Below are 128,928 nucleotides of genomic sequence, written 5' to 3'. Positions count from 1 at the left end.
TCTCTTCCCCCTCCCTTGTTCCTTTCTCCTCCTCTTCCTCTCTCTCTGTTTCTTGACATCCCTGTGAATGCTGATCAAGTGCTATACCCTTGGCCTCTTAATATTCTTTTTATTATACTATTTCAATAAATAACATGAGATTTGGGGCTGCGGATGGCTCCATGGTTAGGAACACTTGTTCTTGCAGAGGACCCAGGTTTGGCTCCCAGCACCCACATGGTGGCTCACAACTGTCTGTAACCTCAGTTCCAGGGGAGGCAACATCCTCTTCTGGCCTCTGAAGGCACCAGATAAACACCCTCACACATAAAAATAAAAAAGAGATTCAATTTTTTTTCTATCCAAGCTCTTCAATCCTCTCATTTAGCCAAACCTGAAAAATGAGAACCTTCAAACTTCTTCCTTTCCTGTTAACCTGTTCACAACACAAAATATAAAGAGGTATGTTTTTAGAAGTAATTATCTCAGTGATTGCTACATGCTTTTGCAAATATTCACCGGATACACATTGATGATGCAGGATTTGAAGGACCTTCTTTCACGCACAGTATAGTGGACACTGAGTCCCTGCCTGTACCCCTTTAGAACGGTGGCTGGCCTTGCTGCAGATATCGAGGTCTCATTTCCTGCCTTCTTATGAAAGTAGCTCACTCTAAGAAAGCTACTTTGCTCAGGTCCCCCTCCCTGGGCAAACTTCATCTAACAATGAGGTGATGTGGGAGTAAAGTGTGTGCCCCCTTGCCTTAGCTCAGGACATCTCCGAGGTGGTTGTGGCAGCCTCATAACTCTCCATGGCACTGGCCAAGGGCTTTGCTGGGGTGTTATCTGAACCCTGATTTTTTCCCTCTTCTTTTTATTTTATATATTGTATTAAATTTTCTATTTCTTTTACATACCAATCACAGATTCCCCTCTCCTCCCTCCTCCCACCCCCCAGCCTTCCCTCCCAATTCACCTCCCATTCCCACCTCCTCCAAGGCAAGGTCTCCCATGGGGAGTCAGCAGAGCCTGGGACATTCAGTTGAGGCAGGTCCAAGCCCCTCCTCCCTGCACCAAGGCTGCACAAAGTGTCCCACCATAGGCACTGGGCTCCAAAAAGCTAGCTCATGCACCAGATTTTCCCTCTTCTTGAAGCTTACTTTCTTCCTTTTTAACTCAAGTGTGGATCTCAAAACCACTTTCTCATAGACTTATGCTCACTTTATCTTGCTTCAGAATCTATTTCCTGGGGAACTCAATCTGTGCCAGACACCTAATTGGTTGCTGGTTTTCAAAAGTCTGTAGTCGGTTAGACCAAGGCTCTCTCTATGTCATTTAGCGAGCATGAGTCATGCCTTTATGTTTCCTGTAGGGTTGGAATGCTCACAAGTGTAGATGTTGAATTAGCATAGAAGGGGTTCACACGGATGCTTGCCTAATACAGAAATGCAACCTACTAAAAATGGCAATAATGGCTGCGACAGTTGAGTTTTCATTTAGAACAAACAGGATTTTATGCACAATAACTTTTCTATAAATTAATTAAGGGTTGCTGGGCAATGGTGGCACACGCCTTTAATCCCTGTACTCAGGAAGCAGAGGCAGGCGGTTTTCTGTGAGTTGGAGGCCAGCCTGGTCTACAGAGTGAGTTCCAGAATGGCCAGGGATACACAGAGAAACCTTATCTCAAAAAAACAAAACAAAAAAATTTTAAAATTAGGATGAATTGATATATGAGACGGTTCAGAAGTGGGCTACATTTAGCTCCATGAATCTATCAGCAAAGTTGGTACTTTTATAAAAACAGAGGACAGCTACATTTCTGATAAAGAGATCTTTATGGTGTTTTATATGTTTTGTTGTAAATATTTTTTGTGTGTATTTAAATTGATTTACAGGCATAACAAAAGTTCAATTCCAGGGTTTTTGTTGTACTGGCTTAGTAATGAGTCTAAATTTATCTGGAATAATAAACAGACAAGAATAGCTAAAAAAAAAAATGCCATAGTTGACATTAAAACACATCCCAAAGGCATAATAAATAAACTAGTGTAGATAATCAAAGGTTAGATAGCAGTGGGTAGAGGAGTCGGATGAGGAGTAGAACTCTTCTAGAAGGAATCACGTGCTAGAGAAGGAGCCACCACTGAGGGAAAAGGGAGTTTCCACAATTGGTCCTTAAAGAATGGTTTGGAAGAAATTCATGTAGAGTCTTAACTCTTGTTGGATCCATTCAAGAATTAAATAAAGGAAGACAACCATGGTGGTCCACTTCTAGAACCTCAGTACCCAGGAAGCTGACTACAGCAGTTACTTTTCTCTGGCTGTGGTAAAACACCATTATCAAAAGGAAGCAAGAGTTTATTTGGCTTACATGAGGTATGAGCCCATCATGGCAGGTAGTGGTGGGCGTGGCGGGCAGTGGTGGGCATGGCGGGCAGTGGTGGGTGTGGCGGTCGGGATGTACAGCTGTAATGACACAGAGACTTCTTACTAATTATGAAAGGTCGGCCTTAGCTTAGGCTTGCTTTTAAGCTGGCTCTTACAACTTAAATCAACCCATTTCTATTCATCTATGCGCTGCCATGTGGCTTGTGGCTTTTACCTCTCCTCCTGCATGTCCTGCTTCCTAGGCATCCAGCTGGTGACTCCGCCTTTCTCCTCCCGAGACCTCTGTCCTCAGAAGCCCTGCCTAACCTCTTCCTGCCTAGCTTGACTACTCAGCTCTTTATTAAACCAATCACAGTGACACATCTTCACACAGCGTAAAGGAGTGTTCCGCAGCATACGGCAGCTAGTGCAGGAGGCGGAGGGACCACATCTTTCACAGCACACAGGTAGCAAAGAGAGCAAACTGGGGTTAGGGTAAGGCTGTAAACTCTCCAAGTCTACCTCCAGTGACATGCTTCCTCCAGCAATGCCGAATAGACACCCCTCTAAACAGCACCACCAACTTAGAACCACATGTTCAAACACCTGAGCCTGTGGGGACACCCTCATTCAAACCACCTGACTGAGGAGTGACTGAGGTGTCTTAAAAGAAAAATAACCAAATAAAATTAAAAACGTTTAAAAAACCACAAACACTGAAGTCCTAAGAGCTAAAGCCAGGGCCTGGAGAGATGAGATGGCTCAGCAGCTGAGAACCCTGGCCGCTTTTCCAGAGGACTCACGTTCATTCCCAGCACCCATATGGCGACTCCCAACTGTCTGTAATTCTAGTTCCAGAGAATCTCTGACACCCTCTTCTGGCCTTCAGGGCCACCAGGTATGTACGTGTGCACAGGTATAGATGCAGGCAAACCACTCATACACAAAATAAAAATTAAGGAAGAAAACTAAAACCAACTTTCAATGAATATTATGCGGGTATACGTCCAGGGGAAAAGTCAAGAGTTCATTGACATAAAACATATAAACCTTATTTTTAAGGGATAAAAGGTGTATTTTGGTTCACAGTTGCAGACAGAGACAATTCCAGTAGGAGAGACATGGCGGCAGGCAGGGAAGGTGTGGCGGCGGGGAACAGAAGGCTGGTGGCCATATTGCATCTGTACGAAGAAAACAGTGGACAGGAAGTGGCCTCCAGGCCTGACCCCAATCATTCCCTGCCCCCAGCTGGGTTCTCCCTCCTAAAGGTCCCACAACCTTGCCAAACAGAGACACCAGCTGTGGGCCGAGGGTTCAAACATGTGAGCCAATACAGGACACTTCACATTCAAACCACACCACACCATACCTTTAAACTTTGGATTTCCACATGCAGAAGGCTGAGGTGGGAGGAAGGTGAGAGTTCAAAGCCAGCCTGGGCGATGCAGCAAGACCTTCTCTCAAAACTCACCATAGAAGACAAACAAACAAACAAAAGCAAAAGCAAAACAAAACCCCCTTCATCCACCTTGTAAAAATGTGAACATAAAAAGGAAAATAAAACATCAATGTAGTTACATATACCATTTATACATAAATATACATAAATGGACCTTACAGCAGGGAAAATGAGCAAAACCCTTAAAGATATATTAATATAACACCTAAAAGGTCAAATTTTTAAAGTTCGAGAACGCCAACAACAAAACAAATGAAAATTAAATGTCAAAACTCTTTCAAGTACTAAGTTATGAAAAGGAGCAAATTTAGAATACTCACAATGCACCTTCACCCCACCTTCCTGTATTACTAGTGAGGATTTTAGTACGATTCTTCCCGGGAAAATGTACCAAACATTTAAAAATGATTCTATATTTTAACTCTGAATTTCTACTTTTGGAGATTAGGACCAAGAGTCGTACACATACACAGAAGAGTGGAAGTCCAATGTGAGTGTGGATTATTATAAAACAATGTGAGTAGCTATCAACATTTATATTTGAGTTTTTAGTTGGAGTCTGATTACATAGCCCAAGATGGCCTCAAATTCATGTTGTCCCTGCCTCTACCTCACAAGTACTGGGAAAGGAATTTTCAATTATGTAGGGAAATGATCATAATTTAATATTACATTCTAATACAAAACCGGATGCTATTTTCAGTGTCAAAAAATAAGCACCCAAACAAAATGAAAAATATCAACAGTAGTTATGTGTGGACTGTTGTTTTTGCTCTTTACCTCTTTGGGGGGCCCAACACCCAGCTCCTAAATAAATCACACACGGAGGCTTATTCTTAATTATGAATGCCCGGCCTTAGCTTGGCTTGTTTCTTGCCAGCTTTTCTTAACTTAAAATTATCCCACCTGTCTTTTCCCGTTCTCTTACTTCTGCAAAGTTCTTACTCCGTGGCTTGCTCTGTAGCGGGGTGGCTGGTTCCCGGGTCCTCCTCCTTCTCTGGCTCCTTTTTTTTCATCCCAAATTTCTCCTTCTATATATTCTCTCAGCCTGCCAGCCCCGCCTGTTTCTCTCTCCTGCCTCACTATTGGCCCTTCGGCCCTTTATTAGACCATCAGGTGTTTTAGACAGGCACAGTAACACAGCTTCACAGAGTTAAACAAATACAACACAAACAAAGGAACACACCTTAAAATAATATTCTCCAACAGTGGACTATGAATTTTGAATAGTTTGGTTTTCTTCTCTACATTTTAATGCATTTCCACATGTTCTACAGTGAGCAAGTTTTGTGAGTGTATGCATATTTAAATCGTGGACTGGGAGGTAAAGAATTAGAAGCAGGCACCACCAGCTATTCTGTGAGACTTGGTTCTTCAGCAGAAGAAGGGAGAGCTGGAGGGAAGTGCAAAAATCAAGGCAACTCCCCCTTCCTCCTCTGCCTTTTCTCCCTCCTTCCTTCCTCTCTTTGATGATGAAATAAATGATTTGACTACTTCACCCCCAGCAGAGAAGAGGAGGCAGATATAGAAGGGAAAGAAAACAAAACTGCAGGAGCTGGAGAGATGGCTCAGTAGTGAGAGTGTGATTGCTCTTCCTGCAGAGGGGCTGAGTTTGATCCTCAGCACTCACACTCAGCAGCTCACGACCACATGTAAACTCCAGCGCCAGGGATCTGATGCCCTCTTCTGGCCTTGTCTGGCATGTACACTTATGGCGGGCACACACACACACACACACACACACACACACACACACACACACACACAATAAATGCAAAGGGAAATGTCCTGGGGAGATAAAGGTCAAATGAAGAATACCACAAAAAAAAAAAAGGACATTGGAAATTCATGAAAGAAGGAAATGAGTGTGGAGTGATCAGACGACAGGTCTCTGACATCCTGTCCCTTTTTAACACAGAGGAAGGAAGACCAATCCATTCCTCTGTTTGCTAAAATAAGAACACTGGATACAGGAACAAGTTGTTGAGCTCATTATTAAATTGATATCGCTAAGTGGTTTGTACCTGAACCCCAGGATTTTGCCTAAACGCTAAGCACTTGTAATGGCAAGCAGAAACAGCAGAGCATTAGCATGCAGCTCTTCTTCTAAGGCACAACATTTAATTAGAGTTCATTTACAAATGTTCATTTCATACTGAGAATGTGACTTGGAGAATCCTGGCATCAATCCAGACGATTCTGGAAGCAAAACAGCCACATTTTCCATTAGAAGAAACCGTTAGGTGGTGAAGTCCTGAATTTACAGGAAAATTCTATATACTGAAAAACTGGTAAACTACATACACTGCTTTTAAAACACAGGCTGAGGTTTCTTATTTAAAACAATCTAACATGCAACAGGTACTTTTGATTTTTAAAGGCTATAATTTAGTCACATAAGATTCCAAAAAAAAATTATAGCTCCCTGTTGTGGAATGTTAGTTTACATTCTTTAATGCTGTGGAATATTTGTTTAATGATGCAAAGATGTGTTGCATTTATTTAACTCTGTGAAGCTGTGTTACTTTGCCTGCCTAAAACACCTGATTGGTCTAATAAAGAGCTGAATGGCCAATAGCTATGTAGGAGAGGGATAGGTGGGGCTGCCAGGCAGAGAGAACAAACAGAAGGAGAAAGCGAGGAGAGGAGGCGCGAGAAGAGGAAAAGAAGAGGGTGATACCAGGGGCCAGCCCCCCAGGCCCCCAGCCAGACACGGAGTAAGAAGGAAAGAAAGGTATATAGAATAGAGAAAGGTAAAACCCGAGGCAAACAGTAGATGGGATAATTTAAGAAAAGCTGGCTAGAAATAAGCCAAGCTAAGGCCAGGCATTCATAAGCCATAAGTAAGACTAAGTCTCTGTGTATTTATTTGGAAGCTGGGTGGTGGGCCCCCCAAAAGCAAAGAGTTAAAAAAAAACCAAAAACAACAGTTCGCAAAATAGCTATTTGACTTGCTAAGTTTGTTAAGTATAAGTTACTAAACTTTGATAATGCAGATAAATGTATATTTGATAGTTGGTGTGTTTTTATACATTCTTTGTCTTTTAAAAGACCCGAAAGATTAATAAATACAAAAAGAATTAGAGCTATATATCTGTAAAGGTATTTGATACTCATCCATCCAACTACCATTTACCAAGCCTCTCCCAAAGTACACAACCTAGTTGAGGCTTACCAATCTCTAAGCTGCTGTGGAGGTCAAAAGTCAGTAGACAGAGTCCAGTTCAAAGGCCTCCATGGAATACTAAGGAAGAGCCAAAAGGTGTACTACAAGGAAAATATACCAGGACCCCACATTACTAGCTTGATGGCCCATGCTTCAGATGGTTCTTATCACACTCAAGGTCTCTTGAGAAAGGAGCAAGGTTTATTCCTGTTCGCTATGCTTAGATTGCTTCAGTGTCTTTGTACGTAGGTGACTGATTTTATACATTAGATTATCTGATTTGCACAGTTTTGCCTCCTCCCGCAGTGGACAACCAGATTTTTAATGTTGCTCTGAGTAAATCTCACTTTGAAAGATGACATGCATGATCTTAAGGGAACAAAGAACAGTAGAGTCAGCTTGCACTCCCTCCAGGAGCTCTTAGGTGGCGGCACAGTGTGGGGCATGTGAGACAAGACAATGTCCATTCACTCACATGGGGCAAGAAATCTTGTTAGAATAAATTCAGAATTAGGAAGCAAGATTCCCCTTAAACTTCCTCTCATCTGAGTGTATGTTTGTAGATTTACAATAAAGCATATCTTCATAAGCTGGTAGATGACAGTATAGAGAAATGGACTCTCCATTTGGGATCTCAAAGCTTGAACCCCACAGGGCATGGTCTCTCTTGGGTCTCACTGTCTCTCTGGGAGATCTCTTTTTAGCTATGGCAGCCATTAAGCCTCGGAATCTAAACAAGCAAAAATCTAGAACTAGAGTTGTTCTATGGCACTACTAAATGAAGTATGTTGAGTCAAATTTCTCCCACTGAAATGTTAAACTCTGAAAGACAATTAGAAATGTATTATAGTGTTAGAGTAAAATATTAACAAATAAATCTAAAGCGTAACACCACAGTATTTGAATTTTTAGCTTTTACACATGTTGAATGTACATGATAACTAGAAAAATAAAGTGCATTATTGTTGATATACATGCATGTACACATCAGGATGAATAGATGTAATCAAGATGCTTTCAGTGATGAAGTGTGCTAGGTGGACTATTTGGAGGGAATTTGCCCGAGACTGAGTTGACAGAGATGCGCGCTAACAATTGTCAAGAGGATGTCAAGATGTCACTGAGGGCTGCCATGGAGGAATACAAATCAAAATATCCTGGAGGTGGAATGACAGCTTTGGCAGCATCCCTTCAAAAATGCACACTCGATCGTGTCTGGCACCTGGTCCTCAGCACAGGGAAGAGCGGAGTCAAAACAAGGGTCATGTCCCTAGGAGAGCCTTCTCTGGCCCCTGGGTCAGGGCTTGTCTCTCTGTTCCACGGAGTTTTTTTTACCTCTGCCATTTGTGCATTCATGGGTGGGATCTTCTGAGTAATGTCAGTCTCTGTGCATAACGCCAAGCTCCATGAGAAAGTCGCGGAATACCTGGCATTTGGTAAATGTTAGTTAAAAGAGTGAATTCGATGTGAAGAGTGAGGTGATGAGCCAAGACCCCTCTGCTGGGGACCACACGGTGTCATTTCCCAAGATGAGGTTTATTGGAGAAGAGAGTTTACATGGAGGGAAAGAACAATGAATTCAATTTTAACGTGTTATATTTGAATGAAAACTTGGAACGCTTTATTTTAGAAGTGTGTGTGTATAACTGCCAGTATAGAAGCCTGGAAGACCGTCAATTTTAAATCCTTCTCGTTAAAATTACCTCCTTTGTGGTTCTGAAATAGCCTTTTATGCCTCAAATATAAAAATCAAGCACACTGAAAATTACTTTGTTTCTTATTTTAGGAACAATCATTTAGCATGGAAGCTCGTTTTTTTCATACAGTTTACTCTATACAAGTTATAAATAGAGCCTACCCCTTAAATACAGCCAGCAGCAGAAAGACAGCAGGAAAGACAGACAAAAGCAGCCATTCCCAAAGCTGCCCTTCCAACAGAACATTCAAAACCTTATTTCTTCCCAGGCAGACCTTAGCCTCACATTAAGTGTGCATGGCAGCCTACCCACATCGTTCTGAGATGCCCAGAGCACCCTGCCCTGAAAACCTGGGCTGTGCATTTGTGACTGGTTCCAGATACTCCTGGCTGTTCATCTTGTTTGATTTCAAGATTTCTTAACTGCATCATGACTTTTCTGGATGTCTTTCATGGCTTCCCGGTGATCACTTTTACTTCTCTGGTCTTAGATGAAAATCCTTGCTCTGTACCATGTTACCTTTGGCATCTCAATCTGGTAAACAGGAGTGCCCATATGGGGTTAGAACAGAGAACACTCAGGCCATCATCCTGTCTCTCAAGGCATGTCTAAGTGCTTCCAGAAGGTGTGGAGCTCCCCCAAGGCCAGCTACCTGAGTATTTCATTTGAATGTCATTTATAATTTCCTTATTCTGGCATTGGAAGGATATTATTCAAGCATGCATCTTCTTTTAATCTGGTTTATTCTGAAACCTGTTGTCTTCCTAACTGACATATTTCTATACACCATTCCCAGGATCCAGAAACATAGACGAGGCATACACAACACCTGGGGTTCTCCTACTTTTGGTCAAATTGTTTTTACAACAAGAATTATCATTTATTAAGTACTTAACATGCGCTGTGAGCTACTGAGACACACATATGCATGGTACCACATGTTTCTATGACTAAAACCTCTGAAAGAATGATCCGAAGTGAATCTTTCTGCCTTTAGATTATTTTTTATCAGATTTTCTCTCACAGCAACAAAAGCTGGCTAACAGAGGAACTAATATCATTTCCTTTTTAAATAAGAGAAAACCAAGACGCAGAGAAATCAAGTAACTTTCTGAAGCTCACAGGGATTGTATGCTGTGGGGCCAAGATAACAACTTGGGGGCCAGGCAGTGGTGGCACATGCCTTTAATCCCAGCACTGCCGAGGTAGAGGCAGGCGAATTCCTGAGTTAGAGGCCAGCCTGGTCTACAAAGCAAGTTCCAGAACAGCCAAGGCTACACAGAGAAACCCTGTCTCAAAAAAACGAAAACAAAAAACCAACCAACAAACAAAAAAACCCAACTCTTGGGGAAATAGGGGCCCACAAAAAAGTTGTATCAATTTATAACAGCAGCATTCATAAAGGCAGTTGGCTGCTTTCTCACCTTAAAGGTAAGCTTTTATGTTGAAGGGGAGGCCTAGATAGTCTTTAATACCAACTCTCTCATTGTCACTGTGGAAGGAATTTGAACTGAAATGAGAATTCAGCAGCCGTTTCAGTATAGGGCGAACACAATAGAATGCTTGGCGCTTACAAGTTTGGGTGTTGAAAATTCATTGCTGCTTGTTTTTGCAAAGTGTACAAAATAATGGCAAATGCCATCCATCGAGCACTTATTACACCAAGCAGTATACTTAAGTACTTTGTAGACAGAGTCGTGCGATCGCCGGATGGGTCCCTGTCCTAGGGTTTCTATTGCTGTGACAAACACCATAGCCAAAAACAACCAAAAAAAAACAGGTTAGAGAGGAAAGGGTTTATTCAGCTTACACTTCCACAGCTCTGTTCATCAGTGAAGGAAGTCAGGACAGGAACTCAAACATGGCAGGGTCCTGGAAGCAGGAGCTGATGCAGAGGCCATGGAGGGTGCTGCTTACTGGCTTGCTTCCCCTGGCTTGCTCAGTCTTGCTTTCTTATAGAACCCAGGACCACCAGCTCAGAGATGGCACCACCCAACATGGGCTGGGCCCTCCCCCATCGATCACTAATTGAGAAAATACCTTACTACAGCTGGAGCTCTAGTCAGTAGGGGCGAAGGCTCTAGTTAGGCATCTGCTTGACTTCTCCATGTTCAATGAGTTGTGTAAGTGTTGACTTTAGCAATAGGGGCTTACCATCAGTTTGTGGAGAGCAAATAATAGCCCTGGAAATAGCCTAGGATGTTTGGGGATTTCCATGGCCCCTTTGGCCAACAGTTCAACTTGATGTAGCCCATTTTTGGTACTGGAAGTTTCACTTCGTATTGAAAGATGGCTAGTTAGGGTACTGTGTCCCCTGCTGTTTGGTGACTCCATTTAGATTTCTTTCACTTATATGTATTAGTCAGAGTTCTCTAGAGTAAAAAACTTATAGACTCTCTCTCTCTCTTTATATATATATATATATATATATATATATATATATATATATATATATATATATATATATATATATGATTTATTAGAATGACTTATAGGCTGTGGTCCAGCTAATCCAACAATGGCTGCCTATGAGCAGAAAGTCCAAGAATCCAGTAGTTGTTCAGTCTATGAGGTTGGATCTCTCAGCTGGTCTTCAGTATACACTGGAATCCTGAAGAAGTAGGCTCTAATGCAATGGGAGGAATGGACTTGCTATCGAGAGTAAGAGCAAGCAGGCAGAGTGAAGTTCCCTTCTTCCATGTCCTTTATATAGGCTTCCTGTGGTGATATTGTGTTCCCCAAAATATCGTGCACCCTAATAAACTTATCTGGGGTCAGAGAACAGAACAGCCATAATATTAAACATAGAGGATAGGCAGTGGTAGCACAAGCCTTTAATCCTAGCATTCCAGAGGCAGAGATCGTCTGGATCTCTGTGAGTTCAAAGCCACACTGGAAACAGCCAGGCATGGTGACACATGCCTTTAATCCCAGGAAATGATGTCAGAAAGGTATTTAAGGCATGAGGACCAGGAACTAGAGCTGGTTAAGCTTTCAGGCTTTTGAGCAACGAACAGTTCAGCTGAGATTCATTCTGGATGAGGACTCAGAGGCTTCCAGTCTGAGGAAACAGGATCAGCTGAGGAATTGGCAAGGTGAGGTGGCTGTGGCTTGTTCTGCTTCTCTGATCTTCCAGCGTTCACCCCAATACCTGGTTCCAGGTTTGTTTTTATTAATAAGACCTTTTAAGATTTGCGCTACAGCTTCCAGCAGAGGGTGTGGCCCTGATTAGAGGTGTGTCTTCCCATCTCAAAAGATCTGGATTAAAGATGTGTCTTCCTATCTCAAAGATCTGGATCAAAAGTGGATCTTCCTACTTCAAATGATTTAATTAAGCAAAAACCCCTGACAGGTATGCCCTGTCATTTTGGGGTTTTAGTTAATTCCAGACGTAGTCAAGGGGACAGTCAAAATCCATACATGTATATTTTAAGATGCTTCTAGTAGGTTCCCATATGACCCCTCAAATGGCCCTTAGTGTTAGTGTCCCTCCCTTTCCCCCTTCCTCTCTCCCTCCACATTTAATCCTCTGTTCCATTCTCTCCATAACTATACATTCTATTTCCCCTTCCTTGGGAGATGCTTCCCTTTCTCCTAGTCCTTTGCTTAATACTTGACCTCTGTGGATATACAGATGGTAGTGTGCATATGAAAGACTTAAAAGCTAACACACACATATAAGAGAATACATCCAATATTTGTCTTTCTGGGTCTGGGTTATCTCACTTAGCATGATTTTCTTTCTCTAGCTCCATCCATTCACCTAAGAATTCATGACTTTTGAAAAAAGTTTTCATTGTGTAAATGTAGCAGTTTCATTATTCATTCATCTGCTGACGGACATCTAGGCTATTATGAATAGAGCAAGGAATGCACATGGTTGAGCAAGTGTCTCTATATTAGAAGGTTGAGTCCTTTGGGAATATGCCCAAGAGTGATATAGATGGATCTTGAGGTAGATCTATTCTCAGCTTCCTGAGGAACCCCCACACTGATCTCCATAGTGACTGTACAAGTTTGCACCTCACCAGCAATGCATAAGTGGTCCCCTTTCTCCACATCCTCACCAGCATGAGCTGTCATTTGTTATGTTGGCCTTGGCCATTCTGACTGGTGTAGTGAAACCTCAAAGTAGTTTTCATTTGCATTTCCTGATGGCTAAGGATGTTGAACATTTCCACAAGCATTTCTCAGCCGTCTGTGTTTCATCTTTTGAGAACTCTCTGTTTAGCTTTGTACTCCATTTTCCACTGAGTTATTTGTCTTCTTGATGCCCGGTTTTTGCTTTTATATATGTTAGATATTAACTCTCTCTTGAATGTGTCATTGATAAAGATCTTTGCCTGTTCTGTAGGCTGCCTCTTTGTCCCAGTGATGGTGTCCTTTGCCTTAGAGAGCTTTTCAGTTTCCTGAGGTCCCATGTACTATTAGCTGTTCTTAGTGCCTGTGCTACCGTTGTTCTGCTCACAAAGTCTTTTCCTGGGCCAGTGAGTTCAAGACTGTTCCCCACCTTCTCTGCTATCAGATTCAGTATCTCTGGCCTCCGAGTAAGGTCCTTGATCTATTTGGTGTTGGGTTTTGCACAAGACGATCAGTATGGATTTATTTGCACTCTTCTGTATACATTCAGTTTGACCATTTGTTGTTGATGCTGTCTTTTCCTCCAGTGTGTATTTTTGGCTTCTGTGCCAAAACTCAGGTGTCCATAGGTGTGTGAAGTCACGTTCGGGTCTTCAATGGGTCTGTTTTTATGCCAATACCCTGTTTTTATTACTATAGCTCCACTTAAAGTCAGGGGTGGTGACACCTCCAGCAGTTCTTTTATTGTTCAGGATGGTTTTAGTTATCCTGTCTGTTGCTGTTGTCTCCATATGAAGCTGAAATTAGTCTTGTCAAAGAAATTCTATTTTCTGTTCCTTAGGACAGCTTGGTAAAATCTGCCGACGAGTCCTAGCCCCTTTAGAACCATTGTGGATAGTACGCTCAACTGAGAAAGGTAGGCAGATAAATTACATCCTAACAGCAATGCCCGTAGTGCTCATAAATCTAACACAGGGCAAATTGACCCCCTCAGGCCTAGAAAAACTGGAAACAGAGGCTCCTATCTGAAGTGCGGTGGCCTGGACCCTTCTCACCTCCTCATTCTGTAAACAAGGCTGTCCCAGAATCCAGGAACCTCTTAGAGCCAGACATAGATAACTGTATCTGGAATTAAGATTTAGATGTGCCGATTACAGCTGTGTGGTCTTGGGCTAAATTCTTTAACTCTTCAATCAGGGATTAGGATAGCATGTCCTATTCTGGGGATTAAACGAGAAACCATGTGTAAAATGCTTCACCTGCTGCAGGTTTCTTAGCAAGCAGACAGTTAGTCGGGAGTCATCACGGCGTCATTCAAAGGCCATACGTCTAAGGACTGCTAATGGATTTTGAATCAGACCTGAGTAGAAATCCCTTCCGCATCTCTACTTTCTGACTTTGGTCAATATGGTCAGTTTTACCTCTTTGAATCTGCTTTCTTGTTTATAGAGAGGATAATTAATACCCAGTTGAAGCGTATAAAGGATTAAATGTGAATATTCAATTAAGTATGAAGTGCTAAGCACAGAAGCTGGTGAATGGAAGGAGCAAGGTTCCTAACTATTGAATTCAATTCAGATAGTGGTGGGTAACCAGTCTGTCTGTGCACAGGAGCTGACAAGCTAAAAATCTCAGGATCAGATTCTCTGAAACACGAATGAGTGTACATCTTCCTTTAACAATGCACCCCTTTCAGCAGGCTTATTGAACTGTCCCTCAGTTGACCGACTCAGTCTAATTTACTCAAAGTTAGTTCCAGGAAAGGCGCAAAGCTACACAGAGAAACCCTGTCTCGAAAAACCAAAAAAAAAAAAAAAAAAAACCCCAAAAAAACAATTGTAACTTAAAACCATCAATTTCAACCTTCCTTTAGAAAGAATGGTAAAAAAGAAGGGACTTTTTGTGTGTGTGTAAATCTAAAGATTATTGTGATGCGTAAATTTTGCATATGAAGAAGCAGTAACAGGACAAAAATGGCCTAGGTTAAAGACGCTGTGTCTGAGGAAGAAACTGCCCTGTACTGGGCTCAGCTGCCCTTCCTTTTTGCAACGACCTTTCGGTTTTCAGGCATATTAAAGAACACGCCTCCCACTTGGTTCTCTGGAAGCCAGTGTTTAACTACCAGGACCATTTACTGCCATTAAAAGGTTGCAAGAATTTTAGTCACTAAGGAGCTTAAATCTTGGTTGTCCTCTCATTTTTCCAGTGGAAACTGAAAATCTGTAACCACTGCAAAACAGCATTACTCATCCGCTTGAAAGGATCCAGGTAGACTCATTTTTAAATTATGACTCAACCGCCGTTTTTCTTGTTTTGATGGAACAGAAAGACGGAGCTGTAATGGCTAACGTTATGTTGATGGCTAACTTCATGTTTAAAAGTTTAAAATCTCTGTGCTTAAGCGAAGTGTAAAACAGAATCAGACCTCCAAATGTTAAGGGTTGCTAAGGGTTAATTTTTTTTTTTTTTTTTTTTTTTTTTTAACTGCTGGCTCTCCTGTAAATAAGCTTGCAGAACAAATTGTAACTTTGCATTCTTTGCCTTTATAAACCCCTGGCTGAGGTGGCTGGGTGCCGCACTCGGGAATCCCAACCCCGCGCCAGTATCTGAAGAAAAGCCTCTTCTTTGTTAAAATTTATTAATGGTCAGACTGGGGAATCTCTCACCAGACCCGTAACAGGATCCATTCTTGTGAGGGATCCTTCCTGCCGATTCCTGGTGGTGGTGGTCTCATTGGCTGGCTCGCAGGTGGGATTTCCTGTCGCCATTTTAAGAAGAAGCGACTGTGCCAGCCAGTGCCTAGTCAGTTAAGGGGCTGCACCTCAGACAAAGAGTGGGACAGGAAGAGGAACCCGAGACTGATGCGGCTTGCACCCTGTTCCCCTTCCCTGGCCCACCAAGGGTAGAGAGTCACGAGGCTGGGGCATCAGGGCCACTGGCGCAGACCCCTTGGGCCATTGTCACACCCAGCGCCCCAAGGGGTCCCCAGCGCTGCTCTGGGGGGTGGGGGGGTGGGAGCGCTGCAGGTGTCGCAGTGGGAGAGGGGAGGTGCCTTAGCCCGCTGGCTCGGGACACCAGGTTTCCAAAGGTGTCCCTGCGTCCCATAGCCCGCCAACGCCTCGGGGTCGCGGGGCTACCCTCACGCTGCGCCCTTCCCACAATGCAACTCCGCTCGCTGCGGCCCTGGCGTACCCCAAGAGACAGCCCCCTGCCATTGCCTGGGCGAGTGATCTGCTCCACCTCCAACCCCGAGGGTACGGGTGCCGCAGCTGTGGCCCCAGCTGAGCCCCCGGGAGGGCGCGGGCAGGTGCTGGGCGGCGGCGGCGGTGCAGCCTCGGCTTGCTGGGGCAGCATCTGCGCGCTGCTCGCGCATCCGCTCGCACGGCACTTCCTGGATGCTCGGTCTCCGCCGGCTAGGGTCGCCGCGCTGTCCTCCAGCCTGGGAGAGAGGCACGAAGGTGCGGCGACCAGCGGCATGTGACCTGTGCACAGCTCCCCACCGCACGCAGCTCAGCTCGGAGGGCGCACGGGCAGGGAGGGATGATGGTCTGAAAAGGCCGCGCTCCCGTCCCCAAACTGCAGAAGCAAAAGGGCGCCGCGCCCCGCGGTAGCCAATGAGTCAGGCTGGAGCCCCTCCGCGCCGGGCGTGTGGATGTAAGTGTGAGGCTGGCGGGCAGAGTGTGGGTGGGGGGGAACTCTGATGCAATCAGCCCCGGGAGGAGGAGAGCCAGGGAGAGCCGCGCAGCCACGCCACTCTGCCTGAAGGTCGCCCGCCACCCGGCCCTTCACCTTCCCCCGAAACCTCCTCCCCGCCCAGCCTTGCTGACGAGGGGCCACCTTTCCCTAGCCAGACCTTGACACAAAGGACATCTAACTGCGGGGGACAGCCTGGAAGGGCGGACACTTTGGCGGCGGCGCCTTTCCCTTTATTTCTCGAGGTAAGGTGCGTTCGGAGGGCAGTGGGAGCGGCGGCGTGGAGGGCAGGAGAGGCGGTAATGCGGACAGCCTCCATGTCTCGTGGACCTGGGCAAGAGCGCGGCGGTGCCTTCCTTTCTAGAAGGCAGAGTCCAGTGCCCTTCCCGGAACGTGGGGACCCCAGATGCTACCGTTGCGTGCCGTGGCTTACTTTTTGGACTTGTTTTCATGGTGGTGGAGTGTGGCACCAGATCTGGTTCCTTTTTCGAGGTTTAGGGACCAAGCATGCGATGCGAGGGACAGAAGGTACACCGAGGAGTGAGTGAGTCCAGTCTACATGTCGGGCCTGGCAGGGCAACCGAGTCTCGGAGCCCGGCTGCCCAGCGCGCGGTAAACAGGTGCACGTTGGATGCACCTTCACGGGCTCAGCCCCTGGCTCCGCTCGGATTAGTGGGAGGATGCTGGCAGTGACTCACTTTCCTCTCCCGCCCTGGAGGTTCTTTCCAGAATGAAGAGCCGGTGATAGGCTACTTCCTTTGCTAGAGCCGGGTCCACTGGGGCGGGAGAACAAAAGGCCACTGCTTGCGCAGGACCCGGAGCCTGGTGCCCTGGTCTCCCCTCCCCCGCACCTGGCCCCAAACGTTGCGGCAAAAGGCTTTAATCTGGCCGGCTCCACGCGGGGAGGAAAACGCTCCCAAGATCTCGTGCTGCTCGCCCTCACCCTCCAGACAGCCCGGTTCTGGGCGCGGGGTTCCTCCGCACCCCTTGTGAACAGCACGCGGTTCCGGGCGCATCGCCGGCCCCTGGGTTTGGGTTTTCTTGGCCCATCTGTGCTCGCACTAGATACGAGTGCATATGGCGGCAAAAGGAATTTCGCGGTAAGCGCGTCACGCCGTGGACTGCCTTTCACAAGCTGCCTCCGGCCGAGGAAGGTGGTGCTTACTCCAGCCCTTTGTGTCTCGCTCTGCGGCGTGGACCCGGGCTTTCGCCAGCCGGTCCCATCGGTGGAAAACACTCTGGCTTTGGGGGATCGCGTGCTATTCTCAGCCGGATAGACGGTGTTGTACGTGGAAGAGAGGAAACGACCCACTGCTTAGGAAACGGTATGCATTTCCAAGATCTGACACCGCTGCGTGTTTCTTTCTTTCTTTTTTTTTTTTAAACTTAAAAAGAATAGAGTAGGGGGAAATAAATGTATGGTTTGCAGAACGCAGGGCCAGCAAGGCTGTAATTTGTCACCTTGATAAAAGAAACTGCAACTCGTGCTTTCTCTGACGTCAGAAGGACAACGGAAATAAAACCTGAGCTGGCTGGCCTCATTGTTAAATAACTCACCCTATAGGAAACTGGCAAGTCCCGCCGCCGATCTGGTATGGCCTCGCAACCTCTGCCTTCAAATGACTCCAATGACTTTGTTGTTCAGTTACTTAATTTCTCAAGTGTGTGGCTGAAAGCCACGGAGAAGCGGCCTAGTTTGATGGAGGTATTAATCTTAACAGGGCTTTTTTTTTTTTTTTTTAAAACCAGGTGCTGAATTTAGTGCATGCTGTGTAGCAGGCAGCAACTAATCAGATCAAGTTCCGGCTCCCTTGCCATGTCCATTCTCAACAGGAAACAGGCTATGGGTGAACGCATACAGAAATGCCAGGTGTTCAGGCCGTGAAGAAATGAGAGGGGATCGTGAGACCTGAGGATGCTTGAGATAGGGCGATCCTTTAGGAGGGGTTGTGTGAGGGGTGACACGTGTCTTCCTCTCTTAATGAGGAGCATGGACCCGCTATGGGAATAATTAGGGGAAGACTTTCAGAAGAAAGAGTGCTTACCATATCCGGGGTTGACTATAATTCAGCAAGATAGACAAGTAGATGGAAAGATACTTTTGAGTCTTTGAACTTTGGTTGTTTATGGATAGTTTGACCGTGCTTGGTGAACTGAGACTATGGTGAGAGGAGCCGTGGCATCTGCTTCCAAGCTCACTCACCCTTTCCTCCTCCAGTACCAGGGATAGAGGGATTGCTTCATCAATTCTTGCTGGATTACGACCTTGGCCGGGCAGCTCATCCAGCCCTTTACGATACCGTAGGTCATCTCTCCTTTTCAGTATCCTGTAACCCGTTCCTCTTCCTTGAAACATTGCAGTCTTCCTGCTCTGCTCTTCTTTTTACCACAGCCCCCCACTTTTGAGCAGTAGCAGGGCCATTGAAACAGCCCCCCCACTTGTCATTGTCTGCAAATGTGCAAGCCCACCGAGTAGATTCTTGGGGTGTAGGACTTGTGCGATGGGAGGCACCTGGAAGTGAAGACACAAGCATGCTTAGGAGTGAGGGAGTCGGCCCAGGCAATGGAACAGCTGCCCAGTTGTTCCTGTCCCTGCTAAATGCTGCTGCCCCAGCTCAGTCTGGGCACTTTCACGAATCTTACGTTTTCTTCTGTTTTTAAAATTGTTCGCGTTTTGTAAGGCCTTCGCTCTCCAGTGAGTTCCCACTTGCCTACAGATAAAATCTGAATTCCTTTGCCAGGTGCCCAGAACCGGACCCATCACCTCTTTGCATCTCTGCCAAATGACATTCTCTTTCTCCCCCCCCCCGGGCATGATGCAAATCCACCCTGCCCCCAGGTACTTTTCTGCCTCGATGATGATGTAGCTTCCAGATGAGAATGCCTACTGAAATCCTGTGTATTTGTGACAGCCTAGCCCGGGTGCTATTTTTCTGCCCTTTACAAGTGCTTAGTGACCACCTTCAGTGACATTTTCATAAGATCAAGGTGTCACTCTCATTACATGGTAAGGCTTAGTAGCCTCGGGAACTTGGGGCAAATTGTTGAGTTTCTCTGCACTTCAGGATTTCCACCCTCATTTATTAAATGAGGATGATGCCTGTGGTAGTTAGTGAGTTATCCGAGAGGTTTAATCAAGATGGTCGAGATGAGGTTACTCACACATTCTTATTTGTATGATTTGGTGGCTTGGTTATTGGTTTTCCGGTGATGATGGATTTCAAGCCAGTCATTAAAGGCAGAGGAATTCAGTTACCGAGAAGCCAGTGTGACATGGGGGTGGGGTCGGGTGGTAGGTAGCGCAGTGAGAGACTCACTTCCCGAGAGGTTGAAGTAACCTGTCAACTCAGGGCAACTCAGTCAACAGGTTGAGGGTTCACAGTCCCCATCCAGAGTTAGGGAAGATACAGTGAGAACCAGCCGGGAGACTCTGTGGACGAGTCAGGACTGTGGGGTCTAAGTTCACTGCCAATGGAAGGCATGGAGACGGTGTTAGTGCTCCTTAGCCCAGCTCCACAGTTGACTCAGCCTGAGTCTTTGAAACTCTACCAGTGCGTGCATGGACTCCATCTCCAAAGACAGATCAGCCAGGAGAATGAAAAGTAAACAAAACCCCGAGGGGAGGGGCGAGTCTGTCGTGGTTTAGATTGAAAGCAGAACACACAAACCAAGCATCCGAGAGTACACAAGAGCAGCCGCGTGTTGCCCAGTGAAATCTTAGCAATGTGAAGCCACGCGAGCTCGCCTGGCTTTTCCCTTTGATTTTTACTAAACCATCCAGTTGCTGACATCACGGGGCCTCGGCCTCAGGTTACAACGTGTGGCCTGTATTATTCCCAGGCCTGGAGGCCCTTCCAGAGAGACTGCCAGGATCACGTGAAGGTGTAATGTGAGGATCTCGGTTTCCATCCCTTGCAGTGACGGAGGAGGCTGGAAAAGGAAAGGAAAGGGACAGGTGGCCTGAGGTGTGGAAGGAAGAGGGGCTGATGGGAGAGGTCAGAACTGAGAAGAGTAGGCTTTAACTTGTCCTTGTTTTTGTTGTGGTTGTAAACTGGTGAGTGCTGGTGGGCATAGTTTGTGAGGTGCACTTCAGAGATCCTTTGGAGTTAATTGCTGGGTAAAAATTAGGATGTCGCTTCACACATGGATTTCTAGCATTCCTTTTAAAAAATGTCAGTGGGTCTGGTGGCGCATGCCTCTAGTTCCAGAACTCTAGAGGCAGAAGTAGGTGGATCTCTGTGAGTTTGAGGCCAGCCTGGCCTACATAGTGAGTTCTAGGCCAGCCAAGGCTATGCGATAAGACCCTATCTCAAACTAAACAAAACCCTAAAGATCGGGTTTATTCCTGCTGCAGGTTGGAGGGACCTGAGTAAGACTAGTGTTTTCCAGTTCTGTGAGCATACGCTGTACTGCTCATCTCCCTTGCCTGCCTGGACACAATAGCTGTATTTGATCTTAGTCTTTAATCTCAATCTGTGGATCTGAAGGCTGGCTTCCTGTTAGATCCCCCCCGCCCCCGAGAGCTCTTGAAATACGCATGGTGTATTAGACCCATGGCGTTACAGACCCATGGTGTGTGAGCTCACTCTTTATCTCTGATTTTCTTTTTTTAAGGTTCCCTCGTCCAGCTAGAATGACAGCTACTAGTCTTGAGTCGGCAGTTGAGAAGCTGTGTCCATAGGTTCATCTGCTTAGTTAAAGTTGACCTGAAAACAGCCAGATCAATCAGAAGGTTTGAGAACCGGAGAAATCTTGAAAGAACATCAGTTCCTTCAACCTCTAGTGACCCATATAGAAAAAAGGAATTGTTCACTTTCTGTACCATTGCGTGATTTTTTTTTTTAATTTAGCTTATTTAATTTTTTTACTTAAGAAATTTTTTTTATTCACTTTACATACCAACCACAGATTCCCCCTCTCATTCCTCTTCCTGCTCCCCTTCCAGCCTCCCACCCCACCCCACTCCCCATCCCCTCCTCCGAAAGGGTAGGGCTTTTTGAATGGCCAAGTGTCTTGGGGACTTTTTCCTCTTATCAAATTGAGGTACATATTTAAAGATATCTTTGTCGAAATGATCCACTTTTCACATGCTTCCTTGTGGTGCTTTCAATCCTCTACGTTTGTGTTTTTCCTGGGGTATTTCGTTAGGACTTGGCGTCGGAGCTCAGCTAGGGGCTAAATACAGTACAATTACTGCCCAGTGCTTCTAGTACAAGATTGGTCTGTGATCAGAAACGTCAACCCACCAAAACACACGTATCCGAGAGAAACGCTTTTCTTTAGTGTTCTAAGTTGTTTCTGACTCCATACCTTTTGTAGTAATTCTAGAAATCCATGTAATTTTCACTTAATGGGAGTTTCAGTTGTATTACTGTTCACACCGGTGTACTCACTGTTCTCATGAAGCTAAACTTCAAATGTTGATTTATTATATCGTTATTATTATTTTACAGTAGTATAGAATCTGTTTTCCCACATCCAACGTTATATGTTGGCCTTACGACCTGAGTTTGTATCTCAAGGAAATCGGTGCCATTTTGAAACATGCAAATATGGATATTAATTCACAGATAACATAGCTTGGGCATATTGAAAGCAGGAACTTGGGTGATACTGTGGGGACCTGAACAGTCATAGAATGGAGCAGTAGGAACAGGAACTGGGACACCATGGACAGGATAGAGTGCAGTGGGCAGTTATCACTATGTCCCCAGTGGCTGGCGGGGCTCGTCCTGGGTGAGCCTTCTGTAACACTGAGTTGGTCCTTCATCAGTATGCTGCCATTTTTAGCCAGATCCCATCCCCCTTTGCTGTGGCGGTTTAGAGCCATTTCCAGCCTGGTCTACTGGAAGCCTGCAATGACCCCTCATATGTGATAACTAGAAACATCTCCAGACTTTGCTAAGTATCTCCTGATGGGCCAAGTTTCTCCTGCCTGAGACAGACAGCTTTGATACACTTTTTTTGGACTTTTTGAAACAACATAGACTATCTTAAAACATTCCAGCACAGTGGCCGGATATGATCAAAACACCTTCGATTATGTTGCGCTCGATGGTTTTAAATGTATTTTCATACCTGTCTCATCCAGATTCAACATGAAGGAACAAGTTCATGAAGGTCAAGCAGGGCTGTCTGTGCCTCTTCACACTCTTGTTTTTATTTCTCTTTTCTGGAGAAATTGTGCTTGTTAGGATCACTGTGTGTCCGCAGATTTAACTTAAAAAAAAAACTTCTGTCGTTTTGAGTGTTAACAAATGTCTACTATGCTATGTACCTATGATGTCTGTGTTACCTTAGTACCTCTCCCCATCAAACTGAAATTGAAAAACAAAACAAAAAAAATTATTAAAATATGAATCCTGATCTAAGCCGGTGAGTAATCAGCATAACAGATATGTGTGAATTCATCACAAATAAATAACCACAGGTTGGTCACTAGAGAAGCTTTTACAGAAGAGGTTGGCTTGACGTTCTTAGAAAAAGCAAACAACACAGCCTTGGAAGACAAGGTCCCGTTTGCACATGCCTGATGGAAAGTGGGGAGAGTGTGGACAGGGCCCAGTGGGAACTGCCTGGGAGCAGCCCCACTGCAGGAATGCAGAGGCCCAGCACAGTGCAAGGGGAAGTAAACAGAGGGCCAGGAGCAATGGGGCTTCCAATGCCAGGCTCCAGAAATCACGTCTGTACACATCTGGAACTGTCACGGTCCGCGGTGGGGGAAGAGAAAGATGCAAGGCAGATGTTTTCCAGAAGAATCCTTTTCTACAGCTAGGCGAGCAGAAGGGCCCCAGAGGTGGCGTGGAGGGAAGGTGGGAGAGGTAGCATTGTGCAACTGTAAGAAACGGAGGGAAGGGATGGGGCATTTTGAAGGAAAACTGGCCGGACTTGGTGACTGATTCACTAGGGGGTCTTAAAGTGACACACACAGTTGTCGAAAGTGAGAAGGTTGGAAGTTTGACTGAGGACAGGCGATGTGCTCTGCGTCCATTCTGCGGTGGCTGTGTGGACAGCAAACATCTGTGTGCACATGTCCAGCAGGCAGCCGGAGACTTAAAGAATTTATGGAAATTTCTGAGCAGGAAGGAACTGACAGAGCTGCTCTCCTCCCCCAACCCACCCCTCTCTTTTTACAGATTAAAAAACAAACCATGTTTTGTGTGGAGGGTCATGGTCATCATCCAGCAGAGTTTAGAAGGGAAATCCCATGTTACAGTACAGCAAAGGAATTCTAGTCTACAGTGAGAAACTGGGAAAGGAGACCTGAAAGATGCTTGTGGGATGAACCCTCACACTCGATGGGAGTTTGGAATGTGCAGAGAGCTGGAGGAGCAGGGTCAGAGAATGGCCCCTGCCCTTAGGGCAGGCGGAGGAAGGCAGCTGGGAAGCAACAAAAAAACAGGCAAGAGGTCAGGAGTCAAAGAGAAAGAAGGCTGAGGAAAGCCATTTGCCTTGATGAGGAAAGTCATTTTAGCTTGCCAGAGCCAGGCAGGCACTGCTAGTAACTACGATGCAAGGCTAAACCATGGCATTTATGACTGTGCCCACCAGCGTATGTCAGCTTGCCCAGCTGGGGTCATTTGGGAAGAGGAATCTTAATCGGGAAAAGGCCCACAGAAGTTTGGCCTACAGGCAAGTCTTTTGAGAATTTTCTTGATTAATGATTGATGTGGAAGGACTCAGCCATCTTGGACAGGTAGTCCTGGGTTATATAAGAAAGCAGGCTGAGGAAGCCGTGGAGAGCAAGCCAGTAAATTCCTCCGTGGCTTCTGCTCGGTGCCTGCCTCCAGGTTCCTGTCTTGACTTTCTTTCATGATGCACTGTGGTCAGGATATGCATGCTGAAATAAACCCTTTCCTCCCCAAGTTGCTTTAGGTCATGGTGTTTTATCACAGCAACAGAAACCCTAACTAAGACAATAACTACATTATATCATATGAGCAGGGTAATAGTGTATCTTCATTTCCTAGATGTTCGGGAAGCTGAGGCAAGAGAACTTAACCTGGCGTCACATAGCTCCTGTATGGTGGAGCAAGAATTTGCTGGTCAAACATGGCAGCATTAGCGGATTAGGGAAGACGAGGGCAAGTATGTCAGAGGTAGTTGGAAGGAAAGAGCATCTCTGGACAGGTTACTGTGTTACTGAGAGTGCGGGGCAGAAGCCAGGAGGCCAGAGAGGATGAACGTTACGTGGCCCTATGAAGCACCAACGATTGCATTGGCCTGGTCTGGGACTTTAGACAAGAGGAAACAGCCTGTTTCTGAGATGTGCTAGCTCTCACTCTTGGTCTCAAAGACCATTTTTATTGTTGCCCGTCTCCCAAGGATCCCAAGTTTTAAAGATTTCGATGGTCAACATTAAACTCTCAATTGAAGTGTCACATGCACCCCCCCTGCTTAGATAGTTGTTTTGTTTACATTTAGAGTGTGCACGTGTGTGCACACACAGGGCCAGCTGTGGTGCCGTGGCATGCACTGGAGAGTCGGAGGACAGCTTTGAGAGGAAGTTTTCTCCTTCCACCAGGCAGCTCCTGGGATCAGACTCAGGTCATTGGGCTTGGCAGCCAATCAATCTGCCTAGCCATCTTGCCTGCCCTAGATCTTTAAGTATTTTTTAAAGATTGCTTTTATTGTTTAATTATGTGTATTGTGTGTTTGTGTGTGGGTAAGTGCATGTGTGAGTGCAGTGTCCTGGGAATCCAGAAGAGGGTGTGGCATCCCTTGGAGCTGTGTCCCCATATAGGCCTTTGGATCTGAACTCAGAGCCTCTGCTAGAGTGGAAAATGCTCTTAACTGCTGGGTCATCCCTTCAGCCCCACATCTTTGGTTTTGTTTGCTTGTTTGTCTGTTGTTGTTTTGTTTGAGGTAGGGTCTCACTGTGTAGCACCGGCTGGGCTCACTCACTGTGTAGACAAGCCGACTTGCAGCAGTCCTCTGCCTCGGCCTCCCTGTGCTGAGATTACAAAGTGTGCCCCTATTCTAGGTTCATAATGGTCAGATTCTGTGTGTAATAGTTACTGAGGTTGGCTATCTACTGTGGTTTTTTTTTTTTTCTTGTTTTATTTACCCAGTGATATGTGACATTATTAGCTACAACCTTGGCTTATTACATTTAGATAGATAACCCAACTAAAAGATGGGATATACAATATATATATATATATAATATATATTATATATGTTATAATGTTCTATAAGATGACATTATAGTTAACTTGTTTAGCCTATCTGAGGCCTTTTGAAATAGACCCATGTTAGCATTTGGATACTTATCACTACAGTGTTAGTGCAGAGATCTGGGACTAGTGGTGAGAAGAGACAGCCAGGAAGAATAAGACCATTTTCTGACTATCTGTCTGTCTGTGCTTGTCTGTCTGTCTGTCTCTCAGTGCATGTACGTGTGTGTGTGTGTGTGTCTCAGTGTTCTGTGTGTGTGTATGGGTGTGTGTGTGTGCACACGCGCATGCACAGGTGTTACTGTTTCCGAGTCCATCCATCAGTGTACACATCCTAGTTTGGGTGTCTTGCCTATTAGAATAATGCTGCAATGAACATGTGAGTGCAGATATCCTCAAGAAGTGGTGATTTCATTTCCTCTGGGTGTGTGCCCAGAAGCGGGATTGCTGGGTCATATGGTGGTTCTATTTTTAATTTCTTTAGAAATTGCAATGTAAGTTTCCACCTACAATGTACAAGGCCTCTCCCTCTCCACACCCTCCCTGACACTTGTTATCTCTTGAGTTTTTGCTGAGCACCATCCTAATGGGTGTGAGGTTGTAGTTCTTCTGTGGTTTTGATTTGCATCCCCAGTTACTAGTGGTGCTGAGGACTTTCCATGTATCTGGTAGCTATTGGCATGTCCTCTTTGGTGACACTCCCTTAAACTGCTGACTTAGTTAGCTGTTATAGTTGATTCCAGCTGTTGTTGATCTAGGATACCTACCAGCTGTTGATCTAGGATACCTACCAGCTGTTGAGCTAGGATACCTACCAGGTGCTGAGCTAGGATACCTATCAGCTGTTGAGTTAGGCTATCTAGTAGGATATCTAGGATACCTATGATCACATTAGCTCTTCATAATAAAAACAACCAACAGGAGCTGGAGAGCTAGCTCAGCAGTTAAGAGCACTGGGTGCTCTTCCAGAGGACCCAGGTTCCATTATCAGCACCCACAAGGCAGCCCACAACCACCCGTGATACAGAGCTAGCCAGGCATCGCATCTTAGCACTAAGCATATTAGTACTGTTCCCAGGGGGAAGTAGTGCCTCACCATCCTCCTCCAGTCTAAGAAACACAATTCAAGTCCGGATCTCTTCAGGGTCTATTTATCTCTCCTCCTTTTTCTTGTCTTTCCCTCATTCCTTCCTCATGCATGCAATACATGCACATGCATATTTCAGAAATCTTCCTGGATTTTGTCTCTGTTCTCTTAGTTTGATCTCTGTCACGCAAAATGTTTTATGGTGTACCAACATCTTATGTGGGATGGCCTTGCGTGCTTAAACAGGTTCCGGGTGACTTAAAGCCAGATGAGTTTATTTGTGTGTTCCCTCCTCTGATACATAACACAGTACAGTCTTTGTACTTTACTTTAGTGCTATGCTAAAATGTACCCGGATAATCCTTGCCTTGAGAACAAAGATTCTTGTGGTAAAGATCAAAAGTACTCTACAGCGAGTGAGCTGTGACTTGTAACTATTTTAAATGTTGAGGTGTAGTTAGGTTAACATTAAGATCTTCATATGATTTTTTTTTATTTAATTGTATAGTCTGTGGCGTGTGCGTGTGCGTGTGCGTGTGTGTGTGTGTGTGTGTGTGTGTGTGTGTGTGTGTGTACGTGTGCACATGCCACAGCAAGCATGTGGATGTCAGAGACAACTTGTGGGAGTTGACTGTCTCCTCTCACCATGTGGGTCCCAGACATTGAACTCAGGTCATCAGCCTTTGGTGGCGAGTGCCTTTCCCCACCAGCTTGACCCACTTTATCTTTTTGGGCCATCGTCTTATATTTTGAGACAGGGTCTCTCACTGAACCTAGAATTTATTATTTCCACTAGACTGACTGGCCAGTGAGCCCTACGGATACATTCATTTCCTCCCTCTCTCTCAATGCTGGGGTCACAGGCAAGCTGCCAGGATTTCACCTGGGCAAAGGGGACCTGAACTTGGGTCCTCATGTTCATTCGGCAAGTTCTTTATTGACTGAGCCGTCTCCCCAGACCCTGATGTTTTGTTTTGTTTTGTTTCTCCCATTTCTTTGGAATCAAAGGCTCTCTCTAGTAGCCCAGACTGGCCTCAAATTCACTGTCCTTCTGTCTTAGTTCCCCAAGTTCCAGATTATATGAGTGTGCTACTACCTTAATTGTGATAGTTTTTTTTTTAAAGATTTATTTATTTATTATATATACAGCATGTATGACTGCAGGCCAGAAGAGGGCACCAGATCTCATTACAGATGGTTGTGAGCCACCATGTGGTTGCTGGGAATTGAACTCAGGACCTCTGGAAGAGCAGCCAGTGCTCTTAACCTCTGAGCCATCTTTCCAGCCCCTGGTGATAGTTCTTATCTTTCAGGGAAACTAATTTTTTTTTGTTTCTTAAATCCAACCTTTACTTCCTACCTCCATTGACTCTACTTCTACTGAGAAGTCTCAGCTCAGGCCCCATCTCTACCTGTCAGTCTGTCCATCAAACATCTGGGCATCAGCTGTAACAGATTGGGTTACCATTGGGCACCCTTGTGTACCATTGGGCACCATTGGGCATCAAGCTATTAATCAGGCATTAGCAGTGATCATGAAGACTTGTGTTTGTTGACAGAATTCAGGGTAGAGAATTATATCTTAAATGAAAATGAATATATTAAAAAAACTCAAAGCCTAGCATGGTGACGCCCAAGTGTAATGTCTGCACTTGGAAGGTAGAGGTAGACGGATTTTGAAATTCAAGGCCATCCTCAGACAGCCTAGACTTTGTGAGACTGAGTCTCAAAGGAAAACAAAAACAAACACCTAAAAACACACACGAAGAAGATCTCTCAGTGGGCTGTCGGAGTCTCATTTTCTTGAATGTATACATTTTCCTTTGTAGCCGTCCTTTATTTGACAGGCTTACTGAGGGTGTTCTTGTGAGAGGTGGCGTCTCCACAGAAGACTGGACAACCTACGGTGACTCACTGGTAGCAACGTCACTGCTTGCTGAGACGACAGATACCCTTAGACATGTTTTCCTCTTTGTAGAGCTGTGCTTCTCCCAAAACCTGTATTATTTGTTAGCGAGGAACTGACTTTTGGTCTTGCCTATGCATGTAAGCATACTGTCTATGTGTATGTGTATACATGTTCATGTGTGTGTACCGGTGTGGACCCACGTATGCTCATGCTCACTTGCATGCATGTGGAGGTCAAAGGTCAGCCTTAGGTGCCTTCCTTAGTCTCTTTTCCACTTCATTTTTTTTTTTTTGAGGCAGATTCTCTCACTGAGCCTGGAGCTCATCAGTTCGAGTTCCAGGGATCCACCGGTCCCTACCCCACCCCAACTCTGGGAGGACAGACACACACAATGTGCACAACTTTTCCATGGGCGGCTTTTCCACGAGGACTCGGGGGTGGGGGGGTGGGGGGGTTGAATTCGGATTCTCGTGATTTACTCCTAAGCCATGTCCCCGGAACTAACAGCTTCGAAAAGCACTTCTGTCCTTCAGAACCCTTACAGTGAGAAAAGTAGGTTAAAAACAATCTGAAGTCTTCAGTGTTAAAGGGGAAGTTGCGGGGGTAGATATGGAAAAAGAGACAAGAAAGCAAAAGGAATGAGATAGGAGGAGGAGGAGGAGGAAATGAGTGTGTCTCGGTGGCCTATTTTTAGGTGGTGGAATTTCTCTTATGTTTGTTCTAGAGACTCTCCATCAAGTGTGTATTACTCTCGGGGACAAAAAGAAAAGTCACGGTCCAGTCCAAATAACTTTTCTATAACACTGTCTCAGGTCCCGTTTAAACTTCCTCATTACTGAGTTCTCAAATAAGGATAATTTGAGCATCAAGTATTTCCCAATCAATCAATCAGTCAATCAATCTCAGGTGGGATGAGAGGCATGACGGACTTTGTGGTTTCTGTTTCTTCTCCAGTTTTTTTTGGTTTTTCGAGACAGGGTTTCTCTGTGTAGCTTTGGAGCCTGTCCTGGATCTTGCTCTGTAGCCCAGGCTGGCCTCGAACTCACAGAGATCCGCTTGGCTCTGCCTCCTGAGAGCTGGGATTAAAGGTGTGCGCCACCGCCACCCAGCTCTTTTACAGTTTTTATCTTCAAGAACACGTTAGGCTTCGAGGAGACTTACTTCATACCCTCGACAACTTCCTGTGTGATGAACTTGTACTGACTTGTGTTTGCATAGGTGTAGTGGGCGGGGTTTGGGTAACCATTGTCATGTTCATTTCCCTACATGACAAGTTAATGATATTTGTATACTACACACACACACACACACACACACACACACACACACACACACACACACACACAAACACAGAGATATGAACAGTTAACTTTAAACATTAAACTCCAAATCTTGTACTAAATATATTCTGCTCTTAGAAAACCCCTGCCTGGTACCCCACTGCCTTCTAGTTTGGAGGGAGAAACAGTTGACGCAGATTAGAAATTCCATCCCCTTCTCTCAGGCCTGTGGCCTCACTTCAGCAGCCTCTCAGATAGTTTTAGAAGCAAGAGTGAACGTCACGAGTTTAGAAATTACCCAGCCTGCTTTGTGGGCCAGTTTCCCTTAAAGGAGGCCCAGAGGTGAGGATGGGGTTTAGCTGCTTGAATGAAATGCACTCAGTTTTGTCCAGAGAAGATGGGCAGCCATTGCCTCTATTTGAAGACCCCCAAAGCAGTCAAAGCTGGACTCAGCTGTCCCTGCCCGCCCCCAACACACACACCCCGCCGCCGCCCCCAGGCTTCCTGAATTCCCAGAGGTGCCCGGTGCAGCAGGTCGGAGAGACTCCTGGAACCTGAGATATTAGAATGTGCTTACGCTGTAGAAGTTTAAACACCCGCCACCAGAGAAATTTCTTTCTAGATGGGAGAACCTGGAAGGGAAAGGATTACTGTGTGGTTTCCATGAGCCAAGAGATTATACCTCAGATTGTGTCATTCCGGGTACTTCTGTGGGTTCATTAGTGATCAGTGAGTAAAATGCTTCTGGGTGTGTGCCAGCCAGGATGCCTGCACAGGCATGTCGGGTCTCCCTTAACTAGGTCACAGTCATCTTGCTGTTCAGGATCAGACAGTACATCAGATGTTCTCAAGGAGGTACTCCTTCGAAAATGTGTTTACTTGTATTAACTTCTTGAAACTCCAGTTTTATTTTTTTACATCTATCTCATTTTTTGAGGGTTTCATACATGAGTAATTGTTATTTACATAATCTCTATCCCCCCCAACTCCTTCCATGTCCCTTACTCCTCAAATTTATGACCTCTTTAATTATTACTGTTATGCACATATATGCCAACATAAGTACAGTCAGTCTGTTGTGTCCTTTAGTGTTGCTCCTGTGTATGTGCTCTTGGCTGACCACTGGGACTGGATAATGTTTTGGGAGGGGGACATTGGTCCCTGGAGGAGACTGATTCTTCCCTCACTCAGCAGCCATTAACTGCCTGTAGCTTTTCTTTTCTTTTCTTTTCTTTTTTTTTTTTTGATTTTTCGAGACAGGGTTTCTCTGTGTAGCTTTGCGCCTTTCCTGGGACTCACTTTGTAGCCCAGGCTGGCCTCGAACTCACAGAGATCCGCCTGGCTCTGCCTCCCGAGTGCTGGGATTAAAGGTGTGCGCCACCACCGCCCGGCTGCCTGTAGCTTTTCATCTAAGTCAGTGGTTCTCGACTTGTTGGAGGGGGGTGTCAAACCATCCTTTCACAGGGGCCACATATCAGACATCCTGCATATCAGACATTTACATTACAGTTCACAACAGTAGCAAAATTACAGTTGTGGAGTAGCAACAAAATAATTTTATGGTTGGAGGCCACCACAGCATGAGGAACTGTATGAAGGGGTGGTAGCGTTAGGAAAGTTGAGAACCACTGATCTAGCCCTAGATTCTCAGGGTATGTCTTTTTGTTGTTGTTGTTGTTTGTTTTTCGAGACAGGGTTTCTCTGTGTGGGCTTTGGTGCCTGTCCTGGAACTCGCTCTGTAGACCAGGCTGGCCTTGACTTATCTGTCTCTGTCTTCCCAGTGTTAGGATTAAAGGCACGCGCCGCCACCGCCCGTCTTCTAAGGGTGTGTCTTTTTGTCATTCTATGCCATTCAAAGATGCCCTTGAAGTGACACCTGAGAATAGCCTAGTGGGGCAGCCATGCTTACAGGAGCTCTCCCTCCCCTCCCCTCCCCCTCTCCAGTTTGAAGCAGAGTCTTGCTATAGAAGCACAGACTGTCAGTCCAGCCCCTCCTGCCTACAAGCCTGTACTACACCGATAGTTTGGCCTTGCATTGGAAGTTTCCTTTGCCTTTGTGGCCATCCTTTTGGATTTTGGTGCTCTGGACCCCACACCTTCACCCGTTCGTTCATTCTGTGGTGCCTCAGGAATTGGTGCCACAGCCATCCGCGTGAGGGAAGCAAGACCTCTGATCGTCTTTCATGTCTGATGAGAAAATAGAGTAGCAGGTGGGTTCACCCAAATCCCCTGCCTATGAGTTTTTAATTCCCTAATTCCCTGACATGGAGTGATTTCATTGAGGAGATTGATTTAATCTCTTGCAGTTGATGTATAAACTATTTGCTAAATTCCAAAATAAAATTCGTTCAGGTTGTAGGTCGATCCCACCCCCACCCCCCAATGTCTTTATTGAGGATTTACCTTCTCATTCAACGGGGATTGCTTCCTGGGACGAAGGCGCTTGTGCCCTGTGAGCAAGCGCGTGAAAAATCACTGAACTCTCTCATTCAATTACTCATTTATTAAATTTTAAGTCATGTGTTTATTTATGGTTGAGGGACGTGTATGCCACAGCACACATTCGGAATTCGGTTGCAGGGGTTGACTCCTTCATGTCACCTTGTGGGTCATGGGACTCGAACCCAGATACTTGGGTTGGGTAGCAAGGGCCTCAACTTGCTCACCCACCTTGCTGGCCTTTCACTTTCATTTTTAAACCCGAGTTCATAAAAGAGTGTATGTTGCCCTCCACTAACATGAGGTGTCTATAAATGTGAGCTGAAGATCATGGGACATGACTTACTTAAAGCTGAAAATGGAGGGAAATGTGTCAAAGACATAAGATGTAGAGATAAGCTTCTTTTAATACACCTGGTAGCAAAATCTCAAAGTGGCATTTTTGCTAACTTTTCTGTTTGCTCTCAACGATGGTTTGCATGCCACTGGTTCTGCCTTTTATTGGTTTAATAATCCTTCATTTCGCTTTGTTGCAGGGGTCTCAAGCATCTATACTTGCTGCTCTCTGCTTCTGAAGACCCTCAGAGCAGAAGAACTTGGACTGACTTTTTGACGACAGACACCTGAATATGATGCATTTCAAAAGTGGCCTCGAGTTAACGGAGTTGCAGAACATGACGGTGCCCGAAGACGACAATGTCAGCAATGACTCTAACGACTTCACTGAAGTAGAGAATGGCCAGATAAATAGGTGAGTGTTTTTCCACAAGTGCCACCCAGTGAACGATGACTTCAGAAAACGGTTCTGGTTTTCAGTTAGTCTCGTGAATTATTCATTTACTAAAGTTATGCTTCGTTTGAAGATGCCATTTGAATTTCTTATGTGACGTCTGTTGGACATAGTCTGGAATAGCAGATGAGGGGAATAGGAAAGTAATTTATTCATCTTTTCAAATCTTTCAATTGAGTCGAATAAAAATGTATAAATACATTGGACCCCAACCAGCCCAAACTTCTCAAAACTCTATGCCTGTGAATTAGACAGGCTATAGAATTTCATCACATCTCATCTCCACATGTGTGCCGCCGTGGCCATTGCTACACATTTTAATCAAGAAACCCCCCAAGCTGCATTTGCACGGTATTTCTACAAGTGAGTAAAAACTACAAGGGCCTCCTCGTTCTGAACGGCATTTGAAGTATGGACTTTAGATAGTAGCAATCGATAGGCCCAAATGGCTTTGTGGAAGACTGTGGGACAGAAACAGTCTGTGAGAAAGAAAAAGGATCGGGGGAGGGCATAGAGAGCAGGGAGGGGAGAGGGCTGGCCCGGTACCAGTCCTTCCCACTCTTGAATCTGGGACTGGTAAGCTATCAGGGTAGAACCATTTTTTAAATTTTATTTTCAATGACTGGAGATCACCCCGGGACATCGTGACGCTTTATCTGGTTTTTATGGATCCGTAGCAGGAAGCCTTCCCTCTGCAGGAGTTAGTGGCACAGTCTCCCAGGACGCTGGAAGAGACTGGCGCCTGCAGGACGCCTTTAAAAACAGCTCGATTGGATGTGAGTGATGTCATGGTAAGAAAGACAACCTGAGGGAGTTGGCTCCTCCTTTCCAGCATGTGGAGTCCAGGGATCAAACTCAGGTGTCAGGTCTGATGGCAAGTGCCTTTTACCCATGGCCCATCTCTTCGGTCCTGGAGGACTGTTTATTAGAATGCCGTCAAGGGTACACTTTTGTTAAGGCCACAGGGGAACAGAGTCGGGAGGGTAAGCACACAGTCACAAGCAGGCATCTTTGTGGTGATCATTTCTGACAGTCTGAAGTACATCCTGATATATCGTGCCATGGAAAGCCCAGCCCAGGACTGTCATTATTTACACAGTTCCCTTTCCTTCCGGTAGCGAAGGTTAAGCCTCCCAATATAGACACTTCCTCATTACTGCCCAGTGTGTTTACAGTGTTAAGTGAGGTTTCTTTTTATTGGAATCAAATTTACTTACTCCTTCCGCCTTTTTGAGTGATCATTAATAGTTACTTCCGTTTCTTTTCTTGTATTTCTATGTATGAGAATGTATATGAAGGAGTAGTTGCATGTGAGTGCAATTGCATGTGGAGACCAGAAGAGGGCGTCAGGTTTCCTGGAGCTAGAGTTAACCTGCAGTTGTGAGCCTCCCTAACATAGGAGCTGGGAATTGAACTTGGGTACTCCAGAAGAGCAGCAAGTATTCTTAATTACAGAGCATCTCTCTGGCCCCATAACTGCCATGCTATTATTATTATTGTTACTACTGTTATTTGTAGCACAAATTCTAATTGGTCTTAATAATAAAAACCTGGAGTCAGATACCAGGGTGAAAGCTGAAAGATCAGAGAAGCAGAGCAGCCAGCCTCTAGAAAGATCCTCTAGGGATCCTTAGACTGAAAGGGACAAGCTCCTGTCTCCACCCGGAATTATCACTTCCTCTCTCCTCCTAGCCATATCACTTCCTGTTTCCTCCTCCCAAGTACTGGGATCAAAGGCATGAGATCCCAAGTGCTGGGATTAAAGGTGTGTGCCACCACTGCCTGGTCTCTAGTGGTTAGCTCCACACTCTGATCTCCAGGCAAGCTTTATTTGTTAGAGCACAAACAAAATATCACCACAATTATTGTTGTTATTATTACTATTGCTATTTTTTTTTTTTTTGAGACAGGATCTATCTGTGTAAACCTGGAACTCTCTATGTAAACCAGGCTGGCCTTGAACTCACAGAGCTTGAATCCATTTCTTGAACCTAAGTGTTTTGCCTGTATTGCCATGGATCCTTAGACCATCGCTCAAAATGGGCGTCCTCAAATGAGGGAAAATCTGAGACTCAAGGGGCCGTCTGGGCCAGTCCAAATCTGTCTCTCTTCTCTGTCCTTCTGCGTCTGATATAACGCTGGGCCTTTGGTTAAAAGTCTAGGCTTTAATAGTTTCGTATTGTCTGTGCATTGTACTCCTGGGGCCTTCTGTAGCCACTGCTGACCTCCGCCCGATGGTGGTAAGTAGGCCATTTTGATTTTATAACAAAGCCTTCTTCTCAAAGCAGTGTTACCTCGAGGACCTTAAAGGGAGTCATTTATAACATTCAGCTTAGCGTCTACCCTTGAAGTTTAGGAGGTCTACTTATAAAGTATCGGGTTTTTAGGTGATTGCCACTTGCAGTAGGTGGAACACCCCTTGCTCACCCAGACGTGGGCCTCCTGAGGGGTGAGCTCACTTCCCCACAGACGGTGACTAGCCACAGCTGGTACACAGAGCTTTGGCTGACGTTTCATGGAATTTTTGTCCCACTCTCTCAGAGTTAGTTTTTTTTTGTTTGGGTTTGGTTTGGTTTTGGGTTTTTTTTGTTTTTTGTTTTTTTTAATTTTTTTTTTTTAACCTCATCTTATTTCTTCTCCTTTACTGACATAATTGAGAATTCTGGCTTCATTTCTGGTTTTGTTGTTTTTTGTTTTTTTGGTTTTTTTTGGCTGTGCTAGGAATTGAACTCAGGGCTTTGCGTAGGACAGGCAAGAGCCTGACTACTGAGCTAGAGCCCCGGCCCTTACTTCATTTCTGGTTCTGACAATTAAACACGGCATATGGCCCATGAAGCAAGTAAACAAATGTTAAAAAAAAAAAACCCAAAACAACCAAAAACTCAGCCAGTTTTATTGGAGGCCCCATCGAGTGACCCGCATTTTTTCATCGGTGTATCCGTCCACCCTTGGTTCCAGCCTGCCTGCCTGCCCTTTGCTCTGCCTGTAGCTAGCTCACATTCTGTGGGAAGGTGGGGCCAATTATATCAATCTGAGAGGAACTTGGAGCTCCTCCCTTTTGTCGGGAACTAAAGAAAACACTGACGATGATATTGATCTTGGCCGACATGCTATCTAGCTCATAGCTGTACCTGGAAACTTCCCCAGATACAGTAAGAATCGTTTTCTGAGGTTTTTAATTAAGAGTAGAGTAGGGCCACTTTGCATTCAAACAAATGCTTCCTGTATTCCAGGCCGGCTGTTTCTTTTATGCCCTAAGTTTTGCCAGATAGTGAGAAAGAAGCGTAAGCTTGGGATGACCAGCCTTGTAAACAGCCAATTAGACCTTCCTCAGAGACATTTTCATGTATGTGTGAGACATTGAGGAGCTGCTTAAAGTGCAGGTCCTACTTCAGGAAGTCTGGAGTGGGTCCTGAGATTGGATGTCTAGCAAGACCGAACTGCTCTTTGGAACCAAACTGAGTAGCCAGCTCTTACTGGAGCCTGTCTGAGCTCCCTGGGAAAGATGATCTCAGTCATCGAGATATTACTGTACTTATCACCGTACCTGAGACAGCGTGGACTTAGCAAATGGCTTTTGAAGAGACAGAGAGGAGGAGGATGGAGGGATGGAGAGAGAGAGAGTGTAGCTTTGGGTTTAGATCTGTGTTGAATCCTGGTGTTGTCACAGACTTTGTGTGATTTTCCCTGGGAGCCTCACCTATCACCCCGAGGTAGGCTCCAGGACTGTCAGGAATCAGTCAAGATGTTCATTTGGTAGATTAAGAACGCTGGCCCTGTAGGCACCTGTTGAGGTTCCGATTCCAGCTCAGCAGTTCAGGAATTAGCAATGTAACTTCATTCGGGTCATTTAATGTCTCTGAAATAGTACCAAGCCCAGTTAATTGTTAGGAATATAGATGAGCGCATCCATGTAAAGCCCTTGGCCCCGCGTCTGGCCTGGTAGTTCTAAGCCTCTTAGTATGAGAAGTGTCTGCATCAATAAAACTGTAACCCTCTTTCTGGCCAGCACTCTGTGCTTCTCCACCCCAGGGAGCAATGAGTTGCTTTTGGTTTTAATGATGGCTGTTATTGCTATCCCAAGTTTGGTGAAATATTTGTAGGTTATCCTAAATTAGTGGTTCTCGACCTTCCTAAAGCTTCGACCTTTTAATAGAGTTTCTTATGGTGTGGTGACCTCCAACTATAAAATTATTTTCGTTGCTACTTCATAACTGTAATTTTGCTACTGCTATGAATCATAATGTAAATATCTGATGTGCATGATATCTGATGCGATCATTCGACCCCCAAAGGAGTCACAACCCTATATTGGAGACAGGGACTTGCTCTGTAGCCCAGGCTAGCTGGAACTCACTGTGTAGCCCAGGCTGGCCTGGAACTCATTTCTCCCACCTGATTGCTAGTGTTCCATGCTGATGCCACCACCCTGGCCCTGATCCCTTTTTATGTGTTTCTTCTTCCCTTCTCTTTCTCTGTAGAATATCTGAACGTCAGGGAAAGGACTGGGAACCAGTATTTAAGTTCAACCACTCCTCTCTTTTTCATTTCTTGTGTTGCAGATCCTCAAACCCAGGATCATAATCTAGTGAGAACCCAGATGGTTGAGATTCTGGTCCAAGGATTATCTCCCCGCTTCCCATTAGCAGTCCAAGTTTTATGAGCAAAGCACCCCCGGGTGATTCTCAGGGGAAGAATCAGGAGAGAAATCATGTGACAGATCTAGGAACATGTACTAAATACCCTGTAGGCGTGGTCTTGACCATGGGGGAGGGGGGCAATCCTTGGCGGGCTTTCTGAGGGGCAGGGTCTAGGATGGAAGGAGAGGGACCGGAGTGGAGATTCCCAACATCCCAACCTTTTGGGGAATGTATGGGTGCTGGTTCAAGTCTGGCTACTTCCTCCTGGTAAAGGACGATGTGGGGGAGTGGGGAGAGTCAGGATTCGGTGGGCTCATGCTCGGCAGGAGGTATGGGTGAAGAAGCATTTGCTTAACTGCCATCCTGGAGACCACAGGGATCTGTTTCTTGAGGAAGCCGAGAAGGCAAGTTGCTAGGAGAAAAAAAATAGATTATTACCATCGGCCCTATGAACGTGGCTAACCATGGGGAAAGTGAAGACTGCCAGAAACAATGGTTTCTGGATAAAGATGGTTCAAGGATAAAGATGTGCCCATTTATCCTTGATAGCTGCCCACTTGAGTCTGGAGAGGTGGTACCGGCCCTGATGTCCCAGGAGCTTGTCCCAGGGGATGGCGTGTTCCAGGAGTGCCCGAGCCATCAGCCATCACATTTGTTTTCCTGGGGGTGGGGAATCCCTCCACCAAGGATTATCTTTCTGTTGCACAACACATTCTTAACCCGTCTGCTCATTTACTTTTAATATCAAGTAACAGCTTTACATTGCTTCTTCTCATATTGTACCTGATAATGACGCCTCAGTCCTTTTTTAAGGTTTTGTCAGTGAAATCATCAGTCGTAGGGCTTTGTTTCATTTTGTTTTATTTGCAGAGTGGTTGAGTACTTGATGGTCTATCAAATGCTGCTTTATGGGTACAGACTGACCCAGTGTAGACTCTTTTTAATAAGTTTGTATCTGAAAATCACTTGTCACAGATAGCTTCTCCCCGTACTTTTAAAGCCAATAAAAAGAAGTTTTATGTCAATTTCAGTGCCAGAGGTCAGTGATTTTAAACCGCCAGTTGCCTTTGAAAAATGGTGAGATAAAACTTGGGGCGAAAGCTGTCTGACCTGGTTGTTTGTGTGGAATTTTCCATTACAAAAAAAAAAAAAAGATTGGTTCTCTCTCTCTCTCTCTTTTTTAAGTTTACAGGAGTACAAAGTAAAGATTTAAAAACCAAAGAGAGGAAAAAACAATAAAGAGAATAAAGGGACTTCCTTTAAATACTTCATTCTGGAGCAGAGGTTCTCAACCTTCCTCATGCTGCGACCCTTTAACACAGTTCCTCAAGTCGTGGGGACCCCCAACCATAACATTGTTTCTGTTGGTACTTCATGCCTAATTTTGCTGCTGTTATGACTCGTGATGTAAATGCCCGGTATCTGACCCCCGCAAAGGCGTCGGTAACCCACAGGTTGAGAACAACCGTTCCAGAGTCTACAGTGAGTGCCAGGCCTGACAACCTAAGTTCTTATTCTGGTGGAAAGAGAAAACCAATTCCCCAAAGTTGACCTCTGACCTTCACATGCTGATGACATACATGTGTATGCACACAGATGGCGTGCACGCATGCTGTCACACACACCCCCCCAAATAAATAAATAAATGTAATTAAATGCTCCCATCTTATATAGCTAAATTTTCCTGCAGCCTAAGGTAGTTCCTAATTACTAATTACTAATAGAAGATGCTTGCTTAGTTAGTAGGGGCTCTTCTGAATTCCCATGTGGAAAGGTACGTACTTTGGGAGCTCAGTGACACTGGGCATCACCTGGTTCCCTGGACGAGTTCAGGGCACCGTGTATTCTACAGGTAGTGTAGGAAATAGGTCAGAAAAGTCAGGTCACACTGCAATGTCAGAAAACTTGTGATAGTTTGAGAGGCCTGAATTGGCTGGAGGGGACAGAGATCGCCTGCCTCTGCCTGCTGAGGGCTGGGATTAAAGGTGTGCACCACCACCCGCCTGGCTTTTACTTGTCTTGATCACCACCACAGCTGAACTTGGGAGGATCCTCTTGAGCCATAGGGGGAAGCCGTGATTGGAACACTGAGGCAAAACCAAATTCAACATTCGAAAGGCCCAGTGGAAAAGCCAACTGTGGCTGTTTGAATGAGAATGGCCCCCATAGGCTCATGTGCTTGAATACTTGGTCCCCAGTTGATGGAACTGTTTGGGAAGGATTAGGAGGTGTGGCCTTGTTGGAGGAGGTGTGTGACTGGGCTTGGGCTTTGAGGCTTGAAAAGCCCACACCATTCCCGGTCAGTTCTCTCTTTTCTTCATGTCTGTGGATCAGGATGTAAGGTCTCAGCTACTGCTCCAGCACCATGCCTGCCTGCCTGCTGCCATGAGACCCACCACAATGGTCGTGGATGCTGACCCTTTGGAATCTTGAGCCCCCAATAAATGCTTTCTTTTATAAGTTACCTTAGGCATGGTATTTTATCACAGCAACAGAAAAAGAACTGTGACACCAGCAGAGGTATTTGAGCAATCTACTGCCATGCTGCAGTGAGTGAGGCAGGAGGGACAGAATGGGTGTTTTAATGTGTTTTAATGGCCGTGGTTTGTATGTTAGTATCCTTCTTCTTGTCCTGCAGCGGCCTCAGCATTCATCCCTCCACTTGCACAGGTGTTGGAGCCTGTTGAAGACCCCTCCTGCAGCACTGCGTCCTGTCAGGCCGCTCCCATACCCCTCTTCTCTGCCCAACTCTGTCTGGTGGGGGAAGAAAGTGCTTGGGCTTTTCCTCTGTTTAAAAAACAATGGAAATTCTCTTTGGGAAAGAAGCCTTCTCCATAAGAAAGGCAAATGGGAGACTGGCTGGACCAGGCTACCGCAGGTCCGGGTTGGTTATTAAATTTAGCCTGGTCGAGTCTATGGAGTAGCTCAAGCAGGAGTCTTTATTTGGACAAGCCCAACACCCACGTGCCCTTGGGCTGTCTTTTCCTGCCTCTCTGCAGCCAGACCTGTAAGCCTTCGTTCTGTGGAAAGATTTAAAATGCTGAGGACAAAGCAGGGCCACCTGAAGCGTTAGGGGCGATGCTCTGCAGTTATCTCAAGATCCTGTTGTTCTCCCTGCTGAGAACAAGCAATTCTGATTCTCTGGCTTCTGCTTCTGAGTTTGCTCTGCCCAGTACTCTACCCAACACTGCTTTTGACTTCTCGGGACTCCTTATCTCAGCTTTATTCTGGACATCCCCAAACTCCTATACCAGTGTTAGCGGATGTGGTCTTTTCTCAGTTCAAACATGATCACTTAAGTTTCAGGAGGCCAGTGTTTTCTTCCCTAAGCAGAGCAGGGTCTGTGGACGGCCGCTTCTACGAAGCAAGGGTCTGCAGGCAAATTTGTCATATGTGTATACATAGCAGCCTTTGGCTTATTCTAATAAAACAATATGAACTTAGAGAGGTGATAGTGAAAGGTTTTTGCACCCTGACAAGCCTCTCCGCTGACACAGCAATCCAAATTAGACCAAATCAGACCGAATTAGAAAAAGCCCAGGTTTAATGGGTAAAGCGTTCCTGGGTGATTCTCCGGCCCCACAGAGAGGAGACAGGGACAAGAGACTGGAAAACCATGTGTCTGTTTTCTGGGATGCAGCTTAAATACCCTGTGGGAGTGGTCTTGAGCCTCTCTGGGGGAGGAGCTGTGTTTGGCAGGCTTTGAAGGGGCAGGTTTAGGGAAAGAGATGGGGGAGGGGAATTGAGGTGGATCTTCTGCCAGAAAATTCCAGACTCTTTGGGCATATGGATGCCAGAAGAGATAGCAAGACAAAACCAGGTCCCTTAAATTAAAGATGGAAAAGGCAGATAAATAAGATCGACTCTACAATTCATTTAAAGGAAGCTTAATTGTGAAAATATAGCATTATTCAAAAGAAATAGATAAAATTCTAAGCACCGTTTAAAGATGTTTCTTTAAATTAGATTCAGGTCTTTTTAGATTTACTAATGAAAAATTTACTGTGATTCATTCTGACGATGGCTAGATAATTGAATTTCTGTAGAAGGGCTTGTCTTAGATAAGGTTGCTATTGCTGTGATGAAACACCATGACCAGAAAGCAAGTTGAGAGGGAAAGGGTTTATTCAGCTCACACTTCCTCATCACTGTTCATCAAAGGAAGTCAGGACAGGAACTGAAACAGAGCAGGAACCTGGAGGCAGGAGCTGATGCAGAGGCCGTGGAGGAGTGCTGCTGACTGGCTTGCTCCTCATGGCTTGCTCAGCCTGCTTATAGAACCCAGGACCAGCAGCCCAGGGGTGATGCTACCCACAGTGGGCTGGGCCGTCCCACATCAATCCCTAATTAAGAATGTGCCCTGCAGGCTTGCCTACAGCTCAGATATTATGGAGGCATTTTCTTAATTGAGGTTCCCTCCTCTCAGATGACGTAAAACTAGCCAGCACAAGGGCCAAAAATCATTCTTAAAATGTTTTTAAGGGGCCAATGAGATGGCTCGGTGGGTAAAGGCGTCTTCTGTGCAAGTCTGTTGACCTGAGTTCAATCCCTGGAATCCATGTCAAGATGGAGAGAGAGAACTGACTCCACAGCATTGCCCTCTGACCTCCACACGCACACCGTGACACACGTGCCATGGCACACGGGGACACACTCACACAGGTCTGCACACACAAACAAGGAAAGGATGCAAGCATCAGTTGGTCTGCGTAGATTTTTCTTTGACAGAAGCTCTCCTTGAAGGCTGACTTTTTACAGATTGCAAGTTTAGATGACAAAGTTCTGAAACTCACCCTGGATGCGTTGTGTTAGCCTTGAGAACACTTTATGTTCTGTGTAGCTGTGTCTGTGTGGCATGCTGGAGTTTCTTCCGCTGTCTGGATCTTACCCATCCCAATTCAAGCTCTTCCCCTGGGAGAGGAATGACTGACTGACCTCTGTTGCTCCTGTTCTGAGCTGGGTGTTGGATCTACTTCGCACCCTCCCACAGCTGCCGTGAGAGACTCCCATTTTATAGATGAGAATCCCAAGGTGGCATGCCCTGGCCCTTGGACCTCGTCAGAGTCTGAATTCAAACCCTGAGTTCCTTAAGTCCCCAGGCTTGACTCTTCACTGTGGCCAACTTGCTCTACCAAAACCTCCCAGTCTCGACCCTGATAGCCTAGAGATCTCTCGCAGCCCCTGTCTCTGCTCCTGTGTCTTGCACAGAGCTGGTGCTGACTCAGCGTTTGCTGGTGGAACAGCCACTGTCTTTTTAGCAAGGGAGCAGAGGTTCCTGTTTATGACCCTACGGTACGGTAGGATCTGAGCTCGGGAGGAACCTTGCCTCCAGTATTCTTTCTAATACCAGGTGCATAGTATGGTAGTCTTGGTTTTATCTGATTTTCTACTTAGCGAACAGTCTGCCTAAAAGCTAAGCTTATATTGTGTGTGGTGTTTTGCTTTACTTTGAGAATGATTCAAAATGTATAGCTCTTTTGTAGCTTACAGTAATCTTTCATCTCGTTTGAGTTAAGCAACTGTTGCCTTTTTAGATAGTAGAGTGACAGATAAAAATGAGTGAGGAGAAGGACCTGCCCTGGGAAGGCTTAGAGTTCATTTAATAAAAGAAGAATGTAGATCGTGTATGCACAGAGCGCGTGTGAGCATGCGCGCACACACACACACACACACATTCTCTCTCTCACACACACACATTCACACACACTTTGGGTAGATGTTGACTAAGACAATTTTAGGCATCCAACTGACAGCTTGTTATGTGCAGTGTGTTTTGGGAAATAAATCATTTAGCCTTGCTGCTTAAACTCTCAGTCACTAGCATAAAGGTAAAGGTGTTCTGTGTGTCTTTTCAGCAAGTTCATCTCGGACCGCGAAAGCAGACGAAGTCTCACCAACAGCCATTTGGAGAAAAGGAAATGTGATGAATACGTAAGTGTCATTGGTGTGCTCCCTGACTCTAACCACGTGACGGGGACAGCGGTTCTGTGTGTGTCGTGCAGTATAAAAGCATATGTGCTCACTGGAGTACACCTTGGATGCATGGGGACAGCGCTTTAATTCACATAGCACAGCGCTGAATCTTACTGTGCCGCTGGCTACGTTTTCTCATGCAACCCATTAAAACAAGTCAGACTGCAAAGAAAGTTCTGTAGTTTCCTTTCTCTCTGGGTTCTTGGTAGCATTTGAAAGGCTTTGGCTTGAAGAACTACCTTGAGACTGTATGCTTAGTGAGGATGTTTGTTTCTGCTGTTCAGATCCCAGGAACGACCTCCCTGGGCATGTCTGTTTTTAACCTGAGCAACGCCATTATGGGCAGTGGGATTTTGGGACTCGCCTTTGCCCTGGCCAACACTGGAATCCTCCTTTTTCTGTGAGTATTGACATGACCATGCATTCTGTTTTGCATCTGTTTATGTATGCTTCCTGTCGGGTCCCAAAGAAACCCAGGACAAGTGGCTAACTGTGGTGTCTTAGCTTACCAAAGATCATGCTTGGCCTCTAGCTCACTCAGTCAGTACCTGTGGCCCCTCCCAGCACTTCTCATCCCACCCACCCCCTGCCCTAAACCTCCTCAGCCCAGGGGTCGTCCCTTCCCTTCCCCCAGCTTCTCACTCCTGTATAGTAAACCTGCCATTTCAGCCGGGCCCTCTCTGGGCTCCGCTCTAGATTCTCTCGTGGTCTTCTTTTGTCTCTTTCTCTTCCTCTCTTGATTCCCGCACCCCCACCCTACCTCATGGCCCGGTTCCTTCTGACTCTTCCAGATGCCTCTGGCGCTCCCCTCCCTCCTATCTATAATAAAAACCTCCTTCTCAACCATACCTAGGAGCGGTCAAGTCTCGTTTTCACTCACTTCCTTTATCACACAGAAAAAAAGAAATGGAAATGTTTCTCAACAGTTTTTATTTGTTTGCTTATTTATTAATTTGGCTAAGGAACCAGAACATACTTTCAGGTTCGTTTGAACGCCTTTCAGGAATACACTTAGTCCCTACAAGAAAGAAGAAATTCTTTCTTATTAATCAAAATGCCGAAACTTGCATTTTGTAAGGACTGAAACATTCAAACTTAGCTTTAACTTTTTTGTATTTGTTACTTTTGGACTCTACTTGTCACTGTAAATCTCAGCCACATGGTCACAATATTAAAACAGGTTTAACCCAGACTTTCGTCACTCTGGAATTTGAGCTGCTCTGGAGCATGTACTGTGCTCGAAGGTAATTGCAAATGTGTTGTGGTAACTATCCCAGATGGACCAAGGAATTGTTTGTTTTGGAGACGAGCGGTGGGTGTCCACCTTTCCTCAGAGGCAGTGAAAACGGGCAATTTTCTGTTTGCGTAAGTTTGTCTGAAACTGTTAGGTGGGGCTTGGCAAATATTCTCAGTTGGAACTTGATTTAAATGTACTTCCTGGAAAACTGTCACATGTCTTGCCTCTTGACACTCACACTCAGGTGTCTGGGAGGTCACACCCCCCTGCCACCACACTGGCCTGCTCTGTGCTCCTCTGGTCCTTCCAATGGGAACTTTGTTTTATTGGAAGCAGTGATCGCACTGGCCAATTAGTGTGTATACACACACACACACACACACACACACACACACACACACACACACACACACTTCATATGTATATGTGTCATATGTATCATGAGCCAGGTCCCAGGTCTAAGAGTAAAATGGTGATATTGGACAATATACTTTAATGGTGATTTTTTTTTTTTCTTCATGAAACTCTGAACCTCTGAAGATGCCACAGACATACTTAGGTAGTTACAGTTGATTTTCGTTGTATGTTAAATGAGGCATCTGTGTCAGCGCCCCCCCCCCCCCCATCTCCTCTTCCACACACTGGTACTATCTTTTTTTTCCCTCTGTATAACAGTCCTGGCTGTCCTGGAACTCACTCTGTAGACGAAGCTGGCCTCGAACTCACAGAGATCCTCCTGCCTCCGATTCCCCTGGCCTCACTGGTGCTGTCTTAAGCAGCCACCTGGGCCCCTCTGAGATTTGGTTCCCTGGACGAGGAAATCTTGTTAGGAGTGTCACACAGCCCTGCCAATCTCTAAAGCCCCATGGCTCTGTGACTTTTCAGTCATTCCAATGCCAGCTATCTATTTATTCAGAAATGTGTATTTCGTCAATTTCCTTTGCTTTTTCTCTTTCTACACTAAAACTCTTTATTATCAGTATTATCGTGTGGGGGCTTGTGCGTGAACATGGAGGGCCGAGGACGACTCTGAAGTTGGTTCTCCACCCAGTTGCTGCCTGGCCTTCCTGGGACAAGGTCCCATGTGCTTCTCACCTGAGGTCTTTTCTACGTGTTCTGGTTTGGGTTTTCTTTTTAGTGGGGACACACTGCATGTCCTTGTCCCCACTGTCCTGCAGGTCCACGGTGGCACCTTGATGTGAACATTTCTTCACTCATGTCAGGCCCTTGGGGTGTCTCTTTCATCTTGTTTTGTTTTCTTGTTTCTTTAGTTTTGGGACAGGGTCTCTCTCCATAGCCTCGGCCATCCTGGAACTCACTGTGGAGACCAGGCTGGCCTCGAACTCACAGAGATCTGCTTGCTTCTGCCTCCCTAGTTGCTGGGATTAATGGCATTCACCACCACACCCCATCCTCCTCTTCATTTTGAGATTCAATCCATGACCTTCCATTTGGGGACATTTTCTTACATGATTGTGTATTGATGTATCTTTTTTTCCCCACCACCTCTAATGATATTTCACCATCCTTTCTAGACTGTCAATTTTCCTTCAACGCTTTATTGGTTATTTTACATCTGCTAGTCTTTCTTTTGGAGAAGCTCTCTAAACTGTTCCCTTCCAGTATCTCTTGGCTCTTCGTCATGGTTTCAGTCGGTTCTCTGAGGAGTCTAACAGTAATTCTTCTCCGTTGTGGAAATTTTCAGACGTGGAGTGGAGTAAAAGATTTCCATGTACGCTTCCTTCCACAACTACACGTGCTTGGTCAACTCCACCCCTAGATTTCCTGGAAAACCAAGCTATCACACCACTTTATCCACAGACATGTCTATGTATAGCTCTAAAATGTAAACACTATAATGTCATAGCTAAAACCTACAGGTAATGGTTCCTTAATATACCTAACAAACATTAAAATTGCTCTGATTTGTAGTTTTTATTTTATTGCGATGGCGTCTTACTATGTCGACACCTGGCTATTTGCAGAACTCACAGGGATCTGCCTGCCTCTGCCTCTCCAGGGATGACAGGTGTGTACCACCACAAACAGAAACCATCAGGTTATTCAGACAAGGTCTGTAGAATGCAGTTGACTGATGTGCCTTCAATCTCTTTTAACTTCTATAGGTTTCCCAGTTCTCCTTTATCCCCCCATGGGATTCATTTATTGGCTAAACTGGGCCATTTCTCTGCCATCTGTATTTGCTGACGGAGCCCCATGCTCCCAGTTGACTCCTGTTGGTTGGATGCAGCCTTCCTTTTCACGTGTTCCTCAGTGTCAGGTGGTGCTTCCATTTCGGCCCTGGTCTAGAATGGGAAAATGGGGTGAAGTTGAGCCTGGCACACATGAGTAGGGCTTGTCGATAGTAGCTTCCTTTGAGGTACTTGCAGAAGCCCTTTCCTCCAGGGACCACCAGTGTGGGTTCTCTAGGATGCTCCTCTTCGGCTGTTCAGATTATCCTACCTGCAGGGCATGGCCGTGGCTGCCATCTTCATGGGGACCAAAGCGATAGGGAGAATGTCCGGACATGCATGTGTTCCTGAATGTCCAGTTTGTGTTACAGTCCATGCCTGTTCCCTTCCTCGATACTATGTTCGTCTGTCTGTTTTAAAGAAAGGTCTCACTGTATAGTCCAGGCTGGCCTCAGCTTGCACTCTTCCTGCCTCAGCCACTTAAATGCTAGGATTATAGATGTGTGCCACCACGCCTGGCTAGACCGATACTATGTGTTGACCAACATCTTCAGACTTTTGCCAAAACAGAGGAGGAACAGCTGGTCATCTTCATGGCATATACTTGCGGTGGTGGTGGTGGTGGTGGGGTGTCTAGCAGCTTCTTCAAGGAAATTAAAGATACTCAGCATACTTTTGGCCCACTTTTCCCATTGCCACTGGCTTCTAGGAAAGTTGCCAGTACCTTTGGAGGATTTTGGTGTGATCTAGATTGGCCTTGGCCTTCTAGTCTATCAGGTCAGGTTCCAGCTCTGTCTGCTCCTCCTCCAAAATGGTGTTGTCTTATGTGTTACTGACTTAGCAATTTAATAGGAAATGAAGGAGTAAAGTAAAACAAAATCCTATCAGTGGGCTTTCATGTGGGAACAGGAGTAAATCCTTGAACCCAATCTACCATTCCTAGAAAAATCAATGATTTTTAATTATACTGGCTTAGGGATGACTGATCTCATCCACTGCCTTTTAATCACTGGAAGAAGCTAAGGATTGGGTAAACGGTGCTTAGTATTGAAGGGAACAGGTTCCCTTGGATGAAGCTGTTAGGAGTCATTTTATTTGACACACCTGGAGAGCAAGCGCGGCCTATCACACCCCAAGGTGGACTCTCCTGAAGGCAGCTGTAGAAAGATGCAGAAGTTTCTCACAGACCATGGGACTTTGTGGCTTCAGAACAAGGAAGCACAGACATGTTTTAAAGCCAGCTGCTCCTGCTGCTCACAGCCAGCAAGCCGTTGGCAGGCCCAGGGAAGCTCAGGCATCAGCTGCTCCAGGGCCCTGATCCAGGCTCACTGGCCAGCAGACAAGGGGGGTCCAAGACTGCCTGGGCTTTAGAGCCTCAGCTGGGGAGGCTCCTCCCTGTCGCCCTGCGGCTGGGTGTGGAGCTCTTCACCGGGCCCCCTGGGAACGTCTTGGTGTGATTTCTTTTTCTTGGATGAGCTTCAGGTTTAGTTTTGGGCCAAGCATAATGGCTGCCGTTAGCATGTACCACGCCTTATTCAATTAAACTCGATGGGTTCCGCCCTGTTAAAAGAACGCCGTTAAGTTTGGGATTTTGTTAAATTTTGGGTCCTTAACATTACATTCAGGGGCCGGGTGGTGATGGCGCACACCTTTAATCCCAGTGCTCCCCGGGAGGCAGGGGCAGGCAGATCTCTCTGTGAGTTCGAGGCCAGCCTGGTCTACAGAGCGAGATCCAGGACAGCCACCAAAACTACACAGAGAAACTCTGTCTCAAAAAACCAAAAAAAAAAAAAAAAAAAAAAACCCAAAAGAAAACAAAACCACATTACATTCAGGGAACAGGAAGTATGCTGGTGAGGATTCTCAAAGTATGGCTTAAAGAAATGAATCATTTTCTGCCGGAAACAAAATGGGCTAAAGCTATCATAGAATCCAGTTGGCCCCAGGAGATCCGATGAAGGAGTCACTGCAGAAGAGACACACTGTTATTTCTTCTTTATTTCTCGTCTTTTTATAAGCACCCCCCTATCTTCGTCTTAGCAAAACCAAGAGTTAGAAATCAGTTTTGAGGGCAGCTCAGCAGGTAAAGGCACTTGCCGCCAAACCTGATGTTCTGAGCTTGATGCCCCAGGACCCCATGGTGGAAGGAGAGAACCAACTCCTGCAAGTCGTCCTCCGACCCCCCACATGTGCACTGTGGGATGTGCTCCCCTAAAATAAACTAGGCTGATAAATGCAATAATAATAATAATAAAATCAGTATCGAGCTGAGCATCAGTACTGGTGGCACCTGCTTGTAACCCAGTACTCGGGGACGCTGAGGCAGGAGGATCCCAAGTTGGAGGCCAGCCTGGGTTACACGGCAAGACGTTGTCTCGACAAATAGCCCCTAAGAACCAAAAATACAATTCCATCAATACTGATATGGAAGGATGGTGTTTATTTTATATTTTTACACTTTCTAAATATCTTTGTTAAAGGCATACATTTTTATAAGAATTGAATCTCTTTAGGATATATTGTTTTCCATAGCACTAAATAAATGAAATATTAAGTGACAGAATCTGGTGAAACAATAAACTTTATCCTTTTCCATAATATCTTAGCCCATTTTATCATTTCTTTTTTTTTTTTTTTTTTTTTTTTTTTTTGGTTTTTCGAGACAGGGTTTCTCTGTGTAGCTTTGCGCCTTTCCTGGAACTCACTTGGTAGCCCAGGCTGGCCTCGAACTCACAGAGATCCGCCTGGCTCTGCCTCCCAAGTGCTGGGATTAAGGCATGCGCCACCACCGCCCGGCCCATTTCTTACTTTAACAATATTATCTTTAAATTAGTAATCATTTTGGATTTAAAAAAAATTTACTGAGCTGGGTGGAGTGATGCATGTCTTCAATCCCAGCATGCAAGAGGAAGAGGCAGGTGGATGTCTGAGTTGGAAACCAACCCGGTCCACATAGGGAGTTCCGGGACAGCCAGGGCTACATAAAAGAGAAACCCTGTCTCTCATGTGTACCTCTCAGATTTATGCCGATCATCTGGCTTTTACTCGGGCTCCCGGGACTGAATCTAGGTTGTCAGCTTAGTACACAGGAGGCGTTTTTACCTTTTGTACCATCTCCCTAGCCCAGCACTGAAGCTGGAAACCATGAAGAACAGGCAATCCACGATAACTTCCGAAATCCCAGTCCACTGTGGACCGTGAGTCTGTAAGCAACCCTTCGCACACGTTACTTTTCAAACAACACTGTAGTCTGTGCAAAAGTAATGGTTCCGATTTGAACGTCAGGTATTTGTGGGGTTTTGCTCTCTGAGAAGTTTGTCTCCCGTGGGTAGTGACTGTAGAAACAGAAAGGGTCAGGCATCTAAAACCACAGTCTTCAAAGGGGCGTGTAGGAGGAGCTGCGGTATCGGTACTAGCCCCGAGGACTCGAGGGCTGCCATGAGGGGTGAGTGAGTGTACGGTTTGTGTGCATGTGTGTATATCTACGTACGTGGGTGAGAAAGGATGCAGACGGTGCCGGTCGTGCCTGGCAGGGTAAAGCACTTTGTAGTCAGTATTTGCTAGAGTACTAGGTTAATAGTCACTAAGTACTTATATCATTTATTGCGCAGTAACTAAAGGTAAATATGCACACCATATTATCCTGTTCAATCCCCACCACCAACACTACGGGTTAAGTATTAGTTCCTGAGCTATCCCCACAAGCTTCACTGAGGCTTAGTAACTGTCCGTGACTGTGAGTTAGATTATGGGGAGCCAGGATTCCATCTAGGCTTGTGGGATCTGAAACAGGGGACTGCCCCTCACTGTTGCCATCCTCAGGAACCAGACGTGTTACTAATGTATTGAGGAAATACAGCCTTACCAATGGCTGTCGGTCAGTTACTATTTACTTCCTAATTATGTAGCTTTAGGATGATGAAATCATCAGCATCCTGGGGTGATCTTGCTAATGCTCCTTTAAGATCAGGATCCTCCACAATAAAGGAACCAGTTTTGCAGCGTTAGGTGGTGCAATTTGCAGATCTGAGGCAGTTAGATTCCGAGCAGCAGCAGATACACTCCATGCCTAATGTGCATTGCAGAACCATAAGCCTCTAAACTGCATATGGCTATATCAAGTACTTTCCTGCTGCTGTGATGAAAATATTATGACTAAGGCAAGAAAGGGCTTATTCTCGCTTAAGGTTCTAGAGCGGTTAAGAGCCCACCATGATGGGGAAGCAGAGCAGCAAGTGGCGGGCGTGGAGGAGAGCTCACATCTGTTACCACAAGTGTGAAGTAGAAAGAAGGAAGTGGACGTTGAAGAGGCTTTCCCCTCCAAGCCCGCCCTCAGCTCCTCCAGCGAGCCTGCATCATCTAAACCTCCCCAAACAGCACCATCAACTGAAGACAGAGTATTCAAATGCCCAAGACTGGAGGAGACATTTCTCACCCAAACCACCATGGTGGCTTTCACACAGTCGGCCTGGTTTCCCTCAGTCAGTTTAAGGTCTTTTACAGAGCCCTTGCAAAGAAGTAACTGAACTTTTCGTCATTTATTGTTAATCACAGATTCCACTGAAGATTGTGGTCCACCAAAGATCCATCTGTTCTTAAACTGTCATTACTTGTGTATATATTCCCAAAAGGTGGAGTGATGGAACCATGATGATTTTGCTCTAAGCAGAAGATGGTTTATGTGCTACATATCAAATTATTTTTGTTAATGCTAAGTCATCTTCTCTGGGCACTCCCTTAAGGAAAGACAAATATGTAATATAAAAATGGAGTGGTTAAACGGAAGTCAACAAGGAGACCTCGCTCTTCCGGAGGATCCTAGGAGGTCCACGGATATGGTCAGATTCATCTCTCTTCTTGTCAATCGGTTACTTGTTTTTTAAAATTCTTTGAGTTATAGTCACGGTTCCTTAGAAATGATCTGAAGAGAAAAATGTTGTTTTGCTGGCAGCAAAACCCACTGGCATCAGAGGCCCTTGTTTGGGAATAATGACACTGGAGGGGAAAGGGGCATAGTCAGCTTGCCAGCATTCAGAATTCATGTAGAAAGGACAGGACTAGAGCCGTTGAACTCTATTGAAATTCACTGGCTTTAGAAGCTCTTCAGAAATAGAGAAATACTCACAATGAGGGCCTGTTTTGTAAACAGAGGGAGCTGGCCTGTGTAGGAGATGGGTCCCAGGCATTATTTTCAAAAGTTGAACACTGATTGCTTAGCTTGGGTCATCTGAGATGTCTCTGACAAATTGGTTCCAAGAATTGGATTCTCTGGGTCTCAGATGGGAGCCTGTGTGTGTGTGTGTGTGTGTGTGTGTGTGTGTTTCTGTGTGCTGTGCACGTATGTGCATAAGACTTCACCTTGCTTAGACTCGGTCACCTCTGGTGCTTTAGTCCATCAAGAGCATAGCACAATGGCTTCTGTCTTGTCCTACTGTATCTTTCTTAGCTTGCAAGAGACAACTATGTGGTCTTTAGTCTTCACCCCATTATTCAGCTCCACGATGCATGGAATACTTTTCTGTTAACTCTGGCTCACCGTAGACAGAGGATGCATCGGCCCAGCAGGGCAGGTTAAATACAGTCTGGAGATACAGGTTTGCAAAGCCAAGTTAAATTTCATCTTCTAGAGCAATAGCCAACTTAATAGGAAAACTGCTCCTGTGTAGCCCAGTTAGTTTTGCCTTGCTCTGTGTTAGACGCATGGCATCAGAGGTCAACATCCATGTCAAGGGTTGGTATACAGTGGCCGACAGAACGTCATCACAGTATCTGCTTGAGAGTGGCCTTTATTTTTTAAAAAGAATATAGAAAAGACAGCCATACACAATGCTTGATTTTATAGAATTTCAAGAATATTACATTGTCCCCTTCCATTTATAGATGAAGAAATTGAGATTCACAGAGGTTAACTGGCTTTTCTCGGGTGACCATAATTCCTGGGGGTAGAGGACCATATCTATTGTGTACTCCTGGTCCACTTCGTATCCTTGAGCATATGTGCAAGTTCCCATGGAAACAGAGTGAGGGAGGACACGCGGATGGAGCCCTCCACATCCAGCAGGCTTCTGGAACTGGAATCTAAACCCAGTGTAAATCATTTCACTTGTTCTGAGAACTTTATCTGTCATGAAAAGTTACATCTTCAGAGGCTGAAAGTGGGCGGCAGGGGGGGGGTATTATTTTAAAGGGTAAACATCTAAGTTTGAAGAGAAGAGAGGCCAGTTGTCCTTGTAGATCAGGAGGAGGAGTTAGGACAATGTATGTCAACAGTTTCACATTAAGTCCCACACAAATCCACAGTCCTCTACCCACTGCCGGAAAAAATGGGAAATGATCGTAAGGAGTGGCTTGCTTTTTAGCCAGTACGACTTCCTCCTCCAAGCTCAGGCCTCCTGCTTTCTGTCTTCACATCTCTTTTGAACACCCCTTTCTTTGTAGGGTGATATTAGATTCAGACATCAGTGAGATGGATTTTGCTCTCTGGATTAAAAATAGCTAACCCACCGTGGGGCTAGTTCAAGGTCAATTTTTTGTGAAAGGATTTCGACTAGACTTGTCTACAAGGAAACACATGAAAGGTGTTGGATGGGTAATTGACTTCCGCTTGCTCCTGGGCCAGCCTATTAAAACCATGGCTCATGGCTCTCCTCCGCCATTGTGTAAATAGTACAAGTAACCACACACCACCGGATCGTAGTGTACTGATCCTTTGGCTCTCCTACTTTGGGCAAAATACTTAACCTCTATGCTTCAGTGACCTGTAAATGGGACCAGGGATGGTAACACTTGAGAAGTGAAATACAAACCATGCTTAGGATGAACACTCCAAAGTCTGTTTTTGTTATTAACCAATAAAGTGCTTTATTACTTATATTAGGAATCCCATTACATTAAAGGTCTTAAAAAACTCCTTTGCATGTAAGAGGAATTTGAGTTCTTCAAAACATTTAAAATATTCATGTGAATTAGAGACTGAAAACCCGTCCTTACTGCTTTCAATGTGTGTGTCCTTCCCATTGAGTTCCCAGTGAATGAAGTCCTCTGTGTCCTTTGCCTCTGCACTTACACTTTGTACCACGGTGGCTCCCCAGGGCAGGGGCCACCACTGCTGGAACCCCCTGAGAACCTGTAGTCGGCATCTCTTTCCCCAACCACTTTCAATGTCAGGGTCCCTCACTTATATCCATCCCTTGTCCATACTCAGTTTTCTTGTTTTGAAGATTTATTATTTTAAAGGGCGGGGGAAGGTGGTGAGTGAGTGTGTGTGTGTGTGTGTGTGTGTGTGTGTGTGTGTGTGTGTGTGTGTGAGTGTCTGTGTGTATGAGTATGTGTGTGAAAGTTTGTGTGTTTGAGTATGTGTGTGTATGAGTATGTGTGAAAGTGTATGTGTTAGAGAGAGAGAGAGAGAGAGAGAGAGAGAGAGAGAGAGAGAGAGAGAGAGTATACACTTATGAGTGCAAGTGACTGGGAGGCCATAGATGTCAGGTCCCCCAGAACTGTAATTACCAGACAGTTGTAAGCAACCTGATGTTAGTGCTGGGAACCGAACCATGGTCCTCTGGAGGGAGGACTGCAGACCCTTAACCCCAAAACATCTCTCCAGCCCTGCCCCCATTTTTCTTTTCCCATGCCAAGCTCTCTATCGCATGAGCCTGGAAAATCCCCAGATCTGAGCCTTCCCGCCAGACAGCCAGGCGTCACTTTCAATTCTTGGTCTCTGCCCTCAGCGGGTCCTCTGTGCCGTCTGCCCTCCTGCTATTTCCAGTTCCCCTCCACAAGGACTCCAGTCTGTATAGGGGTGTGACAGAAGAGCGGCGCGTGGGGGGGGGGGGGGTTAGCAGAGACAAAAGGTGGGGGGTTAGCGGAGACAAAAGGTGGGGACTAGAGGTAGAAGTCCACGAACAGGAAGCCAGCAGCAGAGGAGGAGCGCTGGGAGAAGGTGAATGGCCAGAAAGCAATAGATGTTTCCTTCTGGTTGATCCAATTCTGTTGTACTGAATTTAAAATCTTCCTTACAAAGCCAGGCGGTGGTGGCGCACGCCTTTAATCCCAGCACTCAGGAGGCAGAGCCAGGTGGATCTCTGTGAGTTCGAGGCCAGCCTGGTCTACAGAGTGAGATCCAGGACAGGCACCAAAACTACACAGAGAAACCCTGTCTCAAACAAACAAACAAAAAAAGCAAAATAACTTTCTTACAAATACCCTACCTCAACCAGCAGACTGACTGAGCTTTTAAGTGAGGGGTGTGGGTTGCTGGGAAACAGAACGTGTGCCACAGACTGCCTGTGCTTTGGTTCGGTTTCTGTGTGAGCTGTTCTGCCCACCTCATCAAAGCTGGTAAAGTTGTGTTCTACTGCTCCCTGGATTTAAAAGGGAAAGACTTAGCTGTTTGATTGTCAGCACAGAAGAGGCCAACACCATGCCACTTTCCTTCGTTGTTCTAAATCCAAACTGATAACACCACCGGCTGTTCCCGCCGCGCCACTGGGGTTCAGCTCTGACGAGATGCAGGCTGTGCATCCGATGTGCATTCCTGGTGAGGTGGGCACCAAGGTCACCTTGGCTCCCGAGAACGGCTTCACAGGGAGACTGAACGTTCAGAACAGACAGGCGAGGGTGAGGTGGCGATTTCTACCCTGTCCTGGTAACCCTCGGAGCCCTCAGAAAACCTCCAGCAGACAGAAGGCAACAGAGAAACCCCAGATACCTCGGAAACAACACCTGTAATGGGGTGGCCAAAATTTGCCTGATAAATGCAACCTGAATCTTTAGAGAGAGAACTCTCCGGAACCCTTGACATCCCGGGGGCTGTTCAGCCTGTGGGCTGCAAGGTTGATGGCGATGGCCTCCACCCTCATGACGACATGGAGGACATCAGCATGGTACAGTGGGTTGCTCAGCTAGTTAACAATGGAAAATAGTTCAATATAGAACATCTGACGGGGGGGGGGGGGAATTACATAGTGTGGTGATGCTCAAAGCCTATCAGATGCATGGGGGAGGGGTGTAAATAATGTTTAAATATACACCTGCGTGAAGGAAAGAAACTTAAAGGAGTTGAGCAGAAGCATGGGCACAGTCCGGCTCTTCACAGAGCCCGTCGGTGTCACACGGGAGTGTGGTTGGGCGATGGGTTCTCCCTTTCATTCTGTTCTTTCCTGTTCCCAGTAGCTGAGCTGGGAATGTCTGTCAGTAGGGCATCTCTCTGCAGACAGTGTGGCAGGTGTGCAGATGTGTCATATTATGAGAATCAGGGACAACTGAGATGTGTCTGCCACAGGGCCAGAGCTTTGGGTGTGGTCCGTGGACCTCCAGCATCGGCACTTCTGGGAGGCTAATGTTAGGAATGCAGGACCTGAGGTCCCACTCCCGACCTGCCGGATAGAATATTCACCTTATCCAGACCTGCGGGTAATTCCGCAGTGTGGGGCAGACTTTGGCAAGACACGGCAGGGAAGGGCAACCTGTTCTTCAGAGAGGAGCTGGTCCTGGAGGAGGTGCAAGCTCTCAGCTGGGTGACAGCCCCAGATACCCCCACCTGAGCTACTTTTGGCTTTCACAGCAGTGGCTGCTGTTTTATCCCCCTCTCTTCCAAGGACTCAGCTGCTGAGGTGGGAGTGTTGGTGGCACTTGGCTGTATAATTAGACCTTTACAATCCAGTGTCACCTCTCCTAAGGTATCATGACATACTTGTTTGTGATGGTGGCTCAGGGGTACTTTACCATCAAACCTCCCAATTTAAAGAGGAAGTTTACCCAGTTACACTCATGATATCCCCACGATCACGATCTGGAGTATTTAGTCACCGTAAATATTCTAGTTCCTTCTGTTGTTACAACCTTTCCATTTCACCCACATAAACTTTAAAAGTGGTGTTTATTATATCACCTGTACAATCTTTTTCAAATGTGTGTGTTCGTTTACATGTATGTCAGGACTGCACATGCACATGCATGCGTGTTTGTAGATGCCGGAGGTGCTGACATTGGGTGTCTACCTCAGTCAGTCTCCACGTTAGATATTAAGGCAGGGTCTCTCACTTGGACTCAGTGTTCAGCAGTTCAGCTAGTCTGGAGAGTCAGGTTGCTCTCCAAATCCCGTCTCTGCCCCTGGAGCCCTAGGGTATAGCTAGACTATCACACCTGCCTACCACTCAGGTGGGTTCTGGAATTCTAAACTCTAATCCTCAGATAAATACTCTACCCACTGAACCATCTCCCCGTCTCCTATCTGTACAATCTTTACATGTTATAGAAGTCTAAGGAATTATTGCCCTGTCAGTGAGATTCAAAACAATGACATATACATTTTTTTTAAAGATAAGTGGGGCTGGGGAGATGGTTTAGGAGTTAAGAGCACAGTCTGCTCTTCCAGAGAACCTTGGCTCAACTCCCATCACTCCTATCAGGCAGATTACAACTGTCTGTAACTCCAGCTCCAGTATGACCCCTCTGGTCTCTCCAGGGCACCAATATCTATGTGTATGTACCTACTTACAGATATATACATAATTAAACATAATAACAACAATAAATCTTTTTAAACATTTTAAAGGTGTCTAGGGAGATGACTTCATTGGAAAAGTACATGCCACACAAGTGCGAAGACCCGAGTTCAATTCAATCCCCAGAACCGGGGGTCTTTTTTTGTTTTGTTTTTGCTTTGTGTTTTAAAAAAGTGTTGTGGTGGTTCAAGTTTGGAATCCCAGCTCTGGTGAGGTGGAAACAGGCTGGTTCCTGGGGTTTGCAGACCAGCCAGCCTCACCTACTTGGCAAGTTCTATATCCCCGAGAAACTCTATCTCCAAAAACAAGGTGAACAGCTTCCGAGGAATGATACCTGCATTGTCCTCTGGCCTCTAGACTCCCATGTACACACAAGCACGTGCACCTGCACAAGCAGGCACACACACACACACACACACACACACACACACACACACACGAAAATAGGTACTTAGAAGTTCGTTGAGATGACTTAAAATTTTCTAGCAGAAAGTAGAATAAATTTATCTTAGAACACCATCATAGTAGTTCAGAAGATTGTGGAGGGCAGGTGCATCCCCTGGGACTAAATGTGGGAAGATTCTTTTTGTGCTTTTGGAGGGCTCAAGCAACATCCTGCAGTAAATGATTAAACAACTCATTTACATACAGTTGCTTGTGGTCCTTTAGAATCTCCAGACTAACGTCAACCGTTGAGATAAGTGGGAACGAGCAGGTCACAGGACTGTTCTTAGGGAGATAGGTGTGGCTTGATTTTACCAGGATATCAGTGTAGTTTCAGGTAACTTGCAGACAAGATCCTAATTGTGAGTTCATTGATTCTTAGCTAATTTGTACATTGGTGTTGAGTATGAACAGGTGAATTAGACCGTCCTTGCCTGACTTGTAATCTAGCCATGGAAACACATGGTACAGCAGTAAGGCAGGAGAAGGATTCTGGATGCAAGGTGGAAAGGGGGTCTCAGCAGGAAAAGGGAGATGGCCACAGACTGTGGCCTTTGGACATGCTTGCAAGTAGAAATAAAGAGTCCTTACTGCTGGGTAGATGCGAGGCATGGGAGACAGGTGACAGGCCTATCTGACTTGCAGGTTTGGGCTTGAATAGTTGCCTTACGGGTGGCTATTTCAGGTCACCTGATGCAGGTGTAGTCCGTGGGACTCTCCACAGTCCCTACCAGTGGTTTGGAGGAAGGCAAACAGAAGACAGGAAGCTGATGAGATGAACAGTACAGGGTGAGGAGGAGTAACAATTCCAAAAGATTTCGTGAGACTTGAGAGATCCAATGGAGTATATGTACATGTGGAGTTTTGCTCTTTGATAGACAAGATAGGGCCAGGTAAACTTAGCCTAATCTCAAACAGACAAACAAAAACAAAGAAGTTGGTATGACTGCCAGAAAAATGAATCTCAAAATGAGCTATTTTTTTTAATGTATATTGTTCAACTCGGAGCATTAAAAAAAATCCCATCGTGCTTTGCACCATTTAGACAAAAAGTGACGTCGTGTCTCTGTGTTTGTCCCAGCACGTGGCCCTTGAGGCTGACTGAGGTGTAGACAGCCCCGATGCTTACAAGATGAACAGATGAAAGGGTCGGAGTCAATTGAGTCAGAGAGCACGGCAGTGGGGAGGGCTGTCCAGCAGAAAAGCCGCTAGAGTTCAGGTAGCTTGAGAAGGGCCCAGGAGGAAAGTGAAGACCCGGATGGAGAAATAACTGCAGCCATGTCAGCTCGGCCTCATTTCTAACACACAGAACTCCTAGAATTGGAACCGGTTGCCTAGTGCATTCCCCATCAGGAGGCTTTGTTGATTCGATGTCTGCTTGTTGGCACAGAGCAAAGAGATCTCCTTTCTGGGGTAAAATGCCAGGCAGTCTTCGAAGATTGTGCTCTGATGCTCTGATCCGGGAGTCTAAAATTCTTTCTTTCTTTCTTTCTCTCTCTCTCTCTCTCTCTCTCTCTCTCTCTCTCTCTCTCTCTCTCTCTCTCTCTCTCTCTCTCGACAGGGTTTCTCTGTATAATTTGGGAGCCTGTCCTGGATTTCACTCTGTAGGCCAGGCTGGTCTCGAACTCACAGAGATCTGCCTGGCTCTGCTTCCGAGTGCTGGGATTAAAGGCGAGCACCACCTAGAATTCTGTTTCTTAACAGACTTCTTGTCAGGAGAAACAAAGTCTCCTAGTTTTCCTGTACCACAGCTTCGGGAAGAGGTTCTTTATTTGGGGATCGTATTATTCCTGTCTCATAGTAGCACAGGCTAACCTTGAACATGCTAAGTTGCTGAGGTTGGCCTTAAACTCCTGATCATTTTGCTACCAGGCTTGTGCCACCATATCTTGCTTCCTATACCACATCTTTGAAGTGTTATTAACACAAGGATTCTTAAAACTCCTAACTACATCCCTCACAGTGGCGGCTTTCTTCTCCCCACCCCCAACCTATCCATTTACACTTATACATTCTAGGTCCCTTTTTTGGCAAAGATGACCCAAGACTGGATGAACAGCACCTCTACAACTCAGTTATCACATGCAACCAGCTTTTCCCTAGTGGTGTGGGAGCTGGAGTGATTCCTAGGTGGCTCGTGTCTTTGCAGGCAACCATAATTATGTGTTCAACTCTTTGGACAAATAGGGTCATTGTTAGGCTGGAAACCCAAGTGTTCAGAGAAGTGATCATACACACATTTCTCTGCTTTATTCCTCTTGGCTCATTCTTTCAGGTGTCACAGTGTTGGGGTCTTAAGGCATCTCTCACTTGAGCTTCATACCATTCTAGGTATGTTAGAATCAATTAGGAAACATTGTTTCTTTCTAATATCTAAACAAAAAGGTGCGCCCTGCTAAATTAGCTGCTAGATGTTGGTGCAGCCTACATTCTTGGAATTTTACATATGCAGTATGCTTTTCAGTGGTCTGATAGAAAAAGATATTTAAAAAAAAATATTTTGTGTGTGGGTGTTTGCCTGCCTATACATCTGTATACCACATGTGTCCCATGCCTTGTGGAGGCCAGAAGAGCGCCTCAGACCCCTTGGGACTGGAGCTGCCAGTGGTTACAAGCTGCCATGTGGCCACTGGGAATTGAATCCTGGTCCCCTTGGGAGAGCAGCCAGTACTCTCAATATCTGAGCTATCTCTCCAGCCCCCGGTTTGGTTTTATGTCGGTTTTCAGTTATAGGCAAAATCTGGCTAGATGTGGTAAGTCACACCTGAAATCTCAGCACTCAGGAGGCTGAGGCAGGAGGTTCATGAGTTCGAGGCTAGGTTGGACTATGTATGTGGTTAGACTGTCCTAGGGGAGGAGCGGGGAGAAAGAAGAAGAAGAAGAAGAAGAAGAAGAAGAAGAAGAAGAAGAAGAAGAAGAAGAAGAAGAAGAAGAAGAAGAAGAAGAAGAAGAAGAAGAAGAAGAAGAAGAAGGAAGAAGAAGGGATGTATTTTGGGAAGGATGAAGAAGAGAATCTCTTCTCCAGAGATTGGATGGCTTGAGGTAAAGGCTACGGGACATTCCATGTTGTTGACTGCGGGGTGCCGTGTTATGTCACTAAACATGGAAGAAAGTGAATCATTGTCATCATCATGGGAGTACCTCATCCTGCTGCGTTCAGGTGTGGGAAAGATGGGGACACTTTATTAAAATCTTCCCTGATCTGCCGAGCAGTGGTGGCGCACGCCTTTAATCCCAGCACTCAGGAGGCAGAGGCAGGTAGATCTTTGTGAGTTTAAGGACAGCATGGTCTACAAAATGGGTTCCAGGATAGCCAAGGCTACGCAAAGAAAGCCTGTCTCTGAAAACAAAAACAAAACAAAATGAAAAATCTTCCCTGACTGATATTTCTCCTTGAACAAGGAAGGGGAGCGACAGGAGCTTTTGAAGAGGTTCTTCACCTCTCCTGTCTCCTAGAGGCCACTGAGTATCATCTACAGAGAGATGGGGCTCACAGAATGGAGACAGGAAACTGTGTGCAAGAGCTGTGTGGTCCCAGGCGCTCTTTTATTGGATGAGAGAGTACGCGGATGTGTTCCTAGAATGCCTCAAGTCATTCTTTAGATGTTAATAACCGGTCCCTTTGGGTAGGTGCATCCTTCTTTTACAAGGTTATGCTTTCTACCCCTCATCCTTGGATCTGTGGGTGGTAATGGCTCTACACTCCTGGTTGGTCCCTGCAGAACCCCTGCATGGCCCATGTCATTCAGGAATGGCGCACAACAGATCCTGAATTGGTACTTTTCCTGTTCACATGAGTTAGTCCAGGTTACCCTGTGCCTTGGGCCTGTCACATGTACTTGTAGAAGTGGCCCTTGGTGTTCAATAAAACTCAGCTTGTTTCTTCAACATGTAGTTTTGTTTAGAAGACTGTCTGGTCCTCCCTTTCCTAACACCAGTCAAATCCCGTCCCATTACAAACTCCTGGGTTGGTTAAATAAATGCTCTTGGTATCTTCCTGCCCCTCAGACCACAAGGGACTTACTGTCTTCATCACCCTCTTCACGCAAGGATCTTTGCCAAATAAATATAAACTTGAATGCACTTTCTCAACCATCATAAATAACCTCAGTCCCCCTCCATCAGCAGGGTGGTTTAGCTTTTCCCAGTATTCGCTTTTTTCTCTTCTTTCTCCTGGGGTTTGTTTTGCCTCTATGGAACTTGGCCTTCTTGTTTCCGGGTCCGTTTCTGGAGTCTATCAGTTCTGGGGACCGTGAACTCCCTAGTCATCTCTCCAAGACAATTCTGTGTGCAGGGGAAACAAAATGCTACCGAGTCCGAGAGCACAGCCATCCTGCCCCGGGAAGGAGAGAGACCAGAGGAGGTAGCCTCTGGCCCCAGAGTGGCAGGCCCACAGGTGTGCCGTGGGGGAGCTTTGGGAGCCTGAGCTCACAGAGAGCTGCCGGAGGGGCCAAGTGCCTCTCAACAGCACTTACTAGGAAAAGAACTGCTTTTAATTATGCTAAGGCTATCGTGGGGCCAATATATGCCAGGCATTGTTCCCTGCAGGAGGAAGTAGGTGGTTTTGTTTGAGAACTGGAATTATATTTTCTTCTTCTTTTTTTTTAAAAAAAAAATAAGCAAGCTTTATTTTCAGTTATCATGTCTGTTTTACCTAAGTGCTTTAGAAATACTCTGTGTGACACGTTCCCCCCCCCCCCCCCCCCACATCACTTTAAATACCCTTTTTCTTGAGAAAGGTCTGTTAATGAGCCAGGTGTCCTAAAACAAAAACATGAATTTGTTCTCATGTTGTTCTTGATTGTGAGAATGCCCCACATGCATTTATTTATCTAAGAGGAGCCAGGTGCAAAGAAAAAAAAATTAAATTAATGGCATGATGCGCAGATTGAGGAATAGCTCCCGAGTGATAGGTCACCTCATCATCTGGTGTGTCTTTGGGTCATACATGAGAGATCAGAGGGAGAGGAAGTCAAGCAGGTCTGCTATGTCACATGGTCACTCTCCTAAGGTCACTGACATCTTTCCCTGCCACCCCATCTGCAAAACCCCTTCCCCACCCGGATGTAACCCTTGAGTATTCATGCCATAGGCTACAAAGGCTTGCTTTCATAACCTGATCTTACAGTGGTGTTGCCTGAATGTCCTCATGGAGCTGCTTGGGTTTTGAATTACATCACAGATGGTGACTGGTACATTCACTTAGACTCCAGTGAGAAGAATTTTCGTGAGGATTTTAAGCAGGCAGCTAACTTGATGCTAACCAGTCATGTTAACCGGAAGGAGACCTTTGCCCTTCCAAAATGTGTTTTCTAAATACTTATTTTCTTTGCTCTAGGATACTTCTGACTTCGGTGACGTTGTTGTCTATATACTCAATAAACCTACTATTGATCTGTTCCAAGGAAACGGGTAAGCTGAGATGTACAATTTTGTTGAAGGCAGGATGCTCACGGACAATGTGTATTGCGTCATTTACAGTGATCTCTCAATTGTACCTGTTTTTCTAGTTTGGGATCACTTGGTTTTAAAGGCTTCACTGTTTCCTTAGGCCTTGGTGAACCTTGAACAAAGATCCTATGTTTTTCTATCATAGCTTCCAAGGTCTTAAGCAAACAGGCCTTTTATGCCCTTTTGTGCACATTCCAAGGAGAAAATGTTACTCCCGAGGCATTGTGGGAGTGAGCATGCTACCAGGGATACTTCAAGTTCTCTGGGCAATGTAACACCTGAAGTGTTTATTTTCTATCTGGAGACACTGGCTCGTGTTTGGAATACTTTGACTTTTACATTAGCTAAAGCCACCTTGGCCAGCTATTGTATACAGATGACTGGAATGTTTTGTAATAAATTCAGGTTCTAGCCATTGTCTACTTTAAACACTAGTCTTACATGAGGTTGAGCAAAGGTTTAATTATAGTCTGACCCAAATTGCTGCTTGTGAACCTTTTGAAATTATGAACTACCATCAAGAAGGATAAACTTTCTTTCCTTTTCTTTTTCTTTCTCTTTCTTTCTTTCTTTCTTTCTTTCTTTCTTTCTTTCTTTCTTTCTTTCTTTCTTTCCTTTCTTTCTTTCTTTCTTTCTTTCCTTTCTTTCTTTCTCTCTCTCTCTCTCTCTTTCTCTCTTTCTTTCTTTCTCTTCTTTTTTTGTGAATTGGTTTAAAAATTTACTGTTTATTGAAATGAGCTGGTTGACCACTTGAGAATTTTCTGTGGCTAAAATTCTCTTCAGGCAGTTTTGTCTGCTTCTTTCTCTGGGCAGCTGCGTGTCTTTGAACTGTGTTTACATGTGATGAAAACTCTTATGTAGTGACTATTAGATGTTCTACGTTTATTGTTATATTTAAAACAGGAGGGATCGATGGGATATTATGAAGATACTTCCCGAGTTTTGAAAAAGCGTTTGACAGTTTCATGCATTTATAGAGTGAATTGTGGTAGTTTTGCCCCCATTTTTACTCTCTTCTCCACCCCTTCCAACTGGAACCTTTCTCAACAAGCCTGCCCTTGCTTATTTTTGTATGTGGCCCACTGAATTTAATAGTTTCAGTGGGCGATTGTTTACTGGAGCAAAGGCAACTATGGGGGGCTACACCCACTCAAGAAAACGACCCCTCCTCCCATCATTAATTGCCAGTAGTCCCCCGGGGAAGGGTGGAGCCTCCTGGGCCCTCCCGGTTTGTCATCAAATGTTCCTGGGCCCAGTCTCGTGCAGGTTTTGTGCAGACAGCCACATCGGCAGCGAGTTCCTAGGTGTGACAGTTGTGCCATGTCCAGTAGACAACATCTGACCGCACTCCTCCCCAGCCTCTGGCTCCACGTTCCTTCCAACCCTTCTTCCAGGAAGTTCCCTGAGCCTTGGAGCTGGTAATTAACTAATAAGGCCGAGCGCTCCACCATCACTTATCCTTAGCACTCTAGCCTGTTACGGGCTTCCACATTTAACCACTGTCCCCTACAGATGAAGGCATCACTCTCAGATGGCGAAACAGGTTGGGGTCAAAGTATGGGTGGGCTTCCCACTTCAAACAGAAGGCAGTTCTCAGCCGGGCAGTGGTGGCGCACGCCTTAATCCCAGCACTCGGGAGGCAGAGCCAGGCAGATCTCTGTGAGTTCGAGGCCAGCCTGGGCTACCAAGTAAGTTCCAGGAAAGGCGCAAAACTACAGAGAAACCCTGTCTCGAAAAACCAAAAAAAAAACCAAAAAAACAAAAAAAAAACAAACAGAAGGCAGTTCTCTGTTAGCCTAATCCGTGCAGCACATTCCTTCAGAAGAAATCTTTTTTTTTGTCTCAAATATGAGGGCCTTTAAAAATCAAATCTTGATTCTAATATTACATAGCAGATTCATGGAGTCCATGTGGCGCTCCCCCACCCAGTATGACCCAGTCTTTCCTTGTAATATTTCTGAAGCCAACATGACCAAGGAGGAACAGAACAGTACTGGTGTCTGACATGTAGACATGTCAAGGTGGTTCAGATGACAGCGCCTTAACCCTTCTAGTGCCAAGGTGTGAGTGTGAGAAAGGCTCAAAGTCACGTGAAGCGTAGCCCCCAGCGTAAGGAGATGTTCCCTGTCTTGACTCTCGGAGCCTTGTCATTTCTTGTACTCCCAAATTCCATTTGTAAATAGGCTGCATGGTTTATGAGAAGCTGGGAGAACAAGTCTTTGGCACCACGGGGAAGCTGGTGATTTTTGGAGCCACCTCGCTACAGAATACTGGCGGTAAGAGCCTGTTTCTCTTATGTGACTTGGCCGTGCGTGGCTATTATTGGCTTTTCTGATGCTGGTGGTTGGGTGTCCACATGCCATTTAACGTAATTCAGGCAGTCAGAGTCCTGTTGCCTGCGTGGCACGTGGACAGGGAAGCGGAGGGAGCAGTCAGATGCTGCAGCGGAGCTAATGTTACCTGCGTTCACCGAAGGTGAGCCTGGAGCAGCTGCCCGCTGCTCCTGAACCTTGTAATAAGAGCCGTGGGTATTGTCTTTCTGAACTTGTTCTCATTCTCATTCTCCAGCGATGCTGAGCTACCTCTTCATAGTAAAAAACGAACTTCCTTCCGCCATCAAATTCCTCATGGGAAAGGAGGAGGCATTTTCGTAAGCTCTCAACCTTTTCTTACTTCTGGTGTAGGATGTAAGGAAACCAATTGCTCCAGTGTTTTTCAACCTGTGGGTCATGACCCCTTTGGAGGTGTCAAATGACCCTTTCACAGGGGTCGCATATCAAATACCCTGCATGTCCAATATTTAGATAAATAAATGTATGCATACATACATGCATACATAAATTATATGCCCAGTGGTGGTGGCAGCGGCAGCGGTGGCGGCGGCGCACGCCTTTAATCCCAGCACTTGGGAGGCAGAGGCAGGTGGATCTCTGTGTATTCAAGGCCAGCCTGGTCTACAGAGTGGATTTCAGGACAGCCAGAGCTACAGAGAGAAACCCTGTCTCAAAATGAAACAAAAAAGTAAATAATAATGATAATAAATAGCTGTATGGTTGGGGGTCACCACAGCATGAGGAACTGTGTTAAAGGTCGCAGCATTAGGAAGGTTGAGAACCTCGGCTTAAATGAAGGATGACCAAGTTTTGTTTTATGAAAGTTTTAGAAATAAAATGTTCCTAAGCCTGTTTTTCTTTTCTTGGGGTGGGGGGTGGGAGGTGGCAATATAAATGGAAGAAGCATAGAGTCACTTAACTGTGTGTCACCCTGAAAATGGTAGGGAGCCTGGACTCTGTATCTACGTACTGTGAAAGAGAATACATATGGAATATTTTAAACACAGAAGTAGGACATACAAAGAGGAAGGAAGGAAGGGAGGGAGGGAGGGAGGGAGGGACGGAGGGAGAGAGAGAGAGAGAGAGAGAGAGAGAGAGAGAGAGAGAGAGAGAGAGAGAGAAAACCCTACCTTCTTTTTTAAAGGAAGTCCATGGCATTTTGGGAGCAAAATTTGCATGAACTGACATCATTCACAATGTAGCTCACCCTAGGAAGCGCTGCCCGCAACATTTGGCACAGCATTATGTTTGACCCCTTATCTGAGAGTCCTTGACAGCCTCGGTCTCTCCATTTTCCCTCACGGGAAACTGTAAAAGCTGTAGTTCCCCGTGTTCTATTCAAGGTCAAATCCAAAGGCTCAGGGAGGGAGGGATGCCTACCTGTGGTGACGCTGTTCTTGTTGGTACCATCCAAACAAAACAAAGGGGACTTTCTCTTTAAATAATTGATAGGACAAGTTGTAATCTGACAGAATGCCACATACGAAGTGGCTTTGAAGCCGCATAAATAATTCCTAGGAATGCCACGTGTAACCAATGGGAGACAGGAGGGGACGAGCCCCCTCCATTAGTCACATGAGGATGAGGCAGGTAGTCAAGTAGCGCTGGGTTAAAGTATTTGGTGAATAGTCCTCAAAAAGAAAATAATAAAAGGCAGTGATTGAAAAATCATTAAGATGCCTAGTGAAATTTTACATTTGAGGGAAGCAATGTCGCTTTCTAATTGGAGACTGTAACCTCGCCACTTCCATGCCTTTCAGAGCCTGGTACGTCGACGGTCGCGTCCTGGTTGTGATGGTAACCTTTGGTATAATTCTCCCGCTGTGTCTCCTGAAGAACCTGGGTGAGCAAAGATCCGGCCTTTGTCTCGGGCTCTCTGCTTCTAGATGAATCCAAACCATTAGGAAACGAACACCTTTGCCTGCCTTCAGTAGGATAATAACAAAATAAATCATAAATTGCATCTCTTAATGAGGCCTGATGTTAATGTGAGATTGAAAACATGATGTGGCTTTCCAAGAAGCCCCTTCCCTGAGCCAGAACTCGGAGGATGGCGGTTCTGGGACTGGAATAGATTCTTTGTGTTTTCAATAGCACAGCTTACAGACTACCTTAAGAAAAGTCCAGGAAATGGAATTCCCCTATAAAGTTCCGTTCTTTTTTGTTCCGTGGTTTTGGGGATCAAACTCAGGGCTTTGGGCATGCTACCCAAGTGCTCTACTACTGACTTATACCCCACCCTACCTCCTGTGAGTTCCAAAAACAGGGTCTCCCCAAGTCTGAAACTCAAAATCTTCCCACCTTGGCTGGTCTGTGGTGTTTAATATTCTGGTCATTCATTCTCAGAGATTTCAAATCTAAGATCAAGGCAGAGCACAAGTGTGACAAATGACAGTTCAGTTTAGAGTGCAGCCAGCCAGCCTCAGTGACTTCACCCACCAAAGGAAGTGAGAGAGAAGTGTAAAGTAATGGCAGACGGTCTCCAAGTCATCTATTTGGTTCTGACTTTTTTTTTGGTTTTTCGAGACAGGGTTTCTCTGTGTAGTTTTGCGCCTTTCCTGGGACTCACTTGGTAGCCCAGGCTGGCCTCGAACTCACAGAGATCCACCTGGCTCTGCCTCCCGAGTGCTGGGATTAAAGGCATGCGCCACCACCGCCCGGCGCTATTTTTACGCTTATATTTGGAGATAAGCATGCCTGGAGTTATGGGAATTTCATACAGTGAATAATGAGGCTGGATTTCCATCTCTTCTAAGGCTCCAATCTGCATTTTTAAAATCTGGGCTAATTCAAGGCAAAAGTTTGGATTGATGTTCTCTCAAAAATAATTATGATTTGCAGAAGGTTTTGTTTTTGTTTTTTTTTTTTGGTTTTGGTTTAGCTAAGATTTATCAGAGCTGCACAGTGTATATGAAGTTTATAAGTAGATTTTCTTAACTACTTATTTTTCTGTTCTCTGGATTTCTGTAGGCTTTTCTGTTCCTCTAGTTAGGATAGAGAACGGCCCTTCCCTGGGGAGTAAGAATAATGTAGCTCCTGGGAGGCCATCTGCCATCATGGAGGTTGTGGTGACCACCTTTCCCTGGCATTCCAAGAGGAGTAAGACCCTCAAATGCTCTGTTTCAGTGGTTCTCAACCTGTGGGTAGTGACCCCTTGGGAGGAGCAAAGACTCCTTTCACCGGGGTCACCTAAGACCATTAAACACACAGATATTTACATTATGATTCATAACAGTAGCAAAATTACAGTTATGAAGTAGCAACGAAAATAATTTTTATGGTTGGGGGTCCCCTTAGCATGAGGAACTATGATAAAGGGTCACAGCATTCGGAAGGTTGAGAACCACTGCTCTGTTTGTTCCCAGAAGCTCACGTCTGCTTGTGTTGGCCTCTTATTGAGAGAGAAGTTTATCAGTACCATTCAGGATTCCCATAGTAGGTGCACAGGAAAGGCTGGGGAGAGGGGCAAGGGGAGAGGGGCAAGGAGTAAAATGGGTTAGCGCTAGAGACACCCACACAGAGACAGAGGGCCGAAACTGGGAGGCTCCTTCTTCCCAGATGCTGAGATCTGTGTCCTGGAATGTGCCAGGGATGCCTGGAATCAAAATGCCAAATATGATGCTTTTATTCAAAGCCCTACTATTACTATTATTATTCTTTGTGCCAAGTAAAATAGCACTATGAAATGATACATCTTGTTTTCATATGGATATGTAGGCACATTGTTGAAGTCCCAAACTATGCTTAAAGCAATGTGTACAAGTAATTGATATTTTTAAAAATAATAACTATTCATAATTATATTAATAAAATAGTAATTGATTTTTTTTTCTTTTTAAAAAGGGTATCTTGGCTATACTAGTGGATTTTCCTTGAGCTGCATGGTTTTTTTCCTAATAGTGGTAAGTTCTGATTGAAGCAATTCCTGTGGTTTTGGTGTTGTTCAAAGTGCTGTAATAGTTATTCATGGTTTGGTCTTAATACAATCTCCGTTGATTGCGTTTCTCAATACCAGGTTATCTATAAGAAATTTCAAATTCCATGCATGAATGTAGAACAAAACTCAACAATAAGTGCCAATGTAACTGACATGTGTACGCCAAAATACGTTACCTTCAACTCAAAGGTAAGTTTAAAAACAAACATGAGCATTTTTATTAAGGGCAATATTTCTTGTGCTTGTTGTAATCACCTGTTGGGATATATTCATCTTCAAGAGAAGACACAGCACTGTTCCTCTGTATTTTACAATCCATTCATACACCTTTGAGAAACACACAGCACTATTGCGCGTGCGCGCGCGCGCGCACACACACACACACACACACACACACACACACACACACACGCTCAAAGTCACACCCTCTATCTGGTTTAGGACAACTTTCATATCCTCGTGACAGTCTCTCTGGGTAGTGGTCTCCCCATCTCTCTTCCTGTGTGGCGCTGCCTTGGGCTTTGATTCATCATGCCCTCAGCCCACTGCTGCTGTGTGGAGGAGCGAACACCACAGACGGGCACTCTGAATACCTCCGTACTGTTGGGGTTCAGTTAGCAGCCTGGGAGACAGTAGCAGCCTCTGCAGTCAGTCATACAGGTTGGAATCCTCAGGGGGGCTTCCAACTGCCCGTGTGAAAATGAGGGTCCTGTGTTTGTATGGCAGGGTTCCCACTGGAAGGTGCCTGGTACAGTTAGAGCATGCGATATGTTACTCGTCATCCCAGGATCCTGGGGAAACAGGCTGAATATGACGGCTCAGGAATACAACAGCTGCATCATTTTTGTCGTAGAAATGTCTCTCCTGAACGTCTTCTTTTTCCCTTCGAATAGACGGTGTACGCTCTGCCCACCATTGCGTTTGCGTTTGTCTGCCACCCATCTGTCCTGCCGATCTACAGCGAGCTCAAAGAGTAAGATCCATTGCGTTTTCGTGCCTCGTCCTTTATTGCCCACCTCCTACTAATGGCCAAGTTCTCTGTGAGAATACACAGGGATTCCTCACCCGGTGTCCATGTTTGCTGCATTCTTGAGCAAGCTCTGTGTTAAGGAAACTCTGAAATCTGCAATATTTTTAGCTATAAATAAGAAAACGACAAGCCATGTAGCCTTAATTAATTAGTTATTTGTGTGTGTGTGTGTGTGTGTGTGTGTGTGTGTGGTTGTACGGGCACCACACTTGCACACACTCAGGTTCTGTCATGGTCCCTACCGTATTCCCTTGAGACAGAATCTAACTAAGTTGGCAGCCAGCGAGTACCACCTTCCACCCTCCCACCCCACCCTCCATCCCCCACCCCCAAGCACTGGGGTTACAGGCATGCTCCCACCCTATCCCCACCCCCAAGCACTGGGGCTACAGGCATGCTCTCACCCTATCCCCACCCTCCACCCCCCACCCCCAAGCACTGGGGTTAAAGGCATGCTCCCACTCCATCCCCACCCTCCACCCCCCACCCCGAAAGCACTGGGGTTCAGGCAGGCACGCTCTGTTAGGCCAGCTTTTCACTTGGTGTCTGGGAACCTGAATTCAAGCCCTTCTGCTTACACAGCAGGTGCCCTTAGCCACCAAGTCCCCTCCTGGCACCCCCGATTCCCAAACGTGGGCTTTTTAGCTAGTTTTTTCTCTAAACACTGTGTTATTTAGGAGTTCAACTGTCTGCACTGAGTTTTGTTTACTCGGGGTTGTTTTGTAAGTGAATTTGTTGTTTTTAAGTCAGGATCTTGCTTATTAGGAAGCCCAGGCTACCCTCAAGCTCATAATCCCCCTGTCTCAGCGTCCCCGGTAGTAGGCTACCACACTGCCTTCCGGTGGCCTTATCTTCTTCGTTGTCTCAGAGAGGGCTAAAGGCCTGCTTCTGAATTCCTTGAGTGTTCTTCTTTCATCCCACCAGACCCCCTCTACGTAAAGATCGTCACCCCCGTAGTCTTTGGTTCAGAAGAAGGGCGTAATATGCTGCTCGTTCCCATTTTGATGTGTCCCTTAGCACATGGCACTGAGTTTTCTGTTCAGTTTTTATCTTTCCTATTTAACTGACACACGGCTAAATTTTGAAGTGCCTTCCTCTATGTATACACACCTTGTTCTTCCCCGATGGCCCTAAACTTAGAGAATTTAAGTATATCTTTATGTGTGTGTGTGTGTGTGTGTGTGTGTGTGTGTGTGTGTGTATATATATATATATATATATATATATATATATATATATATATCCAATTGAGGATCAGTATTTAGTTTGTGACTCTCCCAGTGTTCCTGTTCTCCAGACTCCCCATGACACCTCAGCCTTCCGCCAGCCTAACCGGATGCTGTGACTGGCACAGAGCCACACAGGTTGTAGAGTCGCAGTTTGAGCGGGCCAGCTTGAAGGGTCATGAAGCCTGACCTGAGAGCCAGAGCCTGCCACCCTCTGAGCCGAGACCTCTTGACTCCTCAGAGGTAGGCAAGGCGCAGGTGTGGCCCTGAGGCTGAGCCAGGCTGAGCAGGACCCATACAGCAGAGCTGGGGTCAGGTTCTACCTCCGCGACTGGGAGAAGAACACTTGAATCTCTCTGTACATGGTACAGAAGTTTTTCTGCAGCATGGGAAATCAAATTTTTTTTTTTTTTTAAATTCCACCCTCCAGATAAGAAGTGGCTATTTTTTAAAAAGCACCTGGAAGGGCACTCCTGAGTTATCCGGGGCTCGATGCTGCCTGCAAGCACCCATTTGTTATTAAAGAATTATCTAAAAACCACATCACTTCAGGGGGTCAGCTGAGCTGGTCAGGGAATATACTAGCCCAAGAGGAGGGAACTTAAGCTAGTCTCTGGCTCAGGTTGCACTCTGTCACTTTGAATCAGCAATATATATATATATATATATATATATATATATATATATATATATATTTTAATTCCTTGGTCTTTGTTTTTAGCCGATCACAGAAAAAAATGCAGATGGTTTCCAACATTTCCTTCTTTGCCATGTTTGTGATGTACTTCCTGACCGCCATCTTTGGGTACTTGACATTTTACGGTAAGTAACTTCCCCTGGTGAGTGCCTGTCTGCATTTAAAAATAACAGGAAAAACCAATACTGGAGTCACTTCACATTGAAGCCAAAGGGTACGACGAAAGGGTCCACGTTTTCTGTTTTGTTTCATGGTGTGTTTTTTTATTTCCTCATAGCAAAGGGCGATGGCTCCTTCCATAGTCATTCAGGCTGCACCGTAGAATAATCACTGAGAAATAATGTATTTTCTTCTCGAGCTTTTTCTTCTTCAGAGAAACTGTATTTTAGAGCATGCCATCTTAGGAAAATTTAAAACGACATCAGAGAAGGCTTTCCTACTTGACACTGAAAATTGGGTCGGATTCCATTAATAGAAGAGAGAGAGAGAGAGAGAGAGAGAGAGAGAGAGAGAGAGAGAGAGAGAGAAGCCGAAAGTGAGAAAAAAAGCCGAGCCCACACTCATGACACTCAGCGTTAATTAAAAATAAAGCAGCTAATTGTTCGCTGGGACTTGGTGCCCCACAGCGAAGGATAGCGATGACTTAGCAATGAACGCTGAGAAAGAAAGTGTGTTCCGTCTGTGCTGCTGACCCTGTCGGGGTAGTAGTGGCTTTTCCTGCCCTGGCGTCTCAAGATGACCCTGCAGCTTTGCGTAACCCTTCCGTGAGTGTCGCAGTGTGAGAGCTATGGAAGCTGACTTTACCATCTTTTCTATTAAATGCTTCGTTAGGACTCCCCCAACACACACACCATAAAAAATAAAATCTAAACACATGTACAGATTAATTCAGCTTGGAAGAAACATTATTGATTTCATAAGCACTAGAGGATGGTACCCGCCAGAGGAGTACGTAACCACTGCCTTTCGTTTTAGTAGAAATGCTGTTAGGAGGAGGTTTCTCACATCACAGGGCTGGTGGGTGAGCGGAGAGAGGAGAGCTGATAGTCAAGGCCTGAGTCACCTTGTTCCGTTAGGAGTCCTCTTTGTATATTCATTTTGTCACCTGTAATAGAACACTGGGTCCTTTTGTACAATTAGGGGGTGACAGCTTGGCTATAGATAGGTATGCATTTCAAGTAAAGAAAATTAAATCTGAAGAGATTTTTTACTATAACCTCCAGTCCTGTTTCAGAAGTAGACAGAGACTGGTTACAGTCTGAATTCCTTGCCCACAACCTTGAGAACAGGTGTAGGGAGAGAGTCACAAGGGGGCAGGCACTTGTCAAAAGAGTGAGCCTTTGCCATCGCAGGATCAACAGCCTTTGAAATGACACTTCTTACAGTTGGGAGTGGAGGAGGATCCAAGGAGCCCAGGCACTAAAGATGGTTTTGTGAGAGCCATGAACATGAAGGGGAAGGATTCGCTCCCTAGGGTGGTTGAGTAGCTTACCCTCTGCTGCTTGGCCCCTGGAAAGTTGAGATACAGGGAGCGAGTGAGATGGAAGGATGTGTGGCCCATCATTCCTGCAGGGAGATGGGCAGTCTTTGGTATGAGCTCCCAGTGTGGAAAGTCAGGTATGAAGGGCTTTAGGCTTCCCCCGCACGTGTGTGTGTGTGTGTGTGTGTGTGTGTGTGTGTGTGTGTGTGTGTGTGTGTGTGTGTTAGCACAAATGAGGCCTTCCACACTGGGCAGCTTTGTCTGTCTAGTGTAGCTAGAGTTTTCCTGCCTGGCCCACAGTCAGGACAAATCTCTGTCACCCGCCAGTCCCACAGCCGCTCAGACCCAACCAAGTAAACACAGAGACTTATATTGGTTACAAACTGTATGGCCGTGGCAGGCTTCTTGCTAACTGTTCTTACAGCTTAAATTAATCCATTTCTATAAATCTATACCTTGCCACATGGCTCGTGGCTTACCGGCATCTTCACATGCTGCTTGTCATTGTGGCGGTTGGCAGTGTCTCTCTGACTCAGCCTTCCACTTCCCAGCTTTATTCTCCTCCTTGTCCCGCCTACACTTCCTCCTGCCTGACTACTGGCCAATCAGTGTTTTATTTACCAACCAATCAGAGCAACACATTTGCCATACAGAACATCCCACAGCAGTCTAGTGGTGACTTCAGACCCCTTTTAGCTAACAGTGCATGTGCAGTAACCGTATCTCACTTGAATTTCTAGATTGTTGTAGTAGACGCTTCCAAGCCTTGCCCCCCATTGCTCTTTTCGGAGGCTTGGCTGCTTAGGGGAGCTGTGGTCGTTAAGCAATGCTTGAGTTGCCTTTAAGAGCCCCCCGACGCCCCTTCGTTTCAGAAAAGGTGCAGTCAGACCTCCTTCACAAGTACGACATTCACAAGGGCGACATTCTCATCCTGACTGTGCGGCTGGCTGTCATCGTGGCCGTCATCCTCACTGTGCCCGTCCTATTCTTCACGGTAAGTAAAGGGCCGCGGGGTAACAGGAGAAACGCTGGCCTCTGGACTTCCTTTCTGATGCCAGGATCCAGCTTCCAGAGAAGGCCCGCCATAGGTGGCCTTTCTGGTCATCCATCAACACTTGGCTCAGCCCAAGTCTCTGCCTCGTAGGCAGCGAGTGGGATCCGTACGTTAGTGTAGCGAGGAGGGGCTGGATCCCCATTCTCATCTTCCTCTTTATACAAGAGTATTGATAGAGTGGCTGCCCCTCTGTCTCACCTTACCGCAGAGACCACCCAGGTGGATATTAGCCCACCCAAAAGGAAAGCTTACTGGGTCATACAGGAGGAGCCTAACAGTGGGAATCAAGCCCCCATATACCTTCAGACTGTTACGCCAGCTCTAATTTTGCCGAGTGTTAAGAAAACTCTCGACAGTCAAAATTCCATGCACCAGTAAATAATTCAGCTCTTCCGCTGAGAGTGGAGGGTCGGCACACATCTGGAGCCCTCGGGGGTTTCTGCTTTCCCTGCAGGTTCGCTCGTCCTTATTTGAACTGGCCAAGAAGACCAAGTTCCACTTGTGCCGCCACGTCTTGGTGACCGTCGTACTCTTGGTGATTATCAACTTGTTGGTCATCTTCATTCCCTCCATGAAGGATATATTTGGAGTCGTAGGTACGGTGGTCTGGTCACTTTACGGCATACGGGAGCCGTTTATGGTTAAAGCTTGGAAATAACGGCCCTGAACGACTGTCTCCTTCGTTTACAGGAGTGACGTCTGCTAATATGCTCATCTTCATTCTCCCGTCGTCACTTTATCTAAAAATCACAAACCAGGACGGAGACAAAGGCACTCAACGGATCTGGGTATGTCTCTTGCCAGCCACTCTATTAATTTCTGGTTAGTCCGTCTCCCAGCTAGACTTGCAGGTAAACGGTCTCCTCACGTTGCCTACAGTTGCGTCAAAGGGAGCGTCAACCCCTTAGATTTCCCCTGGGGAGAGCCAGAGCTTCAAATCTGGACCCTTTCCATCCTCACAGTAGCTTTTCCAGCTGTGGCTCTGAGTGGGCCTTGCCTGTGTTCTCACCCCGGGCACAGCTAGCTGAGGAATGGATGTTTGCGCCCCTGCGTCTCTGGAGAGTAGCGCCTTGTCTTTAGCGAGACGGGAAGTGCACAAGGACTCAGAAGATTTTGATGCTATCTACCGTTCCCGGACGGCTTCTTACCACGTGCCTCCCTTGCACAGCTCAGGGCACAGGCGATGCGTTACATACAACGTGTCGGGAGTTAGCACAGAGGGTCTTTTCATGATCTGACGGGTGCTTCGGAGCAAGCAGATGTGGATTCAGAACTGCCTTTCTGTGTCGGGATCGTTGTTTGTGGATCTGGTGACATTCAAGGACACCTTGAGGGTGGTGTGCTTGGACAGCGAGGGGAACAGGGGTAGAAGGGCTCAGTCCCGTCTGGAGTATCTTTTTGCTTGGCCTTGGAGAAGGCTTCTCAGCTGCCTCCCAGATAGGCGGGCCCTGCAGTCACCTACGTCACCCTAGTCTAGGGACCCAGAGGAGAGGCAAACAAGAGTCTGTTCACTGTGCACTTTGGAGCGGGGTTAATGCTGGTAGAACCCCAGTTCCCCAAGAGACTTAAAGCCATGAGTCCCAAATCCTCTAGCCCTATGCGGAGAGTCCTCACAGGGTAGTGAAACCCCCTCAGACGGAAGCTACAAATAGCGGAGTCCTGTTGTCCGGAAGTTCTCTAGGTTTTCCAGTCCTGCTCCCAAAGTAAAACCAGGTCTCCCAAAGTGTGCTGGATAGGAGCTCTGTTTGGCTAGGAAGAGCAGAGTGTTAGACCCCCTAGCCCCACCACTTACCATCCTTTCCTTAGCTCTGTCTCCCCTCCAGTTTTCAGGCCAGTCCCTGGCTCTCAAGAGCCCTCCACCCCACCCCGGCAAAGTTCGCCATCAAGGCCAAGCTATGTGTAAGCTAATATATCCCGGGTGCTGGACTGTCTGATCCATTTGTGACCTTCATTAACCTTTCAAATAACTTAGTTTTGCCCTGTTCCCGGATACAATGAGATCAAGTCAACATGTGTTACACTCTTACAAACAGAAACATTTGCTTCTCAGGAACATTGAGGGTTGGTAGGTAATGGCTAACAAAATGGCCTAGATATATTTCCATGGCTGGCTTGGAACTCCTATATAGACCAGGCTAGCCTGGAACCTGCAGAGATCTGCCTGCCCCTGCCTCCTGAGTGCTGAGACTAAAGGTGTGTATCACCACACCCGGCTCATTAGGTTGTAATCTTTTTAGAGAGGAAGTCATAAGGAGACCCAGTCATTTGTAGCGTGGACACACCCGAGGTGACCCAGAAGACAAAGTGTAAAGTGTAGAGGACCAGGGCTGCTTGCTCTTGGCCCATCCTTGCAGGACCACATTCCTCCAGTTTTAGAAGAAAGTCTTCAAAGTTCAGCCACGTTTGTAATGAACTCCCCAAAATCCCGGGGCACAAAGGAGGAGGGCAGAGAGTTCTACTCTTCCTCCTCCGGGTACACATGGAAAAGGTTGGCTACGCCGGAAATAACCCGTGTTTTATCCTGTAGGCGGCCCTTTTCTTGGCGCTGGGGGTCCTGTTCTCCTTGATCAGCATCCCGCTGGTCATCTACGACTGGGCTTGCTCATCTGGCAGTGACGATGGCCACTGAGACCAGCCGGGGAAAGCCAGCACCTGCTCCCGCCCATCTCTTCACCACCCATCAGCAATCCTTCGCCACTTCTTTTGCGAGTTTACGGACAGACAGAGAGGCACACAACAACACCAGGGTTGTGACACAGAGACCCGCTTCCAGCATGACTGTGGCCTCCCGGGATATCCACGCAGGGACGGTGGATTTTATCTTTTGCAGATTTCATGCCGTCACCAATATTTCCCTCTCCTTACTGTGTTTTGTGGCTTCTGCTTAGTCTCTTAGAACTTTGAAAACATGATCATCAGGTGTATTCATTTGTTAGACACCAAGGTTCTGAAATCATTTTCCTACTGATGTTCCCGCTCACGCTATCTGTATCTTTTTAGAAGAGAAAATAATCTTGAATTGTATATATTTATTTTGCTTTACAGAAAAAAAAAGGTTTCAGGAAAAAAAAAAAAAGGTTTCATAAATCCTTTGCCTATTTTGGTTAACATAGCACACAGGGGTAATCCTTTGAGAGACACTTGAGTGCCATTGCTACAATCTGAGCATGCCCAATATTTGAGGCGGCTCTGATCACCCCACATGGGCTGTCCTGGACCTGCTGGTACTCCATCCTGCTCCCACACGGAGCTATTCCCTGGGAGTGTCTGTGGCTGGGAAGGGGTGGGCACGGCACTTGTGGGAAGATATTAAAATGCACATTTGAGAGAGCTCACAAATGAAGCTTTGTTTCCCCCTACTTGGCATCTGGTGTCACAGTTACTCTAGGCTGAGTCACCTGCGTGGGGTCCCATGGCCCCCCTAGTGATGAACGAGACTGCCCAAAATGCCTAAGGAAATGTTCCCGATGCAGACAGCCTCAGTCTACACCCATATTATTGAAGGGGGAAATTTGTTGGTTTATACGCCCAGCAGCATTTAGTCATGTCCACCAGCTTTTTGCAACAGAGAATAGTGTGTACCTAAGGATGACTGAGGGTAGGTAGGTCATCCTCTTTTATATTGGGTACTTTACTTTAGGGGAGTCTTTAAAAGACGTGTTTTATATCTATAAATCTAGGTTATTACAAATAACAGGATTTTTGTACCTTAAATAAGCCTCATTTCTATTTTCCATTAACTCTCCATCCCATCTTGAAAGTAAACCTTCTGAGACAGTCTGTGTGGAGAGCTTCTGAAGTCACTGTGTCCTCTCTTGTCCCTGCTGGGGAAGACAAGCGGCTCTTCCCCGTCTGTGCTTCTTCCGTGTGTCCCGTTATACTGCCTCTTCTATGTGACCCACGCAGAGGGGCAGGGCGGCTTGTACTCTCTCCCTGGCCCCTCCCAAGGGGAGCAGAGAGAAAACGACAGGAGCTTTGGACGTGGCAGCGAGGGAACCCAGAGCAGCATGTCCGACTGGTGGGCACGCCCGTGGCTGCCCATAGCTTAGCTGCAGTAGGAAGTGCATGTGCTCTGTGATCACTCTCTGTACACAGGGCTTGTCCTGCAGCCAGATGTATTCTGGTTGCATTTTCAGATTATATATCTACTGAGCACAGATTTCTTACCTGGATACAGGTAGGATCGGACACAGAGAGTCGGCAGAGGACCCAGACACTCAGCTGTAGACACTGTTCCTACTGACTGAAATCCCCAAAGGTCTTTGGGAAGGCATCTCCTGAGAGTTACACCCAGAGATGTCCCTTCACATACTGAGGTCCCACAGATAAGGTAGGCATCCAAGTGCCTGCCACCATCCTCTTGGGGAAGACGGAAAAGCTACTTCCTACATTGCGTCATCACCTTGGTCTAGTGTTTCAGAGTTCTGTCCACGTCGAGTTTGGGCAGCTGGACACAGGGACTTAGACAGGAAAAGGGCAAAACCCACAGCCGCCTCTGCCCTTTGTGGAAATGCTTTCCATGTCACAGAGAAGGACAGATGATTCGCCAGCCTCTGTAGCTTGTTTGGCACTGTTTAAAGGAGACATTGATTCAGCTTGCCCACTGTTCTACCCTCTGTCTTCCTCATTCTGTAACCATTTCATTCATTTTACATTCATGAAGTGAATTCAGAAACCGTCATTAACTCTGGGATGTGTTGTGATTTGGGATCTCTGGATTTTATGTGCTGGTAAAACTAATGTATTATTTACAGTATATTTATTTGCAGGAAGCACATTGTTGTTGATGTCTGTGATACGTGGGGGTTTTTTTTTGTTTTGTTTTTAAAGCTCCTTTATATGTGTACCTGAGTGTGTTTGAATGTTATAGACCTCACTGTCATTGTCAGTTACCACAGATGAATCCCATGGTGTCTGTGGTATGCCCTGTATACTCCTCTTACTCTTGCTCAGAATAATGAACTGGTAGCCAAAACATACCTGTATCACAGATGTTAGGTAGAATTCAACAGCACAGTCAAACGCAATAGACATTTTCCTGCTCAATGAGTAGACTCGGGAGTAGTAGGCCTTCGCCACAGGAAGCAGTGCTTTCCTTTGGCACATAGGATCTCCACACTGCTGACCAGGGCCAGTTCCATCCTTTGGGTGAAGAACTGTTCTCTGGCTAGTGTCACACAGACTACTGTAGATTCCTAGCTTAGTGTCGCTGGTTAGAAGTAGAGTTAGCAGAGTGTATACAGAAAGAACACCCATCTTTTAGGCATGGACAGGCAGTCCCCAGGTCATGGGGAGCACATATTCCAAAGCTTTGTCACCTGGAATGGATTTTCTGTAACTGGGCTATATGTGAAGATGAGGCCCCCAGAGCAGCTGGGAAAGACTGCCAGACCCAGAGACGAGCTGAAATGGCATAGTGTGACAGGACTGCAGAAGAGCCAAATCCCCAGAGAGAATGGAGGTGGGGTTTGGGGGGGAGGGGGTGGGGAGGAATCCGAGTCACCGAGAGAAAGCCACAGCCTGTTGCTGTGGAATCCAGACTGCTTGTCTCTGCCACAGTGGCCTGAAGCCTGGGCTCCTGCAACATTAGAGGAACTAAGTTCAAACCCCTGCTGGTAGGGTGGTGTTGGAGGAGGAAGAGGGATTCCTTAGCTACCACCTTTTGTTTGCTCTGAAACTGTCGAGCTTGGCCCGGCTGCTTCCAGTTCTGTGGCAGCCTTTCGCTCCTAGAGTTCACCCACCTCCTTCTCGGCCACTGACATCATAGCTTCTCCCAGGTGCCAGCTTTGAGACCAGCACACAGCACTTTTAATGTCTTCTGTTTCATCCATGGTTTAACTGCTCAGTGATCAGATGAAAGGTACAAAAGGGGTCTCCGTCCACTTTCTTGTGTATGTATGGACCATACTGAGAAACATAAGAGCATTGTGGGAATGGGCTACAGACACCAGGGTCTGTGGTGAGCTGCTTCGGTGTTTCAAAGGATACCTCCAACAGTTACACCAAGAATTCTGGAGTTGTACTCAGGCCCCCAAGCTGATGTTTCTCCAATTGTGGCCCCCAGGCCAGCAGCGTGAACCTCAGGACAGACTCATCAGAATGCAAATCCTCAGCGCTGCCAGAATCCACAGACAAAGCAACCTGTTCTCTGCAAGTCTCAGGTCTAGACTCCAGGTGACACCCGTGGCATCAAGTTTGGGGACCACTCTCCAGTCAATCAGCCGTCGGAAGGCAGTTCCTGGGGTGAGGAATCAGAGCCAGGACCCAGAAAAGGTATAAAAGGACTCCAGCCAGTGTCTCTGCAAATGCAGGCAACATCTTATGCGGGGGGTTGGGGGGGGGGGGGCATACCTGTGTCTCCTCCTGCTGGAAATGAAATGCAGGGGCATGAGTAAAATCCAGGGTGCCTGCACTTGAGGGAAAATGGCCTAAGGCACTCACATTTTCTTACAGCTGTGAAGACATCAAATTGAGGCTTTACAAAATTTAAGTAAATTAAAATGCCTTTTTGTAAATGCAACCCTAAGAGCACTGTTGAGTTTTCAGGAGTCCGTTCTCCAAGAAGACTGTGTTCGTGGTTGGGTAGAGAGCTGGCCTGCTAGGTACAAAGCCCTGGGGAAGTTCAGTCCTGATATTGTAAAATATAAACTATCAATACAATGAGTATTCTAGTGAAAGATCGGTCGCCACTGCTGAGGGAGCTTCAAGGGGCTGTGAGGGGCGGGCGGAGCCCAGCCCATCTCCGTGGAGCACAGTGTGAGGTGGCATTGTTAACTGGAGTAGGGCGGAAGTGGGTGGTATGGTCATAGGCGTGGTGTATGCCTTAGAGCAACACCTCCATTGACCCATTGTTTAGAAAGGAGATAGGCTTTAAGAATAGCATCCTATTCAAGGGAACATCCGGGCACCTGGAAAGAGAAGTCACCTAGCAATATTAATCAGTGGTTTCCTCTCAGGAGGGCAGATCTGAGAATCCCTTCTGCAACGGAACATATTCCTCTAAAATGCAGTGGACTGTTGATAGTGAAAAAAGACTAAAAGACTTTGGGTTCAAATTGGGGTTGTGGGTAATGACTGAAAATAATGCTAAGTCTAAAGAGGCAGGTCCTTGAAGAAGAATGCAAAGTTCGCATGGATGCAGATGTCTTTCTCGGGGTTTCCCTGGGAAAGAACTGTAAAGCACTGGGCCTATCTGTACACAGACTTGAATCTATGCATTTGAGGCTCACTGGAGGAATCCTTCATTTGTATGTAAATATGTTGTAAATACATAGGAGGCTGTATATTTTTGCAGTTGTTGATCCGCACAGAAATAGAGGTCACTAGTACCTGCATATAAGAAATACACATTCTCATAGATGTTAGTGGTTTTGTTTGGGTATTAGAAGAATTTTACCTTCTCTCCCATAGTTCTGTCGATGTAAACCTGGAGCCTAAAACCTTAATTGTTTGGAAAAAGAAGTACTGAGAAATAGCTGCTTTGATCTCTGCTGCTGGTGTTATGATCTGTTATTCAGATGATACAAATAAGAACGATTTAGAAGAAAACCATTGTCATACAGCAACAGACATGCCCCCAGATGAGAAGTTGTTTCTTCGTAATGTTCTTTCACGGTTAACGTTGATGCTACTGTATAGAATTTAAGAAAACAGAAGTTAGGGAGGGGTTGTTTTGTTTTCCAAAATGGAATTACCTTTTCCCAAACTTTGGGATCCTTGAGGGGAGGGCTGAATATTCTTATGAGCACAGATTTGAAGGAAAACATCCTGTTATTTAAGCTTTTGAAGGTCTTGCATGTTTGCCTTTTAATGTCGATGCCAACATAGAGTGTCTTGTCTGTCCCCACCACCGCCACGTGAATCTTAACCATTGGTACGTAATACAGTCTCTAGAGTCCAGTGTGTCCTAGACTCCCTCTGACTCAGTACATGTAGCACACCACTGTTTTATTAATGTAAAAACCTTGTAAATGATTTGGGGTGGGCATCCAAAGTGAGTCACAAGTCACAAAACTTTGCTGTTCACTGTCCATCGTATAAAGTTGGGTTGTTCTTTTTTTTTTTTTTTTTTTTCAGGGTGTGGTATAAATAAGAAAGTGTAAGAAGTTATGTTCAATAAATGCAGTGTTAACATAGTTTTCAAACATTAAAATGTGAATTAAAAGTACTTGTGAGTCTTGTGTGATGCTCCAGGAAGCGGTGTAGAGAGGGCAGTAGTGCCGTGAATGCTGGTGAGTTACTGGAAGAGGCTTGTTTGCATGCTGTGATTTTAGACCATGGAAGTTTCTCTTTAATACCCAGACTTCAGCTGGGCCTGATGGTTACATGCCTGTACTCCAGCAACTTGGGAAGCTGAGACAAGAGGATGGGAAAGTGGGCCATCCTGGGCTATTATAGCAAGGTACTGTCTTTAAAAAAATTTATTTATTTTGTTTTTGATGGTATCATCCAGTCTGGCATATACACGTTTCTCCATTCTTCGGAATCAGAGTAGGTTGTACATAGCATTTCCAGCATCTGTCTGTTGCAGTAGGGACTCTGTTCACATTGCAGCCACCATAAGACAGGGAATCCTGTCAACACATTTCTTTCCATCACTTGCTCTTGTGACCTTAAGAAGGTTTTGGTGGACAAGGTCAGGGTGAGATACACAAATTCTTCATGTGAATAGTCACTGTTAAGGATAGCCTGGGCTTCCCCCCCCCCCCCCCCCCCCCCCCCCCCCCGTGACTGGATATGAGGCTGGCCATGTCTCTTCATGTCCTGTTGATGACAACAGCCCATGCTACAGAGTCACGATGGCACATACAGATCTCTAGGTAGAAATAGGAACACAGGTATCTAAGCCAGGTAGCCCAACCTAGCTTCGTTAGGAATAAGGCTAATACCATTAAACTTACATGTCTTTTGTGTCGTGTGGTGTGTGTCTTTTTGAGACAATACATCTCTCTACAAAGAGTACTGACTGTCCTAGAACTTACTATGTAGACCATGCTGGCCTGGAACTCAGAGATTTCTCTGCCTCTGCCTCTGCCTCTTGAGTGCTGGGGTTAAAGGCGTGCACCATCATACCCCCCAAACTTCTTAATTCATTGAAGTCACAAGGGCAAACAGTGTAACGATGACTTTCAAGCCCAAGTGTAGGGAAAAGATTATACACCGTTGAGGCTTTTGAGGTTATGAGTCGATTTGCTAGCTCTGACGTCTGTAACAGTCACCGTGTGTGTGTGTGTGTGTGTGTGTGTGTGTGTGTGTGTGTGTGTGTGTGTGTGTGTGTATGTGTGTGTGTGAATGCTGTTATGTCACATTCTGTCCTCTGTAACATATCTTTGTTGGGCTAGGGTTGGTCTGCCCCACCCCCGGAGAATAAACTGGGCTTTGTGGAAACTGCACCTCACCCTCACGTCCTATTCACTTGCTTACTAGAGACATTAGTGTGTTCTACTTAGTTAGTCTGGAGAGAAGGATGAGGCCCAAATAATGGGGCCTTTAAAAAAGATCTGGTTACTGTAAATTTTAGACTAATTCAAGTTGAATTATGATCTGCTCTGCTTTGCTAGATTTAACACAGTATCAAAATGACCAGATTATTGATTCATCTTAAAAAGCTACAGCAGTAAAACCAAATTGGTATTGGCATAAAAATAATTGCCACCATGGACAGCACAAATGGTACCAGAAAGGTGGTCTTTAGAACCTATGGAGAAGAAAAAGGTTACTCAATAAATACTGGAAGTGGGGGAGGGGGTGGTTTCTGAGGAACATAAACCTAGATCACTATTACCTCATATCTAAAGAGAACTCAAAATAAAGACTTTGAACAACACATTGGCATACACACACACACACACACACACACACAAAATACAAGTGAGCAACCTGTATGCTGGAGACATGGCTTAAAATCATGCCTTATTTAGCTAGCTTGCCTTCATTTATTTAAGACCAGGTCCGGCCTGTAATTCACTGTGTAGACCAGGCTGACCTCAGACTTACGGCGATCCTCTTACGTCAGCCTCCTGAGTGCTGGGATTAGGACCACGAGCCACCACACCCAGCTTCAGCTCACTTCATAACTAAGGAACAAGATGTTTGAAAATGATTTACAGTGTCAGGCATGGTAGTACCCTCAAGAGAATGAGGTAGGAGGACAGCAGTCTAGACTACATGGAACATTTGAGGCTGGTCTGGGACTATGTAAGAAGAACTTGAAGCATTAAAAAAAATACAAAAATACTTGCAAGGCTCTGGGTTCAATATTTTAGCAGAAAGCCTAGGTGGGAGGTTCAAATAGGAATTCAAGACCAGACATGGAAGTAATTGATGTAAAATTGCCTTTCTCAAGGAAGACAACCCTATTAATATCTCAACCAGAATTCATTTTTATCTCTGGACAGGAAAAGTTTCTGTCTCTTATCAGTTTGCTACAATTTATAGGATTATAAAATAGCTCAAAGACCAAAAAAAAAAAAAAAGAAAGCGGAGCACAAAAACAATGTGTAGGCTATACGGAATACCATAGCCCAGAAGGGATACACACTTGTTCACTGAAAGTTTACCCAATAGTTTTTTTTAACCTCTTTCAAAGTCAATTTTTCTGACTTCCCTTTTGGTCGCAATAAAAGTGCAGCAGATTATTCTTAGTAATAAAATGGCTATTCTCAGTAGGGTTGGCCTGTTTATCTACATAGGTGTGACTAGATTTAAGTGACCATAAAGGCTTCCTTTGCAATCTAGAACTGTGCAGTCCTGACTAGGTACTGGAGCAGTAGACCACACCTTTAAAGGTTTATTATTTCCTAGCTCAAAGCTAGGAAAGTAAACCTAAGGAATGAGGGCATTCACCTGTACTGTCTATATACCTGAGAAAATTCCTTTCTACTTGAATTTCCCTATGGCTGAGGTTCCTGGTCTACGAGGAAGTGCCCTTTGTTAACCTATACAAGGTTAGTACCCTACCTTTGGAACTAGGGTGCAGGTTACAGGCCTAGAAGATTGGTTCTAGGCCAGTTTTTTGGGGGAGGGCTTTGCAGGCATTCACTCCTTGACCTGTCTGTCAAATGACCAGCGTTCTCCGGTATGCTCTTCCAGGGCAGGCCAGGTTTACACAGTCAAGTTTTCAGGTTATACAGAAGGGAGGAGTTTCCTGATGAACTGATGCACCTGATTACATTGCTTGACAAAGGTAGAGAGACTTGGTCCCGGTGTTCGGTAGGTGCAGGGAAGTTTAACTCAGTTTTGTTGAGCAGATTCTACTGCACTGTTGTAGACTGAAGAGAGCTTGAGAAGGAAGAGCTATGGCTTCCTTATATAGACATGAAATGGAGCATGAAAACCCTGTCAGCTTGAGGAAGCTTTTTCCTTGGGTCATCCTGCCCTTTGGGTCTCTGCTCTGCTTAATCTTGGGTTGGCACTTGGCATGCATAAAGCTGTTGCTTCTGGATTGAAAACAGTCCCGAACACTCCCCCTCGGTCTACTGGTGCAGCCTGAAATATGTCTAGGGAATGTCAACTCAAAAGTCTGTGCCTAAGTGTCTCCTCTTGGAAGTGTCATAGTTTCAGGCCCTTGGCACACAATCTCTCTCCATGAGACTCTGGGGAAGGAAGGCCTTGCTGAAGATCCCAGTGTTGGCCTGTAGTTTGTGACAGCTTTGGGCAAGCTTCAGGAGCAGAGGTCTGTTTGATAAAGAGACTAGACCTGGATGGCTACAGTTAATATACTGTAATAGCTCATGGCTGTCCTTTTATCCACCCACTATAGGTCTTCTTAAAATAGACTTGCAGGGCTTTGTAGTGTTCCACTGAAAGGTCACCTAGGAACTGCTAGCATCCCCCATTTTTATGTCTTCAAGGCTTTTCTTTCTTTCTCTTTCTTCCTTTTCTTTTTCTCTTTCTTCCTCCTCCTCCTTCTCTTCCTTCTCCTCCTCCTTCCTTCTTTTTTTCCTCTTCCTCCTCCTCTTCTTTTTCCTGAGACAGAATTTCTCCATGTAGCCCTGGCTGTCCTGGAATTTGCTCTGCAGACCAGGCTAGCCTTGAAATCACAGAGATCTCAGATCCTGTCTCTGCCTCCCGAGTGCTAGAGCTAAAGGCATATGCCACCATGCCCAGCCTTCTTCAAGGCTTTTCTACAAAGTGTGTATCTCCATCTCATGTCATCTAGCCAGGAAGGCTCTCTTGGTTCAAAATACAGAAGCCACACATGCACACAAAACCTAATAGACTCTGTTTCAGAAAACCGAAGAAGAAAAAAAAAAAATACTCCAAACTCAAAATAAAGAGAAGACATAGTATTAGGTCAGGACATGCCATTTACTATTGAATAACATGTCATTTGTTAACATAAACATTCTTTTCTTGGTAGAAATGATAGTGTCTTCTACTCAGTAAAAAAATAACCTCAGGGCTGGAGAGATGGCTCAGAGGTTAAGAGCACTGACTGTTCTTCCAGAGGTCCTGAGTTCAACTCCCAGCAACCACATGGTGGCTCACAACCATCTGTAATGAGATCTGGTGCCCTCTTCTGGTCATACATGCTGTATACAAAATAAAAAAATAAATCTTTAAAAAAAAAAAAAATAAATAACCTCAAAGCTTATGAATTTAATTGGTCATCTTAGACTATAATTCCTTTAAAAATACACAGGAAGTTAAAGACAAAACACAAAAACGTACAGAAAGTCCATTAGGGAAGATAAAGAAGAAACACAGGGCGAAAATGAAAGAAGGGGAAACACCAGGTGTGGTCCACACCTGTGATCCTAGCTCTTGGGAGGTGGAAGTTGGAAGGTCAGAAGCTCAAGGTCATCCTCCACTGTGTAGTGAGCACATGTGCCAACCAGGGCTAAAGACTCTGCCTCAAAAAAACCAAAATAAACATGTTAAAACATTGTGCAGCCTAGATGGACATGTCTGTGAACAGGCCATGTAGTGAGTCCTGCATGGCCTCAGTCGAAGGGCCAACCCCAGGGAAGTACAGGAGGAGCAATCGAAGGGGTCCAGGCGTGGGCAGAAGAGCGAACTTCCCCACGGACCTTTCTCAGGGGTGTAGTCCAGCAGGTAGAGGAAAAAGAACAGCTAAGAATGGCAAGTGGGAATTGGGTGGCAGTGGTGTACACCTTTAAGCCCAGCACGAGGGAGGCAGAGCCAGGCAGATCTCTGTGAGTTCGTGGCCAGCCTGGTCTACAGAGCAAGATCCAGGACAAGACTCCTGAGTGTTGGCTGGTAACTTTTGACTTAAACTTGGCCTGCAGGAACAGCTTAGCCCTTGCCAATGGGCACGAGAGAAGCTGTCCCATCTTTGGAAAGGATAGCCCTTCTGAGAGGCTTAGGAGCAGGCTTCTCTCCCAGGTGAGGGGCAGTTAGGGCATCATAGGTAGACTGGGAAAGCAAGAGCGGCCTCCGAAGTCATGGTTTTTGTTCCCAGAAGACAATTCCAGGAGAGTCAGTGGGAAGCACAGTGGCTGATATCCAAACAGGACCAAAAAGGGAAAAGGGGCGACCCAAGGGCCCCATAAAACACCCAACACACACACACACAGCTCTGGGGACTCCCACCCCAAATGGAACCGTTCTCCGCGTAGATGAAGCAGTTACTCTTATGTTCTCCACATTTGGCTCCATCTCTGTCTTCCCTGATGTTGGATTCTTTCTGTCCCCTGGACAAGCTCATCAGTCCCCTAGAGGACCACGAGCATTCCCATTACACGTCTCGGGAGCTTTCGTCTGGACACGGAGAGAAAATCCTACTCAAGGTTAGGATGGCTGACTGAAAATCTCAAAGGACTCAGAAGGGAACGTGAAATGCCCATCTGGTGCTCTGAGGATACCTTTCAAGTGATCCCTTCTCCAACCACAACTGGCACTTCTGGAATCCCCGGTCAGCCCCCACCTCCACCGGGAGTGGGGAGAGTAAGCTATTGGGTTCTGACAGAACAGTGCACCTGATCTCATATGGCTAAACAGAAACATCTTCCTTAAACGTGTCCAATGCAGATCCAGGGCACTACATTGTCACTTCTAACCAAGACACACAGAGACCAGACCCCAAGGAACCAGTCATCTTCTTGAGGGCCAAGGGTGGGAGAAGGCAGATTCTCCACTTGCCATTCTTAGCTGTTCTTTTTTCTCTGCCTGCTGGACTACACTCCTGAGAAAGGTCTGTGGGGAAGTTCACTCTTCTGCCCATGCCTGGACCCCTATGATTGTCCCTCCTATACTTCCCTGGGGTTGGCCCTTCGACTGAGGCCATGCAAGACTAGCTACATGTGCCATGTTTCTTGGAGCAGCAGCTCTTAAGATTGGATAGCGAGGAAGTCCTTCGTGGTCCTGAGGCATCCTTCTCTAGCTCCCTCTCGGCTGGCGTCTATGTGAAGATCGGGAAGGGGTCTGAGCAGAAAGGAAGGAAACTCCAGTCCTTTTACAGTCAGCCAACTTATTTAACAGACAGTATTCTCAGCGGCAGCAAGTTCATAGTATTCTCCACTAGCCTGTTACTTGAAAGCTGTACAGAAAGGGGGGGGGGCGGCTACTTACCAATCATTTTCTGATGCTTCTCTGCCACCTGCCCCTGGCCTAGTCACCCACCTGCCCCTGGCCTAGTCACCCACCTGCCCCTCACCTAGTCACTGTGGACAGGGATCTCTGGAAGTCAATGGATATCGCCACGCTAGTGTCCAATAGTGTCCTTGTAGACATCCGCTACTTGTGCCATGGACTCTTCTAACGGTCCTTGGGACTATGGCCACTTTCCCCCGATCCCAATTACATACCCCTGCTCTCGCCATGATGGCTTTTGGACTTTCCTCAGTGAGGAGTCACCCTGTCTGTGACCGATAAGCTTTTGTAAACCTCTTCTTGCAAGAAATCAAACAGCAAGGCCAGCGTGTTGAGCAATGACTGCATCAGAAATACCTTGAGACAGACAGAGCTATAGTGGACAGAAGGGTGACATGGCCCTAAGAAAGACCACAGGAGGAAACAGAGAGATGGCAGGGACTGAGCCATGGCTAAGAGAATGGGGTCACACATGTCTTCCCTCTTCTGTCTTGTTGCTGAAGTTGCCACTCACCTGCCTTCTCAAACACCGGGAAGACCGACCTTCAGGCACCCAAACAAAAATAACTGGTTTTCTTTTGTCAGGAGGCATGATCCCAATATACCTTGGGTGATGGGGGAAAAGGCTGCCTCTGGGGAAGCCCCGATTGTAATGCTACCCTTCAACTGGACCAGTTCTGCAAAGCAGAGAGAATGGTCTGAGGTTCCTTATGTCCAACTTTTCTTCATCATCAAGACCACCTAGAATTGGTCCACTGTTGTTAGCCAGGTCCTGCTACTTCGATGGACGTCTATGGTTTGGCTCCCCTGCCTCTGCAATCAGGGGGCCCCTTATCTAACTCTTATACTCTTATAACCACATATGTCCTGACCTGGCTCCCTTACTCCCCAGGACTTCAAGTAGTTCTGAGGTTTCTCAACCACCTCCAAAGGCCACTGAGGTGTGTTACTGTAATTCTTATTAATAATTGTTTTTGTTTTACTATATTAAGGTTAAAACCTTTTTTTTTTTTTTTTTTTTTTCGTTTTTCGAGACAGGGTTTCTCTGTGTAGCTTTGCACCTTTCCTGGGACTCGCTTGGTAGCCCAGGCTGGCCTCGAACTCACAGAGATCCGCCTGGCTCTGCCTCCCAAGTGCTGGGATTAAAGGCGTGTGCCACCACAGCCCGGCCGGTTAAAACCTTTTTTAATTAGACAAAAAAAAAAAAAAAAAAAAAAAAAAAGGAGAAATGCTGTGGGATAATCCTCTTGTACACTGCAAAGATCTGTCACTTGAATTGGTTTAATAAAATGCTGACTGGCCAGTAGCCAGGCAGGAAATATAGGTGTGGGGACCAAACTAAGAATGCTGGGAAGAGGAAGGGAAGAGTCAGGAGTCACCAGCCAGATGCAGAGTAAGCAAGATGAGAATGCTGTACTGAGAAAAAGTACTGAGCCACATGGTGAAACATAGATAAGAATTAGGGGTTAATTTAAGTATAAGAGCTAGATAGTAATAAGCCTGAGCTACTGGTTGAGCATTTATAAGTAATGTTAAGCCTCTGAGTCAATTATTTGGGAAGCGGCTGCTGGGTATTTGGGAACAGGCAGGTGAGAGAGAAACTTCTACCTACAGAGATGTTTCCCTTGCAGGGGATCATGGGAGTTCCAGACTCTCTTTTTTTCTACCTATTATTATTATTATTATTATTATTTTTTTTTTTTTTGGTTTTTCGAGACAGGGTTTCTCTGTGTAGCTTTGCGCCTTTTCCTGGAACTCACTTGGTAGCCCAGCCTGGCCTCGAACTCACAGAGATCCACCTGGCTATGCCTCCCAAGTGCTGGGATTAAAGGCGTGCGCCACCACCGCCCAGCTATTTTTTTTCTACCTATTATTATTATTATTATTTTGGTTTTTTTTTTTTCGACACAGGGTTTCTCTGTGTTGTTTTTGTGCCTGTCCTGGATCTCACTCTCTAGACCAGGCTGGCTTCGAACTCATAGAGCTCACATGGCTCTGCCTTCTGAGTGCTGGAATTAAAGGCATGGGCCACTACCGCCTGGCTCCTTTATTATTTCTTCATGGTAAAACACTCAAGACTCATCTCATTTTTAAAAAATTCTTCCTGACAATTTCCCCTCTCTCCCCTACCCCCCAGTCTCTCCCTCCCACCTGTCCTCTCACCCAGATCCACCCTCCCTCCCTCCCTCTCCCCTCAGAAAAGAGCAGGCCTCCCAGGGACATCAACCAAACATGGCATAGTATGCTACTACAAAACCAGATGCATATCGTCACATCAAGGCTGGACGAGGCAACCCAGTAGGAGGAAAAGGGTCCCATAAGTAGGCAAAAGAGTCAGTGACCACCGCTGCTCCCACTGTTAGGAATCCAAGCTACTCAGCTATAACATAGACGCAGGGGGCCTAGGTCAGACCCCTACAGGCTCCCTGATCTCTGTGAGCCCTGGTCAGTTGATTCTGTGGGCGGTGTTCTCATGGTGTCTCTGATCTCTCTGCTTCCTCTGATCCTTCTTCCCCCTCCTCCACAGGACTCCCCGAGCTCTGTCTAATGATTGGCTGTGGGACTCTGCATCTGCTCCCATCAGCTGCTGGATTTAGTCCCTCTGGCCAGACCCTCCTCTTATTAGTAGAGATTAAAGCTATCAAAGGGGATTACGTAGATTCACTGGTAATCCTGACCAATCTGTACAGGCCTCCCAGCATCTGAGCAGGGTCTATACATGGCCTGGAAGGATGTCATCTTAGCTCAGACCTGGGCTTCAGTGAAGAAAAGAGGGTAATGGAAGGGGGGATAAATGTGGCTAATGATTACTACACAGCCTAGAGCTGAGACTCACAGGCCTACGTTTCCACGGGAGCCCAGGCAGTCCCTTTGAGTGATCCACACTGGGATGTCATCGACTCCATGGTCATAGAGACAGAAAGCACTTGGTTGTATTTCTGAGAGCTTAACTAAAGCAAAGATTAAAATTCGCAAGGACTCTCAGCTGATAGCCATTTGCCAGGGAGGAAGGGACCCCTCTAAATGCCTTTCTCCAGAGACTCAATGAGGCTAAAGGTGGACCCCTTAGACAAAGTTACTACCCTCAGCCCTGACATGCTGAAGGAGTACCCAGGGCAGTTGGGATTGCCCCCCTTTGAAGTAATGTATGGCAGACCTTTTCTTCCAAGGCACTTGTCACATGATCTTGAAACCAACCAGCTGGTGACGTATGTCACCCATCTAGCCAAGTACCATAAAGTCCTTTCAGAACTCAAACAAGGAGGTATAGAAATGAGGGACACAGAGTCCCTCTTCCCCTATTCTGTCCTGGGGATGTAGTTCTTGTCAAACAATCAAGGAGATACCTTCTCTAAATGCCAATAAAGGAGTCCCCGACTTGTCATTTTATCCACCCCTACGGTCGTTAAGGTGGCTAGTATGGCCTCTTGGACCCATCACACCAGGATTGAGAGTGGTACTTCACAGTCTCCACCTGAGGAGAAGTCAGCAAGTGTATCTCCAGAGCGTGCTCCTGTGAGACAATGGAGGACTCCAGGCTGCTCTTCGGAAAACAGCCATCTAAGCCCTAAACCGGCAGTATCCCTTTGGCCTCCATATTACCCCCTCTGGCTAGATTTTGTTCAGTTGCTACTATGTGGGACTTTTCTGGAAATATAATCCTTTTCTGGGCTTTATCCTTTTTCTTATAGGTGGTGTCTCTGCTACGAAACTCACAAAGAAAAATTAATGACCCCAACCCCTGGGCTAAGAATGCCTTCCGTCAACTGGGAAACTCCTCCAACAATAGTGTTCTGGCTATAAGCAAGTGGCAGATAAGGTCAGTGCATCCAAAGTACCAGACTACAGATGGTCTTGCAGATGGAGCTCCAGGTGTCCTGCTGGCTTGCATTTTCCCACAGTCTCCTAAAGCAGTGCCAAGAGCCTTCCTCATAGAAGTCCTTTACCTTGGATCAACACTTCCTGAACACTACCCCCTTCATCCTGAAGCAACTAGAGAGCTCTTTGCCCCATCCCCAACAGGAATTGGTATTGATCTCTGAGACATAGGATGGGGGATAGTTAAAGGATAGGTAGAAAGAGAAAGAGAAAGTGAGAGAGAGACACAGAGAGAGAGAGAGACAGACAGACAGAGAGAGACAAAGAGAGAGAGAGAAACAAAGAGCGACAAAGAGGGAGGGAGAGAGAGAGAGAGAGAGAGAGTTCCCTAAAATGGTGGCTGCTTCTTTCCAGGAGATATCACTAGGTGTCCTACTTAGGTTTGCTTTTTTTTTTTTTTTTTTAATTTATTTATTTTTATTTCACATACATTGGTGTTTTGCCATGGGTGTTGGGTCTCAGGAACTGGAGTTACAGACAGTTGTGAGCTGCCATGTGGGTGCTGGGAATTGAACCTGGGTCCTCTGGAAGAGCAGTCAGAGCTCTTAACCACTAAGCCATCTCTCCAGCCCCTAGGTTTGCTTTTGTCAACTTGAGCCAAGCTATAGTTATCTGGGAAGAGGAACCTCCGCTGAGAAAACATCTCCATCATATTGTCTGTAGGAGAGTCCATAGGGCATTTTCTCAGTTAATGATTGATGTGGGAAGTCCCTGCCCACTGTGGGTGTTGCCATCCCCTAAGCAGGTGGTCCTGTGATGACAAAGAAAACAAACTGAGCAAGCCATGGGGAGGAAGCCGATGAGCAGTGCCCCTCCGTGGCCTCTGCTTCAGTTCCTGTCTCCAGGTCCCTTCCTTGAATTTGAACCCTGACTTCCTTTCCTGGGGAATTCTGATAGGTTGGAAAGACGTGAGGGTGAGATCTGCACTCCATTCGAAGTCCTTTCATCCTTTCAAAGATTTTTTGATGGTCTCTGATACTCAAAGCTTTTGATGGTCAAATAATGACCTTACGCCTGGATCTTTCCCCTAGAGATTTATTTTTTAATGGAGTCCACGCCTGCCTGATGGCTAGCATATCCCTGATTACTCAGCCCATGACTGACGTGGGTGACGTTTAGGTGGTATAGCAAGAAAGTCCTGACGATGTTACCGGTCTAAATCTTGACAAATAAAATCCTGTTTGGTTTTGTTTCCCTGATTGCTGTTGTTTGTGTTTTAGTCACTTTGTTTGGTGAAGGTGTTAGTGGAGTTAGGGGTCGTCCTGAATAATGTCCATGACCCCTTTTCCTTCTGTTCGAAATCAAAGGAATTGTTCTATAGGAAAGAGTGCCCCCCTCCCCGGCCCCCGTTCTTCCAAAGTCCTTTCTCTAAATGACACAGTGTCATGACCAATGACGGAGAGTACACAACACATTCTAACCACAGGGTCTGTCCAACTGGGGGACCATTCTCAGGAGCCTCATGGGGTTCCCCTCAGAGATCTCTGAAAACTCTCAGGCCACATCCTCTTTTCAAGCAATGCTTGGGGGTGGGGGCAGCTGCCACAGTGCCTGCTGTGTGGGATGTATGTGAACACACACTATCTGCCCGGGTCTGATATTACTGGGCCAGGAGCTGACTCGAAGCAGTAAGTTAGTAAGTTATACCATGCCACTAGCCATACCCTGCAGCAGCATCTGATCCCATGCAGATACCAAGAGAGTTTTCCATGACCTCTCCTTCCCGCAACTGGCTTTCTCATTCCTCAGCTGTGCCAAACGTGCCCTGAACTCAGGTCTTCGACTTGCTGTTGCCTCTGAGGTCAGACTCTTCCGCAGTCACTAACGCGGCTTGTCCATGACAGTTGTCCCGACTGCCCTCAAGCATCTTCTCAAATGTCACCCTGTCACTCAGCCCATCCTATAGACAGCAGCCCCTCCTTCCCAGTCACATCACACTCCCTACGTCCCTTACTTGGCTTTGCTTTTCCCCCTGCCAGCCCGTGTCTCTCTGGAAGCACCTTCATTTGCGTATTACTAGTGCATGGCCTTTCTGTCTCTACTTGGAATACGGCCCAATGGAAGGCTGGATCTGTGTCTACTTGGAACCCTGCTATATTTCAGTACCAGAGAGGCAACAGGTGGTGGTAGGTCCTTGTTCCTCCCCAACGTGGAAAAAGCTGACACAGAATTCAACACTGTGATCCCACACTGGTTTCCCTCCACTGTAACATGCTAACTCAATTTTAAAATATTTTTTCTTTACAAGCATTTAAAGAATTATATAGGCTTCTCCTTCCATTGAACATTACGGAGGTGTGTTAAGAAATGGCTAGTGGGGTTGGCAGGACGGCTCAGAGGATAAAGGTGCTTGTTCCAAGCCTGACGACCTGAGTTTGATCCACTGGACCCATATGACAGAAGGGAGAACTGACCCCTGCAAACTGTCCTCTGATCTCCACACAAGTGTAGGCGCGTGCGTGCGCACACACACACACACACACACACACACACACACACACACACACACACATCTAAAATGTAATTTTAAAAAAGGAAATGGTTAACAAACTTCTGTTTTATAATGACATTTTCTAAAATTAGCATCTTTTGCCAGGACTTCTGTAGAGCTACACACAGGGCTGACTTCGTCTTTGAATGCTGAACTGACAGCAGACGCCAGAGCTCTCTGAGTTTGGATTCACACATAGACTCTCAAAGGCCATTTGGAGTCAGATCTTTTGGCCTGGCAACCTCAGGTCTGTCCCTTAGTGTCACGATGCCTTTGTAATATTTTGTCTTTGTAAAGCATGAATAGTGTTAACTACTTTCCATGGAATTGTTGTGAGGATTGAGTGACGTAATCTAAACAGTAGTGACTTGCACTAATTCACACCAACGTGCAAGACTTCATCTGTTTTTCCCACTAGGCAATACCTCTGCAACAGTCCTTCAGATTCAACTCTAGCAATTCTATGAATTAAGCCAAGGATATAAGTTTTCAATTTCCCTTTTTTCTAGAGACATAAGTATTTGTATAGTTTTACTAGTATACACATCATTACAAGAAATGTCCCTGACCATAGGTTTTTACAAATTGATACATCGTAGTTGTGAATAGAAGCACATTAATCTTAATTACTTATAAGGAATAGATACTTGTATCATTGATTATCATCTTCCCACCCAAGCCATGGCAAAACTTCTAATTTATACAGCTTTTATTTTATATCTTTCATAAAGATACACTATACGGGTCCTATACCTTCCTTTTACAGTATATTCCTAGGAATTGTATAGTTTAGTCATAATTACAAACTGAGTATTTTCTCTATCCCTACTTTTGATGACCAACAGGCTCCAGATTATTTTAGAAAAAGCCTGTTCCAAGCCTTCCCATCATTCCCAAGATCATGACATTCTTATTTCCTTGAAAGTTTACCACTAGGCCACTAAGAGAGTTCAGCAAGAAGGGACACCTTCCACTCAGTTGACAACCTGAGATCAACCCTAAGAACCCAAGTGGAGGAAGAACCAACTTCTATAAGTTGTCCTTTGACTTATGTGTGTGCTCTTGCAAACACACACTTGTGCATGCGCATATGCGTGCACACTTACTGGGTTTTAAAAATTACTATTAGTTTAGCTCCGAAAAGCTACAGTAAGTCTGGAAAGTGACTTTTGCTTCGTATCTGGTATTTTCTACAAAACTCATATGATTTTTCCTCTCCAGAAAGTATAAAGAGTGCCAGAGGTCCACTTATGAACCAAAGGGTGTTTAAAAGGTTTTATGGGGAGTTCCAGTTATGAAAACTTGCCACTGGACGAGGGCTCCTCTATGTTCATACAGCGCAGCTGGAAAGACTGTAGTGTGGCATACACTGCCATTTACAGTATCAGCCTCTCAGTCCTTCCTCCAGTGGTATTTTCATAGCTCATCTGAGGTTCAAAGCATAGTAGGATTCGCCCAGCTGCTCAGGCTGATTCTGGGGCTTTGAGGAGCTGGAGGCCAGGGGACGTCATACCATTTTCTGTGCCCATCAGCTCTGCCACAGCTACAGATGCCATGGCAAAGAAGCCAGGCTCCCCCTAGTGGTGACATTCTAACATAGACCGTCAGGGCAATTCCTAGATGTCAATGGCTGTGACCACCAGCCAGGAAACTTTAGAGGTCACAGTGACCTCCACAGCACCAGAGCTCTGAGCTCGACAGCTAGGCTGAGGCAAAAACCAGGGCAGTTGAGGCAGCAAGCAGACATTGGGTTCAGGTGGCAGTAAGTGGCAGTCTGGGCTCCTAGGTTAGCCCTGGACATCCCCTTCCTTCATAACTGTCCCCTCTACCCCATCCACTCACCCACACTGCAATATCTAGACCTGTTATCTATCACCGGCAACTGCAACTCCTTAATGTCAACTCCATGCATTCCATTCCTTTGTTGGGTGGTGTGGGGGTGGTGTGGGGGGTATTCTGTTTGTCTGTTTGCTTGTTTGCTTGCTTGTTGACAGTCTCACTGTGTAGCCTAGGCTGAACTCAAACTGGTAAGGTAATCATCCTGCCTCAGCCTCCTGAATGCTGGGATTACAGCCATGTTTCACCACTTCCAATCATGCATCCCTTCCTTCTTTCCTCCCTCCCCTCCCCTCCCCTCCTCCCTCACTTCTCTCCTCCCTTCTCCTCCCTTTCTATTCTGTTACCTCCTTTTCTTTTATCCCTTCACTGTCCTGGGGGAACTCGAGCCTTGCACATGCTAGCAAACACTCTATCACTGAGCTATATCTCCAGCCTTCCTTTGACTTTTTAAAATTTTGAGACAAGGTCTTGCTAAGGTGCCCCAAAATGCTCTTAAACTCATTCTTGAGCCCAGGTTGGCTCTGAAGTTGTGATCCTCCTGCCTCAACCTTATGGGTAGCTGGGATGACAAGCCTGCAACCCAGGCTCGGGTCATGCATTCCATTTCTGATCCGCCCCCACCCCCCCCACCCCCGACCTGTGCAGTTTGCTCCCTCTGTTCCGGAATGCCGACCATGTTTCTCCCACCAGGTGATGGTTCTCTGGTATTCTCGATGTCCCTCGTGCCCAGCTTAAATCTGAGGACCACTCAAACCTCTCCTGTATGATCTCATTTGGGTCCCCTGTTCCCGTTCATTTCACTGTGCTGATTTGGCTCAAGCACCCGAGCCAACTTAGATATCCTTTCCAGTCTGCCCCTCTGGTTTCTTCTCTGCACCTTTGAGGTTGCAGGTGAATGGACATCCCTTCTCAGGGTTCTGATGACTACTCTGGCCTCTTGCCCTTCCATCCCGGAGTTCTCTTCCTAACCCCGATGGCTTCACCATCCCCACTGTTTCCCTTAACACTGTGAACACCTTGGGGAACTGTTTCATCAATTCCTTTTTCGAGTGCCTTCCCTGGGTCAAATCCACTCCTTAGCAACGCTGTGCCTTCAGCACCGTATCACCACACATCTTGGGAAAATATCAACTTCCTGATAAGCTGTGCTATAAGCAGACACCTCAGCTGTACCCCCTCATCCACAGACATGAATCCATACTCTTCAAGTTCATTTCTTCTCCTAGTCTCTTAAACTGCTATTGAACCCCCTCTCTCTTCTTGAACCCCAAAGCTTCACACCCATTTTTAACTCTCATATACATGGTTTTATTTCCCTACTTCACTGAGAAAGTTGAAGCAATCAGAAGAGAACCCCATGCACCCACCAGCCGCACGGTCTTCCACAGAAGTGCTCTTTCCATAAATGAACTTCCTACTCTCCACAGAAAGCCAGCCTCAGTTCTTGGGGCCCATTCCAACGACATTTGAGTGCCCACTCTATGCCAGCCACTGCTCTAGCTACTTGGGATGCACCAGTGAACAGAACAGAAAGACCCCGCCCCATACAGAGCTTACACGGAGTCCCGCTGAGGAGCAGACGAACAGTAGTCAACACAAACAATCAAAAAGTAGCTTTCCCATTGTCTCTACACAGGCTCGGCTTCTCCTTGGAGTGTTGCCTCTTCTGTGGTGTAAGTATGTTCCTGAGTCTTTGCTCCCTCTCACCTTATTCAAGACAGACCAATGCAGGGAAAGAACACTCCATGCCATTTCACAAACAACAGCTAGAGCCTTCGCTTAAACCTTTATTAGCTGCTACATTGTTTCCTTTCCTGCCCGTTTGTGACAACATTCCTAGAAAGAACCGTCCGTCCTTAATTTCTTCAGCCATCCTCATGGCCCACTTCAGCCAGGTTTCACTCCGGTCACTCTGCCCAAAGCGTTTTCGCCAAGGTCGCCAACGTTGACTATTGCAGTCAAGCCATTGACCCTAACCTGACCTGTGACGCTCCCCCTCTTCCCTGATGCTTTCCCAGCATCCCACATACTCCGGTTTTCACCCCTCCTCTCCAGTCACCTCTCACTTTCTTTGTTTTCTGTTTGGTTTTACTCATCCCCGTAGCTGAACCGTACAGGCTCAGTCAGAACCTCCTCCTGCCCCCTGGTTTATTTGTTTCTGTTTTTGTGAAGACAGGGTCTCACGCAGCCCAGCCAGGCTGGCCTCAAACTCACTGTGCAGCTGATGATGGCTTTGAACTTCTGATCCTACTGCCTCCACCTCCTGGGTGCTGGAATTACAAGGATGTGTGCCACCACATTAGGCCAGAATCTTTTGCCAACATTTTGGTGATCTCCAATTGTCCCCGGTCTTTGCATAAGACCTATGAGCTGATGGCGCCCAGGTTTACATCTCTCTTGAAACGGAAGCTCCCAAGTGCCTGCTTCACAACCCCCCTTAGCTGACACTTCAAAAACAACCCCTCTCCTCCCCTAAACTTGCTCGGTCCTCACCACCGCCCACTCCGCTATAACTCAGACGCAACGACGTTTAGCTCCTCCCCCTCGCTGGCCATTCCTTTTTATGGATCCCCTTTAGGCATCTTTCTCCCTCTATTGTTTCCAGCTGCCCTGGCTTCCTGCATGTTCTGGAAAATGGAGGCACAACCCACCATGGAATCTCTGCTCCTGTGTGTCCCCTGGGCCAGAATGTCGCCCTACAAATGTCCTCTGCCCAGCTCATCCTCATCCTCAGACCCTTGCACCATCCTTAGTTCCTCAGTGACATCTGTCGCGGCCATCTCAGGTGATAATACAGTACCCCCAGAACTTAGTGCCTCGCTGTGGACACCGTGAGCTGGCCATCTGCTGGAATGTAAACCGCCCACGTGAGGGATCTCTGCTCATTGATATTTCCCAAGGGCCTAGAGTGGTGTTTGACGCAGGTCGGCCCTCAACTGTTGAGGAAGCCTTTAGATGGTGTTGAGTGGATGAGAGGTGGTGTGTTTTTTCAAAGATCCATTTAATTTTTAATTTAGTGTAATGTGTGTCTATGTGTAGGTATTGGACATGATCTAGAAGAGAATGGCAGATCCCAAGGGAACTGTCAGCTGTGTACCATGGAGAGCAGTATCTGTTCTTAACTGCCGAGCCATCTCTCCAGTCATACAAGGTGGTTGAAGCAGTAATTCCTCCTGGACTAGAGAAGGGCTCTGTCTCTGGTCACGCCATGTTTGTCTCAAAAACAAATATCAGGTCAGAACTTACAATCCACCTGGACGTGCCCAGACAGGAGAATCTAGAAAAGGCAGAGATATGTGTGGGAGAAACGAAAAGGCAGCCAGCCGCTCCCTCCAGTCTCGGGGCTGTGCAAGTCTCAGTGGAGAGGACCTGGTCAGTGCTCATTAGGGTCTACATTAGGGTCTCATTAGAATTCTACATGGTCCAGAAAATAACATGGGTTGACTTCCGACATGTATATGAGTGTGAGTGCATGTATGTGTGTGTGTGTGTGTGTGTATGACTCTGTGTATGCATGTATAGTATAGGAGTGTGTGTGTGCATATGTGTGTGTATGTGTGTGTGCGTGTGTGTGGTTTTGTTACACTCCACTTTCTCCTGAACCTGGCTTATTTAACACAAAGAGAATGTCAGAATATGCAAATCCAGAGCAGAGATATGTTTCAGGGATTCTCTGTCCAGCATGCTGTACAAACTTCTCCAGACAGGACTCTTCTGGTAGAGCTCAGGGCTTTTGCTCACCCAGCTTTGGAAGAGTCCCACCTGTTTTGGAAGAGTCAGGGTCTCAGCAGGATTCCTAGACAACCCAGGTTCGTGCTAAAGTTGAGAAGCACCGCTATAGATGGCCCTGCTTTAGTCTATCCTGTTTCATTTTTATTCTGTCTCATCCCTTCTGGCTTTGTTTTTTTTTTAAACTTCTATCTATCTATCTATCTATCTATCTATCTATCTATCTATCTATCTATCTATCTCGTGGTTGCATTCCCATGTAGAGGTCAGAGGACAACTTGTGGGAATCAGTTCTCCCCTTCCAGCACACAGGTTCCAGGATTAAACTCAGATCACCAGGCTCAGCCACAAGCCCCCTTACCTTCTGAACCATCTCACAGGTCCCTCTGCTACTTTTCTTAAGCATAAAAAGAAAACGGGGGGCTGGGGAGAGGCTGGGGGGTGGGCAAAGCGCTTGCCGCACACGGGTGAGGGACTGTTTGGATCTCCAGCACCAACAGAAACGGCTGAGCACGGATGTTCATCCTTGTGATTCCAGTGCCGTTAAGGTGGCGGCCGGACAGCCCTGAGAGTCTGATAGCCAACCAGTGTAGCCAAAATGACAGGCCCCTAGTTCGGAGAAGGATCTGTCTCAGAAACTAAGGTGGAGAGAGCCAGAGGAAGACATCAACCTCTGGACCCCACACATGAACACATGGGTACATACACACACATACACACACACACACACACACACACACACACACACACACTGTGACAATGAACACATACACCCTCACACATAAACATACACACACACTCTCATATTCACACATACATGTACACACACACACATACACACACCTATACATGCATGCATACACTGTCACAATAAACACATACACACACACACACACACACACACACACACACACACACACACACACACACATGTTCACTTTATCCTTAAAATGACCTATGTTTTGGGTTCTGTTTTGGATTAACTGGGAAACTACAAATGAAATTTACTTGATTCGACAATTCCCATGACCTGTTTTAGTCTCTTTCACTTTGTCTTAGGTAGGGAAACTGCCTCTTCTCCCAGTTAGGTTTTTGTTAAACGCCCTTGCCTCCAGTCCAGGGTCCATAAACCCTCTGGATTTACAGGTTGCTTTGGGAGAAGTGGACACTTTCACACCAAATCTCGGAACTCCACAGAATGTCAGGATAAAAAATCTCTTCCAAATATCAACTAAGTCAACACCAGATTGCACCATGAAGATCACCTTCAGTAACATCAGCCATTATTTAAACAAAGCATTATTGTTTAATTAACCGTTATTTAAACAAAGCCGTCCTGAACTGTGTCCTTGACAACCCTGGCCCCAGGGAGGCGGAGGCAGAACGAGAAAACATTTAAGATCTAAGATCAATTATCAGACTGGAGTTTAAAGCCAGTCTGGGTTCCATGAGACCCTGTCTCAAAAAGGCAAAATAATAAAATATAAAATAAGAAAGAATCTGCTTTCACAAAAAGGACCTTTAAAATTCATTTTGTAGCTGGGTGGTGGTGGTACATGCCTTTAATCCCAGCACTTGGGAGGCAAAGCCAGGCAACTCTCTGTAACTTCAACTCCATCCTGGTCTACAGAGCAAGATCCAGGACAGGCGACAAAGAAAACCCTGTCTTGAAACAAACAAACAAACAAACAAATTCATTTTGTAGAGTCCATCGTTCTTAAAGCGAAGGAGTTATAGGGAGCAAATGAAGTCCTGATTGAATGTGAATTGTTTGACGTGAGCACAGCCATGTCTAGGATTCCAGTGCCTCAGACCCATGGGAGTGGCAAAACCTTCCTTGGGTGAGTCTGGGAGGTTGGGGGTTGGGTGGCAAAGCCTTCCTCTGGTCTGAGTGCAAACGTTGACATTGTGTGTGGAAACTGTCCACGTAGCTTTCCCTCCCTGGATGTGTACAGCCCCAAGAGTGTTTCCCCTTACAGAGACTGCTCCTCCTCCGGGCATGAGCGAAGCTTGTCTCCTTGTCAGCTCTGGAACGGTAACCCCGCCTCCCTGACCGACTATGTCTGTAATAAACATGCTGCGCTTCCAGAGTGCCCAGACCACCCGATCCACCCCAGCTTTTCTCTCAGTGTGGCTGTCGTTTCTGTAGTGTCATTTCTTCAGTCCTTTCCCGGCCCTAGTCGGGGATCTGGGAACAAGCTGTGCAAGGAATCATCTAAAGAGAATCCAGCAAACACTGAGATCATCACAGAAACCTCCCCCCCCCCCTTTTTTTTGGTGTTAGGTTATCTTGCTTTCCAAAAGATACCATGGCCATCAAATGGAATTCCAAGGTCATTTAGGAGAACGGAAAACTTTAAACACAGAATTCAGCTGTGAAAAGAGGACTCTGGGGTCATTTGAGCAAGGCATACTGGAATGCTTTCACTTGAGAATTACTGCTCATCTTTATTAATTTTTTGTGTACGTTCTCAAAATAGTCTGTGGAACTACTTTTCCTACACTGGGGCTGCGGGAAATGGTTTTCACATTAAATCTAAGCTAGTTCTCATAGTATTTACTAGAGAGTTTTGCGAAGGAAGGTCCATCTTGCATGGGGAATGAAAAGATGACTGCCAAGGTCACCTTCCCACAAGCCCTGTGCTGCTGTTGCCTCCAAACCACCAGGATACAGCTCCATTTCCCGACCAAAGAGACGCATGCTCTACCCGACAATGACTTGACCTGGGCCTCCTTTCGGAGTGAGGTCCCTAGGTGATGGGGTGGAGGCAGAGCTTGGTTCTTAGGTTCAGGGGCAGCCAGACCACAGCAGTGTGTCTGGACCACCAGCATCTGGTGAGGCTTCTGGAGCCATCTTCACAATCTTTTCTTTCAGAGAGACTCGGTGGAGACCTCCCCAGAGAGCAATCTGTGCCCGGTCTCCTGGGTGCTGGAGAGGGAAGGGGTGTGTCAGTGCATGAATGGTGTGAAATTCTCCACAAGACTGTGTCTAGGAGACAGTGTAGGACATGCATGTGTGAAATTCTCCACAAGACTTTGTCTAGGAGACAGTGTAGGACATGCATGTGTGAAATTCTCCACAAGACTCTGTCTAGGAGGCAGTATAGGAGTGTGGAATGTGGTTCAAACTTGACTCACTCTGACTAGAAAGCCTTTATTGCTTTAAAAGCAACATAAGTTTGGGCAGGTCTCCTCCATTTTCTGTCTCAACTTTCCTCAACTACAGATAAGGAATAAAAGCAGTGGCCTCCCCACAGGGCAGTTGAAAGGAATCAACGGGCCCAGACCGTCCATTGTAAATTGCTTAGCACAGTGTGTGCCCCTCACATAGGGAGCCCACAGCGAAGGTCACCCTATTACCATCACAATGACCTCGGGTTGGGGGGTGGGGCAGAGTCCTTGCTTCCTTCACACTGGTGGGCAAAAGAAAGGAAGGATTTTGCTACCCAGCAAATACTGAGTCACTGTTAGAACAAAAGGCTGGGGTAAGAGCCCAGATCCCATTGTCCTTGGAGTTCAAAGGCAGCCCCAGCTCTTGTGCGCTCCTGTCCAGGAGGCCAAGGCAGAGCCGCCACAGAGATATGAACCATTGTACCAAAGGCAAGCACCCTGCATGTTTTAGAGAAGGGTTGCTTTTACACGGGCAACTGCTGGAGACAGACTCCAGGAAGGGTGAAAGCTTAGGTTCTCATGGGTAACGCGTGCCCACAGCAAAGACTCTTGGCAGAGGACAGGCAGCGTTACATCATGACATCAACTGTTCAGTGAGTGCTGCCGGGGGGGGGGGGGGGGGGGGGGGGGGGGGGGGGCAAAAAAAACCACCCGTGAAAATGGGTCTATATGAAGTTTGTCCGGCCTGAAGAAGTGTGAAGAAAAAAAAAATCTCACGTGTGAGGGCACAACTGGTTCCCACAGCAACCAGGGCCAGATCTAACCTTCTTTCCATATTCACATATTACCTGCATGAATTTGCAGGTTTGGGGGGAGGTAATAGGAGAGGTACTATGTGCCTCATGAATGACCCCTTATCCATAACAAGAAATTATCTATATTGTAATTGGTTTGCTATGACATAAGCTCCAGGCCCCAGCACGTCAGTCTTGTTCTGGCAGGCATTGGATGCTTGAGCAGTTTTATTTTATTGCCTTTTTTTTAAAGTTGTTTTTGGCATCTGTCCAGTAGTTCTTAGCGAGACGCGGTCTCCTGCCCGCCGCTCCCCTGCTCCCATTTAGTCTGTTAAACAAGCTTGTTGAGCAACCCGGGCAGGAACACCGAAACCTTACTCACCTTCCTGAAACCTTCCCCAACTGGGCAATCGACGTGTGTACTTGCAGTTCTAACAAGAGAGGTACAGACGCGGTCTTGGCTTTCCAGGAGCACGGGATAAAGGCGGCAGTTTTTTCATCTGAGTTCCGGCTTTTTCCGTCACACACACCTAACTCCAAAGAGACTGGCACACTCTTCCTCATCCCTTACCTTTTGTGATTCTTCAGCGAGTAAAGGTGTAAAACTATCAGCTCAAATTAAAAAAAAAAAAAAGTATTGATACGTACGTAGACACATACACACATATGTCCTACGACTCATCTCAGGGTCATATTTGTGTCTTAAAAAAAATCACAAAAACCCAAATGTCTATTTAGTTACAGTTGCAAAAGTAAGTCTTTTTTAAAATACCTTTTTTAATTAAAAAAATGATTTTTTTTTAAATTTTATTTTAAATTATGTATACGTTAGGGAGTATGTATGTGAGTACAAGTGCTCACAGAGGCCAGAGGCATCAGTCAAATACCCCTGGGGCTGGAGTTACAGGCAGCTGTGAGGTCTCCAGACACAAGTGCAAGAAGCTGAATTCAAGTCCTCAGCAAAAGCTGTATGAGCTCTGCTGACCCATCTCTCCAGCCCTTTAATCTTTATTTGAAAGATTTAACCCAAGGAAGGCATTTCTGATGAGGCTTTGGGATAATCTTTTTGTACACTGTGAAGATGTGTCTCTGTTTAACCTCACCTGCCTAAGGAACCTTCTGATTGGTTTAATAAAGAGCCGATCGGCCAATAGATAGGCAGGAGAGGGTAGGCGGGACTTCTAGAAAGACATAAGAACTCTGGGAAAGAATCCGAGGTGGGAGACTCGCCAGCCAGACACGGAGGAAGTCAGACATATGGTACCGAGGAGAGTATGGGCGATGTGGCAGAATGTAGATTAATATAAACAGGTTAATTTAAGTTTTAATAGCTTGTTGGGAACAAGCCTAAGCTAAGGCCAAGCTTTCATAATTAATAAAAAGTCTCCGTGTTATTATTCGGGAGCTGGCAGTCCAAAGAAAGCCCAACTATAATGAGGTGTTCTAGATAATTAGTTACTCTAACACGTTTTTTTTTTTTTTTTTTTTGGTTTTTCGAGACAGGGTTTCTCTGTGTAGCTTTGCGCCTTTCCTGGAACTCACTTGGTAGTCCAGGCTGGCCTTGAACTCACAGAGATCCGCCTGGCTCTGCCTCCCGAGTGCTGGGATTAAAGGCGTGCGCCACCACCGCCCGGCTACTCTAACACGTTTTTAAATGGAGCTTGTGTTTACTTTTGAATTCCCCACGTGGTAGGTATGGTTTGAATGAGATGGCCCCTATAGTCTCTGGCAACTGAAGAACTGGTCCCTGTTTGGTACCACTTTTGGGGGGAGACTTAGGAGGTGTGGCCTTGTTGGAGGAAGCATGTCACTGGGGTCAGGCTTTGGGAGTTTAAAGACTCTGTTTAGTGCTGATGGTTGAAGATGAAAGCTCTTACCTATTCCTGTCCCCATGCCTGCCATCTGCAGCCACCATGGACTCTGGAACGTTAAGCCCCAAATTAACTTTGTCTTCTATAAGTTACCTTGGCTATGGTGTGGTAGTTTGAATGCAATTGTCCCCATAAGCTCATAGGGAGTGGCACTATTAGGAGATGTGGCCTTGTTGGAGGAAGAGTGTCACTGTAGAGGCAGGCTTTGAGGTCTCATATATGCTCAAGCCATACCTATTGAGACAGACCACTTCCTGTTGCCTGCAGGATCAAGAGCTCCTTCTCCACCCTCAGCTCCTTCTCCAGCACCATGCCTGCCTGCATGCTGTCGTGTCCTACCATGATGATAGTGGACTGAACCCTGAAACCATAAGCCACCCAATTAATTACTTTCTTTCATAAGAGTTGCTGTGGTCATGGTGTCTCTTCACAGCAAAAGAAACCCTAACTAAAACATGTGGTGTTTTATCACAGTGGTATCACAGCACCTAACTAATATGGTAGGTGCTCTATAAACATCCAAAGTGGATTTATAGATCAAATAGCCAGACTACTTTATAGACTAGGAACAGTGATTTTTCTTTCTCTTTAATTTGTTTTGGTTTGTGGGGTGATATATTGTGCACCCTAACAAATTTGCCTGAAGATCAGAGAACAGAACAAGCCACTAGATTAAACATAGATGCCAGGCAATGGTGGCACACACCTTTAATCCTAACACTCAGGAGGCAGAGATCCATCTGGATCTCTGTGAGTTCAAAGTTACCCTGGACTACATGAGATTGACACAGTCTAGGAGAGAAACAGAGCCAGGCAGCAGTGGCACACACCTTTAATCCCAGTTTTTGGGAGTCATACACCTTTAATCACAGCACTAGGAAAGTTGAGACAGGAAATGATATGGGTGGGCGGAGAAAGGTATTTAAGGCGTGAGGAGACAGGAACTAAAGTCTTTCTGCTGAGGAAGGCTTTTCAGGCTGAGGAGTCCTAGAGGTAAGACTTGGCTTGTTCCTTTGTCTCTCTGATCTTTCAGCATTTCCACCAATATCCGGCTCCAGGGTTTTTAATTAATAAGATCCTTGCCGGGCGGTGGTGGCGCACGCCTTTAATCCCAGCACTCGGGAGGCAGAGCCAGGCGGATCTCTGTGAGTTCGAGGCCAGCCTGGTCTCCAAAGCGAGATCCAGAAAAGGTGCAAAGCTACACAGAGAAACCCTGTCTCGAAAAACCAAAAAAAAAAAAAAAAGATCCTTTAATATTCGAGCTACAGGTTTGTATGGTTGTTTGCTGGTTTGTATCTGCTGCTGCTCCTCCTACATGTTTTGATTATGGGTATAAGCTACTACATTCAACTGGAGCCTTGGTTTACAAATATCTGTGTCTGGTGCAGATCAGGGATCTTATTTTTTATCACACATTGGCCATGGAAAAATAAGAACTGTAAAGTCCTGGAATAGACTTTTTCATATATTTGAATTTATTCCATTTAAAGACCTGTTTGTTCTAAGAGTTTTCAACCTTCTATTTTCTCCTTTTATTTCAGTCATTTATTTATTTGTGGTGCTGAGGGCTAACCCACAGCCTTGTGCATACTGAGCAGGCCCTCTTCCACTGAGCTACACCCTCGGCCCTCCTTTTATTTTAATTGCATTTCTCCAGGAGATCTAAATTTCAGGAAACCGCTGCTGGGGTGACTGGAGTGTGTGGCTTGTCAGCTGACTCTCGCTGAGCTCATTGTGGTCACACTGTGTAGGCAACAGGCAAGCTGGTTGCTTTCAGTCAACAGCACTCTGGCTCATCTTGCTAAAGACAGCCCCAGGGAGTACAACACCATCTCTGATCCTTACCATCAGCTAATTAGTCCACTCCTTCCCAAATCCTAACCGCCACATTCTACCTCCATCCTAAAGTATAGAAAAGGCCCAGACAAATTCCTTTCTTTGAACCCTAGAGTGAGTGGTTACTGGGTAAACCATGCTGAATTCTGTGTCATAGAATCATCCCTGAACCATGAAAGTGGGGAGAAGTAAATATTCTCATCTCTCTAGCAAACACCGCACACCCACATAAGAAATCCAGATGTGGTGTTTTGGTTAAGCCAGATGGTGTCATACCAGTGAGGAAGAGCTTTTGATAGAGAACTGTTGTAACCAGGTAGGAAGACACAGAGTTCTGACCTTGACTAGGACTGCTTGCTGTGCCCTAAGTGAATGCATCAGGAGGGCTCCTTATTGACTCTACCCTTATAGATTGTCATTGGACGCCGTAACATGGTGTCCAAAAATGAGCACTTCCGGCTGACGCAGCTGGGAGCCTGTGAGAATCCTCTGAGGAGAGCGGTTAGAGGTGAAGCGTTGTCAAAATCTGTTAAGAAGGTTAACAGCCATTCTTTAGTGCAAGTGCACTTCAATGACAATCTCTCTTTCACAGAAGCCTGCCAAACCGATGGAGGGCAGGTTGGTTGGAGCCTTAAACCAACAGCTGCCAGACCTTGCCTTGTTCCTGGCTGTTCTAAGCAAGAAATCTGCTGGAAGCCCTCTTTGGAGATCCGCTAGACCAGTGGTTCTCAGCCTGTGTTTGGTGACCCACGCAGGGGTCATATATCAGATATTCACGTTACGATAAATAACAGTAGCAAAATTACAGTTATCTAAACAATTTTGTGGTGGGGGTCACCACAGCATGAAGAACTGTATTAAAGGGCCACAGTGTTAGGGAAGTTGAGAAACACTGCTCTAGACTCTCATGATAGCTAATGCCTAGTAGGAAACTCCTTCCAGCTTCAAAGGTTGGGGAATCACACCACCGCCGAAGCCACAACTTCTGCATCAGGAGGCCTATTCCAGTCATGACTGCTGCTCCAAACAATTGCTAGCAGCTTTAGCAAGCTCCACTCTGGGCAGCACGCTCCTCAGTGAGCTGTAGATGACCCTGCTCACTGGACAACGGGCTCTGATGCCCAAAGCCCAGAAGTTGATTGAGTTCTAAAGAGCCACCAAAAGCTAAGGTCCCCAATACCTAAAGCTCTCATTGAGGCAGTGGGAGGCTAGGCACACCAGAGAATCCGAGAGTGTGGAAGGCAGGAGCCAAGAGAGCATGAAGACCCCAAGTCCTGACTGACAGCTGTAAATCTTTGTCCTGAGCACTTAACAGTAAATCTCTAGCTTTGAAAGCCTGGAGCAGGACAGAGACAGCAGTAGTGCTTATTACAGCCTCAACTAAGCTGCTCTGTGATTGGCTCCATAGCCCAATTTAAACCCTTCCATCACCCCAGAAGGACAGCAGTTAATTTCCACCCACTTTCCTCTGCTCAGACTTCAGTGGTCACCACCAGCCTAGCTTTCTGTCTCCACAAGCTGGCCTGCTCTGGACATGTTGTATAAATGGTACCATGTAGCCTGTGGCCTTTTGACTGTCTTCTTCCACTTATAGCATGAGGGAAGCCTATGATGGTCACAAGGTTCATCCACAGTAGAGTGTCAATACTTCCTTTCTTTCAGGAACAAGTAACACCCCATTGGATAGACATTTAGCGTGTTTCCACTTGGGGGTTGTGAATAGCGCTCCTGGAGACACTCTTGTACACATTTTTGTGAGGGGCTGTGTTTTCCTTTCTCTCTCATTCGGAGATGTGGCACTGCTAAGTCACATGAGGAATTCATGTTCAGTCATCTGCAAGCTTTTCTAAAGACGCTGTACATGTTAGACTTCCCCCAGCAATGGCGAAAGGATCCAATTTCCCCTCACCAGTTCCTGTTACTTTTTTTTCTTTTTTTCTGATTTTCCGAGACAGGGTTTCTCTGTGTAGTTTTGCACCTTTCCTGGAACTCACTCTGTAATCCAGGCTGGCCTCGAACTCACAGAGATCCGCCTGGCTCTGCCTCCCAAGTGCTGGATTGAAAGGCATGTGCCGCCACCACCCAGCTATTACTTTTTTTAAAATTTTAAACTTACTAACAAATTTGAAATGATATTTCTATTAAGTTTGAGAAGGGCTTTTCTGTTGGTGGGATTTTTTTTTTTAATGTATATGGTGTTTTGCCTAAATGTATGTCTGTGAACTATGTGTGTGCCTGGTGCCCACAGAGGCCAGAAGAGAGTGTAAGAGCACAGAGAACCGGAGTAACAGATGGTTGTGAGCTGCCATGTATGTTCTGAGAACTGAGCCTGGGTCCGCTAGAAAAGCAGCCATTGGTTCTTAACTGTTGAGCCATCTCTCCATCCTCTAGGGTTTCTTGTTTGTTTGTTTTGTTCTTTCGAGACGGGGTCTCACTATGTGACCTAACCCTGGCTGGCCTCAAACTCAATATGTAGACCAGGCTGGCCTCAAACTCAGAGATCCACCTACTTCTGCCTCCCGAGTGCTGGGATTAAAGGCGTGCACCACCACGCCCAGCTTTCTAGTTTTGTTTTTAAGACAGAGTCTCAGCCTGATGCCTAGGTTGGGTTGGCCTAAATCTCACTATGTAGCCCAGGCTGACCTCAATCTCATAGCAATCCCCTGCCTGCCTTAGCCTTTCAAGTACTGTGATTACAAGCATGAGCCACCACTCCTGGCTTAATGCAGTTTTGATTTGTCTTCCCTAATGACTAATGATGATTCTCATTGCCAATTCTTTTATCTTCTTTGGAGAAATACTTACTAAAATCCTTTGCCTATTTTATTTTTATTACATCTTTATGATATTATATTTTAGTAGATATGTAATTTGCAAGTACTTTCTCCCACCTATTGCTATTCTGATGAGGTCTTCAAATCACAAACACCTTTAATCTTGATTCATCAGTCTTTTCTTGAATTCCCAGACAGCTTCAGGATTAGAGAGAGGTCAGTTGGGTTTTGGTGGAGTGCTGTTTGGCTGTGGTCTGGTTGATTTCATCCAGCTGCAACTCAATTTGGAAATTACTAAGGATACTGATGTAGTTACCTGTGGGGGACCAGCCTCCACTTTTACGACCAGGGTACTCTTGAGCAGGGAAATATTTAGCTAGAAAGAGATACCGAGATGACGAGAGGAAACACAGAAATAGCCTTGGGAGGGCCTGGGTCAAAACCTACCAGCCCAGAACTTTATTCAAAAGTGCTCTTTGGGGCTGGAGAGATGGCTTAGTGGTTAAGAGCACTGACTGCTCTTCCAGAGGTCCTGAGTTCAATTCCCAGCAACCACATGGTGGCTCACAACCATCTGTAATGAGATCTGGTGCCCTCTTCTGGCCTGTAGGTACACATGCAGACAGAAAATTGTATACATAATAAATAAATAAATCTTTTTTTTTTTGTTTTGTTTTTTGAGACAGGGTTTCTCTGTGTAGCTTTGCGCCTCTCCTGGAACTCACTTGGTAGCCCAGGCTGGCCTCGAACTCACAGAGATCCGCCTGGCTCTGCCTCCTGAGTGCTGGGATTAAAGGCGTGCGCCACCACCGCCCGGCTAAATAAATAAATCTTAAAAAAGAAAAAAAAATTTAAAAAGTGCTTTTTATAACAATGCCAAGGGGAGGGGCAAAAGACCTCCCCCTGCTAGATACAACCAAGTGTAGACTCTGGTTCCAAACACCTGGTACCCAGGCTTGTGGCCCACTGATCTTCTTATGCAGTCCTGCTGGGTAAAGCCATAGGAAACCTCGGTGGGCTCCGACAGTTACCGTGAAATATTCCTTTCTGTGGAAGTTCTTTAAGATAGTATCTCACCACAGAAATAAGAATATTTTAGCATCTGTGGGGAGAAGTTCAGATATACTTCCAAAGTGAACATTTTATGGATTCTTTGTTGGATATCAATGGGTCCTCTAACTTATCAAAATTCCTTCTAAGATGCATTTCATTCCTCTTCAAAGCAAATAAGTTTTGCCCCTTTATACATCTCATGCTATGTAGACGATGCTCTGCCTTCCCGAGAACTTCACATAGACTCCGAGACTTACATGATGTTTATCATCTTCTTTCCTGTGGAACTGGTTCAGGCCCCCTTGTACACTGTTGCCGACATTGCTTTCTGGGTAGGAGATGGCTGTTCCCATCTTGAAATCAGAGCAACTGAGATCACCCACCAGAAGACCCCATGAGATAGGACTGTGTGACATTCCTTCATGAGCGGGAGAGGGTCATGACAGTTTTAACTGAGATTATAGCCACCTTCCTCACCACCCTGCAGGTGCACTTACTTCTACCCCCACTGAAGGGTAGGATTATACAGCTATACTAGAATATGGAGTGTGTGGAAGCTTAAGAGGAGGGGAATTCTGTCTCTACAGCTGTGAGGAAGTAGTCATCCATGCTGGGCTGGGATTTTATGATGATGCATCTGTATTGAGACCTCTCATATTTCCCGTGAGGAAACTCCCCTGTCTACTCCTGCAAGTAAACCCAATAAACTCACGGGCACACCAAGCTGAATTTGGAGGGATTTGTTACTTTGATCTGAGGTTGGTACCCTATCCAGGGTGAATAGACATTTGATCCCATCTTCCCAGGGAAATTCACACAATGTGTGCTCTTCCTCCAAGCTCATTAAGTCTAGATGTGTTCTCTGGTATTCCACTCCAATCACGTGTTCTTGAGAGTTCCGTAGAGGAGCAGTTTGACACTTACTGCAAAACTCAAGCTTGAATACTTTTGGAGAACACCACATGTAGCTAGAGTTTTCCTGCCTGGCCCACAGTCAGGACAAATCTCTGTCACCCGTCAGTCCCACAGCCACTCAGACCCGACCAAGTAAACACAGAGACTTATACTGGTTACAAACTGTATGGCCGTGGCAGGCTTCTTGCTAACTGTTCTTACAGCTTAAATTAATCCATTTCCATTAATCTATACCTTGCCACATGGCTCGTGGCTTACCGGCATCTTCACATGCTGTTTGTCATCGTGGCGGCTGGCAGTGTCTCTCTCTCAGCCTTCCACTTCCCAGCTTTATTCTCCTCCTTGTCCCGCCTACACTTCCTGCCTAGCCAATGGCCAATCAGTGTTTTATTTATTAACTAATTAGCAACACATTTGCCATACAGAACATTCCACAGCAACCACACTATTAAACATTTTTGGCATGCTTTAGATGATGGATTTTTTTCCCTTTGAACTTTTAAAATCTGTTTTCCTCAAGCCTCGTGTACAGTGCGCACCCAGAAGTTCCCTACTGGACGGTAAAACTCTGAGATGACGCAGCGTCTTTCTCACAGGGCTCCTGCGGCACCCTGACAAGCAGGTGTTTTTCTTTTTGTTCTTGTTTTTGGCAGAATGTAGTTCAGAATGACCTTCGGATCCTTCCAAGATGCAACCAGTTAGCAGTTTGGAATAAAAGGATCCTGGTCTCTTCATCATGTCCAGAACATCAGTCATCATTCTAGTTTTCATAACTGCATCAGAAGAAAAAAGAAAACCATCTATTCCATGTTTGACCTTTTGCTACAACAATTTTCCGTTATTTTTTTTCCTTTGAGGCTTAGTAAACGGTTTCCATCATTCTGTACCCTCTAAGTTTAATGCTAGTCAACAAGTCTTTACTGAGAGTCTCCTGTAACGAGCCCCTGCTAGTCTACATACAAACAGTAACCCCTCAGCGCCTTTCTACTGTTTACCTGCTTCTCTCCACCCTTCCTGTGGGAATAGCTGACTCATGGACGTGTCAGGTAATTGTTGATTATTGACACCTATTCGGAGGACAAGGTATTAGAGACACCATGCAGTATGTTTCTGACCCTCACTGGTGGGCTTGTTGAAATGAAATATGCAATCTTTAGCAAGTACTGCAGACTGCAGACCCTGGGTGCTGCCTAGTCCACAGTCACTTACTCTTCCATTGTTTTTTTTCTTGCTAGAAGAACTCCAATTTTAACGAGCTGAGGTATCTAGGGTGTATGTAAGGGGTGCAGTAAAGAACTTGGAATGGGGCTGGAGAGATAGCTCAGAGGTTAAGAGCACTGACTGCTCTTCCAAAGGACCTGAGTTCAATTCCCAGCAATCACATGGTGGCTTGCAACCATCTATAATGAGATCTGGTGCCCTCTTCTGGCCCACAGGCATACATACAGGCAGAACAAAAGAGAGAGAGAGAGAGAGACAGACAGAGACAGAGACAGAGAAACTGAAATGGCTGCTCCAGGGTGAAAAAGGGGAATTTTTATTCCAAACTTCCCAGGGCTGTCTCTCTGGGGAAAGCAGAGAGAAGAGATTGGGGGAGGGGCTGGAGAGTGGTCTAGAAGGACATAAAGAGCGTGGGTATCTGGGGAGGAGGGGAGCCTGTGAGCTGGAGGGGAAGAGGCAAAAGGCCCAGGATGCTAGCTAGTGTGGTGACTTTGAAATGTGTAATGGGCACTTGTAAGTAGGGACTCAGGGAGCCTGGAGACAAGCATGGACTTTGATATGCTGATAGCTGCCACAGATATATGTCAATTGGAGAGCCAAACGTCCTTTCTGTCCGAGGTAAGTGAAATGACTCCTTTTGGTGGGAATTTTTTTTTTTCACAAGTTCTTGAGGAATGCTGGCTTTTATCTAATCACCAGAAACCCTTCTATAGTCCAGCTTGAGCCCATTTCTAGACACATGGACTGCCCAGGACCTGTCTATGGACTGCCTGAGACCTAGCACAGAGGGTAGATTCTGATGGCCTAACAAGGATGTGCTTGTCAGCTGGGTTGGAGTATGAGTTCTGCAGACGACAACTTTATGTGCTATTAAAAGAACCCACAGAATAAAAGGGCTCTTTTAGTTATACTTGGTGTGGTCGTGTCTACATGTGATACTGAGCAGCAGCTGTCAGAGACCAGAAGACTAGTTGTCATGCAAACTAAGGACAAAATCCAAATGGTGTGGTGGTTTCCATGAGGATGATCCCCTCCCCGCCGCATAGACTCCTGTGTTTGAAACAGCCCCCAGCTGGTGGAATTGTTTGGGGAAGATTAGGAAATGCAGCCTCATTGGAGGAGCTGTGTCACTGGATGTGATCTTTGAGGTGTCAGGAGACTGGTACCATTCCCAGTGTGCTCTCTGCCTCCTGCTTGTAGACCAAGGTCTCAGCTGTGCCTGCTGCCATGCTCCCTGCCACAGTGATCATGACCTCTAGCCCTCTGGAACTGTGAGCCCCAAATTAGATGCTGTCACAGCAACAGAAAAATAAGACAAATAGTAGAGATGACAGAGCAGAAAGACCAACACGGCCTCTCTGATGATGTCACTGGACTCTAAGATAAGGAATCCTACACCCACACCACCCCATCAGGTATTCAGGATAGTACATGGGGCTTCATGGTTCAATACACAACTGTATTGCTATGAATATGTACATACATATACATCTTTATTAATTCCTTTCATTTAAAATTATAATTCTGTATTTGGATATGTGGGAGGTCATCTGTGCTCCCAGCTAACTCTTCCATTTCCATGAAATAGAGCTGAGTCAAACGCCTTGCTCCAGGTCAAAGTGAATGGTTGACGGCGCTAGAGTCCCCATCTTTGGATTCCTCTCTGAGTTCACAGTATTGTCTACTAAGAAACAAAAAAAATGGTTCAAAATGATCAGGACATTTTGATTGAGGGTGAGTGACATGGATCTGATCTTTTGGTAAGAATGAGTGGTTTCCATACATGAGCAATTCACTCAATATTTTTACGATGTAAGGAATACCAGGGAAAAACATTCATGCTAGAGACAGCTCCTTAATATCTTCCCCTTAAGTATCCACAGGTATTAGGAGAGTCAATAGTGGTATTTGAACATTACTAATTGTTTGGCACTTTTTGTGGAAATTGGTGTTTTTGTTTAATATATGTATAAAATGCATACAATAAAATAATACAATAAAATAATTCTTTTCACACAATATATTCTAATCACTGTTTCCTCTCCCCCAACTCTTCCCAGACCCTGCCCACCTCCCCATCCACCCAACTTCATGCCCCTTCTTTCTCTCTCTCCTTAGGAAACAAATAAACAGGAAAGAAAAAAAGGAACCATATGGTGGTATTTTATTTGTGCTGAAATGTGATTTTAATTGTATGTTAATAAATAAAGTTGCCTGGGAGTCAGAGCTATTAGAGCCATAGCAAGAGCGTGGCGGTGGTGGCGCATGCCTTTAATCCCAGCACTTGGTAGGCAGAGCTAGGTAGATCTCTGTGTGTTCAAGGATACAGCCAGCATTGGAGACACATGCCTTTAATCTCAATCCCAACCATAGAAGACCTGGAAGTCTCTACAGACAGGCAGTGACAAGGCAGTCATGTGTTTGGGTTTACAACCAATGAGAAGGCAGAACAGAAAGACTATATAAAGACAAACACACAGGAAGCAGGTCTCTTTCAGAGAGGTCTCTTGGCTTAAGAGGCTAGCTGCAGGGTAAGGCTCTTAGCTCTGAACTCTTGGCTTTCTTCTTTGCATTGGTTCTGTGTTTCTTATTTAATAAGATGGTTGGTTACATCTACAGAACCAGAATTAAAAAATTTAAAAAAGGAAAAAAGCATAAGAAACACGCACATATACAAAACTCATAAAAACACAAAATCAGAAACCATAATATTCAGGCAAAGGCCAGTAAGGCCAAAAAAAAAAAAAAAACCAAAAACAAACAAACAAACAAAAACAAAACAAAAAGCACCCAAATGAAGCTATATATATGAAACAAATTCTACAAAAATCCACTGAGTTCATTTTGTTGATGATGATGATGATGATTTTTATTTTGGTTTTTCAAGAAAGGGTTTTTCTGTGTAGTCCTGCCTGTTCTGGAACTCTCTTTGTACACCAGGCTGGCCTGGAACTCACAGAGATCTGCCTGCCTCTGCTTCCCGAATGTCAGGATTTAAAAGTGTGCACCGCTGCTGCCTCTGCCACCACCACCACCTGGCAAAGATTATTTTTAAAATAACTTTTTTGTTTGTTTATTTGTTGTTTTAATTTTGAGACAGTCTCACCCTATAGTACCCCAGGCTCCCTCAAACTTTGGACAATTCTCCTTCCTCAGCCTCCTGAGTGCTGGACTTGCTGGCATGTACCACCATTCCAATCAGAAAAGGAAATTTTATAGGAAGAGAAATTTCTGTCTTTTAAGAAGTGACTTCTGAGAATAAAACTATGTAAGCATTTACTTTTTTCTGCTTATGACTCTCAGACCAGCGAGACCAAGCAGAGACCAGGAGCAGCAATGTTGTTAAGGATAAGCACCTAGCTAGCTGGTGGGTGCTTATCCTGTGGCTTAACACTCTACTTCTTTGTGGAATCAGAAGTGTTTCCATTTTAAACACCTTAGTAATTGTTTATCTAATTCTTGCTATTTTTCTGCAGGTTTTTACATCTTCGGAGGCACCATTGGCTCTTTGTTCAGATACAAAGAACAGCGCCTGTATTTTCCTGTCACGACCCACGATCATAACCACACCACACTGTCTTTCTGCTGAGTACATTGCCGACCAGTCACTGGAGATGAACATAATTGCACGTTTAAAGAGCAGCAGCTGAAAAGTAAGCAACAAATGGAAATGTGTCTTATTTTGTTTTGTTGTTTAACAGCTTAATTTCGAGATAAGAGTAGCGACAGTTGTAGACTGCTTTCCTCTGGGAGAACAGTGCCACCGTCTGGAGTCCCAGGGTGTGCTCAGAGAGCAAATTTAGGAGGTTTGTGTAGCGTGGTAGGTAGAAAACCTGAGGTTTTGCTTTTGTTTTAATTAGCATTTATTGATTTATTGATTTTAAGTTTTGGAAAATGAGTTTTTTTATTATTTGAAACTTTTTTCATCCTGAGAGGTTCATGAATTTTTTTGTCAGGCTAAAAATAACAATTGTCCTCTCCCCAAATCTGTGAACTTTGTCTCTTCTAGAAATCGACTGTAATGGTACCAAATACTCACATGATTTCCATTATAGCTCATCTTATTATAAAATTAATATTTCAATAGGAATTAATTTTGTATTTATTTCCTGATTGTGTATTTCCTGACTGTGTTTTCTTCAAAACTGCTTGACTTTTAACTGGATGTGTAATAAGTTTGAAGTTTTGATTTTTTTTCTAGTATAGTGATTAAGTAAGGTTCACAATGGAAAAAATAAAATCAGTCCCCTGAAACTGAAAATTTTGCTAAAAAAAAAATTTAAGCACTGCAAAAATTGCAGCACATAAAAACATTATCATTACTATACATAAGTTCATTGGACCACCCAAATATGGCACATATAAATGCATACATGTGGATCTAATATGGCTCCAAACAACAGTAAAACTGCCCAACAGTATGCAAAATTATGCAAATCCTAAGCCCTTCTGAAATTGAGAGCATTATATAATATTTGCCAAAATCCTTGTTAGTCCCATGAATGAACAAAACAACTTATCCAAAAAAAAAGGCATTCAACACTGAACAATCGCTTTTCTTGTATTGTATTAGGGTGTTTTAATCAATGGCCTTCTTGCCATTGTTTTTCATAATCACTCTAAACACTCTAATGTTCCATTCAGTGGCCAAAATCAGTCTCATCCTACATTGAGCCATGTGCTTCCTCTGAAGTGGAGCCAAGAACAATTGTTTCCTGGAAACAAAGGGCCCAGCCTCTCCACTGTGTCAAAGGAACCGAGCAGAGGAGCATTCCCAGAGGAGCATCCTTCCCATCAATCCTCCTGTTACATTGTTTCAGTCTTCAGTCCTTCCCATCAATCCTCCTGTTACATTGTTTCAGTCTTCAGTCCTTCCCATCAATCCTCCTGTTACATTGTTTCAGTCTTCAGTCTTCCTCTTCAATGTTACCCATCCATTTGGTAACATTTTCCCCCTCACTATCACTCGAACTGTACTAGACTTAGTGGCCAACCCCACGCACCTACAAGGCTCACTGCTCAACGTGGGTCCTATCTATGCATCCATCTCACTAGAGCATAATGAAGTAGGCACGATTGTTTTTCCACGTTACAGACTGAAGAACAAAGAGACTAAATAGATTTTCCCTGAACCACAGAGTTATTCATTTAATGTTGTGGTGCTTTTCCTCTGATGTGAATGACGGGTCACTGTGGCCTTTGATGTTGGGTACCACTTTGCATCTTATTGCTGTTTAAATGCAAGAGTCTTCTCAATAATGACCAAAACAATTTTGTAAGCCTCCACTGCCATACCTACTAGATTTTGGTTTTGCATAGTCATGTTTAAATTGCTCTTTCTTCAAAAGTCATTCAGTTTCTAGAAACTACTTATCGAAAATCAACTATGTAATTTACAAACTATTATCTAATTTTTAAACTCTATGGCCCAATTTCAGCATTATCAAAATGCATCTTGTGTACGTGTTCTGAACTAGCAATTCTGCTCCTACCATCTTTGGCAATCTTTTCTCCCCTATCATTACTACTCTAATGGTGCTTAACCTAGTAAACCCAATGTTGTTAATTTCATTACTGTTTTCAAAAACAAAATGCCAAAAAAATTAATGCTCATAGGGGACTCCTATAAGAAATTACAGCTTACAAGGGGGTGAACTGTTGCGCTGTTATTAAAAAGAATGAGTTGGACCTATATGCATTCTTATTATCTAAGCTCGTTATGAAATAAAAAGGGCAATGTGCTTGAGAGATACTAAAATGTTTCTATTTATGTGAAACCTAAACTATACAAGAATACCTGCATATAATCAAACACTTTTGGGTAGGCATCTCTGGAGGACAGAGGGGCACAGACTGATTTCAGCATTTACTCTTGGGCTGTGTAATTGTTTACAGTCTTATTTGTCAAGTGAAATGGAACCTAATGATAAAGGAAGGAAAGATCTATCCTTACAAGCTAAGCATTGACCTAAAACAAATACATGGAAGTTGTTTGCCCTTTTCGCGGTCACCCAGGAAACTGGCTCTTGGTGTAGAAGGCGGGCTAGGTAGCCATGCCAGCTTCCGGCCAGGCAGGAATTTAAAAGCTGTGAGCAGGGCCATTTCAAGTAAAAAGAGGAAAGCATGTCTCTGCAGGGTGGGCTCTGTGCAGGGTGGGCAAGAAGGTCCAAGTTCAGTGCTGGTCAGTGAGGTGTTCACCTGGAGGCAGCACATGGCAGTTTGGGAACCAGATTCTCAGTCTGAACTCCTGCGTTCCTGAACGGCTCCTCCAGCAAGGACTTGCCACGCGAGCCCAGCTATCTCAGTTTCTTTCTGGACAAGTTGGGGGTCATAACTATTTCACAGAGTGAATGGTGAGATCTAAATGAATTCACATCTGTCCAGCATGTGATATTTATATCCCTAGCTTATATTTACTCTCATGCTTCAATTGAACGGGGAGGGGTGGGGAAAGGTAAATTATTTTACAATAGAATGATAACCCGGTGGTGGTGCACGCCTTTAATCCCAGCACTCAGGGAGGCAGAGGCAGGCAGATCTCTGTGAGTTCGAGGTCAGCCTGTTCTACAGACTGAATTCCAGGACAGCCAGAGCTGTTATACAGAGAAGCCCTGTCTTGAAGAAACAAAAACAAAAATAAAACAAACAAACAAAAGAATGACAACCGTTCCAAAATTGCTGTTCCAAACACTAAATACATTAGTGTTCTATTCTATCCCTTCTGACAAAGTAAGTGGCAGGTGGATCAAAGGTCTGAATAGTAATATTAACAACCAATCAAAGGAGATAGCACAGAACATTTCATGGTACAAGGGGGAAACATAAGTAGATCCATCTATAATTCTGGATGCAAAAGGTCCTTTTCAAAACATGGCCTCAAACACCAAGATCTCAAGATGACTCATCAAATGCACTAAAGAGCCCTTAGCTCACACCCTTCCTCCACCATGAACATTCAAAACAATTAATGAGGAAATAGTTGAATGCCTAATGAAAGAAATGCAAATGGTCATGGGTGCTAGCACACAGTCCTTGGGCAAGTGCGGAGGGCAGGGACAGCTGCACAGCCTCAGGGCATGGGCATTGCTTGGTAATGATGAAGGGTGTTGCACTGGGAGAATATTTCCTGGAGGATTTGGCCGTGTGTTTTCAAACCTTTAAAAAAATGTATATGTGCCTTTGGGCCCAGCAATTCCATCCTAGGAAAAAAGTATCTGTTAAGTACAGAATCCAAGAAAGCAACCCCCAAGTGTGTCTTCATGGAAGAGGAAATGGAAGTAACTTAAACACTTATTAGTGGGAAATTGAGCAATTTATGAGACATTCAGAGAAGACATGCCATGCAAAGTCCTTGGTGCCGATCTGCTTAATCATATGAAAAGTGACAAAGCTTATTTGAAATGGGAATAATCAGGTGGCTAAATACTGTGATTAATATGACTTTGTACTATTAAAATATTTGTTGAGTGTGGGCACAGAAAAAGGACTAAAAGAACATATATTAGTGAATGAAAAGAAAGAAATAAAAAGGGGGAACATGACTACTCTTAGGTATGGATGGTGGAGGAGAAGGTTTATTGTGGATATGAGGGAGAACATAGCCTGTGGCAGACACATCTGGGAGAGGCCACAGTGGACATGACCAGCAGACTGAGCAGGGCCATGTGAGGAGCGGGGATAGGGGAAAGAAGAGAGTTAAGAGGTGAGATCCAGGAGACCAGGAGGCCAAGCGGCCAGGAAGGTAAAAGGTAAAAAGGACCTGCATAGCTCAAATGTCTGGATTATATAGGGAAGAGCCCCTGGGGGAAGGGCAGCCCAGCCCCTGGCAGAGGTGGGGCATGCCATCCATACCCTGTAGCAGGTAGGGACTAAGGGATGCTGGGAGAACCTCTTTGATACGTTAAATAGGCACCTCAGCCATTTGTCCCCGGTTTGAGACCTAACAATTAGTAAACGTTTTCTTTAACAGTTTCCCAGGGATTTTCACTTTGTTTTTAATGAACTTCCACATATCCCATATTTTTCAATGGTTGTGTAATCCTCTTAGAGCTTTAAGAGGTTTCCATTGAAGAAATGAAGAAAGGAGACCTTGGAGACCAGTGTGGTGTGTTCTCCTCGTCTCGACGACGACATTTAGACCTATTGGCTGCTTGAACATGTTTGGCGGACAGGAAAGGGAATGCAGAACGGACAAGAAAAGCTATTTTTATTACAAATGTAAACACTTGTTACGCATATTTAACCTCTCAAGGCTAATTTAAATATAACTGTCCTGGCGATTTTTCTTTTCCGCCGAGATGCAGCAGAAAAGTGTTTATAATTTCCTTAATCATCAGGTTTTTTTTTTAAAGGTTGCTGACTGGGACAATGATATTTTTGAATGCTCCGTAAATAGGTGCACGAACTATACACCACCATACACGGTAAGGCTCTCTCCTTCAAAGGCACAGCACTCATTTTTTTTATGCATCTACTCTGTGCCAGGCAGGGAGAGGACTAAATGCATGAAGCACGCACTCTCCCCTTAAAAGGTTTCCTTTGACGTGAAGTAAACACATGGCTCAGTTAACGCTGGTGTGCTAAAGGGATGGGTATAAATCATGGGGCATGAAGAAAGCCTGTCTAAGGAGCCAGGCGGAAGGTGCCGAGGCTCCGTTAGCAGGGAGGCTTTTGAACTGGGCAGAAACATTTGGGAACAAAAGGGTAGGAGAAAAAGGACAAAACATATGATGCTGCAAGATGTTATGAAAGAAGGTCAGGTGGCAAACACACGCTGACTGTAGTACTCAAAGACGCATTTATTTTTAGACTGAAATAGCTGAAAATTGTAATTTTACGTTTCACAATATAAACGAATACTGGAAAAAAAAAATTCCACTTCTCCCTCCGAAACTATTCTCTTTAGGAAGGTGGGGAGAGGCTTTCCCTGTCATGCTGCTAAAAACCACTCAGGCACAGTACTGTGCTCTTCGGTGAAACAGAAAAAATAATACAAACCTGTAACAAGAAAGCTCCGCCCCTCTTATCTGTCTGGCGGAGTCGTGCCGGGCACCGGCGTGGAGCCGGTGGAAAAATCTCATCTTTGGAGGCCCTGGCATCACAGCCTTGTAGCTTCCCATGAGTGGCCTCACTTCAGGAGCAAGCATCGTCCAGGAAGTGGAGGGCCCATCATTGGCATCCTCGGAGGGCCTCCCATGTAGGATCTGGGCATCATAGCAGGGCAGATACATCTCCCTAGACAGCATTGGTTTTCCTTGAAAAGGCTCCTAGTGATTCTCACGCTGGCCGTTTGTGAGGACCCATCTGTTAAATGGCCTGCTTCTCTAATCAGTCAAAACCCGGGACTCGGCTGGTACTAAATGTCACCATTTAAATAGTTTTGCTCCCTTTGTGGCTGAAAATTTGTACAATTTAATTTCCCTGGGTTACTTGGGAAATCGAACGGCTTATTTTGTTGATGGACATTTAGGAATCTCATCTTAATTTTCTCTGTAAACTTGGCTCATGTCCCTGTTAGATTTTTTTTTTTTTAATTTGTCTTGCCTCTTTGTAGCACTGACTATATAGTGAAACTCTGTCACAAACAGAAACTTTAGTATTTTGATTTGTCTTGTTTTCTTGGGCGTTCCTGTGTCTTCCAGACTGGCCTGAGGCACCCTTGAAAGGTAGCTAGTGTGACCGAGGTGTGGGAAGCTTCACCAGCAAGGAATATCTTATCAAAGGATAAATGGATGTTTTTTGACCCAAGAGGTGGGTAGGAGAGTCCAGAGTTGGGAATGGGTTTATGTGAGGCCACTGGAGACGTGCACAGACATCACATGTGAGCAGCAGAATCCTGGGTGCTGGAGAGGGAGGTGAAAGGGAATTATCAGTGACCCCAAGTAGAAACTGTAGTCTTGGGGTCTCTGACAAAGCACAATGGAATGGGAAGCAGGCTCATCCCACCTCACCCAGGGGCTTTCAGGTTGGGAAAAGTCGGAGCCAAGGTGGTCAAAACAAGGCTCATTGTAATCTCCAAAGACAAGGACTGTGCTGGTCCCATTCAGCACCCTGTTCAAACCTATGTGCCACAAGCGTTTGCTGAGTGAATGAATGAACAGCACATCCAGAATGGCAGGCAACAGTTTTGACTAAGAAATGAAATCAAGTAGCAGTGATGAGTCATTGTAAATAAACCAATGGTAGCCCAGCTAATGAGAAAGCATCGTGAAGCAGTCTCCTGAGACACTATCAATAAAGGTGATGAATGCCAGATAAGTCAACAAATGCATACAAAAAGGGATAGACTGGCCGGAAAAGGAAACCTGAGGGACTGTAAACACAGCCAAAGATGCACATCTGGCCAGACAGACATGAGGGGAAGAGCTGTTGATGTCCTGTTGCTGACGCTACTCGACTGTGGGTGACAGGAACATGGGTGATGGGGGGCTGCCGCTGAGTCTGGGGGAGTCGGAAGGCCTAGACTCCTGTGCCCACTCTTACTTCTTCCCCCTCAGCATACCACTGAGTTCCCAGACAGCTCGGGTCTTCTGCGATCCTAGGTCCTGAAGAAAATGGAAAGCTGGTCCAGTGTTCACAAGCTCAGGCTTGGCTGTCACTCAGCAGTTCCAGCAGACAGGTTAATCAACAGGTAACTTGTAAAGCGGTACACCAGACAACGGGAAACTATTGAAACACAGCCTCCACCTTCAAGGACCTTACGGTTAGTAGGAGATGCAGAACCAGAGGAGCCTACATATGAAAACCCAAGGCCGGGTGTGCAAGCACTGTGGAAACAGCACAAAATGTCACTGAGCACCGGAAGCCTGGGGAATGAGGCTCCCACACCAGCAGGAGAAGGATTTGGCCTCTATTTACCATCATGTCTGTGCTATGCCCACTCCAGGTACAGACAGCACTGGCCCACAGAGCTGAATGTACCCACAATGCTGCTGTTCCCAGTCGGAAGGCACTGAAGTCCAGAATCCAGCCATGAGTTAGGTCTTGGGTACTCAGAACCCATGCATGATTCCCTCCTGGTGGTGAACTGTCCAGACTAGCCAATCCACACCCATTTAAGCCACAAGATAATGGAACTATGTATTGGTAGGACAACTGTGACATCAGTTAGTGCCAAACATTTAATATTATACAAAATGCAATTCTGAATCACAAGAGGGCAGCTTCAGAGAACACAGACTTCTCCAAAATGATGAATCCAGTAACTTGTTGCAATGTACCAAATCACCCCCAAATTATGGTGCAGCTCAAAACAACCAATTTCGTTATAGTTCACAATTTTGTAGATCAGGTCTAAATGGGTTTTAAAGAAAAAAAATCTCTCTCCAGTTGAAGTTCATACTTGGGAATTTTAAATTAAGAACTATCTTTTTAAATGACATACACTAACTATAGTGATTGAGATGGAATGGAAAACAATGTTTTTGTGGGCTTTGGGAGTCATCTATTTCTCATGATGTTGATGAGGGTCTGTCAGTGGCCAGCTGGTAAAGAGTGAGGTTGAAGGATCCCAGACGGCTCATTCTTGTATCTGGTGACTTAGCAGGGAAGTCTGGAGGCTGGGACTATCCACTAGAGAAAATACGTATTGTTGCCTCTCCCACATGGTGGTCACAAGGTGATAGGATTTCTTATATGGCTGCTCAAACCTCCAAGAGACAAGTAACTGGATAGCAATTGTGAGTGTCACAGAAGCCTCATGCACTGTGTACCCTCTAGGACACCGTAGTTCTCCCCCAAGCCAGGAGGAATGCAGATGCCTCCTTAAAAGAAGATGAGTCTAAGAATCTAAATCCTGGCTTGAAATTACCAAAGGGGTGGAATCCATTAAATAAGAGAGGCGCATATACCAAAGGGCAGGGGGTGACTCATTCTGTACATGTTACCTTGGCAAAGAGGAGGCCTCCATTAATGCTAGATCTTTTTTCTCTAAATAATAGACCTACATTGAAATGTATGGCAACATACTCCTTTAAGTATCCTTGCAATATTGCCTGACTTTCAAATAAGGAGTAACTAAGATACCAATGCAACAGACTTACTATGCAGCGGTCTGTATTTTCTTTGTATCCAGCACACACAAGCTGACATGTGTGCACTTTCTTTGCCTCTGGTATCCCGGTATTATCCCCAAAATGAAGATACATAGACTGTCACTGTGGAAAAAATGGCTTTCAACCTGGGACCCTGTTTCTTTTTCTCTCTACTTTGCTCCCGTGGGTTGGAGTGATGCAGTTTTTACGTTCACCCCTGGATTAGACCAATGTTGATCTCACAATAGAGGCAATGCAAAGGATGACCTCTTTAAAAATGTCACTGTTATCATCCCCCTTGCTCTCTGTAGGCAATGATATCAGCACAAAGCATCCTTGGCTTAGAATCCACTCAGGGTTCTAGTGTGACAGAGAAGGAAGACCGTCACTAGCAACGAGTGGGTCCTGTATGATGGAGGCCTTGGTGGTTAATTTTGATTGTCAACTTGATTGACTTGTGCAGTGTGTGTGTGTGTGTGTGTGTGTGTGTGTGTGTGTGTGTATCCACCTTGAATGGAAGTAGCTTCTGTCACGGCGCCAGCGTGTCTGACTAGTGCAGACACCACACACATCTGGACTGGACCTGAGAAGTAGAGCCCGCAAAAATGAGAACTGAGTTCAGGCCAGCCATACTTTCTAGACGGAAATCCCATTTTGTATAAAATTGTGACGATTCTGTGCCCCACAAGCTTGAAATTGAACTGGAGGGGCTAGCTCCCTGGGAGAGCAAAGCATTTAGCATTTGTGTTTGATTCTAGCCCTCCACCCACTCGCCCAAAAGTGAAGTCAGAGTCTCTAGGCACAGTCCTGCACCTACTTTGGAATCAGTCTGAGCCACTGTTTCCACTGGTCTCTGTGAAAAAAAATTTTTTTTTGCTGTGTTTTTAAGGGACCCTAGTCAATGTTCAAGACTAGACAGATACCATAAAGACAGTGCTTTGGGGTCCACACCTTCAGCTCTGCACTCAGGAGGCAGAGGCAGGCATATCTCTGAACTTGAGGACAGCCTGGTCTACATAGAGAGTTCCAGGACAGCCAGGGCTAATAGAGAGACTGTCTCAGAAAAGAAAGAAAGAAAAGAGGAGGAGGAGGAGGAAGAGGAGGAGGAGGAGGAGGAGGAGGAGGAAGAGGAGGAGGAGGTACTATTGCTGCCTCTCTAAGCTCCTAGTAACTGAAGTCATGCACACCACAGGCACCTGTCACTCAAGCTCTGCATGGTTCCTCCTGAGATGTAGATCACTGCTTCCTGCCAGGTCATTGTTAGACATTGTCACCGTGTCTGACATCTCTCCAGTCTTTGGAGAATAAAAAAGATGCTCTTTATTCTCTGGAATGGAATATATAGAGGGTTCCACCACAGAGAATAGCTTTGGTCTCATACCAAGAGAAATTTTCATTAACACAGAAAAAGTCAAGGATATTAGAAAGCATTAGATGAATTATAGCTGTGGTAGTTTGAATGTAAGTGGCCCCCATAAGCTCATAAGGAGTGATATTATGAGGTGT

General features: G+C 45.6%; 1 protein-coding gene across 4 annotated transcripts; it reads left to right on the top strand.

The window, feature by feature from the left end:
- The first annotated feature begins 16,032 nt into the window (after window positions 1-16,032).
- Slc38a1 (solute carrier family 38 member 1) lies at window positions 16,033-83,491 on the top strand. Of its 4 annotated transcripts, none has more exons than XM_052748771.1 (17): window positions 16,033-16,405; window positions 16,603-16,689; window positions 32,872-33,086; window positions 43,621-43,696; window positions 44,023-44,138; window positions 63,455-63,528; window positions 65,751-65,843; window positions 66,136-66,217; window positions 67,661-67,743; window positions 69,744-69,802; window positions 69,916-70,026; window positions 70,731-70,810; window positions 72,815-72,915; window positions 75,143-75,264; window positions 75,779-75,920; window positions 76,015-76,112; window positions 77,852-83,491. In XM_052748771.1, exons 3-17 carry the CDS (start codon window positions 32,965-32,967, stop codon window positions 77,951-77,953), a joined length of 1,461 nt encoding a protein of 486 aa, XP_052604731.1. In that variant the 5' UTR covers window positions 16,033-16,405; window positions 16,603-16,689; window positions 32,872-32,964; the 3' UTR covers window positions 77,954-83,491. The 4 variants fall into 4 exon arrangements, with proteins under 4 accessions (XP_052604731.1, XP_052604730.1, XP_052604729.1 ...); XM_052748770.1 differs by having other exon boundaries at window positions 16,599-16,689; XM_052748769.1 differs by lacking the exon at window positions 16,603-16,689.
- Window positions 83,492-128,928: the final 45,437 nt, after the last annotated feature.

Source organism: Peromyscus californicus, unplaced genomic scaffold (assembly GCF_007827085.1).
Source record: "Peromyscus californicus insignis strain IS unplaced genomic scaffold, ASM782708v3 Scaffold_20__1_contigs__length_68692818, whole genome shotgun sequence".
Lineage (NCBI taxonomy): Eukaryota > Metazoa > Chordata > Mammalia > Rodentia > Cricetidae > Peromyscus > Peromyscus californicus.
Note: the sequence above shows the minus strand (reverse complement) of the source record. Positions and strands in the feature narration are given on the sequence as shown.

Excerpts from the sequence above, each read along its gene's own strand:
- Slc38a1 (XM_052748769.1), top strand. The coding sequence starts at position 32,965 with ATGATGCATTTCAAAAGTGGCCTCGAGTTAACGGAGTTGCAGAACATG. Across the intron at positions 63,529-65,750 it reads GATCTGTTCCAAGGAAACGG|GCTGCATGGTTTATGAGAAG; the intron begins GTAAGCTGAGAT and ends ATTTGTAAATAG. Across the intron at positions 75,265-75,778 it reads TGCCCGTCCTATTCTTCACG|GTTCGCTCGTCCTTATTTGA; the intron begins GTAAGTAAAGGG and ends CTTTCCCTGCAG.